Source organism: Malaclemys terrapin, chromosome 2 (genome assembly GCF_027887155.1).
Source record: "Malaclemys terrapin pileata isolate rMalTer1 chromosome 2, rMalTer1.hap1, whole genome shotgun sequence".
NCBI classification, from domain to species: domain Eukaryota; kingdom Metazoa; phylum Chordata; order Testudines; family Emydidae; genus Malaclemys; species Malaclemys terrapin.
The window spans coordinates 228,557,098-228,683,714 of NC_071506.1; the positions used below are offsets into that span (position 1 = coordinate 228,557,098).

The 126,617-nt window shown below is 41.7% G+C and overlaps 3 protein-coding genes across 3 annotated transcripts; all 3 read right to left on the reverse strand.

Moving 5' to 3' along the window:
- Positions 1-1,324: 1,324 nt before the first annotated feature.
- Positions 1,325-59,878, reverse strand: LOC128831324 (dynein axonemal heavy chain 11-like). The gene is made up of 25 exons (XM_054017635.1): positions 59,630-59,878; positions 58,530-58,699; positions 57,801-58,023; positions 51,843-51,959; positions 51,665-51,751; positions 50,791-50,949; positions 49,021-49,104; positions 46,638-46,796; positions 43,335-43,457; positions 42,917-43,039; positions 42,272-42,496; positions 40,731-40,822; positions 38,006-38,132; positions 34,926-35,075; positions 25,804-26,037; positions 20,121-20,252; positions 19,078-19,238; positions 18,418-18,574; positions 18,154-18,299; positions 17,402-17,518; positions 12,428-12,566; positions 6,719-6,811; positions 6,365-6,559; positions 2,370-2,447; positions 1,325-1,462 (listed from the first exon to the last, which is right to left on the reverse strand). The coding sequence occupies exons 1-25, from the start codon at positions 59,876-59,878 to the stop codon at positions 1,325-1,327; spliced, it is 3,678 nt and encodes a 1,225-aa protein (XP_053873610.1).
- Positions 59,879-60,534: 656 nt separating this feature from the next.
- On the reverse strand, positions 60,535-102,120 carry LOC128831325 (dynein axonemal heavy chain 11-like). The gene is made up of 11 exons (XM_054017636.1): positions 101,974-102,120; positions 89,134-89,345; positions 83,950-84,183; positions 81,824-81,991; positions 73,601-73,717; positions 67,058-67,195; positions 66,818-66,942; positions 64,332-64,527; positions 63,664-63,768; positions 62,314-62,709; positions 60,535-60,915 (listed from the first exon to the last, which is right to left on the reverse strand). Exons 1-11 carry the CDS (start codon positions 102,047-102,049, stop codon positions 60,535-60,537), a joined length of 2,148 nt encoding a protein of 715 aa, XP_053873611.1. The 5' UTR covers positions 102,050-102,120.
- Positions 102,121-111,883: 9,763 nt separating this feature from the next.
- Positions 111,884-115,220, reverse strand: LOC128831326 (dynein axonemal heavy chain 11-like). Its single transcript, XM_054017637.1, has 2 exons — positions 114,993-115,220; positions 111,884-112,048 (listed from the first exon to the last, which is right to left on the reverse strand). Exons 1-2 carry the CDS (start codon positions 115,218-115,220, stop codon positions 111,884-111,886), a joined length of 393 nt encoding a protein of 130 aa, XP_053873612.1.
- Between the last annotated feature and the right edge of the window lie 11,397 nt (positions 115,221-126,617).

Here is a 126,617-nt window from a genome sequence, read left to right on the forward strand (position 1 = left end):
TTGAGAGTCAGAGGTTCTAGCCTTTCCTGTCTCTCTTACTAAGTTGATTAGGCAAGTCACTTACAATTTCTGTGCATCAGGTGTAATAATACTTACCAACCTCATAGTAGTGTTGTTGGGCTTAATTCATGAATGCATGTAAAATTGCTTTAGATTTTTGAAGGAAAAGCACTCTGCAAATGCCAATAATTAACCTTAATAATAATTACTATATTTTGGCTGATGCTTTGAGTCATATCTCAAAGTACATTTGTAACCCCCATTACAGATACATATTCACTGAGAGGTGCATATACCTTTACAGTGTAGACAGAATGACTTTAAACATCTCCATTGTGTAGGATCAGGTATGAAAGAGATAAGGTTGTTACCAACTGGCATTGCACTAATTAGCAATAGTGAAGATAAAAAAGGAAGGGTTAAAATTAGGGCTGTCAAGTGATTTAAGAAAATGAATCGTGATGATTCGTGTGATTAAAAAAATTAATCGTGATTAATCGCACTGTTATACAATAACAGAATACCATTTATTTAAATATTTTTGGATGTTTTTCCTGTTACTCACCTTGTTATCATCCATGACAGTATTCAGTGACTCAATCCACATAGGATCTATATCTCCATCTAGGACGATCCATTTTGGCCCATCCTGGGTAATATTAGCCTGCTCTCTTAGAAGAGATGAGAAGAGACCTGCAAATTATGTTTAAATAAAATCCAATCAATATGGTGCTTCAATACAACCTCTTGGAACAAATATTCCTGAAATATTACTGCATCATTAAAAACACAGGAGATTCTGTAACAATGTAAGAACGGATTTCCTTCTGGTTGCTTATTAAACAGCCATTCAAATTAAAGAAGAAATATGCTCAGTGAGCAGGTGATACAGCAAATTAACTGGATATAAAAATGGCTGATTTCTGGTTTGACTGCATGATAGTACTGTTTGAGAGGGAGACCCTTTCCACTGCATCAGTCCTAAATACATGGGCTAGCTATAGGAGGTTCCATGGGAGCTAGGGAGAAAACTGCTGAGACACTGCAGCAGCCTGCAGGATCACTCTCTCTCTCTCCCCTCTACTTCGGCACCCCTGTTCTGCAGCTGGGAACTGGCTAGAGGATCCACATAGCAAAGGATCAATTACTCTCCTCTCTTTCCAAGGCCACCCTTGCCATGACCCCAAATCTCATTGCATGGAAATATATAGTAAACCCTCATTGCTTTGGACTCCTTGGCCGGTAGACATGCTCCTTATTTGTTTTGTTTTTTCCAGGTGGAGGACTGTATAGACATTAGCGATGAAAGTAATGTTAACTGCTACTAGCCATCTTTCCATTCCCGGGTTGCATGATGTATAAAACCAAACAGTTCATCAGTGGTCACAGCTTTTGGGTTTAGGTCATTCCACACAGGCTTTTGTTTCATGTTCACATATGTTCGATTCAGAGTTCTCAGAACCTGAAGGGCAGGAGGGAAAAAGATCAACGGATGTGACTTAGTAACTGAACCTCAAACCACAAGTTTCTAGCGTCTTTCTTTGTTTGTTAATAATGACAGATCTGTCAACTTCCATCCACAGATGTCTTGGTTTCCCCTGTGTTCACTCCTCTCTGCCCTACTTTACTATCAGCCTCCCACAGAACAGATAAAAGTGACCAATGGGAATCCTGATCTGACAACCCAGCTAAGGCTTCACTCTGGTAAACCACAGGAAGCTGGTCCAATGGAGAAGCTTGGATGAGGATGGACTTGTCAAACCACTGAACTAGGACTCAAGAAATCTAAGTTTAGCTCCCAGCTCCACCAGAGACTCCCTGTGTGACCTTAGGCAAATCATTTAATCTCTCTGGGCCTCAGATTCCCTTGGATAAAATGGGATAATATACAGTAATGACCAGGGCATCTAGTTTTGCTTACTATCTGAAGCGCCATAATATTGAAAAAACGTGGCATTATATAATGACTGTCAAAATGTAGTAGCTGAGGTGTAAGAGTATCAACTTTCAAAACTATTCAGCTACTACACTGGGAATAAAGAAACGTTGACTTCACTCTTCCTGGCTAGTAATCTAACTACACCCTCCAGCTTGACATCCCAAAACAAATATTCAAACCTATTTGCCAAATATAGTTTCCATTATGCATTGCCATGACTATTCTCATTTTGAGTCATGCAAGTAATACATAGGAGACAAACCTATACTTTAACATTGAGATTTGTGATTGCACTTCATACCCCTGCTGCTGGGAATGCCTGAGCAATATGGTATCATATTGCAGCCTGAAGGGAAGAGAATATTTTTCTCTGTGAACTAATGAAATACTCTTTATAAAAGACAGACAGAAAATGTGCCGTCTACTGTACCTTGCTCTTTCCCGTGCCTGCATTTCCCACCACAAAGACAGAGTGACGCACTGCCAGAAGCTCCTCCAGCTGAACAACCTGCCGAACAGAATTAGTACATAGCTAATGGTTTTGTTTTCCTGTACCCCCATTATCACAAAGACACTAATAATAATTATTTCCCACATATTATCTCCCTCCCACCTTTTCCCTTAGTCAGGAAAATGAACTGTTGCCTTTGTAGCTAACTTAAAAATGTGTATACCCAAGGAAATCGAGTTTGTCTTCTAAGGCTGTGGGCAAAGCCCAGTCTTGTTTGGATGAATGAATATACCTCAACAAATGAAAACAAATCTCATTTTTCTACTAATTGATTTACACAATCATGGAGACCAGTAAAAGAAAATGAGAACCATCACCATACCAGAGGCTACAGAATGAGCATCAAACATTTTGTTGTATGGTGTGAAGGACAGTAACCACATATCACAGGTTAAGTGGTGCTAGGAGTTAGAACAACATAGCAGCAATAATTTGCCAGATAGGTATAAATACAAAAAATTCCACTGAACAGATACAATCCTTTGAACATATACATGCTGCCCATCAAAAAGCCTTTTAGTGTTCCACTCTCCTAAATTCCTAACACACAAAAACCTCTTCCCTTCCTGTAATGAGGTGTCAGTACTCTTTTTGGGACCTGCCCTGTTAGCACAAATCAAAACCCTGCACACAACTACTGAGTAAGTTCTGCTGAGTTATTATGGTAAGGCACAGAAAAAGGTAAAAACAAAGTCTAGTGAGTGTAACTGTAAAACCACCTGCACCCAGGGCCGGCTCTGGGGCTTGGCGGGAGCCAGGGTGCAGGGGGACTCCCTGCGCTGCAGACGTGCCCCAGCTAGTGGGGGATGGGGAAGGAAGCGGGAGCAGGGGGAGAGAGAGAACGGGGGCAGCCAGGGCTTCAGCGGGGCACTCGCCACGCGGCCCCGACCGCTGCGCCGCTCCGGTCGGCGGGGAGGGAAGGACGCGGGCTGCCCTGCCAGGCTTGCTACAGATCTGGCACCGGCTGGGGCAGATGGAGCATGCAGCCCGCTCCCAGCAGGGCACTCCCCTCCTCCGCGCCGCCGCTCCCTACAGGGCTGCCGGATCAGCGAACATAAAAAAAAAGCGGCTGTGCCGCCCTAGGATTGGGCAGAATGCCGCCCCGTAGAATCTGCCACCCCAAGCATGAGTTTGCTCGGCTGGTGCCTGGAGCCAGCTCTGCCTACACCCCAGTCACAAATTAGGAGCAGAGTTTTAACCCCAAACGTTAAGCATTGCAGCAAATATTAGAGCCTATAGGACTAACATCAGCTAGTAGAGCTAGCAGACTTTTTTTGCCAGATGCATAGACAGATTACCAGGTCCAGGTAGTGGTTGGGGAAGGAAGTCCCAACCCAGCCTTGCTTTCTGTCTCTTGCCCCCAGCCCCTAGAGTTTGGGGAGCTCCTGACTCATGTGTTCCCCTCAGAGTGGGAGATATGGCTGCTGGCACTACGTGCTGGGTCCAGAAGGTGGTTAGGTGAAGCCCTGTCCATCTATCTTTACCGCCCCCACCCCTCCCAGGATGAGCCCCAACCGCAGACAGTGCCACTAGTGGGAGGATCTCTAGGGCCCTGTGCTTGGTCCAGGAGTTTATAGAGTTAGGAAGTCTGGCCCAGCTCCATTCCTCTCCTCTTTCTGCTGCTACAGATGCTCCTTGTATTCCCAGTACAACATAGGCCGGTGCTGCTATGAACCTGGCCTTAGAATGTTCAGTGATTTTGGCAAGCTGCCAACATTTCCCTGAGGAACACGACTGAGAGAAGGGGGATTGTGATTAACAACATTTTATCTTAGACAAGTCTGAATGCAATTTCATGAGATAGAGAAAAGGCACTTCTGTAGGCTGCTGAACACCAAAATCCTCTTGCAAATAACGGAAGGCTTTATATATGGACCTTCCCTCATGCCCATATCAGAGCTTGATGTGCAGGTTCCATAACCAGAGGATGGGCTCTGTATGAAGGGAGGCCAGGAGTTGTAAACCACCCTCCAGATGTCAGGTTGGGCACTCTTCCACCATGAGTTATTGTCTGTGATGCTGCTTCCCAGACATAGCGTGAGGATGAAACCAGGCCAAGCCAGTGAACGTTTGTGGCCACACTGGATAAGCCAGAGTAGCTTGCTGAGCCTGGTTTAGGATCTACATTCAAGTGGAAAAGCAGGCAGGTGCAGCGATGAATTCCTGAATTTACTTCATGGGTTAGTGTCTTTCCCATCGATGCCTGGTACATATCAATTTCTTTGTTAAATTGACAAACTCATATAAATTTGCAGCATCAGCAGGCATAACTGGACACTGCCAGATGGAGGTTCCTAGGGTCGTGTCTGGGACTGGAGATATTGGCTAGTGTCATTTGGCTGCACAATCCAGGCAGCGGCTGGCCAAAAGTGCTCACTCACGTAACTGGGAGCAGCTTACATGCTAGAGTCTGTGCAGGAACAACCCAGGAGTGGCAGTTCTCACTGCAGAGGAGGGTAAGGCTGGCTCCTAGAGTTGAGGATTGGAGTGACCGAGCAGATCACCAGTCCAGATAACACCAGGGGAATGTCACAATTCCCCCATCCTTTTTCTGCACCAAAAAGTACCTGGAATATAACTCAACTCCAAGTATTCAGGTAGTTCCTCAACAGCTGCTATCAAAGGTAATTTTTTTTACCTCTGAAAGTAGAATATCCTCACAGGAAGATACCCTGAAAAGGGAAAGGTACGTGGAAGTGGAGAGGTGTAGTCTTTCAAACTGTATGGAAGAGACATCTTCTATATAAACTTCTTAAACTCATTTGTCTGATGTAATAAGCCTCCATGCACTGATAAAATGGGCTCGCCTGTCTCCAAACAGATACGACACCCAGATGGAGAGTGACTCTCTCTGAAACTCTTGAGGCACCTGACATGTGACACTGAGAAGACAGCAGGGCACGAAGCATGCCTCTTGAATCCCAGCTTCTTCTTCCTCTTCAGTTCCACCATCACCCAGAACCAAAACACTAATATTTATCTACCTACCAACTAACAACAATAAAACACTAATGAACACTAAAGGAGAAAGAACTCTGTATCTGAGCAGATTGGAGTGGTTCACGTCTATCCAAGCATGTGGCTGGAAGGAGCTGAGGTAGTACAGGATGCAGTGCCCTCGGATACAGCCTCATTCTGAGAATGTTTGGAGACAGTGAGGGGACGGGGGGGGGCGAGTGAGAGCGCCTCAAGGGACACTGCTAGGAGAAGGTTCTACCATTAGGCACCACTAGGCAGCGCAATACTCATGAGTGGGAATATGGAGAGAACTCAAAGAACTACATGATCTTACTTCTTCAACCCTTATTCTCCCTTCCCATTATTGCCACTGCACTGTGTATTGCCATCACTCATTGGTCTTCTCTAAAATAAACACACTATATGCTATAAATAATAATACTTATTTGCTGGTGTTGAAGTGCTGGTACTGTAAACCTACTGTACTGTTAAGAGAAATCTTCAACAACAAAGGGGTATTTGAACAAGAAATATTCCCTGTCTCCATATGGGCAGTATATACTACATACACCTCTACCCCGATATAATGCTGTCCTCGGGAGCCAAAAAATCTTACCGCGTTATAGGTGAGACCACGTTATATCGAACTTGCTTTGATCCGTTGAAGTGCTCTGACCCCCCCCCCCCCGGAGCACCGCTTTACTGCGTTATATCCGAATTCGTGTTATATCAGGTCACGTTATATTGGGGTAGAGGTGTATTTACTAACATGAATCTACTTGTATTAAATTGCAATATATTGTCATGACACAGTGCCTTTGAAACACCTAGACTTTCAGGACAGATTAGGAACACTGCAATGTACTGCAAGTTAACCTTCATGTCTAATACAACTTGACTGCAATTATTGACTGAAACTCTTAAGGGGCGTAATTAAAAGCAATGAATTATTTTACTTTGAGAATAAAGCTCTCCTCAGGCTGCAAGTGAAGCTCCAGGGTAGATTGTTTAACCATCTGTTCAAATTGCAGGTCCCTCCTCCTTGGAACATCCAGAGCAGGAAACAGGTCACTGATCAGGCCCATGAAAATTGGGATATCATCTGTCACTATTTTAGGCAAGTTGAAGTCTCTTAAGGTTCGCATAAGTACCTGGAAAAGGATGGTAAATCACATATTATCAGACAGGGCTTTAAATCCACCTCCCTCTCTTCAGGATTCTGTCTTTATTCCCAGTGATTCAGAGATAAAACACAGTATCAGAAGTTCTTATGATTGTAAAAATTAAATTTGTATATAAAGGTACCTAACCTGATCCTCAGGTCTGTTCTTGTCTCCTCGCTTCAATGAGCCAGCAACCACCAAGACTGACTTAACAGCACGAAGTCCCCAATCATAATGATCCTATGAAAAAACAAACAAACGTTGACTATTCATGAAACCTTATGAAATTATCTTTCTTAGAAGTATACACAATTTGATATATAGCTACATGGAGAGACAAACTAGAATTTACAGCATATTAGACTATTTTAGACTAATGTAAATATGGCGTAAAATCATTGATTTTAGAAGATTTACAATGAGATGATTTATACTGGTGTTATCTGACAGCAGAATCTGGCCTGTTGACTGGAAGTGGTTTTATGAAATGACGGAACACAAACAGGTGTTTATCTGTGAGTACTCAATGCTGCACAATTCAAAAAAAGATCTGATAACATACTAAAAGAATGAGCTAAGCATCCAAAATAAATTATAGGGGAAAAACAAAAATAAAAACAATGCTAATCATCCCTTTAAAACCTTTTTACCTTTTCAAAACACTTAATAACCAAATCTCACAAGCTCTCTTTGAGGTACCATAGATGTTAAGTACTAGTAGTGAGCATTGTCATCCATATTTTACAGATGACAAGATTAAGGCAAACTAGTTAAGTGGTTTGCCCAAGCCCAAAAAGGGATTCCATCTCAAAGTAGCATTGGATCTCAGGAGTCCCTGGCTCACATTCTTGTAATCCCATAATAATATCTCCCTTTTACTACATGCCAAAAACATATAAAAGATTTCAAATCAGAATGGTCTCTAGCCACGTTTTAAAGAATGTGAGAGGGGAACTTTAGTATAAGAGGCAAGAATTACAAAAGTTATGCATGTAGAAAGGTAAACTGTTTTCTTTCACAATGGTTTTATTTGTCAAGATTTATGGGCAAAAGCTGAAGAGGAGGTTACTCACCCTGTGCAGTAACTGACGTTCTTCGAGATGAGTGTCCCTGTGGGTGCTCCACTACAGGTGTTGGTGCGTCCCTGCGCCTTCGCCCGGAGATTTTTGCAGCAGTACTCATAGCGGCCACGCATGCTCAGAATCTGCCCCCCCGCTGTGACTCTAGGGTAATAGAACGCATGCGTGACCGGTCTCCTCAGTTCCTTCTCTACCACGGAGGCCCCCCAACTCCGAAGTAGAGGGGAGGAGGGTGGGTAGTGGAGCACCCACAGGGACACTCATCTCGAAGAACGTCAGTTACTGCACAGGGTGAGTAACCTCCTCTTCTTCTTCGAGAGATGTCCCTGTGGGTGCTCCACTACAGGTGACTTAAAAGCAGTGTATCTTAAGGAGGTAGGGACTTCGGATCTGGTAGGAACGCCGTCGAGAGTACCGCCCTGCCCAAGCGTATGTCAGATAAAGGGCCTTGAATAAGGGCATAGTGTTTAACAAAAGTATGGTCAGATGACCAGGTGGCTGCTTTACAAATGTCAGCCAAGGGGACTTTGCGTAAGAACGCGATGGAGGCAGCCAGAGATCTAGTGGAGTGTGTTCTAATGCCATCTGGAGGTGCAACCCCTTTCATCTGATAGCACAGTCGGATACACTGGGAGATCCAGTTCGAGAGTCTCTGGGTAGAAATAGGCATGCCCTTGGAGCGCTCTGCAACAGAGACAAAAAGTCTAGAGGAGGTTCTAAAGGGTTTGGTTCTATCCAAATAGAATGACAAGGCTCTGCGAACATCTAGTGTATGCATTGAGGCTTCAAAGGAGTTTGCATGTGGTTTCGGGAAAAAAGTCGGGAGGTGTATGGGTTCATTAATATGGAATGATGAGTGAACCTTTGGAAGAAATTTGGGATGCAATCTGAGGGTAACCTTGTCTTTAAAAAATATCGTATATGGTGGATGAGCCATGAGAGCTGCTATTTCTCCTGCCCGTCTGGCAGAAGTAATTGCCACTAGAAACGCTGTTTTCATGGAGAGGTGTAAAAGGGAGCACGTGGCTAGGGGTTCGAAGGGTTGCTGAGTTAGGGCAGACAGTACCAGATGAAGGTCCCAGGGGATGGTCAGTTGTTTAATGTCTGGATATAAGGTTTGTAGGCCCTTGAGGAAACGCTTCGTAGTAGCGTGAGCAAAGACAGACGTATCATCAATTTTGTCGTGGAAAGTCGTAATAGCAGCTAAATGGACCCTGATGGAGCTGAAAGAAAGGCCGGATCGCTTAAGGCCCAAGAGATAGTCCAATATAAACAGAAGAGGTACCGAGGTAGGAGAAAGATGTTTGGCAGAACACCAATGTGTGAATCGTTTCCACTTTTGAAGATAGGTCTTGCGAGTAGCTTGCGTTCTGCTATGTAGGAGCACCTCCTGAACTTGTTCGGAGCAATCTAATTCGCGTTGGGAGAACCACGTAGGAACCAGGCATGGACAGGTTGGGGTGGAGAAAACGACCGTGCTGCTGAGATAGAAGGTTCGGAATAAGCGGCAGGGAGATTGGTGGTTGGATTGACATTCTGGTGAGGAAGGGAAACCATGGTTGTCTGGGCCACGATGGGGCAATGAGGATCACCTTGGTTCGATCCGTTCGTATTTTTATCAGAACCCTGTTGAGAACTGGTATCGGGGGAAACGCATAGAATAGGTTTCGGTGCCATGAGATCATGAATGCGTCCCCCAGGGAATGTTTGTCCAGTCCTGCTCTGGAGCAGAAATTGAGACATTTCTTGTTCTTTGGAGTTGCAAAGAGGTCTATTGTTGGGTAACCCCAGATGCTGAATACGTTGTGAATGGTTTTCTCGTCTATCTCCCACTCGTGGTCCCATGGGAAGCGTCTGCTCAGTTCGTCCGCTGTGGTGTTCATGATTCCGGGAAGATAAGCAGCTGATACCCGGATGTTGTTCACAATGCACCAATTCCAGAGCTTCATAGCCTCTGTGCACAGCGAATGGGAACAAGCTCCGCCCTGCCTGTTTACGTAAAACATGCAAGCAATGTTGTCCGTCATTATGCGTACGTGATGATGTTTGATTAGTGGCAGGAAGTGACGGCACGCGTTGCGAATGGCTCGAAGTTCTAGTACATTTATGTGCAGGGAGGTCTCGGTTGGTGACCATAGTCCCTGTACTGTGTGATGAGACATATGTGCACCCCACCCTGTCATAGATGCATCGGTGGTCAGAATGCGTGATGGAGCCTGTTGAAGAAACGGGACTCCAGAACAAAGGTTGGAGTGGACGGTCCACCAACGTAGCGAGTCTTTGACTGGAGTAGGCAGGGAGAGAGTCTTGTTTAAAGAATGCATATTCGGTTTGTAAACCGTTGCCAGCCACGCTTGGAAGCACCTCATGTGTAGGCGTGCATTCTGGACGACAAAAGTGCACGAGGCCATGTGACTTAGCAGTTGCAGGCAGTCTCGGGCAGTTACCTGAGGGCTGTTGCGAATAGTTGTGGTCAGTTGTTTTATGGAATTGTAGCGATCGGGTGGGAGCGATGCTAGCCCGGTCCGAGAGTTGAGGTCTGCGCCTATGAACTGAAGGTGCTGGGTGGGGTGTAATGTGGATTTGTCTCTGTTTATTTGTAGGCCGAGAGAAAGAAAGCACTCGACTGTGAGTCGTGTGAACCGGAGCGCCTCGTCGAATGTTGAAGCTTTGAGGAGGCAATCGTCGAGGTACAGAAATATTATTACCCCTTGTCTCCTGAGGTGAGCAGTGACTACGGCTAGAAGTTTGGAAAAAGCACGGGGGGCTGTAGATAGTCCGAAGGGGAGTACCCTGTATTGGAAATGTGTAGAACCAAGGGTAAATCGGAGGAAACGTCTGTGGGCCGGATGTATAGTGACGTGGAAATAGGCATCTTGTAGGTCGAGGGCAGAAAACCAGTCGCCCTGCTCCAGCGCTGGGATTATGGTATTGAGGGTCACCATCTTGAACTTTTGCTTTTTGATGAATCTGTTGAGCCGCCTGAGATCGAGGATTGGTCGCCATCCCCCATTTTTCTTCTCCGTTAAGAAATAATGGGAGTAAAAACCCTTCCCTCTGTGTCGCTCTGGCACGATTTCTACTGCTCCCAGATGAAGGAGATGTTGCACCTCTTGGAGGAGTAGCTGCTCGTGAGAAGGGTCCCTGAAGAGGGACGGGGAGGGTGGGTGGGTGGGAGGTAAGGAGAGGAAGGGGATGACGTATCCAATTGTAACTACCTCTAAGACCCACTTGTCGGAGGTAATCTTCCTCCATTGTTGGAAAAAAGGTCGTAGGCGGTGTCCAAAGATTGGTGTGCCGGCTGAAGTGAGGGCATTGCTTTCTAAACCCTCGACCAAGTTTTCAAATCTGCCTATTAGCTGGTGGGGGTTGAGGCGCCCCTGTAGAGTTTGGGCGACGTCGCTGGAATCTTGGTCGTGGACGTTGCGGCTGTTGCTGTTCCTGCGGTCTATGGGAAGGTTGTGTAAATGCGGGATAACGTGGCCGGTGGTATGGTTGGTATCGATATTTTCGTCTTCTTGCCGTAGGTGTCTGGAGACCTAAAGACCGGAGGGTTGTTCTGGAGTCTTTCATTGAATGAAGCACTTCATTCGTGTTAGCAGCAAAGAGTTTGTCATCGTCGAAGGGAAGATCTTCAATTGTGTTCTGAACTTCGCGAGGAAAAAAGGAAGAGGAGAGCCATGAGCCCCGTCGCATGACTATCGCTGTAGCGGTAGATCTTGCCGCTGTGTTGGCTACATCGAGGGCTGCTTGGAGAGCGGTGCGTGAAATGGCTTGGCCCTCAGAAACTATAGCTCTGAACTGTTGTTTTCTTTGTTCTGGAATAATTAAGGCAATAGTGAAGGATTCTCTAATGAGTCTGCTGAGCTCCGTCTCAGGCCGGGGACGGTTGAGAAGGAACTGAGGAGACCGGCCACGCATGCGTTCTATTACCCTAGAGTCACAGCGGGGGGGCAGATTCTGAGCATGCGTGGCCGCTATGAGTACTGCTGCAAAAATCTCCGGGCGAAGGCGCAGGGACGCACCAACACCTGTAGTGGAGCACCCACAGGGACATCTCTCGAAGAAGAAGGGTTGTTCAGACAGCGCTCATTTGACTAATAAAACTGAATATAAAGAATACCTTTACTTGTAACAAACTATACTTTTGGAAATTAATAAATAGCATAAGTTGAAGGGGGGAAATAATAAATCTGACTTTTATAACTTTGGGGTGTTTTTAGGTAAGTATTGTGAATAAGACTTCTTCCTAGTGCAATTACTATATAATTTAGCAATGATACTATACTTCCTGCATTTGACGTTCTCTTTACTGTATTTGTGTGGCAAATTTTAAAACTCTCATCTAAATATAGCCAGTCATAAATCACCTATCGTAATTCTTACATTGCCTAGTAGTTTTTTCTTTTTTCAATAGATCTTAGTATAAATACATTTCAACAGCATGATTTAATTTCACCACGTGGAACTGTTCCACTACGTATTGAACAGTTAATAGTCAATTATTTATTCCAAAATTAATGCATTACAAAAACACTAAGTACTGGGGAAAAAAGTCACTTCTGAATGCATGGAGCCACTATTTTAAATGACAACAACCGTTTTACTGGGCATCACCTTAGCTGATATAATAAAGATCTACATGCAATTTAAAAAATATGTATAAAATTATAAATTATGCAAATTTCACTCTGCCCAACATCACTATTTCAAAATCGAGGTGGGTGGGGGGTAATTAGCATATATCTAGTCCAGAAGTCCAAAAATAGACCCTTACCTGTTTAGAAAGCAGCTCCCTGCAGAGAGTATACAGGGTAATAAACTTCCTGGCTAACAAGCGTGCATCAATAAATCCCTCAGCAACCAACATAATTTCACAGATCAGTTCAATGTCAGGGACAACCATGGCACAGGGTCTTAAAAAAAAGTCAAAATACACAGATTAGTATTTAAGCATGGTAAGAACAAGTCACCTCAATCGAGTGACTGATGTGTATAAACATTCTTAAACAGAGCTCAAGAGAGTCACAATTATGTGCGTCAGTCAGAGCTAACAAGGACTCTGCTTCAGATTAAAAAATAATGGTTAATTAGGCACTGTTGATTATTAGCAGTCAGTAACATTGCTACATACAAAGGACATGGTTGAAAAGTGCAGAGCTTTCAAGTCAGATATTGCAGCTTCCTCAGCGCTAGTGCCTCAGAACAATATATGAGTCTGTCACTTAGTGTGATGGACTGGCAGATACTTGCAAGGCACAGTGAATACTGGAACATACAAAGTCCTGCCACTCAAGTATTGGTCATCATTTTGGATTTGCTCTTTCAAGATTGAATCCTCCTGGAGGACTGTTTAAGATGGAATAAAACTTTGTTTACTTTTTTTTGAAAAACAAAAAAAACCTTTATATTTTATTCCTGATTTTTAAAACAGAATACACATTGGCAAGCCATCCAGCCATCAAAACATCTCAGTCAACACAAAACCAAAAACAGACACAAAAAGAGAGATAAGGTCAAAGAGGCCCCTCATTAAATCACTATTTGAAACATGTAGAAGTTCTTAATTTTTTCCATAGGGTGGATTACATTTTAACAGAGATTGTGTCTTATGGAACACCTTTCCTTCCTTCTGTGATCAAATGAACTTCTCCGATTCACAATCATGAAGGAACACAGAAACTAACAAAAAGGTTCAGAACAAGTGCTTCATGTAGTCCAAGGAATTTTTCTCATTTAGATGAAGGTGCAAAAAAACCCTGTCCTGGACAATTCTGGAATAAAAGTTCCATATGGAAAATTCTTCGTAATCCTTATTAGTAGTTGCCTTGTATCCTAAAGTATGAAGGTTTATACTCCATCTATATCCTACCTAACAGAACATAACTCAGGTGACAAACACAGCATCAGCTTGCATGGAATATTAGTTTACTATTTGATATGTTTTTAGCTATCTCTTCTGAGATTTTAGTAAATGGTGACGAGGAGTTAGTAGAGCCCTGTGCAGATATAAAATTTGTATCCGCATCCAGTCGGCGGATATTCATGGATTTGCAGGGCTCTAGTATTGTGTTAATAGCCAGTTCTCCATTGACCTCAAACTGCACTTGCTGATGAACTTCTGTTATAAGAGGATAAAATTTACATTATCTTTCTATACTCCACTATCTTTGGGTGGGTCAGACTAGTGGAGATGACAATCCTAGAAAGAAAATAATCACAGAAAATATTTTCCATTGTGCTTCATATTAGCTCCACTAGTCCACAGTAATGTACCAAGTAGAAATAGAGTCAGAAATATGAAAAGGAATAAAGAAATCCCATCCTGTATGCAAAATAGGACACCAGACCTATCTGAAAAGGTATGACATATCCATCATGTTGTCAGATGGCATCACAATGTGGAATGCAGGACAGCATTTTGGAAATTGAACAAGAACTAGTTTGATGGCTCTAAATTCCAAGTTTAGATTTTTTTTTCTTCACTACTGCAGCCACTTGCCCATAGCTATCAAGTTTTTAAAGTTGTCACTCCACCCTCTTTGGGTTAAATATAATGGAGTCTATCAATACTTGGTTGTTTTCGCTCTAGCACTATAGTGACTGCTTCACTTCATGGAGGCTTTGCTTCAGTTTGTCATCATGACTAAAAAACGATTCCCTGTTCTCAGAAGGAACCTCTGGAACAGCTTCCATCCTTTGGGAGGAGCAACTAGAGAAGGTGGGACAACAGTGTTTTCTAGTTTTGTTCTTATGATTTGGGGGGTTTAGACTTTTTTTAAAAAATATATATATATATTTTTGCATGCAACCACCACTTTAGTTGAGGATGAGGTCTTGTGCTTTTGGGAAGTGCTTCCCCCAGCAGTCTTCAGACAAGCACTCACTTGCTATTCATCCTCATCGCTTAATAGTTGTAGAAGAAAGTAATATGAGTGAACAAACATGCACTGCTAAAAAAACCCAAAACAACAACAACAACAAACCACAGGGCTCATTTCTGCCCTAAGGTTCTACATTGTAAAAATCAGCCACAGAGATGCATGACTCTGAGAAACAAATCCCAGTTGGTGAGTGAGAGCTTGGAGCGCCAATTCAGCCCTAAAAAAATCTTACAGCTTACTCCACTAGACCTCAGTACTTTACATGATTGAACTTCAAAATCTCTCATTTTCTTTTGAGGCTGGATGAAATCATGAAAAGCACTAAGGCAAAAGTAATGATTTTGGGTCAAAAGTCAACATTTATGTAAGCAGGTGTCACTCCACTGAAGTCAAAATATATTTCCAGTCAGATCCCAGTAGAATCTCAAATCTAACCATCAGATTAAAATCACCATTGGCATAGGTGGTTACCATTCTGTTGATTAAATGGAGGCACACCTGCTTACACAGAGGTGGATTTTGACACAATTTAAGAACCACCACAGGTTAGAATTATATATGTAACATGTAAAGGAAATTAAAGATAATATAAAAGGTTAAAGCTTATACTTCTTACATTTTAATTACATTCTTTGGCAATATGGTGTATTATGCAACACATATTTTAAGTAAGGCTCCTAAAATGACCAAAAATATATTAAACAGTTTTGCAGTGCTTATGCTTCATGTCCGTCCAATAATCACCAACCCAAAAATTTATTAACTAAAACAAGGGCCACATTTTCAATAAGTGCATATGAAACATATATGTACGTGGGCATACTTACATCTGTTCAAGCATATAAAAAGTAGCGCTGTCAAGCAATTAAACAAATTAATCATGCAATTACAAAAATTAATTGTGATTAATCGCATTGTTAAACAATAATGGAATACCATTTATTTAAATATTTTTGGATGGTTTCTACATTTTCAAATATGTTGATTTCAATTACAACACAGAATACAAAGTGTACAGTGCTCACTTTATATTTATTTTTTATTACAAATATTTGTCCTGTAAAAAACAAAAGAAATAGTATTTTTAATTCACATCATATAAGTACTGTAGTGCAATCTCTTTATCATGAAAGTTGAACTCACAAATGTAGAATTATGTACAAAAAATAACTGCATTAAAAAATAAAACAATGTAAAACTTTAGGGCCTACAAGTCCACTCAGTCCTACTTCTCATTCAGCCAGTTGCTCAAACAAACTTGGTTACAATTTGCAGGAGATAATGTTGCCCGCTTCTTGTTTACAATGTCACCTGAAAGTGAGAACAGGCGTTTGCACGGCACTCTTGTAGCCGGCATCACAAGATATTTACGTGCCAGATGCGCTATAGATTCATATGTCCCTTCACCTTCAACCCCCATTCCATAGGACATGAATACATTCTGTTGATGGGTTCTACTCAATAACAATTCAAAGGAGAGCGGACCGGCGCATGTTCATTTTCATCATCTGAGTCAGGTGCCACCAGCAGAAAGTTTATTTTCTTTTTTGGTGGTTCGGGTTCTGTAGTTTCCGCATCAGAGTGTTGCTCTTTTAAGACTTCTGAAAGCATGCGCCACACATCGTCCCTCTCAGATTTTGGACGGCACTTCAGATTCTTAAACCTTGGGTTGAGTGCTGTAACTATTTTTAGAAATCTCACATTGGTATCTTTGCATTTTGTCAAATATGCTGTGAAAGTGTTCTTAAAACAAACATGTGCTGGGTCATCATCTGAGACTGCTATAACATGAAATATATGGTAGAATATGGGTAAAACAGCAGGGGACATACAGTTCTCCCCCAAGGAGTTCAGTCAGAAATTTAATTAACACATTATTTTTTAAGGAGCATCATCAGCATGGAAGCATATCTCTGGAATGGTGGCCGAAGCATGAAGGGGCACACGAATGTTTAGCATATCTGGCACATAAATACCTTGCAACGCCGGCTACAAAAGTGCTATGCAAATGCCTGTTCTCACTTTAAGGTGACTTTGTAAATAAAGAGCAAACAGCAGCATCTCCTGTAAATGTAAACAAACTTGTTTGTCTTAGCGACTGGCTGAACAAGAAGTAGGACTGAGTGGACTTGTAGGCCCTAAAGTTTTACATTGTTTTGTTTTTGAGAGCAGTCGTAACAAAAAAAAATCTACATCTGTAAGTTGCACTTTCATGATAAAGAGATTGCACTACAGTACTTGTATGAGGTGAATTGAAAAATACTATTTCTTTTGTTTGTCATTTTTACAGTGCAAATATTTGTTATAAAAATATAAAGTGAGCACTGTACACTTAGTATTCTGTGTTGTAATAGAAATCAATATATTTGAAAATGTAGAAAAACATCCAAAAGTATTTAATAAATTTCAATTGGTAATTGCGATTAATCACAATTAATTTTTTAAATCACGATTAATTTTTTTGAGTTAATCACATGAGTTAATGGCGATTAATTGAGAGCCCTAATATACAGGTAAATTTGGTGCCTTTCAACCTATCTGCATAGATTTCCATATACAATTGCTGCAATTATTCACAAAATAGTGGATATCCTTGTGCACATGTATGTTTTATGTGTAGATCTCCTATATTATTAAGTATTCAAAAGTTTTACACTTTATATATGTAAAAATAAGAAAAAATATGAAAAAAAAAGTTCCATTATTAAGTGCATCCACCCCTATCAACTTGTATGGGCAGAAACAATAACCGTGTTGAACATTTTCACAGAAACTCTGAAATAAGCACAAACTGTCTTACATTGCAAATCAGGCCAGTGACATTAGGTGGCATGAGTACTCTAAATGATAATCTACAGTATACTTGCCTGAATAGAGCTTTGAGATTTTCAGGTAGTTCTGTTCGACCAGCATATCCTGGGTTCATGGTAATAAATATCCCAACTGATGGTTTCAGTGTAATGTTTTCTCCAAGGAATAAAAATCTGCAATAACCATGACATGATGTAAGTAAATTACTTGCTATAATACTGCAGTTCGATTAGAGGCCAACAATTATTTCCATCTTAAAAAAAAATCCATTTGAAATGGAGGACAGATTGTCTGATTTAGGAAAAAATCTGTGCAGGTAATTGTGACCAAGAAGAGGTATGTGTAGGTTGTTATGGTGCTTGCCAATCCAAGAGAAAAAATAAAACAAAGATACAGAAAAAAATGGGGCAGATCCTCAGCTGATATAAACTGTCATAGCTCCATTGACTTCAATGGAATTAGGACAAATTTACCACAGCCAAGGACCTGCTCCATAGTATGTAATAACTCTACATAGGGTGAAATCCTAGAATTAAAGTGAATGGCAAAACTCCCATTAACTTCAATGGGAACAGTATTTCACCCATATTCTAGGTGTTTTCTTCTTATAATTTGGGGGACAGAGCTAATATTACATATTAAATTAGCTTCTAGATATACATATATTACAGACATACACACACCCATACCCACACACCATATACACACTAGGAAATGTCCATAGCAGGATTTTTAGAAATATACTTTTAAATTTTTGTACTTATGCCTTTGCAAAGGCCTATAAAGGAAATAACATTGAAGTACTTACTTCTTCCTCTTATTTCTAATGGCATCGTGTATAGTCTTTACTTGCACTGCCACCACTGATAGGACTTCTACTGAAATTCGATTAAACTCATCAAAGCATCCCCAAGCACCTGTCTGGACCAAACCTTTGTAGATGTTTCCTATGGACTAAAAGATAGGATCAACCATTTAGTATTTATTTTCAGAAAGATTGAAGTTTTTTTAATGCATTGTATGTTAAAAAAATAAAATTGTACTGAAACCACTGTTTGATAAAATACCATACCTTATAGTCCATCTGTTCAGAACAGTTGAAGACATAGACCATCATACCAAGGGCATGGCCCAGGTCTTTGGTGGTCTCTGTTTTGCCTGTGCCAGCTGGCCCTGCAGGAGCCCCGCTCATTGTCAGGTGTAGAGACTGTGTTAGAGTAATGTAACACCTTTAAGCAATGAGACACAATTATTATTGCATGCAAAGAATGTTACTAACATGGTGGAGATTTTAAAACCACAAAAGCTGGGAAATTTAGGATATCACCAAAACCTTAATTGTATATCTTGTGCATATATGTTAAAATAGGATCTTGCATGAGATGGACCGTGTAAAAAGTGAAGTGCAACATTTTAATTTGAAATATTTATTTTACATATATAAGCCAATTGTGTAGAATGGTACATAAACTAATTTCAATACTTGTCAGATTACACTGAGAACCTATAGCACATCAACTAGGGAATATATTTAATTTTATCTATTTTACAAACACGAAGATCATACCATTTGTTTTATTTATACACACGCACATAAAGGTATTGCATTTGTCATATTAAGAAGGACCTTAAACATATTTATGAAAGAACACAGAGGTTTGCTATGGAAAGTTTAACTTTGTATTCTATTAAATAGATCAAGTAGAGATAGTTCATTATTAACAGTCAGTACCTGTCAGTCAGAGGTGTAATAACTAGCCGAGAGGTATTTCCCAAATACTCATAAAAGTACTGGAACTGAGCATCGCAAATGTTGGCTAGGCAGTGGTTCTGGGCCTCATCCCATCTATGGCGTAGTTGTGACAGCCAAGCAAAAGCTTGGGAACTAGTGACCTAAAACCATTGCACAAACATTATGTCATGTGGAAGCTGTGGAGATGAAAGAAACCAGACACTCCCAAAAGCTTTAACTGTCATCAGTAGGCTTCACACCTAGTCTTTTACAAGTAATAACTACTACAAGCAATTATAAGGGATTATACTTACTTCCAGGCATGCTGAGAGCCATTGAACCAAATTGTAAACCCTGTATATAATGGAAACCACTTCAAGCCAGGAGGTGCAGCAGCACCCCCAGCATCCCTGGTTCCAGCACCTATGATTACCTCCCAAGCCCTCTTCACTCTCCGTCCAATATAAGGTAATATGCATTCAGACCACTGACACGTACCTGTAACTTCAGTTTCACCAGAACAAGGTTTTGTATGTATGAATATATTTATCCTGCAACCACCATGTGAGACAGACAGGCCTCCAGTTCTGGAGGGCTAAACAGAGATCAGAACAAAACAACTAATGGCTAAATATTCGAAGATGGAGAAGCTACAAAGAAAAACAGACTAGTTCCAGACATGCCTTCATGGAACCCATCATCTGAAGAACAGACTTGGCTTACCCAAGGATAACTTTTGTTCATAGTTTTATGATCTAAGGTTCTGAAAGGAACCCTTTGCTGATCAAAGTTTGAACCTGGTTCTGGGTCTGATTCATCACCCACGTACGAGACTACAGAAGGCAATGTACCACAGAGAGAGGTATGGCCAGTGGTTCGGTACATGGCTGGGAAGCAGGTAGTCCTTGTGCCCACAACCATATCATCTGCCCCTTCCTTATGCACTCATGCAAGCCTGGACACATGCTTGGCTTAAAGTCCTTTTCTTTTTTCCTTTTAAACCCTAAAACATCGTATGAAAAAAGTTACACCCTACAATTTACCTTTTGAGCAACAAGTTTTGCCACCACGTCTCGAGCATGAACATCTATAGTGCAAATGGTCATGATCTTCTGTCTGTCACCTGAGGCAAGTTCTCCCAGCAACAAAGCAATGAGAGCGTTTAGCTGAGTGATCTAAAAAGATGACAATAATTTTGTTGCAACATTTCATTCCACTGCCCCAGTCACCACCACCATGGGAGATAAATTCTGCCTATATAATGAATTCAATTACCACATAAGCTATCTTGCACGTGCATGGTTATAAGTTACCAAGTATGTTTGGAACACTAGATCAGTTCTGGGCATATCAGTTCTAGACACTGGGATAAAGTTAAACAGGAACTTTTATAGTCAATATCAGGAAAACCTTCTGAATGGTGAGATCTATTCCCCTTTCAAGAAAAGGGGGAAATGGTTCTTTGGTTCAGATGTTTTTACTGGACAAAGAACTTGAAAATACACTGTACGAAGTACAAAGACTTGAGGTTTAAAGAAGTACAACACAATGAATGGAGGAATTAATAAATGTGATATTAATGAAGTTACTTATAGCTGCACTGTGAAAATATCCTTAATGAATGTGTTTTCTTCACAACACTTCACATTAACAGTAAAGAAGATGATGGTTCACCAAGGGAAGGAGACCAAAGCCCTGAGGTAAGTGGGGAAATGGGATCCTGGGAGGAAGCACAAGCAGGAGAGCGCAACAGGGGAGAACTCCTGGCTCATGCTGAGAAAGAGGGACGATCGATGAGTTATCTTAAGTGCCTATACACAAATGCAAGAAGCCTGGGAAACAAGCAGGGAGAACTGGAAGTCCTGGCACAGTCAGGGAACTATGATGTGATTGGAATAACAGAGACTTGGTGGGATAACTCACATGACTGGAGTACTGTCATGGATGGATATAAACTGTTCAGGAAGGACAGGCAGGGCAGAAAAGGTGGGGGAGTTGCGTTGTATGTAAGAGAGGAGTATGACTGCTCAGAGCTCCGGTATGAAACTGCAGAAAAACCTGAGAGTCTCTGGATAAAGTTGAGAAGTGTGAGCAACAAGGGTGATGTCATGGTTGGAGTCTGCTATAGACCACCAGACCAGGGGGATGAGGTGGACGAGGCTTTCTTCTGGCAACTAGCAGAAGTTGCTAGATCACAGGCCCTGGTTCTCATGGGAGACTTTAATCACCCTGATATCTGCTGGGAGAGCAATACAGCGGTGCACAGACAATCCAGGAAGTTTTTGGATAGTGTAGGGGACAATTTCCTGGTGCAAGTGCTGGAGGAACCAACTAGGGGCAGAGCTTTTCTTGACCACCTGCTCACAAACAGGGAAGAATTAGTAGGGGAAGCAAAAGTGGATGGGAACCTGGAAGGCAGTGACCATGAGATGGTCGAGTTCAGGATCCTTACACAAGGAAGAAAGGAGAGCAGCAGAATACGGAGCCTGGACTTCAGAAAAGCAGACTTTGACTCCCTCAGGGAACAGATGGGCAGGATCCCCTGGGAGAATAACATGAAGGGCAAAAGGGTCCAGGAGAGCTGGCTGTATTTTAAAGAATCCTTATTGCGGTTGCAGGAACAAACCATCCCAATGTGTAGAAAGAATAGTAAATATGGCAGGCGACCAGCGTGGCTAAACAGTGAAATCCTTGCTGATCTTAAACGCAAAAAAGAAGCTTACAAGAAGTGGAAGATTGGACAATTGACCAGGGAGGAGTATAAAAATATTGCTCAGGCATGCAGGAGTGAAATCAGGAAGGCCAAATCACACTTGGAGTTGCAGTTAGCAAGAGATGTTAAGAGTAACAAGAAGGGTTTCTTCAGGTATGTTAGCAACAAGAAGAAAATCAAGGAAAGCGTGGGCCCCTTACTGAATGAGAGAGGCAACCTAGTGACCGAGGATGTGGAAAAAGCTCATGTACTCAATGATTTTTTTGCCTCTGTCTTCACGAACAAGGTCAGCTCCCAGATTGCTGCACTGGGCAGTACAGTATGGGGAGAAGGCGACCAGCCCTCTGTGGAGAAAGAAGTGGTTCGGGGCTATTTAGAAAAACTGGATGTGCACAAGTCCATGGGGACGGATGCGCTGCATCCGAGGGTGCTAAAGGAGTTGGCGAGTGAGATTGCAGAGCCATTAGCCATTATTTTTGAAAACTCATGGCGATCGGGGGAGGTCCCAGATGACTGGAAAAAGGCTAATGTAGTGCCCATCTTTAAAAAAGGGAAGAAGGAGGATCCGGGGAACTACAGGCCAGTCAGCCTCACCTCAGTCCCAGGAAAAATCATGGAGCAGGTCCTCAAGGAATCAATTATGAAACATTTAGAGGAGAGGAAAGTGATCAGGAACAGTCAGCATGGATTCACGAAGGGGAAGTCGTGCCTGACTAACCTAATTGCCTTCTATGATGAGATAACTGGCTCTGTGGATGAGGGGAAAGCAGTGGATGTGTTATTCCTTGACTTTAGCAAAGCTTTTGATACGGTCTCCCACAGTATTCTTGCCGCCAAGTTAAAGAAGTATGGGCTGGTTGAATGGACTGTAAGGTGGATAGAAAGCTGGCTAGATCGTCGGGCTCAACCGGTACTGATCAATGGCTCCATGTCTAGTTGGCAGCCAGTTTCAAGCGGAGTGCCACAAGGATCAGTCCTGGGGCCGGTTTTGTTTAATATCTTTATTAATGATCTGGAGGATGGTGTGGACTGCACTCTCAGCAAGTTTGCAAATGACACTAAACTAGGAGGTGTGGTAGATACACTAGAGGGTAGGGATCGGATACAGAGGGACCTAGACAAATTAGAGGATTGGGCCAAAAAAAACCTGATGAGGTTCAACAAGGACAAGTGCAGAGTCCTGCACTTAGGATGGAAGAATCCCATGCACTGCTACAGACTAGGGACCGAATGGCTAGGTAGCAGTTCTGCAGAAAAGGACCTAGGGGTCACAGTGGACGAGAAGCTGGATATGAGTCAATAGTGTGCTCTTGTTGCCAAGAAGGCTAACGGCATTTTGGGCTGTATAAGTAGGGGCATTGCCAGCAGATCGAGGAACGTGATCGTTCCCCTTTATTCGACATTGGTGAGGCCTCATCTGGAATACTGTGTCCAGTTTTGGGCCCTACACTACAAGAAGGATGTGGAAAAATTGGAAAGAGTCCAACGGAGGGCAACAAAAATGATTAGGGGTCTGGAGCACATGACTTATGAGGAGAGCCTGAGGGAACTGGGATTGTTTAGTCTCCAGAAGAGAAGAATGAGGGGGGATTTGATAGCAGCCTTCAACTACCTGAAGGGGGGTTCCAAAGAGGTTGGAGCTCGGCTGTTCTCAATGGTGGCAGATGACAGAACAAGGAGCAATGGTCTCAAGTTGCAGTGGGGGAGGTCCAGGTTGGATATTAGGAAAAACTATTTCACTAGGAGGGTGGTGAAACACTGGAATGCGTTACCTAGGGAGGTGGTGGAGTCTCCTTCCTTGGAGGTTTTTAAGGCCTGGCTTGACAAAGCCCTGGCTGGGATGATTTAGTTGGGAATTGGTCCTGCTTTGAGCAGGGGGTTGGACTAGATGACCTCTTGAGGTCCCTTCCAACCCTGATAGTCTATGGTTCTATGGTTCTATGATAGCCTGTGGCTGTGCACATGTTTAATTAGGCAAACATAACATTAATAAAGTGCATACAATGTATTGTTTAAGTGATGTACTATACAGCCGTGCTTGTCCGTGTTCAGACCCTGCTACAAAAAAGGATTCAAGAATGAATGAGACCTCAAAAGCTATGCTTTTTCATTATTGGCATAATGCAATTTAGACGTCAGCTTTCTTGTAGTCCCCAGATTTAAGGGTCTGGTAGTTATCTACGTGTCAATGACTTCTTTCAGAATTACAACTGTAATTCCTAATTTCCTTACTTTATAGCAAGTTTTTTTTTTTTTTAAAATGGGTCATTTATCTTGGGTTTAGGCTACCACACCATAACTTTATGGGAAACACTAATCTGATTACAAAGGACATTTGAATGGTAAAATTTCAAGTTGAATTACTCTGCACCCTGATAAATCTCAGACACTTCTCCCCACAAAAAACGTTATTGATTTATAGAAACTTAGAAAATTGCCCAATATATATAAGGTTCTCGGGTCCACTCCATACTCTTAGGAGTGCAAAGAGAGCAAAATCCTCCCACAAGGTAGGGTGCCCCAGAGGGGGAATAGCTGGAACACAAAAAGTGGTGGTGTATGGTGCCTCAGGAGGAATCCCTGCTAGCTGGCACAGTTTAGAGCAGCCTGCTTCAGGGCCGAGAACCAGGGAATGGGCTCCTTGACAGCACCACGGCCATGTTCCACCCAGCAAAAGGACAAGAGGCACAGTATGTATCTGTTAGATGAAGAAATACCACAAAACCATAGCAAGTCAACAATTTTTAAGTAGACCTCTCTACCTCTTTCAATGGGAGATGGGGGGATTCTACTTAAAAATTGATGGCACAATATCAGGCATTGGTAAGACTTACGTAATTTGATGCGTTAATTTTTTTTCATTCTCAGCTTGCAGATATGAGGGAAAAATTACTTAGTTCTGGCAGATCATCCATTATAATCAAATCAGATCCAGTTTTTAAAAATTAAGCTATTTAATTTGAAAGTTTGAAAGAAAAAAAGAATGCTAACATTAGAACACTATTTTTAAATGAGAATTATGGGTAACAGTGTAGCCGCTATTAAAACAGCAGGAAATACCCATTTGGGGACTGGAACTAAAACTAACCAAAGTTTCAAACTGAACTCTGATGGTTTTATTGTCAAATCAAACAATCCTAACAGACCCACAAGTTTTGGCTTCCTTACATATGCATTATTACCTAGCCACTCTTCAGTCATGTGTATGGGTGTGTGCACCCTAAAATTTCTATAATAGCATGGTGGTCCAATCAAGTTTTTGTTGTCTACCAGTATTCAGTACACCCTACATTTTCAAAATTACTAGTGATCTTTGGGTGTCCCAATTTTTGGGTGCTCAATTTGAGATGCCTTACAATAGGAATAGCAGCAATTCTGGAATGCTGAATGATCATAGATCCTTCCTGTACTCCCACAACAAATGTATTCCTAGTTTTCAGAGATGGTTGGTCAGCACTTTCTAAAAACCAAGCCCCTGAAAGAGGACTCAAGGTGCAGATCATAAAACTGAGGCTCCCAAAATCACCAATAGCTTTTGAAAATAAAGGCCCATATCACATTTTCTGAATAAATGCCCCCCATCTCTCTTTAACGATCAAAAATACCTACCTCAAAGAGCTGGATTTGGTATTATCTACATTTCCAGATTTGGACAGTTTTAGGTCACAAACATCCCTGTTTGAGAAATGCTAATAATTATGGAAAAAATCCTTTATTTTATAGCACCTTGGCTTTTACCCTTCCTCTTCTTGCTCCAAAATGAACCCACAGAAAGCTATAAGGGCAATTTTCATTGTTGGAGAGAGAAACAGAAATGGGATCATCTATAGAAGGAGAGAGAATCAGAAGGAAGAGGCATATTTCCTTTTCTTCAGAGGATGGCAATAGCAAATAGCCAATAAATACAGTCTGACTAAAAAAACATTTAACATGCCAACCAAGCATTTCTGGGTGATCGGTACAGTATGAAAATGGAACCTTGTTTTCATCCAATATAAGCAAGACATCAATACCTGTTTTTTATTGTAATCCTTCAGGGCCATTTCAAATCCCTCCTCCAGCCTGTTGAATGCTATTCCTACATCTGTCGTCCACCAGATTTGTGAGCTGGTAAGTGCAACTTGAGCCGGGTAGTCAAAAATCCATTGCTCTCTGGGCTTTTCTTCATAGGCAGCTATAGCCTCCATGATATAACGATGCACTGTTTTACACATGGTTTCTTCGAGTTGTTGTAACCAGGTCTCCACCTTTTGAAAAAGATACATGCCACATCAGTGTTCAGAATATTTTAATGAGGGAGTAGCTTCCTACTTTATTGGTATCATGAATAGTAAACAGATATTTGTCAAGGTATTTCTTTGTACTCATTAATAAAATAAAATTTCACACACACAAACCCTTTTCTCAACTTCCAGCTAGAACCCGTTTTCTTTCCATGTTTCGCCCTGTTCATGGTTGTTTGGTACTGCAAGGCAATTTATGAGTGTTGAGATACTAGCATCGTTTTATTTTATTCACTTAGTTGTGTGTGTGTGTGTGTGTGTGTGTGTGTTTGCCTTTAAAGCTCATCAAATGTGTTGGCCTAACAACCCTGGACAGAAAAGTTCTTTATAATCTAAAGAACTGGTACAGAGTGGGCAACACAGTCTTCCTGATGTCATTCTTTCAACATGCAAAAACCTCGTTTTGGAGGAACCACCTTTAAGAGGCAAGTGGAGTCACCTTGCACATTCAGTCTCTGGCTTCCCTACTCAGACAATCAACAAAGTTGCCAATTAGTGCCCATTGTGAGAGCAATTTTCTAATGTGAACTCTTGTCTAACATGGGGAGTGGATCAAGCCCAACAAATTCTTGTCATTCAACAGTCACGAGATGGTAACTACTTTCAGATGCTACCCAACTAGGCTCTGTATGTATCCCATCACTAATCCTGTCCCCCCCCTTTTTTTTAAATAAAGAGTATGGAAACAATTATTGTGCAATGAAGAACAAAGAATTACATGGGCTTAGAAAACCAATCAAAATATTAGGCCCAAAAATTGGTGCTACGGATCTTGGCAGTCTAGAAAATGAACATAACCATAAGAACACCAGATATAGGTGAAACATTCTAGTCACATACATTTCCCCCTAAAATTAAACACATTAACAAGAATTATGGTGCATATTTAACAAGAACTATGTATTTTTTCTTCATTTGGAAAACATAACTTTCTTTAAATTAGTGCTTGTAGTTTTAGCTAGTAGTGATTTTTCTCCTTGGTTTTCATTTCTCAGTTTCAGGAGCATTAAGGAATTTAACCTGATAGTCTGAAATTTAACTGTATTGAAAGATGATGATTTTGGCTGCGATAAATGGCTTAAAATTAAGTTTGATCTCAGACTAATATCTGCTTACATGTTCTGTTTGTATTTACAGATTATGGAGTGTCAAGTCTCATTTCAACTTTCCTTGCTGAGTACATATGACCACTAGCTGAAGACATAAAATATTGTTTAAAGGTTTCAGGGTGTGCAACAGTATTTTCCACTCAACCAAAACAAAAAGAGAACAGAGACAGAAAAGGATAAGAAGTGAGAAAATGGAGAGATGATGGAAACTGAGCCAGGACATGAACAAGGATCCCTGGTTAGGGCAACACCATCTGCCAATCCAGACCACAAAAGGCAGAGGAGCGCCTCTAACAATAAACGAAAAAGAAAACGACTAACATACAGATTGAGATAGAATCAACTAACTACTTCTCTCTTCTTCCAGGCAGCACACTGATGAGAAAAGAGATAACAAGGTATTTTGATCAATAAGTAAGTGGCTTATACGGTGACATTTCTCCAATTTTTGCAAAAATTAAAAGATCAAGACAGATATTTTGATTAAAGTGTGCTTGTTTCCCTGTCAGCAGATTAGGGTTACACACACACAAATCTCACAAGGGACAATGAGAGAGAAAAGGATCTGTCCTAAATAAATAAGGAACAAGGGTATTTGAAATCCAAAATAAAAACAAAGTAGAAAGCCTTGAGATATGTGGATTTCCAAGTTGAAACTGTCCCAAACAGTTACATGGCTGGAAATGCAGACAGATACTGACCTCGATAGCATTGCAGAATTACATGAAGATTAAAATTTCTCTAAAGTAGTTGACATAAGCAGGCTTTCCACGTTTTTGTAACTCTTTCCTTTTCATACTAACCACATAACCAAAAGTAGTTTTTGTACACAATCAACACAAGTAGCTTCTACTTTGCATTTGTCCCTTTTGTTTTTGGGCTCTCTTGCCTTGCCTCATTTTTTCTTTGTTGCCCATACTTGCCTTACTCAGAGCCACTGGGCGCAAAATTTATGGTGCATGTTTTTTTGACAGCTGGGTGTTATGTGGTGTTATTAGGTTTGACAGCTGGGTGTCATGTGGTGTTATTAGGTTTCCCAGACATCTAATGTAACATAACCTGTCTTTTCCATAGCCCCGAGTGTCTAAACACAGCATGTCTTCCTACTTTCTACTATTAAATATATGTTGGAACATAAATGTCAATAAGTATGCACAAGAAGAGGAGATTACTTACTGTACCTGAAGATTCTTCAAGATGTGTGGTCCCTATTTGGATTCCAGATGTGGGTGTGCATGCTACCATGTGCCGGAGCTAGAACTGTTTGTAGAAATGCCCGTTGACCCATATGTGCGTTGTGCATTGGCCACACGGCACATCCAAGGTTTTAAGAGGCTGTACGGGTCGATGCTGCTCCAGGTCCCTCTCACTCGCAAGCAATGGAATCAGCAGCAGAGGGGATGGAGGACAGGTATTGGAGTTCAAATAGGGACCACACATCTTGAAGAACGTCCAGTTACAGTAAGTAACCTCCTCTTCTTCTTCGTGTGATGGTCTTTATATGGATTCCAAATGTGGGAGAGTAGCAAGCAGTGTTTAGCCTGGAGGCGGGTGCACAGACTTGCAAGCAGTCACAGTCTATAGGATGGCACGGCCAACTGCTGTATCCGCCATAGGGGTGTCCTGCCACGGGACGCTCATGAGAAAGGCCAACATGGCCACAAGCACCCACGTGGAGTGGGCTATGACACCAGGGGCGGGGGAGGGGAATGCGAGAGAAAGCGTAGCATTCCTTAGTACAATGGGAGAGCCATTTAGAGAGGTGTTGTGAGGAGAGGGCATGGCACCGGCAGTGCTCTATGACGGTGAGGAAGAGTCAGGGCGAGGCATGGAAGGTGTGGGTGTGTTGGAGATAAAAGGCCAGTGCCCGGCAGACATCGAGAGAATGCAATGTTTGTGCCCTGGGGAAGATGTGCAGATTAGGGTAGAAGATTGGGATGTGTATGCACTGGTTTAGGTGGAACAGGGAGGCCACCTTGGTGAGACATTTAGGGTGCAGGTGTAAGGAAACTGTCTTTGTGGAAGAGAGTAAAGGGCAGGTTCACCATCATGGCTGCCAGCTCGCTAACCCATCATGCTGAGGTGATGGACACCAAAAAGATCACTTTCATGGCGAGATGGGTGAGAGAGCAGATTGCGAGGGGTGAGAAGGATGCCTTAGTGAAGGCAGTGAGGTCCCAAGAGGAAGCAGGCTTCCACATGGATGGGAAGGCATTTAGAAGGCTGTGAAAGAAGTGGGCAGTACTTGGGTGAGTGAAGATGGAAAACCCATCCACAGCGGGGAGAAAGGCACTGCATGCCGCCAGGTGGACGTGGACGGAGGAATGTGTGAGGCCCATCTGTCAAAGGTACAGAAGATAGTCCAGGAGGATGGGAATGGAGATGGAGTCCAGAGGATAGCGGTGGTGGTGTACCCAGTTGGTGAAGTGTCACCATTTAGCTTGGTAGCGGGATCTAATAGACGGCCGTCTGCAGTGAGTGAAGATGTTGTGCACCGGGGCAGAGCATTCCCTGTCTAACACGTGAGCCCCATCCAAATACCAGGCCGAGAGCTGGAGAGGGCCCGGGTTGGGGTGCCTTAGGAGGCTGTATGCCTGTGAGAGGAGATTCAGGAGGGTGTGAAGGCAGAATCGGGGAGCAAGTTGAGAGGTGGAGGAGATTGTGAACCAATACCAGCAAGGCCAGGAGGAGGCTATGAGAATGACGGTAGCATGATCCCGCCGCACCTTGTGCGGGACTTGCAGGAGCAAGGAAATGGACAGGAAGGCATAGCAGAGTTCGGTGGTCCAGGGAAGGAGAAGGCATCACCCTGTGATCCCAGTCCAAGGGCTCCTCTGGAGCAGAAGAGGGGATATTTGTGGTTTGTGATTGTTGCCTGGTATGTCCCACTGGCAAAAGACGGAGAGAAGCATGGGTTCATGGAGCTTCCACTCATGATTTGCATAGAAGGACCCGCTGAGCATGTCTACCAGAGAGTTGCTGGTGCCTGGGAGGTGCATGGCATGGAGGGTGACCCTGTGCCTGAGGCACCAGTTCAAGAGGAGGATGGTTTCCATGCAGAAGGAGTGGGAGTGGGCATTGCCCTGCTTGTTGATATATACAATCACCATTTTGTTGGACAGCAGTTGAATGTGGCAGGATTTGATAAGGGGCAGGAACACCTGACAGGCCAGGTGGGCAGCCCGCAATTCCAATATATTGATGTGCATCCATGCCTCTTGCAGTGTCCAGATGCCTTGGACCATACAGCCCTCCAGATGAGCACTCCACCCAACAAGGGAGGTGTCCGTGGTGAGAGGAGAGTGAACAGGATGCCGTCTAGGACGTTGGATGGGTTGGTCCACCATGTGAGGGAAGCTAGAACAGAAGGGGAAAAGCAGAATCTGCCTCCATCTGAGGCTTGTAAATCAACTGGAGACACAGTTTGAGGCAGCGCATATACAGGCAGGCATGAGGAGTAATGAAGGTGCAGGCTGCCATGCGGCCAAGGAGGGAAAGGCACTGGCGGAGTCGCGTATGAGAGTAGCGGCAGAGCTGTGCAATGAGTGAAGTGATGGCAGCAAAAGGTCCATTGGGAGAAAGGCACAGCCTGCGAGAAAGTCCAGATGCACCCTGATGTACCTGAGCATACAGGTAGGGAGGACAATGGACCAGTCCCCATTGATGCAGATACCCAAGCCAGCGTGGAGGGTGCAAAGAGTCTAGACAGCGGAAAGGACACAGGTACACGACCATGCAATGAGGAGCCAGTTGTCCAGGTAAGGAAACACGGAGTAACCAAGATGACGCAGCGGGGTAGCCGTGTTAGTCTGACGAAGTGGGTATTCACCCACGAACGCTTATGCTCCAATACTTCTGTTAGTCTATAAGGTACCCCAGGACTCTTTGTCGCTTTTTACAGAATGGGACAGCGGCCACCCCCCTTTTGCGGCACAAAGTAATAAGGAGAATAGAATCCACGGCCATGGTAACGGTGGCGGACGCATTTGATGGAGCCCTTCTGGAGGAGAGTCTGCGCCTCTTCTCAGAAGAGATCGTGATGAGAAGGATCCCCACAACGAGTGGGTAAAAAGGGGGGAGAACGAGTGGATCTCTACCTAGTACCTGACAGATGAGGTCCAGTACCCATCCATCAGTGGTGATCTTGACCCAATTGTGGGTGAACAGGACAAGACAGCCCCCGAAGATGATCTAGGATGCTGCAGGAAGGGCGGGAGGTGGTTCGTGGGTCTTGAGGGGGGAATCAAAAGGGCTGCTTGGATGACAGTGAAGGGGGGGGCCAAGGTGATGAAGGTGGAAGTGGCAGAATAATGGGGTCATTGGGTGCGTTGGCAACTGCGAGAGGGCTTCGTGGGTATTGGAAGTAGGGCTGGTAGATGGATCAGAGATGGGGGTGGAAAGATGGTCTCTGCTGTCAGTGGGTCGGAGCTGGGGTGTAAATGCTGAGTGAACGCAGAGTGGCATGGGAATTCTTTAAGAGAGCAGAAGGATTCGTCCATCTTGTGGCTGAAAAGTTTGTGGTTGTCAAAGGAGAGGTCCTCAAGGGTGGTCTTGACCTCCTTAGGGAAGCTGGAGGACTGGAATCCTGGCAGAGCAAGACACCAGTTGCCAGAGCATGGGATGCAGTGTCGGCAGCATTGACCGCAGCCTGAAGGGCCACCTTGGCGATGAGCTTACCCTCATTGAGTAATGCCTGGAAGTCCTGCTGTTTGTCCACCAGAAGGAAGGGCTGGAACTCCGCTAGCTTAGAAAGAATAGGATAGGAAATCATATTTTGCCAAGATGGCTGGTAATTGGCGATATGAAACTGGAGGCCCTCGGGGAAGTAAATCTTGCACCCCAAAAGGTCCAACTTCTTTGCCACCCAGTCTGGAAGAGAGGCCTTGAGGTGTTGCTGTCGGGCGTGCTCAGTCAACACGTGGACCACAAGCAAATTGGGATGGGGATGAGTGAACAGGAAATCCATACCCTAAGATAAGAGGAAGGAGTGACATTCAGTGTGCTTCAGGTTGGGGGCACAGGAATCCGGGGTGTGCCATACCCCTTGGGCTGGGTAGAGGATGGCCCCATGCATCAGGAGAGCAGTCCGGGAGGGCCCTGATGATGGGCGGCACGTGATTCCTCCATTAGGGGAGGCTGGGTGTGCCCGGACCATGGCCCCAGACCATGGCCCCTGCACCGAGGCCCACCCCTGCTTGGCCCCCTCCGTCTGAAGCCACATCCACGTTCCACCACCAGCCCTACTTGGCCCCTTTCCCCAAGGTCCCCCCGCCAACCTCTCACACCTCTCCCTCCCACCCCGATCTCCCCACCTGCCCAGCCAGCTGGCCTCTTCACCCCTCCCCCAAAGCTCCCAGGAGGGCAGAGAGGGGATGGGAAGATGCGGAATAAGGGTGGGGCCTCGGGGAAAGAGGACAAGTGGAAGTGGGTCCTCAGGGTGGAGCACAGGCAGGGCCACGGCCCTTATGCCCATGGCTATGCTTCTTATGTGCATGGTGTTTCTGCGGTTGCAGCGGTACCATGGGCAGCGGCGCATGGTGCTCACTAGTGGTGACGGGCACCGCTCCAGCGGAGCTACTGGTCCCAGTTCCAATTGTGCACGTGGGCACATAGCTTCTTCCATCAGATACTTGTGGAGGCGGAGTTCTCTGGCTTCCTGAGTGCAAGGCAGGAATGAGCAGCAGATAGAGCAGTGGGCGATGCTGTGGAAATTGCCAAAGCAATAGAGGCAATGGTGATGCTTGTCACAGAGAAGGCATGCAGGCATGAAGCACATTCTTGAAGCCAGCCTGCCAGGACATAGTCCCCAGAAGGGCAGATGGTGTGTGCAGGGACACCTGATGAGGGTGAGAAATCCAACAGCAGAACAAAACCTAACTAACGACTATATATCACTAGGAAAAAATACTACAAAACTATGCACAGAAGGCAAGAATGGACAAAGAGTTCTACTAGCAAGCTAAGAGCACTGAGGAACAGGGGTTCTGGTAAGAGGTAACTGGAGTGGCGTCAACCCACACAGACTCCTAAAGCCTCGGACACACCACGTAGCCAATGCATAACGTATGTGCGGGTCAACGGACACTACTATGAACAAGTTCTGGTTCTGGACCATGGTCCGCATCTGGAATCCATATAGGGACCATCACCCGAAGAAGAACAAAGAGTTACAGAATATGCAGTGCTGTAGCTGTGTTGGTTGCAGTATATTTGCAAGATACGGTAAGAGAGGTAATATCTTTTATCAGACCAACTTCTGTTGGTAAGAGAGAAGCTTTCAAGCAACACAGAGCTCTTCTTCAGGTTACAGTATATGAAGAAGATATAAAGGATGTAAGAGACAGAGCTTTAAATGACACATTTCTTGCACAAATGATCTCATGGTTGGTTGGCCCTTAGGTTCCAGGGACGGTACCATTTTTCAGAAGAGATAAAACCATCCAAACACAATCTGTCTGAGTACCAACCCTCAGAAACTGTCCATAAATATCAAATGTGTTTGTGGAGGCCCATGTCTCCAGCAGGAAAATCTGTACAGCACCCATCCTAAGCTTATGTTGGTGAAGAGGCTGTGCCATCAATAATTAAAGTTCTGTACTGGTGTAATTTTAAAAAATAATGCTAGAGGAGTTATATTGTTGTCCCTGCAAAACAGGTTTTATAGATACTCGAGGGTAAAGGTGAAAAGATGCACTATCCAATCTAATTTTGAACAACTCAGATACATGGCTTTCAGAACCTTCCATGGGAAACTTATACATACAATCTTTTTGTGATTTGGTTCATTCCTTTCCATAATCCTTTCCCCCATCAATCCTATGATCTTAGTTGTATATTAAAAAGGAATGGAACACAGAAACTAAACTAAAAAAACACAACCATCAATGTTTGGAAGGCTCTTCACAGCAGAAAGTGAATCCACAGAACATTTTGTGGTTGCCACTCTCTTGCTTTACAGCTCATTAATTAAAGGCGTTTTCCATGCCATCAGGATTGGGTTTAGTACTGTTTTGTGAATCGGTGCAGTCAGTATTCAAGGGAGCAACTGAATCCTCTGCCTAGAGAAGTATTATAGACACCATCATTAGAAGTGTTCAAGAAGAAATTAGGAAAAAAACCCTGAAAACCATGTAGGGGAAAATCTTGCTCCATGCTATCAGTTGGAGTACAAAACCCAGGACATCTTTTCAGCCATCATCATTTATGAGTCCATGATCATCGCTGATGAGAGAGCTCAAAATGCTTCTACTGCTTCCTCTCCATTGAATACATCTTTTAATCTTCAGGAAAAAAGTGTGACAGGTTAATCTGTGTGAGACTGATCAAGTGATTGTCACTTCTGGATAGAATTTGAACACCTGTGAGGTGTGTTTTAATGCTAAGAAAACACCATAAGAACTCGTCCACCTAAATACAGTCTCAAACAAATGATATAGAAGCGGATTTCTCCTCTGACCTCCTCCCATTGGCAGCCTCTCCCTGGATCTCTTTTTGCCTCTTGTAAATTGGGAGAAGTAATTAATTGCACACAGATGGACCGTCCCTGCTACTCTGCAGGCAGGGAGCTGTGTTCCTTTTTCTACCTGGGGTTTACTATGTTTTTATATGATGTCCATCATCACCCAGTGTATTTTCCCCTAAATATCCAGTAAGTTTAGCAGAAGAGGATATTCACTTAGCCTCTCCTCCAACTCCAAAGAGAAAAAAAAAGCCCTCCAAGGAAGTTTAAATAACACGATGTACCTGACCAATGCATTCACATTCTGCATGGAATGGAACATATTCCTTTTCTTTGCTGTACATCCCCAGTGCAATATTTGTAGCTTTCTCTTTATTATCTTGAAACTGAAGATCAGCAATGTTGTCAAAAAGTTTGGTAAGATGATGGGTCACCTGTTCCCAGACAATACAACAGGTTTAAGAAAATCAACCACCATACATTTGCTCAGATTTTCTATTTTTAACCCACATTTATCTTTATGTGGATTAAGATAATTAGGTAAATAAGCATTCTCTCACTCTGTTTTTTTTTTTTTCCCAATTGCATACAAGCCTTATTCTACAGGCCTTCAACACACAGAACTTGCATTGATCTTAGCAGGAGTTAGACACTGACAGCAGCACTGGACCAGCATTTTGGTCTTAGGTCTTAAAGAGAATCAAGAAATAAAGGCCAAATTCTCCATAACATTGTGGAAGCCCTGAGGTTACACTGGGAGCTAACTTCGGTAGGACGCCACACAGGTGCAGAGCTCTGCCCACAAAGACCTGAATGCAAGATCAGGATCCTAGGGTATACGGCCTATATTTGAATGCTTTGCTTAAGAGACATCCCATGCTCATGGGAAAAATGCCAGCCTGACAGCCAGGGAGACTGAAGTTCACTGTCCACAGAATAAATGTGGTGTGAGAAGTAGTAGAGCAAAAACTTCCTCATTGCCCTACCCGTATGCCACAAACCTGACAAGAAGGGCCCACCTCTAGCATGAGTGGGCAAATCAGTGGCCTTGGTCTCTCTACTGGATTGTGCAGTTTTAAGGATGAAACAGGTCCCTATGATTTAGGGTATGTCTATACTACCCGCCGGATCGGCAGGCAGCAATTGATCCAGCGGGGGTTGATTTATCGCGTCTAGACTAGACGCGATAAATCGATCCCCGAGCGCTCTCCCGTCGACTCCTGTACTCCACTGCTGCGAGAGGCACAGGAGGAGTTGACAGGGGAGCGGCAGCAGTCGACTCACCGCGGTGAAGACACCACGGTAAGTCAATCCAAGTACGTCGACTTCAGCTACGTTATTCACGTAGCTGAAGTTATTCACATAGCTGAAGTTGCGTAACTTAGATGGATCCCCCGCCCCAGTGTAGACCAGGCCTTAGTTATGCAAGGAAGCTATGAGAATTTAAAAAGATCATTATTTGAGCCTCATGAGTCCTTTATTCTTTGGTAAAGTATTATTCCTTGCTTTAGGCATCACATCCCTTCTAAATACACTCCACCTAAGGCACAGAAATAATTCTGATACCCTGAGAATTAATGGCTGCAGCAGGAGTAGTCACTACTGGGATGTCATCTGGCTTGAAGATAAGGTGATGTAAAGCTTCTGAATAATATTCAAATGCAGATGCTTAATATAAATGAGCCTTTAGCTGTCACACAACCTGGCAGATTATTGTTTGAGGGGAGCAAACAGAGTCATGGTTACAAAAACATTCCAAGTACAATAGTCAGAAGCTCAATCAGTGACAATATAACAAACACCATAGACCTTTCAGCACTACTTGTCATTGTTACAAGTAGCATGCCTGAGATTTGATCTCTAACAAATGCTGGGCCACAGGCAGGATGGACTTGATGATCTCATAGGTCTTTTCCATCTTTGACTTTCTACGAGATATTACAGATGGCACGTGCACAATATTTCCTGTAAGAGAAGGCACAGCACTTGCAACACTTCCTCCCTTAAAGATTGTTTCATTTCTCCCTAGGTGATGCTGTCTAGCAGATTGCCAGCTCAGGCTAGAGCAATAGGGTGTATGTAAATATCAAAGAAATGCTAAAAGGTCATTGTGTGTTCAAGCCAATTCATTTGCTAGAATAGATCAAAAGGAGATGTTGATTGTATTGTTTTTGCCTATCTTATTCTGTTGTCTGCTATCACATTACATGTAGTTACATTAAAGTATACCCCGTAATTAGGTAATCCTAGATCAAAGGTGCATTAGTATTAGGATGAGAATTTACTTAATGTGTAAAACTTCATGAAAACTAATGAAAGATTGTTTGGACTGCTGTAAATAAACACATTATGTATGTATCTGTAATTGGATTGCACATCAAACAGAATTGGTGCCTTGGAACAGTAAATGAAGAGGCATGCTAATTTCAAAGCATGGGCCAATGTGTTCGACAATGGGAAATCCACAGACCCATTCTGGGTTTAGTCAACAAAGGAAAAACCCATGTTGTGATGGAGACACTAGCCAGGTTGCTTTCTGGGGAAGGCACCTATATGAGTGATCCTGTATCTCTGAACTGATGGATTCTGACAGGGTGGAATACTGAGTGATTGGACAGAGATCCCTAGAGCTATTCTATAGGTAACCCTGAGAGACTTATGAAAAACTAGCAGATTCCAATATAATAGCAGAGATTTAGAACTTACAAACTTTGACTCACTTGTTAATGTATTTTACCTGCTTTAACCTCTCAATAACTCATTTCTTTTTCCTAGCTAATAAAACTAAAGTTCATTTACTAGAGAAATTGGCTGTCCCCATTATCTTAGGTGTGAGATCGAGAGTATCCATTGACCTGGGGTAAGTGACCAACCCTTTGGGGTTGGGAATAACTTAATATAAGGTGATTTTTGGTTTTAATAACCCTTCGTCACAAAGTCCAGTTTGTCTGGGTAGTAAAGAGAGGCTGGAGAGCCTAAGGGGACTGTCTGTGGCTCCACAGTGAGACTAATACAGTAATCCAGAGCACACATTTGTTACTGGCTTAGTGAAATCTAATGATAGAATATTCCACCAGTTTGGGGTGTCTTCCCTCTTTTCTGACAGTCTGACCTAAGATTGGCACTTTCAGTTGTAAGCCAGCCCAGAAAATGTGACACCCTGTTTAAGCACTTACAATTTTTCCCCACAAAAAACAAACAAAGAAACAAGCAGGGACTGTATTATTTACAAATATTTATGTTTTGTTTACAGTGAAATCATACTTTAAAGGAACATGGAGCCATATATTATCACTTCACAATTAATATGAGAATGTTTTTCTTTGGACATAATGAAATTGCAAAAATGTGCAGGCAATATTACCTGTCTTGGCTGTGTTCCTTTTGAGAGAATGTCAAGTAAATCAGCTGCAGAAACAAAATAGAACCGAGGAAAAGCTAAGCGCTTGGTTTCTAAATACGCTGCAAGAGCTTTTTCACAAAGAGAAAGCCTGAAAATAAAAAGAAAATGTTACTTACATTTACATTTCAGAATTATATGACAAAGGAAAATCTCCTTTTAAGAAGTTGCAAAATAAGAATTAAGTTGTGGGTATTTAAAAGTGGATAGCTTAGGTGGTATAAGCCAACAATGAGCTTTAAGAAGCCATTGTAGAAGCACTCCAAAGACTTCTTAGTGGGGAATGGGGTGGGAGAGAGGTCATTTGCAGAAAAGAAACTAGATAATACGTTTTCTATATTGATTCAGGAGCAATTAGTAGAGAAACAGAGATAAGCTGGGAATAATAGGATTTCCTCTTATTTTTTTAGGTTAAGTATGGCGAAACGGTTCAGGGAACACCTTCCTAATGAAGGATACTTCGACCAAGGAATGAAAGCCAAATCTGAAGTGCTTTATAAAAATGACAATTGATGATCAGGTGGCAGCTTTACAGATTTCCCTCCATGGAAATTCTCAGACATTATGTTGCCTGACTGAATCAGGACATGCTCCTTTTTCAGGTGATCCTGGAAGTCCAGAAGAGTCAAGCTGCATGGAGGCAGGACCAGCAAAGACCACGAGGGCACACGGTTTTGGGTAAGTGGATGTCTCTTTCCAGCTTACTCCCCTAAAGGGTCCAGCTTGAAGGAGTACAGGGTGGGGACAGACACCCTACTGTTGACCAGGGAGGTGGAAATTTTGTGTGGAGGTGGTCTGTTAACCTCAACCAGCAGCTAAATCCAGGGAAAAGGAAGTGGCTGCTACTCTGAAGATGTACTACAATGTTCTCTTTTCTTATAATGTGAGGAGTGGCATATGTTGCCACTCACAGGGGCAGCGAGGCTCTGGACAGCTGTTCAAGTCTCAGGCTGCTTTGAAAAACAAACAAACAAACAAACAAACAAAAACAACCTTGCTTAGGCCAGTGGTTCTCAAATCTGGAGTCTGTGGCCTATTAGGGGGCCATGAGCAGGTTTCAGGGGGGCTGCCAAGCATGGCAGGCATTAAATTCTCTAGGGCCCAGGGCAGAAAGTCAAAGCCCCACCACAAGGGACTGCAGCCCAGGACCCTGAGCTCCACCACCCAAGGTGGAAGCTGAAGCCTGAGCAACTTAGCTTTGCGGTATCCCCTGTGATGTGGGGCCCGAGCAACTGCCCTACTTCCTACCCCTTAATGTCGGCCCTGGCTTTTATATGCAGAAAAACAGTTGTGACTGACGTGGAGTTTTTATTGCATGTTGGGGGTAGGGGGGGCTCAGAAAGAAAAAGGTTGAGAACCCCTGGTTTAGGCTATGCAGAAAAAGCAACCCACCTCGCCCACTGGCTTGTTATCAGTGCTAGCTGCAACAGTACCACCAGACCAGCAGCTAATCATTTTAGCTTTCCAAAATGCATCCCTATAATCAAAGCAAGCTTTCACTGCTCCCCCCAGACATACCTAGTGCCATGCTCCAGGAGGCTCTATGGTGGATACTGTCCACTATCTCTGACCCTAAGCATTATCTCACACACACACACACACACACACACACACACACAGAGAGAGAGAGAGAGAGAGAGCGAGAGCTGGAATTGATATGCAAACTAGACACAATAAACTCAGGATTGAATAAGGGCTGGGAATGGCTGAGCCATTACAAACATTGAATCTATCTCCCCTTGTAAGTATTCTCACACTTCTTATCAAACTGTCTGTACTGGATTATCTTGATTATCACTTCAAAAGTTTTTTTTCCTCTTACTTAATTGGCCTCTCAGAGTTGGTAAGACAACTCCCACCTGTTCATGCTCTCTGTACGTGTGTATATATATTTCCTCAATATTTATTCCACTCTATATGCATCCGAAGAAGTGGGCTGTAGTCCACGAAAGCTTATGCTCTAATAAATTTGTTAGTCTCTAAGGTGCCACAAGTACTCCTGTTCTTTTAGCGAGAAAAAAAAATCTCCCAGCCCCTCAGATCCAACCAGAAAGAGATGGGTGGGGAGAAATTTGATCTAAAATTAAACTATTTAAAAATCAAATTGACAAAAAAATTGGTAAATTTATATTATCTAAACCATCAATATTTTAAAAGTGCCTCGAATGGTAAACTCTCTTTTTAAAGTGTTAGTGTCACCTGATGATGGGAAGAAACTATATATAAAGTATCAGCTACATAGCATAAGGAAGTGATTGGGATCTAAAGTAAGGGCTAGTCTACACTAAAAGTGCTACATCAGCACAGCTGCAACGATACAGCTGCTTCACTGTTGCATTTCTGGTGAAGATGCTCTAAGCCAACAGGAGAGTGCTCTCCCATCAGCATAATTAATCCACCTCCATGAAAGGTGGAAACTCTGTCAGCAGGAGAGCGTCTCCTACAGGCAAAGCACTAGTTTGGACAGCGCTTAGGTCCCTGTAACTTGCATCGCTCATGGGGGGGTGGCTTTTTCACATCCCATAGCAAGGTAAGTTATATCGACTTAAGCCCTAAATCTTCAAAAACAGTATGTTGTTGTCAACCTGCACAAAAGAGCAAACACACAGGCCAGCCTCCCAGCACTCCTTTACTGATTGTTCCTGACCTACACGTTTGAACATATTCAAAATTATAGCTTTAATTTTACCTGTGTTGCAGACTTTCAAGTTTTTCATATAGATTTGGTTTGGTTGTTGCTTCTAGCACATTTTTTGTATTTGTTGTCTCAATCATTAATTCCTGTGCAAAAGTGAAGAGGTGAGAATTATAACATCTAAAATTCAAACCAAGATATTCCTTTTCGTACCATTTGCTAAAATGAGTCAATAAAGGTGTGCAAGAGTTGGAGTGAATGGTACTAATTAGTTTATTTCTGGTTCCATTTTGTAATGGAAAAATAATAAGGAAAAGCCCACTATTTATTTCATTTTATAGCCTTTTAAATTGAAGGTAAAAGCATTAAATAAATGTAGAAATACACTACAAGTCAATTGTGCCCATGGAAAGAAACTTCTGCTGCACTTTCATGATCACTTTCATGTGATCCCTTCTAACAAAAAGAGTGACAAACAGTAGCAGAAAAGTATTAACTCCCATTATATTTCTTTGCTTGGACTGAAATATAAACGACCTGATTCTCCACTGCCTTGGATCTTACGTGGTCATTCACACCTATGCAAAAAGGCTGAGAAGTGAGCATAAAATTCTACAAAATCAGAATGGCAGTGTTTTACAACTCCTTTGCAATGTCCTAAATGACTACACGAGATCTAGGGCTACAGAGATTCAAGCCCAAAAGATTCAGATTTCAGTTAAATCAAGATGCCTCCATTAAATGAAAAAACAAATTCTAAAGGTCTTTTCCCACTACAACCAGGACTGAACTACGGAAATATTTAAGATCATCCCATACTATGGACTGGATTGTGTCCCTGCCTACATAACCATAAGGTGGAGAAAACTCGTCACACCTTAGGTCTGGGTTTATAGGGACAAACAGGTGCTGTATATCTGCTCTATTCCCTCACCCAAACCAGTGGATGGGATCAGGCAGAGAGGGTCAGAGGTTGGGTGGAGCATTAATTTCTTCCTCCATGCTTAAACATGTGGGTATTAATCTGATAAGGACCAGAAGCAGATCACTTCCCCCTAAAGCAGGGTGGAAGTCTATCTGAGACCTGGCCTGCATTCAAAATGTATACCAGCATAGCTATGTTGGTCAGAGGTGTGAAAAAGATTACCCCCCGCATCATCAACAGAGCTTATGCTGACAAAACCCCAAGTGTGGCTCCAGCTATCCTGACTGAAGAAGGCTCCTGTCAGCCTAGCTACTGTTGTTCAGGGAAGTAGCGTTCTTAGGCGGGACAGAACTCCTCCTTCTGTATGCTTCATCTACACAAAGGGGCTATTTTGGCATAGAAGTTGTAGTGTAGCCATAGCCTGAATCATGATTCTTCTCCCCTGTGCTGACCCTGGTGTGCTGCTCCTTACAACAGTGCAAAAAGCCTTTATGCTGTTTGGTTTTCTTCTTATTCATTATTAATGAAGTCTAATTATCCACACTGTATAATTAAAATACCAATAATATTTTAAGACGTGTATTTAAGATAATGGACAATCTACTTTTCCTAAAATAAGAAGAAAAGAGGAACCATTTCACTACATTACGATAAATTATGTCTTACTAACTTTGAAGTCTGCATCAACTCCATCAAATCTTTTAGCGTCTTCAGGCAACTGGGTTCTGATATCATCAGAGCCAATGAAGATGCTTTCTAGATGAGACCATGTGCGTTGAACTTCCATCCAAATGAAAATAACTGAGTCTGCCACATTCAATGTCCTTTGCCAACTTGTGACTTGTTCAATGAAATATGCTACATACTTACTTTGCAGAATTGTTTGCAACTGAACCTAGAAAAAACAAAAGGAGAGCAGCAAAAAAGTGGTAATCAAAATAACTCATCAAGCACAGGACCTATAGCTAAGAAAACTTTTACAAACTGTCTTACAACTTATTATTATTGTATATCAGAGCAAAAGACATTATCTAGCCTTGCAAATGGACAACATATTATTAAATGATTTCAAAGAAACTAGGAAAATATAAGACCAAGGAGCTGTAATTTTGCTAACTCCTACACAGAGACAGGAATTTTCCTTAAGATATATATAGTTAAACAGCATACATATAATTTTATAGACTAACATCTGGGGAAAATAGGATTCACTGTAAATAAAAATATAGAAAAAGTTGTGAGTTTAAACTATTAAAAATGCATCAGGAATAATGAGTATACATGTACTGGTAATATTAATATACCAAAGTCTTACCTGATTGTTCTCTAAAGTTTCAAAAAGCTGTTCATCAGATTTTAATAATGGAGTTCTGGTTCTGTAATGCTTTTCATAGCAGAACTCCATGGTAGCCCATGTTTGGCTGATCTCTGTAAGAATCTAGTTAAAAACAGTAACAGTAAAACTTTTATATATTTAAGTTTGATGCCTCAGGTTGCAAAATAAAATGGTTATATTTCAAAAAGCAATATTTGTGAACACCCCACATGCAAAGCAATTAAACACTTTCATCTACTGCCATTGAACACATATCACATTCCAACTAGGTAACATGAAACTATTTGTGTCAGCCATAAATTTCTTTATGGCTAAGTTTTGTCCAGGTTCACGAGTAAATTAATATGAAGGATTGTCATGCCGAAGTATAACAGAAAGAGAAATGGGATTGACCCACCTTCTCAGTGCCCAGCTCTTTCACTGCTTTGTCAACAATGCTTCGGACTTCATCTTCCACCTTATGCAGCTGTAGTCCCAGCAAGTCTGCTAAGGTTGTGCCTTCAGTTATTGACAATCTGACCTGTAAAATAAACAAAATATTTGTACAAAATATGCCTTGTAATGTATCATTTGAAAACTAATACCTTGCTGGTCAATATCATGATGAAATGTGTGTAGCAACATTATATGTAAAATTATGAACATAAGCTGAAATCATGACTGAAGTGTGTTTACCAGACAAGTCTGGGAAGTGGATAAACATGTTTCTCAAAGACAAAGGACAAGCTGATGCATCCAGCCAGGTGCCAAAGCTGTTGGGCCATCACCTTCAAGTGGCCATTCTTTGGCAAGGAAGGGAGGTCAGAGCAAAGAAATCTGCATCTTAGCAAACAACAGCATGGGATCTTTTTCACCACCAGACCCTTTGTCTCCATCCTTACAGTGGGAATTAACTTTATCTAGGGGTAACCTTCTGGAAAATGTATCGTCAAAAGGAGACAGAACTATAACAGTGAGGGGCAAAACACCCCAAGTTCTCTCTCCCTATCCATCTCTCACTCTTGTACTTAAGACAATAAAAGAAACAAGCCTGTGGGAGCAGATCATGGCCTGAGAATTTGGTCAGCAATGTTACCGGAAACGTGGTAAGAGATTTAACAAACTAGACTTGGCTCAAGTTGAAGTTTACTAGGAAGCATTTTATCTTCCCCTCTCTTGTAACCATTTCTGATTTTAATGCCTTATTCTTGTATTCACTTAAAATCTATCTCCTTGTAGCTAAATGAACTTGTTTTATTCTTTAACCAAAACTAATCTAGTGTTGTGAACTGTGTGAGTAACTCCATTTCGGGTAGCAAACGGTTGTATATTGATTCCCTTAGAGGAGCAACAAATTTAATATACTGGACTGCCCAGGAGAGGGCTGGACAGTGCAGAACACATGTTTTGGGGGGAAATCATGGGATTGTATTGAGGTCACTCTGCAAGTGGTAATCAAGACTAGTGGAATCCAGTGCGTGACTGACATGTGGCTGCCAGGCTGCAGCTATGCACAGACACTCAGGTGTTACCTGCATGCTGGAAGGCTGTCTGTGAGCAGCCCAGGTGGGAGCTACAGCAGCAAAGCCTTGTGAGGCACCAAGTTCACAGGGTAGGGGTGACACAGCCACTCACGAGTCTGGATTGAACCCTGGAATGTCATAGATACCCACTGTGCTTTTGTATTGCTCCATCAACTGTACTGGAAATAAGATTATCCCATCTGGAGATACCTGTCCAACATGGACACACATTCCCTAGTGGAGTATGGCTGAAGCAATCCATAGGCTTTTAATGTAAGGAACAGTTTGCTGCCCATAATCTCAAAAACGTCTCCTAATATAGATGTTAGGAAAAATTAGAGTTCTGTAAAGTCTAAGATTTAAGCCAGGCTTTTATGGTTTGTAAATGTGGTGCAATTCTCAATGTAGTACTATTTCAAGAAGTATAAAGAAACAGCACCTATGTTGAGGTTTCAGAGAATCTGATTTAAGTGTCCTCAGGAACCAATATCCTCACCCAAGCCACAGCTATAATTCTCTCGTGGCTATTTTTACCATTGAACTCAGTGCATAGATACTGTTTGAGTGAACTGGCAGGAAACTGAGCAATCCTCAAGTCAATGGTAGTACTTATAGTGCATAGATGCCAGCACATGAGTAAATCTTTTCAGGATTGGAGACAAAAGCTACGTCTACACCGCCCCACAGTTCAGAAGTGTGAATAGCAGTGAGTACCAATGTGCTGCGTTGGAACTCCGCTGTGTGGATGCTGCAGGCATGAACTAAAAGCTTCCCTCGTTTGTACTAGTGTAGACAAGACCTAAGAGGCAAAGTCAGATGTGTTTGTGCAGCTTCCACTAAAACCAATGGAAGTTGCCTGCTTGCATTAAATACTCTGTAAATTATATTTTCCCTTCCCCATATTGTCACCTCTCCTCCTCTTTTGGTAAGTCCATTTTTTTCATGGACTCTAAACGCTCTTTATTAAATATTCCAGTTGTCTTGATTTAGCCAAATCTGTCACCTCAGCCAAATCATACTTTGCCCTCATCATCTATGTTTCTAATTCAGAAGTCTTGTCATGCATACTCAGAATTAGAGCTAATTGAAAAATTACTCCATTTAAAAATTTTCCTCCAAAAATGGCCTCCTATTGAAGTTAAAAAAATTGTGAAACAAATATTTAAATTTTTCAATTATTTTTGTTTTTCAGTGAAGTTAGACATAAAAAAAAGTTAGCATCTTTTTTCAGTTTTCTATTTTTTCCTTTTCAAAAAATTGCTGAAAATTCTATAAAAATTTGGAAAAAAAGTCATGACAAATTACAATCCCCAACCCAAAAAGTTGGTCCATTTGAATCCTATGAAATAAAAACAATTTTGATTTTTTGTGTGTGAAATTCCTTTTTCAACCAGCTCTATTCCCAAACATTTATGTAAAATGAACAACCCTTTTCCTACACCAGCTTCCCTCTTTTTTGTCTTATCCAGCATCAGCTCCACAATCCACCCTCCTGTTCTTTCAGCCTTTGCTATGAAAAGTTGTGTGTGTCTTCAAAAAAATAAAATAAATAAATTTCACTTGCATCCCTCCCTCTCTCTAGCATTTTTCATTTAATCTGTGGCTTTATCACAACCTTGAAACATTTTATCCACATTACTATTATTTTGTTTTTAACAATAATTATTAGCGGTATTTTAATCCTGCCAGAATGCTCCAGGACACTGTTCCCATACTTATTCTGAGAGTTGGAAAGGCATCTTACAGCACCTCCCATCTTTGTTTTCTGGAGCTTCTCGAATGCAGCACTCAGCTGCCTCTTATTTGTAAATATTTATAACAGCCTCAATCAGGATTGGACTCCACTGTACTGGACACGGTACACACAGAAAAGAGATCATCCCTTCCCGTAATCAAACCCTCCCTTCAAATCTAGTTGACAAACCTTCTACTTAGACAGCCAGGTTTAACCTCAGAAGATTGTGCTAGAACAAAAGGAAAAATCCAAACTGTGAAGTCACTTCTCAAAACAGAAGGAATTGAGGAATCCAAAACCCTCCTTTCTGCGCCAGCAGGATATGCTTTGACTGATCCCGGAGACCAAGCATCTCCTTTCATTCCTTCATTCTTGGCACCACTAGCTTAATTATACACTGGATGCCACCAAGTACCACTATACTGATGGCTTGAGAAAACATTGTTTGTTGTTGGATACTTACACCTGTTGCATTCATGAGTTGGTGCCAGTGTCTTTCTCTTATTGCAGGATTCTGCAATTCTGTTACTGCCCTCAGTGAGGTCATTAGGTTCTTCACTGTTAACTCCAGACCTATGTATACATCCCAGGAGCGAATTTCCTTGTCCAATGACCACACTTCCTAGGAAACAGGATAAAAATAATGGTCATGGTTACATGCTACTATCATAGTCACCATTCATCTTCTTGATAGTGTAAAAAAAAATGCATTTCCAAAACTTCTCTTCCTACTCTAGGGGGGGTGAGGGGGGGTTGGAATTCTGTGCCAAAAAAATTAAAAATTCTGCAACAAAAAGTTTAAATTCTGTGCACATTTTCAAATTCTGCATATTTTATTTGTCAAAATAACACAATATAATCACATCAGTTTCAATTATTTTTGGTCATTTATTTCAAAATACTTGTCAGCAAGTATGTCTATAACAATACAGACAACAAAAAAAGATTCAGGAAATGTTTTTAAAATAGATTCCTTACTAGGCATATTAATGCAGAACTCTGAGTAATAATTCATTTAAACTACAATGCAGAACCGTATTTCCTGCACTCCTCAGAAGCAGTGCAAAGGCTTGGGGGAGTCAGGGGTAATGGAGGAGCTGAGGGAAAGGGAAGTAATTGCTCGGAAGGAATCTGGGTGTGAACTTGGAGGGTTGTTGGGTATAAGTGGGAAAAGTATGGAACAGGGTTTTTTGGGGGGCGGGGAGGGATTGTTAGGGAGCTTCTCCCATGCAGCCCCTGGCTGACCCCTAGCCTCTCCCCAGGTGTCCCTGCACTCCTATGTGTCCTTGCACCCCCTGTCCACATGTCCCTCCAACCCCACTCAGACACCCACTCCTTCCATCCCTATGTGGTCCTTCACCCCCACCCCGCTTATGGCCCTGCACCTCCACTCCTATTCATCCCCAGTCTGCCCTCCCCCACTAGCCCTTATGAGCCCTTGTGTGTGACCCTCACCCCCAGCAGCCCCACGCTGTCTGTCTCCTCATAGCCCCTGTCTCATGACCTGGCCCGACAGGCGCTGTGAAGAAGGTAGGCTCTTTCTTTTCCCTAGCTGCCCGGGAGCTGCTGCTCTGGTCTATCACCACAGCGCCCTCTGGTGGGAAAAAGGTGGAACTGTAGCAAACTTTCCAGCAAAAGCTTTTTTCTGAGCACAAAAAAAGTTTAAAATATGTGCAGCTCATTAATTATGTGCACACGCAGTGGTGCAGAATTCCCCCGGGAGTATCTTCTGTACATAAGTATGGGGGTCTTAATTATGACAAGATTATGGATGGTTTTAGTTGGGTTATTGGTCCATGTTGTTACTTTTATTGTTTTATTGAAAAGGTTTGTAGATTAACCTAGAGCTCTGGATAAACCAGTTTTAAATAAACTGAAATTAAATAAATGAATATATTTACACAGTGAATATAAAAAGATTCTGATTAAATCAGAACTCTCTCCTTTATTATGGCTCTTATGATCTTGGTCTAATATTTTTATAAGTTAGTTCATTGCATGTAAGAAACTACTTCCAACAGACTGGAAATCTTTGGTACATGCAGAGATGTGATGAATGTGACATACATGTAGTGTGTAGCAGTTGTCCGGATTAGAGGGACATTATTTATTTAAAACCATGGTTTAAAATTAAGAGAAATTCACAATGGGCCTGATTCTTCTGTTACTTACACCAATATAAGTCAGGAGTACCTCCACTGAAGTCCAATTAATTCGGTGTAAAACCAGTCTGGGGGGAGATCCATGCCCACAGAGACCTCTCTTTCACTTTTCCCCATGAACCACTGATGTACGAGATGGTCCTGCCAATTCTCCTGGTATCTCAGTTCCTGTTTCTGATCCAATCTCCCCATGTTCTATACAACTATTGCCTTCTCCTTTGTACAACTCCCATCAGGAAACCATTATTAATATTTTAAGGGAAGAAGTTCCATGTTTTCAAAAGATATCCTTCCCCCTACAAGTGAAAGTCTCCAACAGACTTCTCAGTGATCCTGGACTAGCAAAATCTGTCCAAATACAGAACAAACACCTGGAAATTCCACTGATCTCTGGACTAATGGCTTTCATCTGCAGAAGCCCCCACATAGAGCCCCATCTTCTTTATATTTTCTGACTGCCTCAATTCAGAAAAGTGACAGTGAGATTTTACCATATACATGCACAGCGTGAGGAACCTAAGCCAGAAGGATAAAAAGGTTTAAAGAAAAAAAAAAGAGTTCCAGAATGTTCAGTTTGGACAAAAGCAACAAATAATCTGAAACATCAGATAGTGGGTGGGGAAAGTGAAAAAGGGGTGGCAGGAAGACAGATAAATTGCAGCAATAGACAGCAATGGAACTTGCCTTGGCAAACCTTCTGAGCTCTGCATCCATCTGTTCCACATTAATCTGTCTCCACTGGGTTTTAGTCCAATCATCAATGTTGCTCTGAAACAGTAAGTACAGATAAAAGTGTCAACAACAGTCGGTGAAAACAAGCTTCTGCTATATAATAGATAAATGGATATGATGGGTGGTTCTATCATCCAGTGGTAGCCCAAGTTCTTGAAACAGTATCTCTACTTTTCAAGCCTGCACCACCACTGCCATCCCAAACTGCACCAAATAACCCATTGTCTTCAAGGCTAAAACATAAAACAGGAATTAAAGCCATTTTAAGTTTCAGTCTCTGATAACGCCAGTAGAGCCATGTATGTATATACATTTATTATATACACATAGCACTGTATCTACATTTCTAGATATGATAGGATATACAAACAGAGAGCCCTGAAATTGCCATGAACACTTACCACACCTTCCAAAAACAAACAAAAAAACCCACACCTATTCACCTATCCTTTACCATGTTAATGGGGAAAGAAAAACAACAGAACACTGACCGTTTGGTTTTAGGAAAAAAATATCCACTTTCTTGGAGTGAGTAGAATTTTACAAGGCTGACGTAACATGAAAGTATCTACTGAATGTAAGTGCTTCACATTTTCCCTCACTGGTTTTCTCTTTAACTTTACAACATAACCTGTCAGATTTAATGCTGCTTTAATATACAGTATGGATACCACACAAAATACAATATGCAATGTGTTTAGTACAACATAACTCTGCCTTCTCCCTATTTTACTATCCATTGAGATGGCAAATGAAACGTATACCTTTGTGGTTAGGCTACATATCTTTTACTGCATAACTCATTCTGGACATGGTTTAAAATTTCTGCAACCACAGGTGAAATACCAAAAGGAAACAGGGTTGTAGATGAACCCAGCTTCCAGGGTCCCCTGCTAGGGTGACCAGACAGCAAATGTGAAAAATCGGGACAGGGGGTGGGGGGTAATAGAAGCCTATATAAGAAAAAGACCCAAAAATCGGGACTGTCCCAATAAAATCAGGACATCTGGTCACCCTATCCCCTGCTAGACTATCAAAGTGTTTTAGTATGTGAACTACAGTAACTGTGCTACCGCCACTTTTGTCATTAACACATAGGGTGAAATCCCAGTGCCAATGAAATCCATGGAAATTTTGTTATTGAGTTCAATGGTGCCAGAATTTCACTGCTCGTGTGAAGGGTGCAGAGATCTGAAGGCAGAGCTAAGGTTGTTTTGGTATTTTAAACTCTTTCTTTCCATACTTTGCAATGCATATTTGTTTTAACCCTGCATTTCCTTTACCCTAACACTGAATTTTCTTGCTTTCTGGATTTTTGGTCTGTCTTTTTAAAAAAAGACCCGAAATCAAAACAAAAACAAAAACTTCTGTAACAATGTTTCTTTTTATTCCTTAGGCAACTGATATGTATTTACAATCTTCCCTTCAGTTTAAAGTTTTGGATTTGGGTTTTTTGTTTTTGTTTTGTTTTTTAATGCGAGCATTTTGGAAGTAGTTAAAATTGAGAATAGCAATATTTTGATCTTCATACTCTAGTTATAAAAAGATGGTATATATATTTTTAAAAATTGAAAACAACAAAAAGTTCCCACATTTACAACTTAGCTTTTAAACTTCCTTTAGAATAAAACTATGAATGCTTCAAGGAACCCTTCAGATAGTGCATTTAGAATAGTTTCCAGAGCTATAATGTGCCTTTAAAAAACAAATAAAACCTCTTACTGTAACATAAATATTAATATCCCACACTTCCTTGAGCAACCGTATTTCTTTGCGACATTGTTTCATTTGTTTGTAATCTGGAACAACCACTTCAAAAAGATTTGCAGATTTCTGCATTTGTAACATTTCTTCTTCCAATGCCTCAAGCTCTCGATTTTCCTTGAAGAGGAAAAGAACACTCATGAATAGAATTATAAAATTGGTACCACTAAGTTCAGAATGACAGTGAGATCAGTATATCAAACCAAAAGCCTGCAGCAAATATTGTAGAGATGTTACATGTTTCACTTTCAGTCTTTGATATTTCAAAGGACTACAAGGTAGTATGCACATTTATATTTCATACGTATATACACAAAAATATAGGGATGTAGAATTTCACTTAATGTATCATTGTTTTTTTTATTTCTTGTAATAAATACACAATTTTGCCGCTCTGAACAAGTCACTTTTCTCATTATCAGTATAAAGTTGTTCTGCGAACTGAGTAAAAATTAAAAAAAAAAACCTGAAATGGTACTATATATAAAAGTATCAGTGTGATGCACCTTTGTATGCATTTTGTATTATATGGTACAGTATGCTTGCATGTTCCTTCAAAAAGAATACATAGTACAAATTGCATTCAAAAGTGCATCACACTAATACTTTTTAATAGAACATGCAAGTACACAGTAAAAATAAAAAACAAATGCAATATGTTTTTGGTAGTGGTTTTAAGAGCTACAGATAGAAATACAGCAGTTAAATCTCAAGCTCTATTGGTTCCATGTCAAATACAAAATGTGCAATTATTTTAATGCATAAACTGAAACTTTAATTTTATACTAAAAGATTTCTAGGAAAATGTGCATTTCTGTGATTTTCCCATTACCTTATCTAGAAGTACATACGGATTTTTTGCATCAAAGCAAAAGGGAGCTTCCACTCTAAATCTTTCTCTGAATTCTATCTGCTTCCCCTGATGAAAAGAAATACAGGCAATAAATTATGTCAATGATCTTATTCTCATCGGAAACATGTTAGAAAACTGAATTCAGAGTTTGGCTTACATCAAATGAAGCACATTTTTTCCTGATCAGCGTGACCTCAGAAGTCTGAAGAGGAGCCACTTCATGCTTTATAGACGCAGCAATTTTTTTGGTGGTATTCCATTTTTCAGGCAATTCCTGTTGAACAATGTAAAATTATCTCATATGAGACCTTTAACATTTCACACAGCAGAATAGATCACTTAGAAACCATCTATACAAACTGTTGATATGACCCCCAAATCTATCTAATATTCAGGGAACAATTAACTTTCATTATTATTTCACAACTCAGCTCTTTTGGACAAAGAAATTGCGTAGGACATTATAATAGTAAGTTAGATGTGGCAGGGTTTTTTCCTTGCAGTGGCTTGGTAGGATTGATTTTAATAGCTGCAGCACAATAAATCACAAACTTTTCTGAAAATACAGAATAACTAGAATGTACTTCACTAGGCTATTCCATGTAGATTTAAGTATAATCACATAAAACCTAATCTATTAGGTACTGGGCACCTCTTGCACAGTGACTGGAGCAGTGAACTCTCATTGTCTCGACATATCAGAGATTCAGAGGCCATTCAGGGGCTATACTATAGTAATAGTGCAGTCAGAGTCATAGAATCATAGAATATCAGCGTTGGAAGGGACCTCAGGAGGTCATCTAGTCCAACCCCCTGCTCAAAGCAGGGCCAATTCCCAACTAAATCATCCCAGCCAGGGCTTTGTCAAGCCTGACCTTAAAAACCTTTAAGGAAGGAGATTCCACCACCTCCCTAGGTAACCCATTCCAGTGCTTCACCACCCTCCTAGTGAAAAAGTTTTTTTCTAATATCCAACCTAAACCTCCCCCACTGTAACTTGAGACCATTACTCCTTGTTCTGTCATCAGGTATCACTGAGAACAGTCTAGATCCAGTCTAGTCAGGATTAAGGCCCATTATGCTATACATACACAATCACACACGTGAAATCCCTGCCCTGAAAAATTAATCTAATTTGAAATATGGTGCAACAAATAGATAACAAGAAGCAGTATATGTGGTATATCTTGACTTTAGTAAGGTTTTTGATGCTGTCTCACATGATGTTCTCATAAACAAACTAGGGAAATACAACCTTGATGGAGCTACTATAAGGTGGGTGCACAACTGGTTGGAAAAAACATTCCCAGAGAGTAATTATCACTGGCTCACAGTCAAGTTGGAAGGGCAGATCAAGTGGGGTCCAACAGGGATCAGTTCCAGGTCCAGTTCTGTTCAATATCTTCATAAATGATTTAGATAATGGCCACTTACAAAGTTTGCGGATGATACCAAACTGGGAGGGATTGCCAGTGCTTTGGATTATAGGATTAAAATTCAAAATGATCTGGACAAACTAGACAAATGGTCTGAAGTAAGTAGGATGAAGTTCAATAAGGACAAATGCAAAAGTACTCCACTTCAAAAGGAACAATCAGTTGCACACATACAAAATGGAAAATAACTGCCTAGGAAGGAGTATTGTGGAATGGGATCTGGGGGTTGTAGTGGATCATAAGCTAAATACGAGTCAACAGTGTAATGCTATTGCAAAAAAAAAGCAAACATTCTGGGATGTATTAGCAGGAGTGTTGTAAGCAAGACATGAGAAGTAATTATTCTGCTCTACTCTACACTGATTAGGCCTCAACTGGAGTATTGTGTCCAGTTCTGGGCACCACATTTCAGGAAATATGTGGACAAATTGGAAAATATCCAAAGAAGATCAATAAAAATGATTAAAGGTCTAGAAAACACAATCTATGAGGGAAGATTGAAAAAAAAATTGTGTTTGTTTAGTCTGGAGAAGAGAAAACTGAAGGGGGACATGATAACAGTTTCCAAGTACATAAAAAGGTTGTTACAAGGAGGAGGGAGAAAAATGGTTCTCTTTAACCTCTGAGGATAGGACAAGAAGCAACGAGCTTAAATTGCAGCAAGGGCAGTTTAGGTTGGACATTAGGAAAAACTTCCTAACTGTCAGGATGGTTAAGCACTAGAATAAATTGCCTAGGAAGGTTGTGGAATCTCAGTCATTGGAGATTTTAAAGAGCAGGTTAGACAAACACCTGTCAGGAATGATCTAGATAATCCTTAATCCTGCCTGGAGTGCAGGAGACTGGACTACAAGACCTCTCAAGGTCCCTTCCAGTCCTATGATTAAGTAAGAATAAGAAAGTATTGGAGAGGAAGAGGATGAAGTTAACGAGAATAAGATCATATGGTTACATATTTTTGCTGTGTACACAACTTTGATGGTTCTTAGTCATTTGAAAGTTTTTTCCAGAAGTTATATCCATAAAAATCAGCAACCAAGTAAACAGTAGTTGGTTGATGACTTCTAGTTATCACAACAAAAGATCTTGAGAAGTTTGATATGGAGGGGTGAGGGGCAGAGGGGGAGGGGAAGAGTATAACGAACAGTAATTTCCAGAAATGAGTCAATAAGATAATGCAATGATTTGGTAGTCTGTAATGAAAACATTGTAACTGTGATGCTGGAATCACTGGGTCAAGTGATTAAGTGTAGCTAAAACTCGTGCATTCAGCTGAAGCAAATAGGGCAATGAACAATTAACTTCTGTAAATGCAATTAAGACAAGATGAAGTTCTTTTAAAATTAATAAGTTAATTTTCAGTTTTTCATGGAAGATCTACCCTTGAGGAAAATATGAGTTCCAGATTGCTAATTTTTCATGTTAGTTCCTTCTAGGCAAGAGCTTCTTAGCAGAACAATGACACATTACCCTTTATAAGAAACACAGGCTATCTGTCGTTTGGCAGCCAGATCGAAGTGGAAAACATTAATTTGCTACATTTCTGGGGAGGTGGGAAACCCCACTCCAAAAAACAAGGACAGTGCTATGAAAGCTGGTCCTGGCCCTCTCATTGGTGGGAGGGAAATGAGCAAACAGGAGGTAGGCAGAGAAATGGCAGGCTCAACTTCCTGTGGCAAGCTCTCCTGGGAAGAAGATACAGCACACAGTGACATGAGCACCAATTGGCTATGGTAATAGCAGCAGGGACACAGCCAGCAGTGAATCAGCTCTGGGCTCAGGGACAAACCCAAGGCAGCCTAAGCATGTGGTTCTTCAAGCCTGCATTGCACTGCATGTAGGAATCAAACAGAGCTCAAAGGGAATGAGATGCTTCACTCCGTGACTGAGAGGCTGAAGCTGGCACAAAAGCTGGATAAGATATGGCAGCAGCTGGCCGCAGTTTTGTTTGTGCTGGGAGAGAGAGGGACAGATGAAAGCTGCTATAAAAAAAGCACACACAGAAAGCTGCCTAGCCTCAGCAAGGAAGTGAAGGTAACCTTTGTCTGGGACGGACACATCTACTCCTGGGGGAATTCTGCACCAAAAAATTAAAAATTCTGCACACAATATAAAATTCTGCAAAATTCTGCATATTTTATTTGTCAAAATAATACAGTATAATCACTCTGGTTTCAATTATTTCGGTAATTTATTTAAACTACAATACAATGGATGGAGAATGAGAGTGGGGAACATTGGAGGAAATCCCCAAACCTGCTTGCCTAACAGTAATGTAACTAGGTTTGACCCTTTATTTCTAGTTATTAGTCAACAAATATATGCAGCCATGTGCTCAGTGTTACATCACAGGCAACTGAAGAGCAAGTGAGGGCTGGGGAATCAAACTAGGGTGACCAGAGACAGCAAGTGTGAAAAATCAGGACAGGGGTGAGGGGTAATAGGAGCCTATATAAGAAAAAGACCCCAAAATCAGGACTGTCCCTATAAAATCAGGACATCTGGTCACCCTAAAACAAACTCACAATTTATATTGGCTACTGACTATCTCCAGAAAGGTCAGTAGCAAACAGTTCATGGAGCATATTCTGATAGGAAATTTTTTCAGTCCAAAAATGTAGATCAGTTCTAATCATGAAAGCAACATAAGAATTTATAAGGCTGGACTGTCCTTTACATCACTCTGTCAATGTAAAGGAGCCTTAAAACTTTTACACCTGTTTTATACTGCTCAGGGAATTCACAAAGAGAATGGGAACAATTCACTAAGCAGGCAGGCTGCTAGATTCTGCTCTGCCTGAGGGGATAGTGCATGTCCCACTCCTATCTCCCCAGTAACACCCCGAAGCCCTGCCTCTCCATGCCAAGCCTGCTGCAATAGCAAGTGACAGGGACAGAGCGAGTCTCTCTCTCTCTCTCTCTCTCACACGCACACACGCACACACACACACACACACCTAACTGCACAGCCCCCCAATCTCGGGCAGTGATTTACATCTCTATTGGCTGCTCCAGGTGCCCAAACTAACCTGCCTGTGTTGCCAGGGAGGGGCATGTGACGGTTCTGATGGGGAAGCAAAGGGAAGCTGCAAGAAGTAATTTTTCTGCGGGGAAGCAAAGAAATCTACAGGGGACATGAATTCGGTGCACATGCTGTGATGCAGAATTCCCCCAGGAATAGACACAGAGACATTGCTGATAAAGTTGACTGTTATTGATAAGTATTTGAAATGCTTTCTAGATGAATTTCTGACTCCCCAATAGGCAGACAGAGGGGGTACGCACCCTAAGATGAGTCATGGGTGCTAAGAACTCACTAGTAACAAAGAGGTCCCCCTACTGCATTTCATAAATGCAAGTAAAAATAAATGTGACAAGCCAAATGGAGTTTTGGAAAACAGGATGTGTATTGCCTATATATTAGCTGCTGATCTCACTATAAACCTCTACAAAAGTAACTTCTCTTTCCAAAAGCAGTTCACATGCTGTTCCAGACCATTTTAGAACTCAGAATTTTGTGCATGAAATGCTGTTTAAAATATTTTATGCAAATTCCTTTTTGTCTCAACCCCCCCCCCCCCACTCCCAAGAGAAATTTCAAATTTAAATTTCAAAGTTTTCTAGACAAGACTGAGATGTTGGTAGGAAGAGGGAAGCTCTTTGGAAAACTTGCCCTCAATAATAGGAATATTATAGCGAAGGCATCTGCCCTAGTTTGCAGTCTTGGAGTCTTTTCATACTCAATGCTATTGGATGCCCAAATTAACATGGTAGCAAAAAGCACCAATTTCCATCAGCAATTGACCAGAAGATTGCACCTCATTCTATCAGCCTCAGACCTTGCTACAGTGACCCCTGCATATATAACCCTTTTTTTATTATATGGAGATATCCCTATCTCATAGAACTGGAAGAGACCTTGAAAGGTCATTGAGTCCAGTCCCCTGCCTTCACAGCAGGACCAAGTACTATCCCTAACAGATTTTTGCCTCAGATCCCTAAATGGCCCCCTCAAGGATTGAACTCATAACCATGGGTTTAGCAGGCCAATGCTCAAACCACTGAGCTATCCCTTCCCCACTTGAATCGTGATTGTCTTTGAAGCCACACAACCTGAAAAAGTTCCAAATGGTACAAAATGCAATAGCCTATTTATCAACACAGACCATTATGAGCTCATCACTCCACTGACTCCTCATAGAATCCACAGTTCAGTGCAAGGTTTCTGTCCTGATATTCCAAGTCTTTCATGGGATTGGCCCTAGCTGCCTGAGAAGCTCCTTCTCCAGCCGTGATCATAATAGCCATATTTCACTGGAACCATGAAAAGCCAGTTACTGGGGGTGGCTTCCAAGTGCAGGAGACAGAACTTTCACAGGAGCTGGACCTAGTCTATGGAACTCTCAGTCTGAGGTGGCAAAAATGGACTATGGTCCTCACTCTGTTCAGAACTAATTGCAAAAAGTTCTCTGACTTGGTTTTCCCCTCAATAAGTTCTTCACACACAAAGAAAACAAATAATTTAAAATTTTAATAAGAGCTACTTTTCCTATGGCTGGGAAGAAAGTGACTGCAATTATAAATTATACATGATTGTGAAATGCTCAGATAGAATGGTTGGGGGGCATATACATACGTAAGTACAGAGTATTCTTTTTTTATTTTTAATCCTACAATACCTGTAACTGGACATAAACTTGGTCTGACAACTTCTGTCCATAGCTTTCCAACAGTGTAATAGTCTCTTTTAGAGGTTCAAAGAGCTCATCAGTAGATGCCTGTCTGTCTCTCACAGCCAGGAGATGCCCCATGATTTCTATTAGTCGATTATCATCTCCTTCATTCACTTCTTTTTTGAGTCCAGTATCTGTCACTTTTATGAACTCTTCTAGGTCAGTCAGACTATCAAAGAGAAGAAAATAAGATTTCAACCCTGAAAACCTTTTTTTAAATGAATGTGATCCAATGTACAACAAGCTTTAAAATTAATTTCTATTACGATTACTTACCTTTTGCATTCAGAGTATCTTAAAACAGTTTTGGCCTGACTTTAAAAGGTGCTGAGCACCTGCAGCTTAGATTGACAGCAATGAGATTTGCCAGTGCTCAGCAGTTTTGAAAGTCAGGTCATTTACACCTAATTAAAAAAACACTGTTACAAGTCTATCCCATTAGACACAAATATTTTAACACACCCAGCTTTAAAATTGCACATTAGCTGCACTAGCACAAATTCTGCCTGGATATTCAGCCTGTCAAACAAGTTTAAGGTAATAGGGTTGCACAGAGTGTAAATCGGAGCAAAATTCAGCTCACTGAAGCATTACATTATTTAATAGATATTAATGATTTAAGAAGAAAATAGCAAGTTAGAATTATTCTGAAAAAAAAATAGGATGCATTTTTACCTGCCAATGACAAATCTCAAAAGATGTTCTTTGAACATCCAGCTCCATTTCTTAATAATGTTTAACAAACTAATTTTGAAAGGTTTCATATCCACCTTAAACCAGCTTTCAAATGTTCTGAAGTCTTCAAACTTGCTCATCTGAATGTAAAGATTCTCATAGATGTCAATCTACAGCAGATAAAAGATTATATTACATACACAAACATATCATCAAATAATTATAACCCATACTTGATGGGGACCACATCCTGAAAAAAAACTTTTCAGAACTCCCTCTTTTGGCCTTCAAACAACCCCCCAACCTCACCAAACTCATCATCAGGAGCAAGCTCCCCACAGACCAGGACACACCAACTTAGAGCAGCACTAGGGGCTTCCTGCCAGAACAACCGATGCAAAACTTGCAGACATATCTCCACTGCTACAATGATCGACACCCCCTCCAAACACATCTTTCAAGAGCCATGTGTCCTACATGTGCCTACAACATATAGTATACCTCATCCTGTGCATCAAATGCTCCAATAACTCCTATGTGGGTGAAGCCAGACAATCACTACACTCTCGAATGAACTCACACAGAAAAATGATATAGCCAAAACACCATATCAATTGTAGGTGAACACTTTTCACAAAACAATCACTCCACATCTGATCTTTCAATACTCATCCTCAAAGGAAACCTGCACAATAAAAGGTGAGCCTGGGAACTTAAATTGATAATGCTGCCAGACACTAAAAATTATGGACTCAGAGATACTGGTTTTAAACTCACTACAACAATTTGCAACACACAACTGCCTGCTAACCCTTAGCAGCCCACTTCACAACTCTTTTGCATAGCAATCTAACCCTTCCTGCCCACGCCATTTCAAGTGGCCTCTTACAACATGCCTTACCCCTTATGCTTCATCTGTCCCAACTTGTATTTAGCTCAGACATGGATATCCTTCCCCAAACCTGAAAAACGCCGTGTAGCTCAGAAGCCTGTCCCTTCCACCAACAGACATTGGTCCAATAAAAGATATGACCTCACCTACCTGGTCTCACTCCAATATGAAGTAAGTGAAAGCTGCAAATGAATATCTGCTTGCTTGCCTGTTCTTTAAACTGCTCGGTAGTAGGCGGCTGTTCAGGCACTCCCTCATCGGCATGAGCTTCTACCTCTTCGGAAGTTAGAACATGACCATACAGCAGAAACTGCTTCATAAACTCAGCCCTGTCATCTACCCAGAGATAAGCGTAGGTGTCCAGAGAATTTCTGTAGTCCAGGGCTTTCCCGATTACATCTGCCACTCTGTCCATAATCTCTTGCCTGCTCTCAGATAGATCTAACATGTTGTCCATATCGCTCTAGGCACGAGAAGAGAAGTAGTTATTTTACAGCTGTAAACCAACTATATTAAGTGTTGTGTTAATATTAATACATAAATCATTAGCTAGTTTACACTTGCTATATGACTGCAAAACTCAGGAATCCCCATCACCACTGCCACCAAAAACTGCAAAGCTACATCTGTCAGGGATCGTGTAAGTATACTTGGTCCAGCCTTAGTGCAAGGGGCTGGATTAGATAACCGTTTGAGGCACCTTCCAGCCCTACATTTCAATGATTCCATAAACAAACAATCTGGGCAGCTCTCTATATTTCTGGATACTATGCCATATACAGAACTGAAAAAAACAGTTATTTCAAAAGAGGAATGGAGATTTTCAGCAAGTTAGTTGAGGCTGAACGTCTCAGGGAATTAATAGAATTCAAGTCTCCAGGTAGAGGATGTTGCTGTCCTCATCTCCACAATTGATTAAGCTTTGGTGAAAGAAAAGGTCACTTTGTGGACCTTCCCTGGACCTTTACATAGTTACTCGGGTACTGAGCTGCTGGGTAGCAGTCGTGACCTGAGCACTGCCTTTGGGCCCAGCTTTGAGGCTTGTGGTCCCTCCCTCACAATGATGCATTAATTGTGGAGCTCAAATATTTTGCAATCCACATTTATTTTAAATTAAATTAGATCCATTACTCCCATGTATATGAAGAAAGTACAAAATACCTGGTAATTTTCTACTTCCAAGTGTGCTGCTACTCTTTTCACCTGGGCAGACATTTTGAAAACATTGCTCAAAAGTTCTTCTACTAGGTCATAAAAGCCATCGCCAGCCTCTTTATCAAGTGAAGGTTTAAATTCGATCTCCGGGGCACTAAGGATCATTTGTGCCTGAAAAAATGGAGCAGGCTTCAAACCCTTCTCTGTGTTCTCCAAGAAGAAGTCTAAATTGTGCATTATTGTGTTAAAGAACCCATCAACTATAAAGTCATCAATGTACTCTATATAAATCTTCCAAGAGTCTGAGGAGGAATCTGCTTTGAAGAGCTTTAAGTTTTCCTGGGAAAGAAAAAACAAGTTACAAAATGTTTTAATCGTATAATTACCTAGTGCAAATGATTTGTCATTCAAAATATTTAACTGCTTCAATGCCATTTCATGTGGTAAGTACTAGGACAAAATAAGATTCCAGTGATACCCATTGTAACAAGTATGGCCCTGATCCTAAAATCTGATCTGCCGGGGTGGACCTTGCACCTGTCTGCAGCCCCCTTGATGTCAGTGGAACTCTGTGCAGGGACAGGATTTCTGTATGTATCAGATTGTAGTTCACGGCCTGAATTACAATGGAGCATCACCATGTTGAAAGAATATAACTGCACACTACTACAGCATATCACTGCTTGTTCTGCACTCCAGTATAAGCCCTTATTAGGTTTATCTACATATAATATTTTCAAAAAGATAAAAATCCTCATCTGGTCTAGTTCTTAAATAAAAACAACTCTTTACTTGACACTATCAATAAACAGATTAGAATATGGACCAGAAGATAGTTTCAAGATAATGGCATAAAAAAGAGTTATTGGATAAAGAAAAAGTCTATTTTTCTCTTTCATCTGACATACAATTTGTGTCAGAAACAAACAAGCAAAGAACTTTCAAGGAAGTCAGCAAAAAAGGGGACGAGGCATGCAAGTAATTGGGGTGGGAAATCTTTTTTCATGTCAGGACTTTGATACAGAAAGAATTACTTTCTTGCAGATTACCGGTAGTTGTGTGGCACAGCAGCTGATGTTTGAGGAATTTTTGTGTGTGGGGGGGGGTTGTTACATTTTATTTAGCATTCATAAATAACAGGGAAATAAAACACTATGTATTTTTAAATAAGTACATAACTCATGTAATCTTCAAATTTAGAAAGAAATTATTTTATAAATATACCCTCTGAAACAGACTATAATATGAGCTCCAGTTGCAAAGGTGATTTTACCTATAGAAGTCAAAGGAAAAATTTAGCACAGGGCACCAGGGTAACAAAACTGAGACAATGGCTGTGCGTAATTCAATCTAGACAATAATTCCTCATCTAATGAAATAAAAAGCAATGGTAATTTCAATCAGTGTCAAGATTATTTTTCCATCTTGTCCCTATTTGTCTTTAAATGTGTTAATTTTAAAGGGACTGTTATGTAATTTGTATAACTATTTCAATAATTGAACAGTCAAGTATACATCAGCGAATTTAACTGAATGCTAACAATTTGCAGATTATAGAACTCCAAATATTTAACCTCTTCTGGCTACTATAGATATACCCTCACTTATCCTTTAAATTAGCACATTCTTTGCAGGATACTATTAATACAAGTGTGGTTATGAATAATAATAATTAAAATAGTTTTTTTTTTAGAAAGATTAGATCTAAAAACTATGTATGATTATTGCAGAAATTACCTCAGCAAGCTGATGAATCTTGTAGCCATCCTCTTTTAGAAACTTGTATTTCTTAGCAAGTCTATCTTCTTTATCCTCCAGACTTAACAAAGCATCTTTCCTATTATCTTTCCTGGAAAAGAGTGTGTGTTCTGCCCATGCATTCATAATCTGCTGAATTGTTTTAATATTCTCCTTTGACTGTTGAACTCTCTGCTCCAAGTCATACACTGTAGCTTTCACATGTTCAATATATTTCCAGCAATTCTCTTTCTGCCATGTGAACACTTCTTCTGCTTCTCTTAACTGACCATCAATGGCTCTCAGCTCAGTTTCAATCAGAGGATATTCAACCTCCAGAACAGTCTGTTTAAGTTTATTGTACCACTGAACAATGAGTTCAAGATTTCCAATATACTGTTGGTGTAAAAAGACATTCATAGGGTAAAATTCCTCTAAAGTAGGGCCCCCAGTGCCATTTGAATGCCTACATGGCTCTTATGTTGGCAAAGCAGCTATTCAGTAGGGCCACCGTACCCCTGTTCACTGGAAAGGAGAACCATTCTGGCCCCAAATGGTACAGCATGAAATGGGTTGTGGGGGACCATGGAGCTGGACGAGTCAAGGAGCTATTGGATCCACACTTTAATTATGCAGTTAAAGTGGATCTGCCAGCCTGAACTGGATCTGCCTGTGTGGATAACCCAGGGGTGGCCAACCTGAGCCTGAGAAGGAGCCAGAATTTACCAATGTACATTGCCAAAGAGCTACAGTAATACGTCAGCGGCCCCCCATCTGCTCCCCAGAGCCTCCCGCCTGCCGGCAGCCCACACCATCAACACCTACTCCCCCCTCCGACCGCAATCAGCTGTTTCACGTGTGCAGGAGGCTATGGGGTGGGAGGAGCGAGGTCATGGTAGGCTCAAGGGAAGGGGCAGGGGCCTTAGGGGAAGAGGTGGAGTGAGGGCAGGGCTTGGGGCAGAGCAGGAGGTTGAGCAGTGAGCACCGCCCAGCACATTGGAAGTTAGCATCTATAGCTCCAGCCCTGGAATCAGTGCCTATGCAAGGAGCTGCATATTAACCTCTGAAGAGCCACATGCGGCTCCGGAGTCACAGGTTGGCCTGCTCTAGCCACTATTCCAAGCAACGCTACAACCCCATTACCTTCCTGCCAGTTGCAGGATCTATTTTGTCTCCTGCAGAGTTTTTCACACAAAACCTGGTTACCCCAGATTATGCAAAGAAAGTCACATTTCAACCATATTGAACAGAAGAACAAGTAAAGCGAGCATACACACACACACACACACACACACACAGCAAAACTTTGCAATAAAAAGGATATATTTCATACTTCCTGAAAGCACAAACCTTAGTAAAAATGTTCCTTTTCTCATATATTGCTAATGCAGAATCTGGAATATCAGATCGATTCAACATCAGGAGATACGTCACCTCTCTCAACAAAGCCACTAGCTATAAGAAACAAAGCAGTATTATCTTTTTTTTAAATCTCCTTTCAGAAGATACGTGGTTTTTGTTTAATTCTGTGTGTAACCTCAGATAGTAAGGTGCTCAGATACTATGGTGGTGACCATGTTATAAGAACCTCTGTAGAATAGAACCTCTTTCAATTAGATCCAGGAGCATGAGGATGAGATCGGGCAGGGTTTAGCAATCTAAAGTGCTATCTATACTGTAAGGTAACTACCAACTATTATTATTATCCTCCAGCTGTCTCTAGAGAAAGCATTCAATACTACAACTGCCTTCTTTATTTCTGAAGTTGAAAATTCTCTCCAATGCTGGCACAGGGCAACCATATTTTCCAACTGAAAAACTAAGACAATAATATAAACAATCATAGGAACTGTAGCATAAAACAAAGGCATTTTCCCCAAGCGTTGTGATTTAATCATATACTGAAATATTAATTTCACTTTAGGAATATTCCCAATTTATAATTCTGTTAACGTTTCTAATTCATGGGGGAAAAACACTGGACAACACACATTTAATTGTAATACTTTATATTGTACCTTAGAGTCAAAATTCACACTTAGGAGACCATTTTCAGGATTGCGTTTAATCAGTGGTTGATCTAAATTAAATTGACAAACTTCATCCACCTGAGATTTCCATTCACAATAGATCTGCTCTTCAAATTGGTCAATTAAAGTCAACATCTCTATGTATTTCTGATAAACTAAAGCAGTTTCAGGACCTTCCAGGATTCTGGGAGAGAAACAAATCACTCAATCCATTTTATTCATTAATAATTAACAATAACATTGCCAAATAAATTTAGATGCGAAAGTCTCACTTCTGACATTCTCTAAATTTTAACAATGTCCTCTGTTTCTAAATATTGTCTTAGTTAATTCTGGTCTCATCAGCCAAACCACATAAAAAGTTGAATGGAGACCAAGAGTGAGAATGCATTAGACCTAACAGCCTCACTGAGGACAATAAAAAAAAAGCTGTGTGGAAGGGAGAAGGCACGCTCCCTCGCCTTCCTCAGTGGTTGTACCTATTGCCCAATATTCCAAAAGGCTGTCCCACACTGATCTCAGAATAGTGCTGGTTTCTGTTTCACTATTGAAGTACATATATTTTTCTCTTAGTGGAACACTCCATCCATGATGTTGCCTCATATTAAAAAGTATATATTGGAACTGAAGAGATAGGTTGTTTTAAATTTTTGTATCCTAAGTGACTTAAGCCCTGTCACAGGGGCTGGGCTTACCAGTGGTGCTGCCTAGCATTTAGGTCAATGGGTGCCAGCTCTCTCCCACCTATATGAAGTCCAACATCCCCACAAAAGAAAGGGTCTTCAGCCCACTGGATTGGCATGTTCTTGACTCAGGGCTCATTGTGTCTCTGTCCTCAACTCCTCTCCAAGTGCGAGAGGAGAGGAATTTATGCCGCTACCTCAAAAAGGAACTTCAGAAGTTACGGGACTCCAGGTTCTCCCTCCCCACCAGGCTCCAACCCCAGGGCCCTATGCAAGGCAGAGGCAGCAAACACCTCAGACTGCTTCAGGACTGCCTCCCTGGCCCTGGCCCTGGGCCAACTCCTACCACTTGCTTCCCACAAGGCTTCAACATTCTTTACTTAATCAGAAAATAGAAAAACAACAGACTTCAGCTCAGCTTCACACTGGGCCAAGGTCACAGATTGTGCCCTCTCCCGCCTCTCACCTGGGGCTATCACACTCTGCCTTTATCCAGGGCTTCAGGCAGGCTGCAGTCCCTGATTAACCTCTGACTCAGTCAGGCTCCCAGTTCAGGACTCCATCTCCCAAGCTTCTTTCTATCCTCAGCCCAAGAGAGAAAGCTCCCAGCTACCTCTCTCCTGGGTCTCCTCCCTGGACCCTCTTCTAGGGCCTGGGATAACTGCTCCTTGCAGGCTCCTCTTTGCAGTAAGGGCTTCTGCTGTGCCCTTGCTCTGGAGCTCTCAAGATAGGTCTGTCCTTCTTATCTGGTCTGCCTCCCTTCTGAGCTGTCTGGCTCTCTTTGAAGCTCCTGCTGCAGCAGGCTCTGCAGGTGCAGTGGGGCAGAGTCTGCTCCTTAGCTCCAGTGTGGGTTTTGAACACCCCAAAGTCCCATTTAGGCACTTTTGAAAGTTTTACTCATGTAGAATAATTTTTTGCTTAAACAGAGTACAAGTCAATGTTGTCTCGAAAGCTAAGATGTTCTCAGCTTTGCTTTGTTTGTGATTCACTCAGACAACACTTTTTACAAATATTAAAAAGCAATTCTGAGGTTGTACAGGATACCCATACTCTGTGTGTATCAGCACTTACTACTGAGTGCCCCAAACCTGCAAAGAGAGCTGCATTGGCTCAAGGTTCTATATGCGTGGATCATTTTGCAGATTCAGGCCCTAAAACTGTTCCTCAACTTGTATTGACATCAACAATTCCAATGCACAAACAAGGAGGTAAATAAAAAAGTGCCACAGTTGCAAAGGGGCCACAATACAGCCTCTAAAACTGTGCCCAACATTTCATATACATGCTATTTTTGTTTTAACATCAAAGGTTATGCACATAGAAAAACATTTACAGTAAAATGGCATGCAAGATTATTGTGTAATTTTAGAGGCCTCTTTTAAAAGTGGATCCTGGTCCATGATAATAAAAATAAATAATAAAATTGTATGGAAGCCACAAAAATTTCATCTACAAATACAGACTCTTTTTTTTTTTTTAAAACAATAGTTATGTTTGGAGTTCTTGTCAATTCCAGTCTGATAACAAAATGTCTCCATCTCTCAAATCTTGATATTACAGTGAAAAAAAAATGAAGTAAATTGCTAAAGCCATGGAGGTCCCTTTACCTTAAGACAATATTTACAAATCTGAAAAATCATATCATGTAAGCAATGCATATTTGGTAGATTCCTGGGAGAGAGACAGACAACCCTTACATAAACAAATTACTCTTTTTCACCAATAATTGGCAATGCCATGTTCAAGGGGTGTTAATGCTACAGTCATAAATAACTGAGTGTGAACACTCACCGGTGAGACAGATACAAGAAGTTTGACCAGAATGTCTGTATTCGTTCTTGAAGTGCTTTGGACCATTTAAGGTTTCCTGAAGTAAATGGCATATTTTTGTTTATTATTTCATTCCCCTCTTCCATCTGCAAGCGTTAATATAACAAAATGAGTATACAAGCAATTATGAATTAAGAGTTCATTGGCTACACCTAACAAAAACCAGGAAAATATTGCTTTTATTTTTGCTTTGCTACATACCTGCCTAATGTGCTCATCATACAAGTGTTTGCAATTATCCAGCTCTTCATCAAACATTTGCAGTAAGATGTTGTAATTTGGGCTAAAAATCTCCATGATAACAGGTTTCTCTAGAAAATAGCCAAAGATGGCTAAAAGCTATAAAAATTAAAGAGTGTCAGATTCCATCATTTATAATACTTCAAATTTGTATTAAAAGTACCTTTTTAGTCTTATTTCACACTGAAAATCTCACACCAAAAATAGCATTCCTGAAGCATGTGGGCCAAATCTTTATGGAGCTACACCCCCAGTTTGCACCAGTTGAGAATCTGGCCCTACATATTTGCTAATATGCTATTAAATTGTACTAAACGAGTGCACTGCAAAAGGCTTCCGGTGTGAATGTTTAATATGTGTCACTTAAAACCATGGGACTGGGATTTTCAAATTCAAATGAAGATGGGCAAGTAACTTCCTTAGACTCCTTTCAAAATCCCAGCCTGCAGACTGCTCTGATCTTTCTGAGATCTTCTCTCTTCCATTTTCTCACTGTCCAGAGATCTTCCTCCTTTCCTGATCTAATGTGATCCCACTAGTTCATCTAAACATTTAGTTTTAGGTTCCCTGCAAGCTGCATGGAAGCTTTTGAAAGACACCATAATAGAGGCTCAACTTAAATGTATACCCCAAATTAAAAAACATAGTAAGAGAACCAACAAAGTGCCACTGTGGCTAAACAACAAAGTAAAAGAAGCAGTGAGAGGCAAAAAGCATCCTTTAAAAAGTCGAAGTTAAATCCTATTGACAAAAATAGAAAGGAACATAAACTCTGGCAACTGACGTGTAAAAATATAATTTGGAAGGCCAGAAAAGGAATTGAAGAATAGCTAGCCAAACACTCAAAAGTAATAGCAAAAAAAAATTTAAGTACATCAGAAGCAAGAAGCCTGTTAAACAACCAGTGGGGCCACTGGACAATCGAGGTGTTAAAGGAGCATTTAAGGACAATAAGGCCATTGCGGAGAAACTAAATTAATTGTTTGCATCAGTCTTCACGGCTGAGGATGTGAGGGAGATTCCCAAATTTGTCATTTTAGGTGAAAAATTTGAGGAACAGTCCCAGATTGAGGTGTCATTAAAGGAGGTTTTGGAACAAATTGATAAACTAAACCAGGGGTAAGCAAACTTTTTGGCCCAAGGGCGGGACATCTGGGAATAGAAATTGTATGGTGGGACATGAATGCTCAAAAAATTGGGGTTGGGGGTGCAGGCTCTGGTTGGGGGTGGGATCTGGGGTGGGGCCAGAAATGAGGAAGTAAAGGTGTGGGAGTGGGCTCCAGGCTGGGGTGAGGGTGTGTGTGAGAGCTCTGGCTGGGGGTGTGGGCTCTGGGGTGGGGCTGAGGAGTTTGGAGTGTAGGAGGTTGCTCTGGGCTGGGACAGAGTGGTTCAGAGGGCGGGAGGGGGACCAGGGCTGGGGGTTGGGGTGTGGGAAGGGTTCAGGCTCTAGTTGGGAGTGCGGGCTCTGGGTTGGGGATGAGGGGTTTGGGGTGCAGGAGGGTGCTCTGGGCTGGGATCAAAGGGTTCAGAGGGTGGGAGGGCGATCAGGGCTGGGACAGGGGATTGGGGCGCAGGGGATGCTCAGAGGTGCAGGCTCTGGCCGGCGCTTACCTCAAGCAGTTCCCAGAAGCAGTGGCATGTCCCTTCTCTGGCTCCTATGCAGAGGCACGGCCAGGCGGCTCTGCACGCTGCCCCGTCTGCAGGCACCGCCCCTGCAGCTCCCATTGGCCGCGGTTCCAGACCAATGGGAGCTGTGGGGACAGTGCTCTGGACAGGGGAACCATGCAGATTGGAGCCCCCTGCCTGCCCCTACATGTAGGAGTCAGAGGGGGGCCATGCCGCTGCTTCCGGGAGCCGCGTGGAGTGGACGGCAATCCTGCTCCCTGGCTGGAGCGCTGGAGTGGGGCAAGCCCCCAACCCCGCTCCCCAGCGGGAGCTCAAGGGCCAGATTAAAATTGCAGGTGGACCAGATCCAGCCCGCGGGCCGTAGTTTGCCCACCCCTGAACTAAACAGTAATAAATTACCAGGGCCAGATGGTATTCATCCAAGAGTTCTGCAATTTCACATTTGAGTTCCTTCAGAACTACTAACCATGGTATAAAGCAACAGAGGGTCCTGTGGCACCTTTGAGACTAACAGAAGTATAGAGAGCATAAGCTTTCGTGGGTAAGAACTTCACTTCTTCAGATGCAAGAAGTGAGGTTCTTACCCATGAAAGCTTATGCTCTCTATACTTCTGTTAGTCTCAAAGGTGCCACAGGACCCTCTGTTGCTTTTTACAGATTCAGACTAACACGGCTCCCCTCTGATACCTAACTACGGTATGTAACCTATCATTTAAATCAGCTTCTGTACCAGATGACTGGAGGATGTGACACCAATTTTTAAAGAAGGCTTCAGAGATGATCCTGGCAATTACAGCTGGGTAAGCCTAACTTCAGTATTGGGCAAACTGGTTGAAACTATAGTAAAGAAGAGAATTATCAGACACATAGATGCACATGATTTGTTGGGGAACAATAAATATGTTTTTTGTAAAGGGAAATCATGCCTCACCAATCTACTAGAATTCTTTGAGGGGGTCAACAATCATGTCGACAAGGTGATCCAGTGGATATAGTGTACTTAGATTTTCAGAAAGCCTTTGACAAGGTCCCTCGTCAAAGTCTCTTAAGCAAAGTAAGCTATCATGACATAAGAGTAAAGGGTCCTCTCATGGATCGGTAACTGGTTAAAAGATAGGAAACAAAGGGTAGGAATAAATGGCTAGTTTTCAGAATGGAGAGAAGTAAATAGTGGAGTCCCCCAAGGGTCTGTATACTGGGACCAGTACTATTCAACATATTCATAAATTATCGGGAAAAAGGGGTAAAAACAGTGAGGTGGAAAAATTTGCAGACGAAAATTTGCAGATACAAAACTACTCAATTTAGTTAAGTCCAAAGCAGATTGCGAAGAGTTAAAAAGGGATCTCTCAAAACTGGGTGACTGGGCAACAAAATGGCAGATGAAATTCAATGTTGATAAAGGCAAAGTAGTGCACATCGAAAAACATAATCCCAACTATACTTACAAAATGATTGGGTCTAAATTAACTGTTACCACTCAAGAAAGCGATGTTGGAGTAATTGTGGATAGTTCTCTGAAAACATCCACTCACTGTGCAGCAGCAGTCAAAAAATGCTAACAGAATGTTGGGAATCATCAAGAAAGGGATAGATAATAAGTCAGAGAATATCATATTGCCTCTATATAAATCCAGGTTACACCCACATCTTTAATACTGCATGTAGATATGGTCACCCCATCTCAAAAAAAGATCTATTGATTTGCAAAAGATACAGAAAAGAGCAACAAAAATGATTAGGGGGATGGAACAGCTTTTGTATGAGGAAAGATTAAAAAGACTGGGACTTTTCAGCCTGAAAAAGAGATGACTAAGGGGGGGAATATGGTAGAGGTCTATAAATTCATGACCGGTGTGGAGAAAGTAAATAAGGAGGTGTTATTTACTCCTCATAACACAAGAACTAGGGGTCACCAAATGAAATTAATAGGCAGCAGGTTTAAAACAAATGAAAGGAAGTATTTCTTCACACCAGGCATACTCAACCTGGGGAACTCCTTGCCAGAGGATGTTGTGAAGGCCAAAACTATAACAGTTCAAAAAAGAACTAGATAAGTTCATGGAGGATAGGTCCATCAATGGCTGTTAGCCAGGATAGGCAGAGATGGTGTCTCTAGCCTCAGTTTTGCCAGAAGCTGGGAATGGGTGACAGGGGATGGATCACTTGATGATTACCTGTTCCGTTCACGCCCTCTCAAGTACTGGCATTGGCCACTGTCAGAAGACAGGATACTGGGCAAGATCTGGGCTACTTGGTCTAACCCAGTATGGCCGTTCTTATGTAGGTTAATGCCTTTCTAAAACAAAGTCTACTATTTGACAATCCAGAAGCAGGATATACAGCTACATTCTGTGAAGATATTAGATTCAGTTTCCATGGCATATGCTATGCCTGGAGTATTTAAAGGTTAAGAGATCTGAAGTCCATAAATTACTCATTAACTGGATTTTTAAAACTACCCTGCTTCCTAACACTGCTCAGAGCATCCAAATTCATTGGAAGAAATAGCATAACTTTAAAAAGGAGAGAAGGAATTACAACAAAGCATACATTCAACTGCATCCAAGGTGGCAACCTTAGAAAAATGCACTTCAAATTATTTAGTTGAATATTAACTACAATTGTCCTAGATACACTGTGCATTATTAAACAGTTTATAAGACCTACCTTGACACAATTTGAGTGTAATCTGCATGGTGTGTTGCTACTACCTGACTAACAAATCACAGTATTGACTTTGTCCTGACAGTTATTGTTTTCTGTACCTTATGTTTAACATTACAAAATCCAAACCCAAACAAATAGTTCTTCAAAGGCTGGATAAAGCAGCAGGTTTTAGTGACAAAGTGAAAAAATCATAGAACTATTTTTCCATTTGAGATTATTTAGCTTTCACCCTCTGCACTCAATGCACAGAACACACAAAACATTAGTTGGGGGCTCCAAGGCAAATTTCCACCTATAGTACTAAACATGCCACTCAGAAAATCCACTGCCACAAAAAACAGATAAATAAGCTAAGCATAGTGCATATGTTTTAAAAAGTACTCATATATACAAATACCAGAAAAAGATTACTTTACAAAAGCTTATAAACAATGAGAAAAGTACAAAGATGCTGTAATTTTCTATGGGCCCACTCCCACAAGGGGCTGAGGGCTTCTGGGAAGTGCTAGATGAGCTAAACTGCAACTCAGGCAAAGACGACAGGTAATTGTTGATAGAGAGGGGGGCACAATTTAAAGGTTCTGGGGGGCTCCTCACCACTCCACACATCGCCTCTGCTGCCCACCATTCGCCCTTTGCATGCTCTCCTTCTCACTGCCTCCCCCCTCACTGTCCCATCCCTGCTTTGGCCCTTCAGCCCTCCACCCCTGCTGCTGCTCCATAAACCCCTGGTGGAGCACCTCCTGCTCCCGGCACTGTGCAGAGAACCAACTCCTGGCAGGAGCGCTCAGCACACCTGCAGCCTGCCCAGCAGGCTCCTTCCTCCCTCACTGCCTCTGGCTGCACCCGGGCCCCAGGAAAGTCCAAGACCCTCCTACACAGGGCACTGCCCAGGAGGAGCCGAGCCCTGCATGTGCCAAAGCTGCCCGGAGCCCTGTGCAGCGCTGGCATGGGGAGCCTCTTTGCTCTTCAGTTAAGTACTGGAATGAAGCAGGGAGAAGTGATTTCCAGCCCATTCCTGCCCCAAACTTGCAGGCTCTGCAGCAGCCCCCCAGGCAATGGCTTCAAGCCCTCTTCACCCCTCTGCTGCCCTGCAGGGCCTGTGCCCTGACCCCAGGGTGTGCAGGGCCTCTCCACCCCCTCAGCTTTGTGCCTGAAGCAACAGCCATGCACAGCACCGCTCCTCGTGCTGGGGTGCCCTCCACTGCTGAGCCACCTCTGGCTGGGCTCCATGGCCACTAAAACCCCTGCGGAGCCCAGCACCCATGGCTAGTTCAGGGAAGGTAGGGATGGGATCTGCTGGTTTCCCACCAACCCAGGTCCCCACTTCTGGGTGCCAGCAACATCCCTGCCCCGCCTGCTGACACCACCTGCTCCAATGGCCTGGCATGGACAGTCCCTCCATAGAGATTCCCAGGATTCAGCTGTTCCTGCTGAGCCCCCAGCACTGTAATGGCTCTGCCCTGCAAGCCCCCCGTGCTGGAAATGGAAGGCAGAAATCTGGGGAGACATGTGATCCTGCATGCCCCCTTCCCAACACGTCGCCTCTGCCTCAGGCCAGGAGACTCTCATCACCTTGCAGGATTGAGCCCAATGGAACTACTTATGTACTTAAAAATAAAACACTTACTTACGTGCTTTTGGGGATAGGGGGACAAGAGCCTGATCCAGAGGCCATTGACATGGGGACCTTTCCATTGATTTCAATGGACTTTGGAGCAGGCCTTAACTGTGGATCCATGTCTGGAAGGGACTTGCATTCATAACTTTATTAAAAATGTCTGTAGTATTAAAAATATTAGGGCTGATCCTGCTCACACTGAAGTCACTCACAAACTCCCACTGACTAACGACCATCAGCTCCTGTTGAAAGAAGAACAGGAGTACTTGTGGCACCTTAGAGACTAACAAATTTATTAGAGCATAAGCTTTCGTGGACTACAGCCCACTTCTAGCTCCTGTTGAAGTCTCCAACTTTCAACTTGAATAGAGATGTCCTAGAATAACCTCCTAAAGATGAATTGCACTCGAGAACCTATTATTATCATACTTTATATCTAGTATTTGAGAATATTAATGAGCCACTTTGTATGACTCAGTAATATTTCATCTGGATTAAAAAATTAAAAATATTCAACTCCATTATCTAGCACCATGGTGACTTTTAAACAAAGAACTGACTTATAGTTATGTTAGTTCAGAACTGACCTTGAATGCTGATTCTAAACCAGAACAGTCAAGAAATCCTACACAAAGGATTGACCCAAGACGTCTGTCAAAATCCAGGATTTTGGCTTTAAACTCAACATAGTCATCTTCAAATTCCTGTAAAATATATTTTTAAAAAATTCTAATTTTAATTTGTATTACAAGAAATTTTTAAGCTACTAAAAGGAATACAACTATCATAACTCTTTCCAGAAAAACACCAATAAAGATTCCAAAACAGACTTAAACTATCTGTGATTTGGTTTATTGAGATCCTTGGACCAAACCATGTCGTCTTAATGTTTGCTCGCTCCTTAATAGAGCTCGAAAAAGGAATTTAAAAATAAAATCTGTGTGTTTGTTTATACTGGGGTGGGCAAACTTTTTGGCTTGAGGGCAACATCTGGGTATGGAAATTGTATGGCAGGCCATGAATGCTCACGAAATTGGGGTTGGGGTGCGGGAGGAGGTGAGGGCTCTGATTCGGGCTCCGGCGTGGGGTCAGAAATTAGGAGTTCAGCGTGCAGGAGGGCGAGAGGGGGAGGGCTCCGGCTGAGGGTGCAGGCTCTGGGGTGGGGCTGGGGATGAGGGGTTTGGGGTGCAGGAAGGTGCTCCAGGCTGGGATCGAGGGTTTCAGAGGTGGGAGGGGGATCGGGGTGGGGCAGTGGGTTGGGACATGGGGAGAGGCTCAGGGGTGCAGGCTCCGGGCAACGCTTACCTCAAGCAGCTCTTGGAGCACCGTGGGGGGAGGGCATTGGAGCATGTAGGAGCCAGAGGGGGGCCATGCCACTGTTTCCAGGAGCCGCATGGAGCGGCCCCTGACCCTGCTATCTAGCTGGAACAGGGCAAGCCTCAGACCTTGCTCCACAGCAGGAGCTCGAGGGCCAGCTTAAAACAGCTGGCAGGCCGGATCCGGCTCACAGGCTGTAGTTTGCCCACCCCTGGTTTATATCCATCTGGAATAGGTTCACAGAAGACCAGACTCACAGAACAGTGTTGCAGAAGAATGGGATGGAAATATCAATAAATAACACTAAAGCATGTAAAAAACTTGATGACAAAAATTATGGCAATTAGAACCTGGGAAGAGGGAGGAAAGGATAAAGAGAGGCCAAATAAATTACAGTCTATATTTTTGACACTGAGGGATGTACGCTGGGAGATATTAAGTGTAGTGAAGGCAGCATGCTTAACTCATATGGGAATGAGCATCTGAAAATGCTTCCAAACAAGGCATCTAACATAGAGATAAATCACTGGGGCCCAGATCCATTGATTTCAGTGGACGTTAGGAGCCTAAGTACCTTTGATGATTGGGCCCTGGATAAATTCTGATTGACATTGAAGTCTCTAGTGGGGGCAGCATCCACCCTTCTTTAACTTCAAGGACTGCTGCAATGTGGGGTCTTTTGATCACATGTGTGATAGGCTTAAGGGGTATCACCCAGGATCTCTTCTCTTTTAGGAAAAAATTGGAAATTTCAGGTTTTACATATGTTATTGTGAATGTGTTCAGTAAGCATAATTCCTGTTCTCCAGATAAACCAGATACAGTGCTGTCCACTGAAAACAGTGGCAAATGCACAAATTACAGAAATGTACACTACAGCATCTGGTATATGTAGCTCCATATAAACCCAGCAAAATCCTCAAAGAATCCTAAACTTGAATCTGGAGATTTGCACCATCAACCAAACAATTCCCAAGACTTTTCATTTTAGTCACACTCTTGACAAATGGGAGATAACCACGTTGATTACATATTTGTAAAAAGCTTTCAGAAAAGCTTTTCTAGCCTCTATTTTACAATGGTGTATTCTTTGCTCCAAACAAAAAAGGTCACAAAAAGGCCACAGTTAAATGAATATTCTCTCTTTCCACCAGAGGGTGGGCTCTAATGTAAACGTGAAGAAAATTTTCACAAGTAACAGTAGTGCATCTGACAAAGTCTATTCAATGGACTGGGACCTGCTTACTTGAAAGACTCCATGGTGTACTTCTACACTTGTGACCAGTAGAGGTATTCAAGCTAGAGCCATCTGTTGAGAAGGAGCTACTGGCAGGACATTTTTCTTGAGTTGCTCTCAAATTTTGAATTAACCCCCTTACTGCACCACCAGCCTCAGTTTGAAGTAACCTTAATTTGTTAATGTCAGAGCATTGTGTAAAATCCATCCCTTTTCCAGGTCATTTAGTGGGTGAGAGGGAATGGGAGATTTGTTTGATTATTTTGGTGCTCTGACTATATGCAGCTAGATTGATTGGACTGGCTTTCTCTATTATAAATTTTGTAAGTAATATTTAAACTGATGTGCAGGCACAAGGGACTATTGGATAGGCACTTTTTAAAGGCATAGAAATAAACAGTAAAATTTTCTCTCTCTGACATTTTGACAGCATCCTTTTAAATTCTTATGAAGAAATCCCAGTATAATCGAATTGGATTAAAAGTTAATAATTGCATTTGTACTGACTTGTGATATTATTCTAAGCCAAATACATGGATGTATGGCACAAAAATTAGAAAAGAAAAATGAGTTGTTCTATATTTTGTTGGGTAGGTGTGGTAAGGAGAGAAATGTCTACGTTTTTCTTGAATGTGTGCCAACTAACATTACTCCTTACTTTCATTCCTATGCCATTAGCCCTTCAGTCAAACAGAGGTTCCCAACAAGTTTTAACAAGCCTAGCTTATCTTTTTACTTGTTATCAGAAAGTGGGATATAAGGGCATAAAACTTCTGCTCAAATACATTAACTTTCAAATCAACTAAGTAAGCAATGAGTTAGAGTCAAAGATACTATATGCTTATTTAAGATAACCAGAGAATCAGCAGCTACTGTATATTAGGCAACAGAATAACCGTTGTTTTCTACAGGAGAGCTTTCTATATCACAGTACTCCGTTAATATCTAAAAGATAACAGTTAACTAATTATTGCTCAAGTTTAGGTTAATATCTTGGGGCTCTTTCTACACAGAGCACTGTTTATAGGTTTGGACTTCCCATTTGGCAAGTAATTCAGCTGAAAACACAGCTGGCTAAAGAACAAGTGTGAGTGCCTCCCATGGAGAAGAGTTCATGGACAGGATTCTCTTTCCATTATGTACCTCACCCTCTGGGAAATACGCTGGGTACAGGGAAGCCCAATGGCCATGTGCTGTGCTCACATGGCTATCTCTGCTCTACTTCTGCAACACTCCCAGCTGCAAGGGGCGTTCTGGGGAGGAGCCAAAGTGGGCCAATGAAGGCAGAAGGTGCGAGACATATGCCTGGGGTGTTCTCACAACTTGGCAGTTCTGAACCCCAGTAGGCTCCACAAGGGTCAGTGAAGCAGGGACTCAACTTAGGGAAGCTCTGAGGACTGCCCTAGCTGCTCCAAAGGCCGCACCATCTGTGCAGTCCCTGAACAGGGGAGGCCCAAGATACCTCTGCTGTGTCCTATGCTGGCCCCAGTGTAGGCATGACCCTGATGCAGAGTGATTAGGATCCTTTCACTGCAGAGGAAGAAAAACCTCCTCCAGAGCAAATGCTCAATCATTGGACCAGTCCTGAACCGGGGTATCCTACATAATTATGCAATTCTCTGTTACCAGAAGGGCCGGATATTTTCCCTGGAGTACAGATGGGGAGGGGCGACAGGAAAGAACGAGAGGAAAAACAACAACAAAATAAGTCACTATGGATGTGCTCCCACTGAAGTCAATGGCAAAGTTCCCATCAACTTCAGTGATGCAGGATCAGGCCCTATGTGACTGTGATACCAGTTTTGAGAAGCCAGTCTGTCAGACCTTTGGTGTAACTTAGCCTTGAGCAAAGCAGAACTTGGCATCTTCTAAAAACAAGCAACTGGGGGCAAACATTCCAAATTCCAGTAGTAGGCTCTAGCTTAGAGCACCGCAGGCAGCCCCATTGCTTGCCCTCATCTATGGCTGGCCAGTTATGCAGACTGACCTCACAATCATAAATAAAAAAAACTAGGCAAAGTCACTGTCACTAGCACCATTTAAAAAAAATAAAAGTTATTATGGTTCTTGTCAGACTCAAAAGACTAATTTGCACAATCATGGTGCCTAAGCATGTTCTGAGTTGGGCACCTTCTGTAAAGTACCATTGGACAGGAAAAAGAACCTTAATGTCTGCTCATGCTATAACTTAATGGAAACCCAGAGACAGGAGTTCCAATATCTCAGTGTTTCTCAAACTGGGGTCGCCGCTTGTGTAGGGAAAGCCCCTGGCAGGCCGGGCCGGTTTCTTTACCTGCCGCATCCGCAGGTCCGGCCGATCGCGGCTCCCACTGGCTGTGGTTCGCTGTTGCAGGCCAATGGGGGCTGCTGGAAGTAGCGGCCAGTAAGTCCCTTGGCCCGCGCCACTTCCAGCAGCTCCCATTGGCCTGGAGCAGCGAACCATGGCCAGTGGGAGCCGCGATCGGCCGTACCTGCAGATGGGGCAGGTAAACAAACCGGCCCAGACCGCCAGGGGCTTTCCCTACACAAGCGGCGACCCCAGTTTGAGAGAAACTGCAATATCTTTTTAGCAAGATTTTCTCTAAGTCACATGCAGCTGCAAGTATGGTCATAGTCACAATAAAAATTACATTTGTTGAATATTTTTTACACATTTAAAAAATTTGATTTACACAAATGTTAATTAGATTAATTAAGTCTCACAAATGTTGGCTATCTGGGGTCGCTGACAGTATAAGCAAGTCCAGCAATGCATCTTTAATAGATGCTGGAAGTAAAGCAAAAAGAATAAGAAAAGGTAACGGACTGTGCACAAGATAGGAAGCTAAATTAAATCAGACATCTTCAGAAAAAAAGTTTTAAATCATTTCTTGTCTTTTTAGTTCTTTCTTTATAATCTCCAAAAATAGCACCTTAACATACAACAATCAAATGAGATGAAAACAAATGGGGGAGGGGAACTATATGTATTATCCCACATCTAGACAATTAGAGAAACTCAAATATGTTTCTATCAATGAGATGTGGCATATTCCTATATCAGATTACGGTAAGTAGCCTAGATTTGTGCTCCAAGAACGAAAAACATTTTCTTTGGTCTCGATTGAGAACAGAATCATGAGTCATGTCAACAAAACTGATCATTTGAAGAAGTTCTTGAATTTCCAATAATTTATATATTAACTAGCCATGTGCAATATGCTGTGTATTGAGATGCCTGTAGAACATTTGTGAGGAAATAGCTTGACATAGCTTATATATTGTGCAATGAATAGTATGAACTTTGAAGCTTCTGCACACACATTAGCTTTACCCGGACAGCTATTGTTTATTAAAGCTTCTTGTTAGCATTACAAAACCCAAAGGCAAACATGTCCTGAAAACCTGAATAAAAGTAATGTTTTAGTGATGACAAGAAAAACATTACAGCTAACTGCAGCTTGGTCTTACTTTTTTGTCTCTTCAGTCAACGCTAAGGCTGCCTACAAAAGTAAGAATGCTCACCATAAAAAAAGAAAGTTAATACTTTTTGACTATGCTTGAGTTAGCACTAAGCTGAAAAGTCAATAGGCTTTAAATATAGAATGAGTGTTCTGAGATACACTGCGAATGCTGCCTTTGCATAGTCACTAAATAAGGAATCAATGCCTTAACAACTGATTAACTTATAACAACTTGCAATCTCCATTTTGTGAGACGTGACAATAGCTGCATTTTAATTAAGGTTTAGAACCTTTATTAAAGAAACTTTAATGTTTAATCACATTTTTATACCTGTTAATACAGGGAGCATTCAATAAATATTTTAAAAGGGGCAGGGGAATACAAGTTGAAGGTTAGATAGTGCAAACTGCACACAGCCCGGAGTCTGGGGCAACGTGGTTCTGTACCATGCTGGGGATACAAAAGATTGTCAGAACACAGCAGTGCTCCAGCCATGCTCAGGGGCGGCTCCAGGCACCAGCGCAGCAAGCGCGTGCCTGGGGCGGTAAGCCGCAGGGGGCGGCCTGCCAGTCGCTGTGAGGGCGGCAGTCAGGCGGCCTTCGGCAGCGTTTCTGCGGGAGGTCTGCCAGTCCCGTGGTTTCGGCAGCAATTCGATGGTGGGTACACCGAAGCCGCAGGACCGGCAGATCACCCGCAGAACCGCTGCCGAATCTGCGTGACCGCGGACCACCCGCAGGCATGCTGCCGAACTGACTGCCGTGCTTGGGGCGGCAAAAACATAGAGCCGCCCCTGGCCATGCTCATGCTCTCTCAAATCACCATCACTTAGGGCTAGGAGAGAGGTATCATAAGAGTCATAACAACCAGCTCTTTTTTCCAAAATGGCTTTAAGGCTTTCATGGAGTGCAAAATAGCCTTAATGGGACTAGAATCTGGTCCTAATATTTTGCCAGAATTTTAGCCTTATCTTAGTAAGAATGGTTTCATTATTCTAATCAAACAGTATATTTTGCAATATGCATATTGTAGATGAAATCCTGATCCTGCTGAAGTCAATGGCAAAACTTCCATTGATTTCAGTAGGCACAGGCTTTTGCCTTATGAATGTTAATATAGTAAAAAAGTTAGAAAAAAAAACCTAATACATTTCAAATTATACTTGCATGATTTTTGCATTTTTTTACAATTTAAAAAAAAAATCTAAAATATTTCAGACACTTGCAAAAATCACCAGGATTCATAGTACCTCATTTTCTTCCATCCCCTATTAATATATATGAAATCATTTGCATAATCTTAATATTTTGTTCTGTACTAAACAGAGTCTGTAAAAAGGGAATCGCCTTACCCAAAAGATGTGCTCCCTGTGTGCATTCAGAGTTCTAGCTGCTTACTTTAGTGACAAAAATAATTAACAAGTGAGCTCTACTGCTGAAAGCCCTGCAGCACCCACAAGGAGGATAAAGGAAACCTAAATTCCAATCATTTGCACCTGTACAAACACAATGACGGCAGTGGGTTGCAACAGATGTCATGATGGCCATAATCTGAAAACAGAGGAGTTACACAAATGTAGCTAGGTTATAATTTGGGTATGCAGAATTTTTATTACTGGTGAGGACAGAAGAGAAAGAAAAAAAGCTTATTTTCACTTTCAGAATGCAAGTAGAGTTTGCAGGGGTGGTGTTAGAAAACCTCTTAACTTGTAAACTAATAACACTTGTGGTGAAATCCTGGCCCTATTGAAGTCATTGGTAAAACTTCCATTGACTTCAATAGGGCCAGGATTTCCCACTTGTTTTGGCTTCATGGAGAGAGAAACATGGAAACTCAAAATGCCATTTGGTCAGAGTAGAACCATGCAATCAGAATCTATCAAACTGACAAAGGCTCTAATCCACTAAGGTACTTAGAGACTACTGAGATCCACAAAGTCCCCATTCGGCTGCCCCTTAACCCCCTAGGTGCCTAAGCTCACTCAGTGAGTAAGTTTTCAGGGTAAAAGTTCCCTGGGCACCTAAGTTTCTACCTTTGGGCCCGTACACTGCTACCTCACTCTAGCCGTCTTGATGCCTATCTCCCATTAAGCCCCAGTGTAATCCAGGAACCAGGGGAAGACAGGCAGAGGAGTGCCTCTCTCACCAATAGGGCCTGATTTAGTAAGTGTGTTCAGAGGCCACCTACTGGATCGAGTCCCATTAAAAATCTTGTAGTGGCAGGAAGCAGTGGTGATACCACTTCCCCCCCTTATCACTTTTAGCCCAGTGGTTAGAGCTCTCAGCTGGAATGTGGGAGACCAGGTTCAATTCCCCTCTCTATCTGAGCGGGGGGAAAAGATTTGAACAGGGCTCTCCCACATGACTCAGAAGAGTGCTCTAACAATTTAGCCATGGAAGATACTGATGGGGAGGCTGCCGCAGTCTCTCTTTATCCTTTGTTCAACAAGAGTCATTGGAGAAGGGGAACTGGACCCAGGGTGTCCCATCTCCACAGGTAGTGGGTGGAGCCCCCCTGAAGACCAATGTTCAAATCCTCAAAAGATCCCGATAGATGCTTTTTCGACACTTGTGCACCTCATAAAGCCTCCAAAGAATACAGCTAGGAGAAAACACAAGGAAAACTGCTCTTGAGAAGACAAGTATAGAATAGCAAGAAGTGATGGAGGTCAGGTCCTGGGTGCATTAGCAAAGTTGCTTGGGAAATCTGTATAATACCTGGCTCTAATAAATTTTTCACTTTCACAACCATTAAATCTTTTCATAACTATTAAGAAAAAAATTAAGAAACACCAATATGAAAAGTGCAACATTACCACATTATTGTAATCTGAAGGATCGTATGTTTTCTCCTTAAAAACTTTACAGCTTTCTATAAATTCTTCATTCATCCTGTAGATTTGTTCACTCAAAGTTTTCCCCTTGACTCCACCGAACTCCAGCTTTTCCAGCTTTTGAAATTCCAACATGATAACAAAGATATCCTAAATCATTGAAAAACATAATTAACTATGTGCCTTAACACAAAACAATGGAAACCATCATATTTGAGACATTGTTGCCTGGTTTGACTCATTTTGGCCAAACCAACAAACAAAAACAAAAATGGAGTTAAAATCTGCACAGCTTTGAGTAACCAGGATGTAAAAAAGAAAGGTCCAGATTCTCCAACTGACTGCATGTAGACACAGGGTTCATCTACGCAGAGGGTCACTCACAGGATTACAACCCAAGTGGAAACAAAATTAAAATTATCCAATCCAAATACATAACTGTAAAATTTGTTTTAATTTCATCAGCATCCAGGTAGAAAGAATTAGTGGAATATAAACAAACACTTTCATGTATAATGTGTTGATTTCTTGTCATTATGCGCAACAAAATGTTAACATGAAAGTTAAACATAAATTTTATTCAGAGAAGTAAGGCTGAACCTAGTGTCATCTTCTTTGTAGTCTGTGCCAAATTAAATTTAATTTCTATGTTCTCCAATTTCACATGAAGGAAATAAGTGTCTTGTATCCCAGAGAGATTATGGGAACCGTTTGATAATGTATTTAGAAATGCATACTGTGATGGGTTCTGTCACAGAGACCCCCTTGGGACTGTCACTGATGTGCTGAAACTACCTCTGAGCCCGTTTTCTCTGATGGCTTGGGACTCCAGACATAGAAATAGTGCATGCAAACAAATAGGATGAACACACTCGGTAGATCATATGCTTTGTAATGCTACCTTACAAGAGACCTTTTGCATGAAGCATATTCCAGTTACAGCATATCCACACTTATATTTCCATAAAACATATGGAGTGCAACGTCACACTCTCCTCCTGAACTTACTGCCAGAGTCTTGGACACTGTCCATGGCAGAGGCAGTACATGTAAAATCCCTGTTTGTCTCTGGTTACACACCTTCCCAGTACCCTTACTTTTCTGTCCCTATTCCCTTCCGGGCTCAGAGGTAGTTTCAGCACATCAGGTGACAGTCCCAAGGGGGTCTCTGTGACCGAACCCGTCACACAAACTTCCAACTCTTTTCAGGAAGAAAAGAAAACAAGTTTGTCCGGCTATCTGAAAGGAGGACAGGAGACACTTGATATGGATTTAATCAGGCCACAACTTTATTATTAGAGGTGTCTGGGACTATCTGGCAGATAAAAGTGTACAGTGCAGCAGGCAACTCCATGTTCATTCAAACAACTACCCAGGACTTCCACCAGCCCCCTTCATTTTCCATCCAGGTCCCCCAGACAACCCATGGCTTGGACTTTACCATTAATACCCCCCCCCCTCGTAGGGGGGTTAAGGTGGGCTATAAGATAGAGGGCTTGGCTCCCTGCCATACCAATCACAGGAGCCCCGAACCTCACCTCCACCCAGGTTCCATTCCTTTAATCAGCACCTCCTTTTTAAGTCCTTTACCAGGCCATTTATCTGGTCACTGGATGCCTTCCCAATGGAGTACCTCCACTGGACATCCGCCCACACTTCCCACTGTGGGGAAGGCAGAAAAAATCCACTCCACCTAAGCCAATCTGGTGGTGAGAAAAATTCCTTCCGAGGCACTCTAAAAGAAGTGACTAGCGCAATGCCAACTGCAGGTCCTGACCAAACCTGATATTCGTCACCTCAAGGGGAGGGAGGAAGGGTGGGTGCTGCCTTGCCTGCTGCCTGGAGAAAGGGCTTCTAATGCCTGGGCTTTCCCTTTTAAACTTTTTGCTCTACGTTCCCAGGGGATGAGTCAGTGTGGCCAAGCTGACCCCACCCACCTTTTTGCTGCAATTTCTGAATTCCCCACCACCACCACCACTCAAAGCATTGCTACCTTCCTCCAGCAAGCCTGGACAATGTCCCCCAACTTCAGATGTGGTGCAGGCATTCTCAGATAATCTACACTGCTTGAAAAATGGATAAATATAATTGCAAATTGTAAATAATACCTCAATTTTCACTAAGCGGTTGAGAAATAGGTCAAATCTGGCAAACACCATATTAGATTGGAAATCCCACGGTTTAAATTCCTTGCCATTGGTGAAATAACTTGCCAACTTTTCTCTGTGGCTAAAGAAGAAATTCTTAAAGCTCCTTAAGGTATTTACAGCTATTTGCACATGTTCCAATGTTTCTTCAATTTCTCCTTTCAAAAGATCTTCTGGTGAGAGGTATGATCTAGCCTAGAATTTAAAAAAAAAAAAAAAAAAAAAGATGATAGGGGAAGACCAAAAAAGTCACTGCTTATCATAGCTAGCCATGACTTCAGTCAAAAAGACACTTCTTACTCTCTATGCAAGTTCTAATAATATTTAAATTAATTTTAATATTTATATATTAATATATTAATAATTTAAAATTGTTAGGCCTAAAAATTCTAGCTTGTCAATTTTCCCAAGTTACATTTCAGATGATTTAAACAAAAACGTGTTTAAAAAAAATCAATATTTGCTGCAGCATATCATGTCCTCAAAATGTCAAATTTGTCACATAACCCATGGAATCAAGCCAGCCCTGGCGTGCTATCTTTGTACACAGTGACAGTGCAGTGGTTTGTTCAGAGTGGGCAAAAAAACACAAACAAAAACAGATCAGCAACACTTGGAAAAATATTACTTAATATTAGAGACAGATTTCTCTGTTTATTGATAAATTCCTATCTTAGCTCTCTAATCTTTATTACACACACAGTTAGAACTGCCAGCCTCAGACTGGTATGACTTATTTTATACATTACTGGAGCTTTTTTTTTATTTTAATTTTTAAAGAGGGCTCATTCATGGACTCTTTAGCTATTCAAAATGAAAACCAGAAATAGCTATGTCACAGTAATTGTTTTATTATAGGCAGAGCTGGCAGCCTATAAGGTGCCACAGGACTCTTTGTCGCTTTTTACAGATCCAGACTAACATGGCTACCCCTATGATACTTGACACCTATAATAATGTTGCCCAACACTTCCCATTATTAGACTCTGCTACTTATAACTTTACAAAACTTTAATTGTTCAAGATGAAGCTTTCCATATAGGCTAAGACTGAATGTTTATTCATTTATTCAAGTTCTGCAAAAAATGGTTCTGTCATTTCTAAATGTGAAATAAAGACATTGTTTTGTTCAAGTTAAAAAATTCTTACAAGTGTTTCATTGAGATGCTCTAGCACTTCTGTTCTTTATAGCAGGGACCAAAAATTTGGCAACGGATGTCACCAAATTGTCTTTTGTTTTCTCACTGAAAATGCAGCCAAATCTGACCAAATTATAAACCTTGGGAAATTGCCATTTGCACATGCTCAATAGAGCCTTGTTAGAGGGTAGAAGCAAAATTCTCTCAACCTTTCACCTTTGGAGAAGGAGGAAGTATCCTGACTCAAATGCAGACGGGTTAGAAGCAGAGCAGCAGGAGCAGGAAAAGGGATAAGAGAAGGGAGAACAGGAATAGGCTGGGGGGACAGGAGCAGAGAGAGAAAGGGACAGGCTGGGCGTGGCGGGAGCAAAAGGGTCTAACCACTAGAGAACACTCCCTCAAGTCTAAATTGAACCCAGAACTCCTCCATCCCAAAGTTCTAACTGTGCACTAAATAGTTAATAATCATGTAATTAAAGGGTGTATCATAACACAAACACACAAAGGTTGCACAAGCAATCTTAATTCTGATATTTCCTAACTTTTGAATACTTGACTTTGCAATCTTCACATTCTAACATTGTTTTTGGAATAATTTTGCATATAGACTCTGGATAGAATTACCGAGGTTTCAAGATATTAGTTTTCTAGCTATAGATATTTTTAAATAAGTAGTAAAGTAAATCATGTAATTAACTATAGTTGAATTTTTCTTTAACAGGAAAAACTGCAAAGCAAAAAACTTTCTTTGTGAAGTAGAAAGCAATTTCCAACGAATCTAAGAAATAATTTAACAAAATTGTAGCCTAACGCAAAGGTTGCTTATCTATTTTGCTCATTACAACAGTGACCTGGACTAAGCCTTTACCAGTGGGATCTCGATTACATTTAAAGTTATTCTCAAAATTCTCCAATGAAATGAATCAGAGTTTTGTCTGAGTATTAAATATGAGATTAGGCTCTTTTTTTACAAATTTACTATTTTTTTTTCAACAAAGCAAAGCTAAGTTTAACTCTTATTGACAGCATTCCTGTATATAACTATTTATCCTCATTGTCTATTTTCATATTAAGTACTTTGCTCTAGTGAACCATTCAGTACAACCAATTTAATCAAGGCTTCACTAGACAGATAACCTCAAGAGAATAAATATATTTGCTATTACATGACTGTGTATGGTTACATTCAAAGCCCCTGAAAAAGTATTTAATTATTAGCATTACTCTACTAAAACTGGTATCATACAAATAATTAATAACACAGTAAATATATTATTACTGACTCCTTTAATGACTAAAGTAGTGCATGAAATAACTAGATAAAAACATTTTAAATACAGAGATAGAAGCCCATTTTGACTTTCAGTTGACTTGAGTAATATAAAATCAGTGCATGGTAAAAATATCTACTTTTGGTGTAAGCAAATATACTGTTAAAATAAATAAACAACAATAATAAATAATAATTTGTACTTCAATAGCTCCTTCCATCAGATTATGTCAAAGTGCTTCACAAGCATTAATGAATTAAGTCTCAACATACCTGTGAGATATGAAAGTATTAGTATCTCTGTTTTACAGATAATAAAACTGAAGCAGAGAGTGGTCAATGAAGCAGCGCAACATCACAAATTGAGTCTGTGACAGAGTTTGGAAATAATCCTGATATCTGGACACCCAGGCCTGTATTATAAAAAACTAGATGGGACTGCTATAGAACAGTACCAGGAGACAGAGTGGTCTCACAGTTAGACAACAGACTGGGTTCTACTGTCAAAAAGCAATTCGATACCTACACAGATCCACAGACCTACCACTGAACCATAAGTTTCAGTACCACTTTGGGCACTCAGTTTCCACAACAGTAAAATGGGGATCACAACAATAACTGGGGTGTTGTGAAAATGAACCAACACCCTTGGATGAAAATTCTCTGTCTATATACAAGAGTAAAGCATTATTGTTTTTGCCTGGTCAGGCTTATTCAAATTTGATGCAAACTTGTAATTAATGGTTGTTACATCAGATCTAAGAACTGAATTTATTAAATTAGTATACTTCAAATGAGAAATTACTTACACAACAGACTGGGAAAATCCCAGCTCTGCTGCCATCTCGCTTTTATTTTTCCTCACTCCCTCACCACTCCTCTCTCACAAATAGATAAAGCATTATACTCCCACCCCCAGTTATTTTTCATCTTTAACTCCAACACTCTCCATGCCTTACTTTGCAGCCAACATAGAAGTGGCCATATATTCTTTGAGGTTTCCTTTCAAGTCAGTCAGCATCACTTCTAACTGGTTCTAAGTGTTGCTGCACATTCTGTCAGAGATCAGAATTAAGAAGTGAAACAGAATCGTACCTACATCATTAACACTAGGCTACTAACAGTTTCCCTTTTTAAATAGAATCTGTCTTCTGTGTTTGGAGCATTCATAGATACTGTGGTTTCTGTGGCCTCTGCTTTTAGCATATGTTTTTTTATTTTAAAAACCATGTTGGTAGCAATAGTAAGACTATATTAATTACTCTGTAAATACAAAATAAAAAAGGCAGAATGTAGTAATAGACACTACAGGAAATCTAGAGCACTCAGGAAAGCTTCAATGGAAACATGAACATTCAAACTTTGTAACTCAACCTTCCAGAATCCAGCATAAACATAGTAGCAGGGAAGGAGATGGCATGGAAAAATGAAGGCATGACAAAATGGGAACAGGCCACTGAAAATCTATTCTATAAATAAAAATAGACAGGGAAGGCTCAGTTGCATAGTGTTGTTTAATGTGGGAGACAAAGTAGATTTCTGGAACCCAATTCTCCTCCCAAGGCTTGGCTACATGAGTGCATACTGGCACAGCAGCCACTGTTGTTACCCTCTGTCACGCTGGTACCACATCTTGCATTCACAAAAATAACTATATATTTTCTTCTGGGGCACAGGTGCTCACACCAGTTTTTTTCTGAGAAAAGCTAAGCACCACTGCAATTCTACTGTAAACATGAAATGCAAATATTACACCAGCAACAGTACATTTGGTCCTCCCAGACTGTCTCCTAGTGGTCCTGCTCCCTGTTCTGACAAGTCTCTGTCTTTGTGGCATAAATCAGGAGTAATGTCTAGTGTGAAAGGAGAATCAGTTTCTTCATCTCTCATTCCCTGGCCAGCAGGAGATTAGAATGCTGTGGCAGCTGTGCACTCATGCTCGGAAGTAGTCTAGGGAGTGTCAGTTTCTCTTATGCTCCTCAAAAGGTGACTTTTTTTGGCCAATTAACAAATGCAATTGACTGTTTTTGAAAGAAGTCCTGTATTTGCTTGGCCAGAAGAACAGTGTCCACAACACTGGACCTCAAGAAATGGCTATATTTAAAAGATACCACTATGAACACATGTCTTAGCGCCACTCAGATATGTTGGGCTAGGAAAGATGTTTGGATGGAAAAAGTGGGAAAGGATCAGGATGTGTTACATTAGTGGGACTTTCCCTGCTAAATAGGGAGGGTTTATTGATTGTGGGAGTATAGAAAATGCAGCATTTCAAAGTCACTCACTGACAATTTGCTTACCAATGCCATATTTTCTTGATTTGAATAGCTCTTATCACAAGTTTGCAATTTGATAAAGCAAATAGTTTTCATTATACCTGCTAAGAAAAGAGACATTAGACCTGCCTCGCAACAGAAGAAACAACTTACCGAGCGCTGCATGATTTTTGAAGAATACATTTTCTTCTTTATGCAAAGAGATTATTGCATTTTTTAACAAAGAACTTGTGAAATGGCAGCACTGATAGTTCTAATCATTTGGCTGTGCTGCAGGTTTAGTAGTAAAATGGTAATTTGAGATTTCTGCAGAAACATGATTAATGTTCTAATTATGCTATTTATTAGAAAAACTAACTAACACAGGCTAAATTCATATTCTTTTGTTATTAGCATACCATTTATTGACTGGCCCTTATTTACTAGGTACATATAGTTTATGATTTATATTTTCAGCTACCTGGTCAATGAACAGATTGCAGAACTCTTGCAGTAGAACTATTATTCGTGCCGGCACACTGTAAAACTGGGAGTGACTCCAGATCAGGCAGATGGTGTGAAACAAAGGGGGAATTAAAGCATGGATCTTGGGGAATTCTGTCTCCTGAAGAAACTGAATGGGTCTTCTCAGTGGTCTCAGGTACAGTTCAATATCTTGGGCTTCCATAAGTGCTGTAAAAAGAAAAAAAGAAAATGATAAAACCTCAGATATGATTGTTTCTAAATCAGCTTGTTTACATTGAGGAATGAAAAATTATTCTAGTCTAAAAGGAATATATTTTCAATGCAATAACTGTAAAAATTAGAAGGCTTATCAGTGTCAATGGCGGAGAGTGTAACTTTGTAAATTTAATCAATTTTATTTTTTCCCCACAGATATAAAGTGACAACAGTCTTTATCCAGGGAGAAATATATGTAGGTTTCTGGGGCATGAGACAGTATTGTGGTGAAGGCACAGAAGCTCAACCACACAGCACAAGACTCAGACAACTCCCCATTCACCAGTTCTACTTCTGGGAGTTAGGGATCTGTGCATCACAACTCTTTCTTTTCTGTCTGTTTGTTCCCCCGCCTCAGCCAACCAGCTTGGAGTGATGCAGAAGTTACTGCAGACCTACATTTTAAGTAATAGGCATGTGCAATTCCAACAAGAGGGACAAGTCAGAGGCCTGTAGTCTTTTTTAAAAACTGTGTTTGTTGGAGAAGTGGCATATTTCCAAACCATGCTCACTGGCAAAGAGCAGTGTGTTTGTGTGTTCCTGTCTCTATCAGCAAAGTCAGACAGTCAAGAAAGAAGTCTCCCTTCCTATCCCCTTTGCATTAGGATATCAAGGGACACAACATGCCATGCCAACATCATTCCCATGAGCCCAACTGGCAGGATCTGTGACTATCTTTGAAAAGGGAGCAAGCTTTGGCAGTCCCATAAGCAGTCCTTTAACATAGGGAAAGGCCTCTGTGACCTTGTACTCCAGAGGTTTGTAAATCCTCAATGGGATAACAACTACTGAGGATATTTTCACCAGAGGAGAGCCCATTGTGTGACACATTATGTGATGGAGTAGGAACTGCTCTGTAATAATGTATGAATACTGAATGTTGACCTAGTTATTGGAATGGTGTATGAATATATTGGGTTAATATAACAAGGAGCTGTGAGGTAACTTAAGCCACTTCATCTCAAATGTCTGAAGGATGTTTTGAGACAATGCCATGATAGGAAAAGGCCTGCACACACCAAAGACCAAAAGGACTACAGCAGTTTACAAAAGGGACTCTTAAAAGATGGGAGAAGTGTTCGGGGGAGCCAGCCTAAGGATGCCATGTTGACACTTCACGCTCGAAGTGTAAATTCCAGCATGAGGAGACGTACCCACACTAGCTCTGATAGAGCCAGTCCACAAAGGAGTGTAGCCGCCCCAAATACATACCCACCCAAGATACTATAATGTACTCAGGGCAGCTAGAGTACATCCCATCACTCATGCTGACACAGCTACACTCTATTTTCACTGTGCTAGATCAACAAAGCTAGTGGGGATACATCTCCTCAAGCTGGAATTTACACCTTCAACTGGAAGAGTAGATATACCCTGCATTCTGCTCAGGATTCTGAAGAGGTTAGGCCTGCCTAAGTGACCACCAGGGGCTCGAAAGACTTCATGTAAGATAGACGTGCATGTGGACTGTTGGTGGTTTTAAAATAGTTTCTCTGACACTTTGTTCCAACTGTTAAAATAAATACTGTAGGAGGGCTGTCACACTACATTCACCACTGGTCACAGATGCCCGAAGGGAAGAACCACATGTGCCAGAACTCAGTTCTGGGTAAGTGCCACAGGCGCCGACTTTCCAATGTGCCAGGTGGTGCTCGACCCCTGGCTCTGCCCCAGGTCCTGCCCCCACTCTACCCCCACCCCGCCTCTTCCTGCCCCACCGCCTCTTCCCACCCCATTCAAGCACTATGTCCTTGCTCCTCCCCATTTCCCCCAGAGCCTCCTGCACAGGAGGCACTAGGGAAGGAAGGCGAGGCTGATAGAGAGCTGCCAGTGGGTGCTTAGCACCCACCATTTTTTCCTCATGAGTGCTCCAGCCCTGGAACACCCATGGAATTGGTGCCTATGGTAAGTGCTATTGTTACAGAGTCATAAAAAGTAAAGAGGAACAAACCTAGCACTGTCACACAACATCTCCATGTTAGTAGCGAAAAGGGAAGCTAAAGTAGATAAAAATGCAAAATTGGAGCTCAAGTTCTTCTTGTAACAAAGTGAAAGACAAAGACAAATACAGCCCAAAGGAGTGGTCCTCCAATGGGGTCCTCTTCCAGGCCAGAGGTCACAAACGTTAGCTCAGGATGCTGCACCTCAATACTGAGGGAATCTCAGCAGCCAAGAAGGACATCTTCCTTCAGTCAGCCCTGGAACATGAAGCACGTTACCTTGCTTCAGGGAACACACTACCATTGACACTCAACTATCAATTCCTAGCTTTGCAGTTGTGTCTCAGCTTCATCATAGGCAATACAGGATGGCATCCTACATCAGAGAAGGTATTCCAGCAACTCCTGTCTCATCAGGTACAAATGATGTCATAGGAAGTCAGGCTATAAAAATGAAGGACCTACTCTTCTTATTTTTCTTTGATTTGCATCTGTCAGCTCAACAGCAATGATGGGGCCAACTGAAGTCTATCAACCACTTTCTATCTGGTACAAGCTACACAGCTTTGTTCTTCTTTAAACTTTTTTGTTTTGTCATTCTCAACTGTGTCGTCTATCCAACACATCCTTGATCTTCCTCGATTTCTAGTTCCTTGCACTCTGGTATGTATCGCCATGTATGATATCCTTTCCAGGTGCTCTCTTTATATATGTCCAAACCGTCACAGCAGTCTTTCTTGAATCTTCTGTAACAGCGTTATTTCTTGCCCCGGCTATTTTCTTATCTCTTCATTTTTTATCTTCTGTGGTCTTGAAACTCTCAGTATTCCCCTCAGCCAATTCATGTCTGCAGTCAAAACTTTTCATTCTTAGGCCTTCCTAATGCTCCAGCATGCCTCTCTGTACAGCAGTATAAGCATGACAGTTATCTCATATACGCTGATTTTTGTTTTTATAAGAATGTCTTTAGCCTTCCAGATCTTGCAGTCTTCTGAATGCAGTAGCATCTGGTCCAATTCTTTTTATGTCATCTTCACAATTCCCATTCTTCTATACTCCAAGGTACACAAGTTTTTCCATTTTGTTCTAGTTCATTGTCTCCGAGTTTGATCTTTACCTCTTCTCATGTGTTCCATTTGCCATAATTTTTGTCTTCTTCATGCTGACCTTCAATCCAAATTTTCTGCTTTCCCAGTTGACAGTTATATGTCTGTAAACACTCCTTGGCCAACGTGGTCAGGTCAATATTGTCTGCAAATCTAAGGTTTTGCGGGGTCCTAACACATAACATGATTCCTCCCATTTCATCTCTCAGTGCTACAGGCGTTATTGCTTCTAGTACCAAGTTGAACAAATTTGGCAACAGGGTCCACCTTTGTCCACTCCTACAGTCATCCTGAACCATTCCGTCAGCTTCTTGTCTATTCTTACCACACTCATTGACTTGCTGTATATGTTTTCTATCCACTTGATTAATTTGTTAGGCATGCCATACATTCTCATAACTTGCCACATCCCTTTCTATGAAATGCCATCAAAAGCCTGATTGAAGTCTATAAAATTGTTGTAACCCTTTTGATAATGTTCTATAAACTTCTCTGATATCTGCCTGATCACAAATAACTGATCTATTGTACTTTGTCCTAGTCTAAATCTGGCCTGTTCCTGGGCAAGTGCTGCTTCCACAGACCTCTTCATTCGCCTCTGCAAAGTGTTGCTGAATGCTTTTACCAACACACATAATAAGCTGATTCATCTGAGTTCTTGCACTCACTCTTCTCTCCTTTTTCATAGATCGGTATGATCACTTTCTTGCCTTCAGTAAGATTTACAAATGAGCAAGCACTGAGTGAATAACTTCTTCATCACCTTTATATGTTTTCCTCGCCTGCTTACCTCAGCTCTGTGAATTTGTCGTCACCTCCTGACACGTATTTCTTTTTCAAACTTTCTATCAAGATATTGACTTCTTCTAAGAATTATGGCATTTACTCTCCCTCATTTGTGCTAAGAAGCTTCTCCAGGACCATTTCATCTACGGTGTTTGGTACACTGGATAGCTCTTCAAAATACTATTTCCAGCGCTTACTGTTTGCTTGTTCTTCTATTATTTGTCCACACTTGTCTTTCACCAACATCATTTTGTCAACATCTACAGACCCCCATTTGCCAATAGGCCAACTTCTGTCTTGCGCTTCTTCTCAAGACCTTCAGTCTAATGTGGTGATTTTAACTCACATCATTCCCTCTTGGGATACTTTGATGATGTGGACAGAGTAAGGCTAGAGGAGTGGGCATCAATAGTTGACCGGCATCTTCTATACAATCCTAAACAGCCACCCACTTTCCAAAGCTAGAGATGGACCTCAGATTCTTCTCCTGACCTCACCTTTTCTACAACTGAACACAGAGCATGAAGTGCTTGATATGTTTTCCTGATCCCAGCACTAGCCATGCTTGATTGCAATGGGCATGCAAATTCCAACTACAAGCAACCTCCAAAAATCTTGGTGGAATTTCTGAAAAGCAAGGTGGGATCTGTTCCAATCTGAGTTTGAATCTTATGTGGGTAAAGACTCAGAATCAGATATGCCAGACAACATCAGTGCCATCTATCAAGCTTTCTGTGATAAAATTCTGGATGATACAAACAAATCTATACCTCTGGGATTTCATCAACAATTCATTCCTGGCTGGTCATCTCATGCAACCAGACTCCTATCAGGAATTTAAATCCGCCAAGAATGAACAGGAGGTATTTGATAAAAATAGAGACTTTTTCACCTTCAAGATCAAACCAGGCAAGAATGACAGAAAGAAATTATTTATAAATTGAATTTCTTACATTTCTAGTCACAAAGTCTGGCAAACTGTTAAGAGGCTGAGCTGAGATTCTAGTCTGGGCAAGAGGAAATACCAAATCACAGCAAACCCGTCGCATCCCAGCTGGTGGCCAATGGCTGTGCTCCTAATTGAGACGAAGCTTTCAGCCATACAGTTAACATGGTGGTTGGTGAGAGATAGAGACTCAGGATGTAGACATGAGTCTGATGATTCCTTTCACTGATCAAGAGCTTGACCAAGTAATACATCAACTGCAGCCTAACAAGGCTCCTGGTCTATATAATATCCATAGCAAATTTGTTGCTCATTTTGGACCAATCACTAAAAGGAGAGGTTACTTACATTTGTAGCAGGGCTTCTTCTCCACCTTGGTGGGTCCTGTGCTTCCCTATTAGTGGTGGGTCAGGATAGCGTCTTGTCTCTCAGAATTTCCACCCTCTGTTTATAGTGGGCGGAGAAATTCTGTCTCCAAGTGGCCTTCCCATTTCTGGGCCTGCTAGACCCTCACTGCTTCACTAGGGCTTCTGGCCTCCTTGGTGGACATCCAGTGAGTGGAAAAAGGGCGGGGGGCAGTCCTGCCCTCTACTCCAGGCCCCAACTCAGGGACCCTACAAGTAGCAGCCTCACACTGCCAGTTCCCAGGAAAGCTGCTAGCTTCCCTGGGTTACTTCCCCGCACCCCTTGGCTTATTGTCCCCACTTTGCTTGGGTGGGGTTCCTCCTGACCCTCCTGCCGGTGGAGGGAGAGCCCCTAGTCTTTGGTGAAGCCCTTCCAGGTGTGGCAGCACCACACCAAACACACGGCTCAGGCTCTCCCCTTCTGGCAGGGTCCTTTTCTTCACATCTTTGGACCTGGAAGGGTCCTTAGCTCCTGTTTTGGGTAGGATTTCTCCTGAATCTCTACAACTGTAGGGTTCTCCCCTGATCCTTGTCAGCTTCCACACTGCTCAGCTCTCCAACAGTTTGCCTCCACTCTCACAACACCTATCACCCACACTGACTGGGGGAGGGGGGAGAGGAGGAAAGGCTTTTAACTCATTCCAGCAGGTTCTTAATTGGCTGCAGGTGTCCTAATTAACCTGGAGTAACCCCTGCTCAGTTACCAGGGGAAGAGGGACCTGCTTATCCTGAGGCTAATGTACCTTCCTTCCTGCACTCTTCTGTAGCCATCTGGCCTGACCCTGTCATACATTGTTGAGTAATTGGAGTTCTTCAGGATGTTTTATCACTATAGGTGCTCCACATGAGGACATGCACACTCCTGTGCACACACAACCTGAGATTTTTTCTGCTAATCATGCCCATGGGTCCAAGCCTGCTCCATATGCCTGCTTGTGCTCCAATACAAGGGCATCTAGTGAGGAGCAGACCCGCACCACTCCTGTTCCTTCTCAGACTCAGAACATGGTAAAACTTCAAAATAAAGGGGAAAGGAAAGCAAATAGTGGAGCACCCGTAGGGACAAAACATCTTGAGGAACTTCAGTTACAGTGCAAGTTAAGTAACCAGTCCTTTGAGTTATTGCTCCAATGGGCACTCCACATGAGGAGATTCCTAAGCAGTTCCTTAAAGTGGAGGAGGGTGCTGAGGAAGTGGATCCAGTACAGAGTTTAGAACAGTTTCAAAGACTGCCAAGTATCAGGCGGGTAGCCATGTTAGTCTGTATCCACAAAAACAACTAGGAGTCCGGTGGCACCTTAAAGACTAACAGATTTATTTGGCATAAGCTTTTGTGGTAAAAAAAACCCACTTCTTCTGATGCATGGAGTGAAAATTATAGATGCAGGCATAAATATACTGACACATGAAGAGAAAGGAGTTACCTTACAAGTGGAGAACCAATGTTGAAGGCCAATTCAGTCAAGGTAGATGTGGTCCACTCCCAATAATTGATGAGGAGGTGCCAATACCAAGAGAGAGAAAACTCCTTTTGTAGTGAGCCAGCCACTCCCAGTCCCTATTCAAGCCCAAATTAATGGTCTTAAATTTGCAAATCAATTGTAGCTCTGCAGTTTCTCTTTGAAGACTTTTTTGAAGCTTTTTTGTTGAAGTGTTCTCCTACTGGCTTTTGTATGTTACCATTCCTGATGTCTGATTTGTGTCCATTTATTCTTTTACGTAGAGACTGTCCAGTCTGGCCAATGTACACAGCAGAGGGGCATTGTTGGCACATGATGGCATATACCACATTAGTAGATGTGCAGGTGAATGAGTCGCTGATGGTGTGGCTCATGTGGTTGGGTCCTCTGATGGTGTCACTAGAGTAGATATGGGACAGAGTAGGCAACAGGGTTTGTTACAGGGATTGGTTCCTGGGTTAGTGTTTCTGTGGTGTAGTTGCTGATGAGTATTTGCTTCAGATTGGGGGGCTGTCAGTAAGCGAGGACTGACCTGCCTCCCAAGGTCTGTGAGAGTGAGGGATCGTTTTCCAGGATAGATTGTAGATCATTGAAGATGTGCTGGAGAGGTTTTAGCTGGGGGCTGTACGTGATGGCCAGCGGTGTTCTGTTATTTTCCTTGTTGGGCCTGTCCTGTAATAGGTAACTTCTGGGTACCCGTCTTGCTCTGTCAATCTGTTTCCTCACTTCCCCAGGTAGGTATTGTAATTTTAAGAATGCTTGATAAAGATCTTGTGGGTGTTTGTCTCTGTCTGAGGGATTGGAGGAAATTCGGTTGCATCTTAGGGCTTGGCTGTAGACCAGGGGTAGGCAACCTAAGGCACGTGTGCCAAAGGCGGCACGCGAGCTGATTTTCAGTGGCACTCACACTGCCCGGGTCCTGGCCACCAGTCCGGGGGGCTCTGCATTTTAATTTAATTTTAAATGAAGCTTCTTAAACGTTTTAAAAACCTTATTTACTTTACATACAACAATAGTTTAGTTATATATTACAGACTTATAGAAAAAGCCCTTCTAAAAACGTTAAAATGTATGACTGGCACGCAAAACCTTAAATCAGAGTGAATAAATGAAGACTCGGCACACCACTTCTGAAAGGTTGCCAACCCCTGCTGTAGAGAATGGATCGTGTGATGTGTCCTGGATGGAAGCTGGAGGCATGTAGGTACGTATAGCGGTCAGTAGGTTTCCGGTATAGGGTGGTGTTTATGTGGCCATCGCTTATTTGCACTGTAGTGTCCAGGAAGTGGATCTCTTGTGTGGATTGGTCCAGGCTGAGGTTGATGGTGGGGTGGAAATTGTTGAAATCCAGGTGGAATTCTTCAAGGGCCTCCTTACCATGGGTCCATATGATGAAGATGTCATCAATGTAGCACAATTAGGAGGTGGGGTACTAGGGGACGAGAGACTGCATCCACCCTGGAGGCGTGGAGTAAGGCATAATGCTGTAAAAATGTATGAATGGAGGACCAGGTGGCTGTCTTGAAAAGGTCATTCGTAGGTACCTTCCTAAGGAGGGCAACATATTTAGAATGAGCCTTTGTGGAATGAGTAGTGACTCTAGGAGGGGGGGTGCATTCCAGAGGACCCGTGGCATGCCAAAATACACCCCAATATGCACTTAGATAGTCTCTGACAGGAGACAGAGTGACCCCTCATCCTCTAAACAAAGGAAACAAAGAACATAGGAGAAACCCTGAAGGGCTGAGTATGGTGAAGGTAGAAAGCCACGGCTTGTCTTACATCCTGTGTACAGACTGGTCTCTTCTCTGCACAAGTAGGGCTTGGGATAAAATATCGGTAGTTGAATGTCCTGATTGATGTGGAACTCTGATGAGACTTTAGAGAGGAAGTGAGGGTGGGGATACAATGCAACTTTGTCCAGATACAACACCATATATGGTGGGTCAGCCCTGAGGACTCTCAGTTCCCCTACCCTTTTGGCCAATGTGATTGCCACAAGGAACAATGTCTTGAAGGACAGATAGAGAAGTGATCAGGCTTGAAGGGAGGTTCTCTTAACATGTTAAGCACTAAATTGAGGTCCTAGGATAGGATAGTATCCCACACTGAAGAGAACAGGTTAAGGAGGCCCTTAAGGAATCTTGCTGTCATAGGATGTGTGAAGACCGACAAACCTTCAACTGGTGAATGGAATGCCATGATGGCATCTAAATAAACTTTGATAGAGCTCAGGGACCATCCCATAGATTTCAGGTTTAGTAGGTAGTCGAGGATGGATGTCAGGGGAAAAATTAGTAGGAGATATAGTGTGTTTGAAGTGCTTCCACTTCTGCAGGCAAGTCCTATATGTGGTAGGTTTCCTGCTATTTAAAAGAACCAGCTGGAGAACACTCCTGGGAGAACACTCCTGCTCTAGGCCCAAGAACCATCGAGGAGCCAGACCTTTAGGTGCAAGGATGATATATTGGTGAGCATTATGGAGTCTGACTCCTAGGTCAGTCATTAGAGGACATGCAGAGGCAGACATGTCACCAGATGGATCAGGGTCGGGAACAGCACCTGTCCCAGCCATGCCGATGCTATGAAAATTATCACTGCTTTCTCTTGTTTCAGTTTGAGCAGGGCTTTGTGGATCAGAACTCCATTTCAAGCCACCAGTGGTTGAGAAGGTACTGGAGTGGTGTGAGTCTGTTTCTGCCTATATGCCCTCATACCGGAGCTCAAAGAGGCATATGGCACAGGTGTGTACCTGCAGACACTACTAGCAGAAAAAAAAAATCTCTTATTGAGAGTTCGTGTCAGGATATGTGTGCACCTGTGGAGAACCCATAGGGACAATAACTCAAAGAAGTAGCTGGCTGCTTTGATTTCTGATTTGTGCCCAGAACTGCAGCATCCCAAAAGCTTGGCACAAAGCAAAGGTCATAGCTGTTCCTAAGCAAGGGAAACCATTGACAGACCCAAAGAATTACTGATCAGTTTTTCTGCTGTGCGTTACCTATTAATTGATTAAAAGACTAATCCTGATGTGGATTAATGAGCTAGCTGAACCTCAGCAGCCTCATGTTCAGGCTGGATTTAGGAGGGGACAATGCACCCAAGATCAGCTACTTCTTCTAACTAAAGATACAGAAAATGCATTTGAGCCTGGAAAGAAAGTTGGTCAGTGGCATGCTGTCTAATTATGCAAACACATGCATTAGATGCCCCAGAAGAATATGAAAGCCCTGAATATGATTTCCCGACCTGCTATGCCCATGGAACGATTCCATCTGCTCCTCGAAAGCACATGGAGGATGTCATTTTGTAGAACAAAATGGCATCCTCTGCACAATGTGACTCGAACATGTGAGGTCACACCTTGCATGAAAGTGTAGAATTGCATGCCTTACTAAGAATTTCACAGCATGCCACTGACATCGGTGCAGTCCTTATCAATCTGATGGAACAAAACTCTGCCCACGAAACTGTGTGGCATATTGGGCTGACTGCCAAGCTACAATAGAACCTCAGAGTTATGAACACCAGAGTTATGAACTAACCAGTCAACTACACACCATATTTGGACCCAGAAGTATGCAATCAGGCAGCAGCAGAGACCAAAAAAAAAAAGGCAAATACAGTACTTTGTTAAATATAAATTACTAAAGAGGGAAAGTTTAAAAAAAAAAGATTTGAGTAGATAAGGAATCTGTTTCTGTACTTGTTTCATTAAATTAAGATGGTTAAAAGCAGCATTTTTCTTCTGCATAGTAAAGTTTCAAAGCTGATTAAGCCAATATTCAGTTGTAAACTTTTGAAAGAACAACTATAATGTTTTGTTCAGCATTACGAACATTTCAGAATTATGAACAACCTCCATTCCTGAGGTGTACGTAACTCTGAGGTTCTGCTGTAGTCCTTGTAGGCTGATGATGTGGTTCATCCAAGGTATGATTAGCAACCGAAGCTTCATCCTGCAAGTTGGGGAGAAAGTCAGTCACTTTAAATGTCTCCAAAATAGCCTTCCATGAGGGTCAGTTTGGGCTCCCCTTTTGTTCAATATATACACATATGACTTTCTTGAAATGCAGGCCAAGAAGTAGGTATATGCTGATGACATCTATATTGCAAACACTGGAACTTGACCACTTGCTTCCAGCAATGAAGACTAATTCTCAATGAAACCAAGAAATTGGGAACTACCTTCCATCTAAACAATCTTCTTGCCAATCAACCCATTTAGATTCATATCCAAGAACAGCCACTGCCATTCCATTCAGTTTTCACATACCTGGGAGTAAAACTCCAGCATAGCCTGACACCTGAAAATGAAGTTCTCTTGTACTGCCTGGATATGAAAACTGTGAGGAGCCTCCTGTGGCACAGATCCTTTGGTCCTTCATAAATCCGTACTGGCCTTGGTGTTTGATCCAGCAGAATACTGCTCTGCCATCTGGGTGTGCAGCCACCACACCCAGCTTGTCAACATGGAGTTGAATTCAACCACTTGTATTATTAGTGGCTGTTTGAACTATACACAAACCTTCAATTTGCATGTACTAGTACACACAGCTCTGCCAGACCTTTAACAAGATGCCATTACTGTTAAGTCTGCCTGGAGAGCTGTGACAGATGAACCAACCTATTATGTCTCTGAGAACGAGGCATCAGTGAACCAGAAAGAGAACAACTCTCTGAGCCAACTCAAAGGTCTCCTTGTTTTCAGGAGAGGAATCCCATTTTTGTGGTGTGACACCATGGCTGTTCTCTCGACATCCCTTTGCTACGACAGTTCACACACTCCAGGACAATAGTGCTACTGGCCCTTTAGCGTGCATGGACAATCAGCACCACTAGGGAGCTGAAAACTACATCCTTACAGAGTGGAAGCATCAATGAGAAAACTAACACACTAAGTAAATTCAGGAGTTCATCACTGCACCTGTCTCCTTGATCAAAGATCCTAGACCAGGCTTACTAGGCTACTCTAGCTCAAACAGAATTGCTGCAACCGTACATTGGCTCGTCCTGCTTTCCTCCCCACACTGTGACTGTGGTGCAGCATAGCAGATAAGTAGTCATGAGGCAGAAGAGTGGCATCTAAAGGGCAGTTTACAACACCTAGCCTCCCTTGATATAGAAGGTATCATCTGGTTATGGAACCTGAACATCAAGCGCTGATATCTGCATACAAGAGAGAAAAAGACCCATCCATAAAATGGGCATAATTTACCTGCTTAACAGGGATATGAGGCTGAACTGGGACAGTACAACCTAGTGGAGAACACACTGGACTGGGTCTCACGAGACCTGGATTCTAATCCTGGCTCAGCCACTTGACCTTGAGCAAGTCACTTCACCTCCTTGAGTCTCATTTTCTTGTCTGTAAAATGAGGCTAACAATACTTACCTCCATTGTAAAGCACTTTGAGAATTACTAATGAGAAGTATTATGTGAGAGCTAAATATTATTGCTTACTAAGCTAACAACTCATAAGATAAATGGCACTATAAGAGTACAAGGCATTTTTATTATATTTCATTGAAACTTCATTTGCTATATATAAAATACAAACTAATAATAAAGGAATATTTAGCTAATATACTAAGTGCACAGTTATTCATGTTAGCAATGAGATCTGCATAACAGATATAGTACATGTGAAGACTCAAAATAATGTTTAGAAACACACACGCTAATTTATTTAATTAGTGCTATATCTCTCCCTGACTTTTATGGAAGGAAAAGTATCCACATAAACTTTACAAAAGTAAATAATGAGCAAAGTCTAAATACAAAGTGGTTTGATTTAATGTGTACATGCTCCTCCAGCACAGATACAGCTTAGCAGTGGCATAATTATAGTGTTATTGCAAACAGTATTATAGATTATTCTATAACACAAACATATAAAGGTAGACAAAATATAAATTTCATTCAAGCTACCCTTACCATCTTCTACGTCCTTCAAAATGTTCTGAGAAGTAGGATAATAGCTGCTCTCTTTGGCTTTTAAAATCTTAACCATTTTTTGAACAACAGGAGACTGAAGCTAGAATCATAACAAACAAACAAAAATTTTCAGTAAAGACCAAATTAAATTTAAGAACATTTCTGTCACAAAGTGGAGTATGTTGTCTACTTGGAGATAGAGAGTGAAATCAAAAGTTTTACTACCAACTTCAATGGAGTCAGGATTTCACGCAAAGTATTTAAAAAAAAAAATCTCAAGTACTGTATATGCACATTGATTTCCATGGACATTGGATCAGGCCCAATGGAAAAACTCCCATTGACTTCAGTAGGTAATGGGTCAGGCTCTCTATGCTTATGTTTATCCAATTTATACTGGAGCACTGCCAATAACCAGGGTAGTGGAAATACAGAATTAAAAAGAGGATGGTAACATCTGTTTTCCACCTCCAAACAATATTTCATATTTAAAATGTAAATAATCTTAATAGCTGCACAAAGTTTTAACAAAACACGGCTGGAGGACTTGTAATATCCATTTTAACAAGTCAGTATTTTGAAGCAGCAGCCTCCATTCCATAGCTAAGGTTGAAGCAACTTTCCCATTATAAGCCTGATTTTCAAGCCCAATTTCTTCAGAAAGAAATCTTTCCCTCTATGTAGCATTTTCTGGGGGGGGGGGGGGGGGCGGGGGAAGGGGAGGGGAAGAGACATAGGAAAAGTTTTCTAAAGCTCCGGATTGAGATTTTCAAATCAGCACAGGGAAGTTAGTCATACGCATCTTAAAATTAATGGAACACGTGTAGTTAAATCCCCTGTACAGGTTCAACCATGATGTTTCAATTTTTTTCTTTGTCATTCAAGTTTGTCATTCATAAAGTTTTCCTTATTATTTTCTGGCTCTTCATATGTCTCTAAAATGGCTTGGCCTAGGAACTCCAATTTTATTTTACTGGACCTGTGAGGGAAAATGCCTATTCGTATATTTATTTCGGTGGTATTGTTTCGGGTGGAGAGAGTGCAAAGATATAGACTGAAAGAGGCATAGTAAGAGTTACTGTACCTCAGAAAGATACAGAGTAGAGGAAAGGCTAAACACAAATTGGAGGGATGGGGAAAAAATGAAAAGGAGATAAAGCACATTTATTAAAGTTTTTTCCTAGTAGGAAGGGTTGATGCAAAATGATAAATAACTAAGTTTTTTTTGTTTGTTTGTTTTAAAGGATTGGCTAAAACAAGCTGTGGGTTCAGAAAGTTGCGTGTGGCCCCCCACCTATGCCACCTCCTCCCAATTTTTTATTATTATTTTCAAAGAGCATGGAGGAAGTTGATCTGCGGGGAGGCAGGACATAAAGGGAACAGGGGAAGACAGAGAGGGATGCAGGGGACTCAGGGGCATGAAAATGCTGGAATACAGTTCCCCTCCTCCAGATCTTACACAACCACCTCTTCTAAACTTCTGTTGATCATTTTAAAAAAAACCCCAACCAAATAAACACGGTGATTCCTAAACAAAAAGCTAATTTAATGAATTTAGTTTGAAGGTGTATTTCAGTGGAGTCTGGCTAACCACCACAAAAAATTATGCTTTCTTGACAACACACACACACGTTAGATAATTTAGAAATGAACAATTAAGGGATCCAGACAGTTCCCCGCTGCCATGTAGTCCTTCATCACTAACTATCAGTTCCTGTTATTTACACCATCACCCATCCTTAACTCCATTTTGTTTGGGCATATCTATGGACCCAGATTAATCAGAAATCCAGATCTTCAGCTGTGCCCATTTTCTATGTAGGTTATTTGAAACACTGAAAACAGTGGCTCAATTTGCATGCATGAAAATACGTACTTGATCATATATGCACAACAAATTATCTTTTCTTGTCTTCCAGAAGTTGAGCTCAGTTTGGGGATCTGAATGGAGGCCTTGCAGAAGAGGTTGAACAGAATCCCTTCTTAGTATGTCACGTATCTGATGCGACCATTTAATAACCATAGATTCAATTGCATGCAGCACTGTCCTAGCATATGGATATTGTCTGAAAAATAGAAAAAATGATCAGTGTTTTTGCTGAATTACAGCTGGTGTTCCGGGGCAGTGGTGTGGCAATAGGTGTCCTTGTCCTTCTCTTTACACTTTATCATGAACGCTTTAGTGTGAACACCTAGAATACTGAGTCCAGTGCTGGCCAACACATTACCAGAAAGATAAATTCAAACCACTACAACTAAATGATCAGCGAGCCAAAAGGATTGATTTATGAGGAAAGAATAAAAGAGTTTATTGACTGTCAGTAAACAGACTACAATTTTCCTCAGATCTATACACTGTTCAAAGATATTGGCCAAATACACCTCTACCCCAATATAGCACGACCCGATATAACACGAATTCGGATATAATGCAGTAAAGCACTGCTCGGGGGGGGGGGGGGGGGGGCTGCTCACTCCGGCGGATCAGAGCAAGTTCGATATAACACGGTTTCACCTATAACGCGGTAAGATTTTTTGGCTCCTGAGGACAGCGTTATATCGGGGTAGAGTGTACTCCCCATGAATAATTCTTGGTTTGTGAGTGTTCAGTATTCAAAATCAAAGTTTTGTTGTTTAGTTTACTGGTTCCAAGTCACATGATACTGTTCCCATTTCTTGACTGGATGATTATAAGTTACACTCAGGTTTCCAGTCCAAATATTCAACATTTATGAGTTCAAAATTCACTTCCTATGACTATTCCTTTAATATTTCCTAACATGCACTCTTTCTAGTAACATTCCAGCCTGTTTGTTTGCTATAATATACAGTTCAGGGCCCACAAAGACAAGGAAGGGTGAAGGCAAAGCTGAAGTAAATTATATTTACAGACTATTAAGGTGTGTATCTCTGACTATGAGATATCATCAGGTCTATACACGATCTTGTACAGAAATAACTAAATTAGTTTAAAAATTCACAATGTTTGTTGTTTCAGTGCAAGTCGGTGTGCAGATATTCTTCATTAAAAAATTAAAGTTTTTACTTCAATGTCATTTAAGGGATTAAAAAGCCATTATTTACAAGAGTTGTGAATTTAAACATATTTAGTTATTTCAATGCAGGTTTGTGTGTAGGTAAGCCCTAACTTTCTCCTTTCTGTCTGGGACCCCTAGCTTTCACCTCTCCTGTCCTCTTCTGTGTCTAAAATGCCTGCATGAAATCATCCTCTTGTCCCACTGCTCTTCTCACACCACACTACTCCTGTTGTCTTGCTATCGCTTAATACATTAAATTCAAGAAGATGGTCCTCACCTGCAAGGCTCTACATAATCTTGCCCTGCAACCCCAAATTTAATCTAATTTCTCTCCATTCTCCTTCCCAGTCCTTTCACCTTACTCCACTCTGCAGCTCATTTTCCCATTTTTGGCTTCATGCTCACATCACGCTGCTGGAACACTCCCTCAGTTCCTCACTCACCAAGCCCTTTCTCTTCTCTTTCCACCTAGCAAAGCGGGGCTTTGCTCCTGATTGAGGCCCCACACATTACAACAATAAGAATAAATCCTACCCTTCTGAGCAATCCCTCATCAATAATCTGTGCAGACAACCTGTCCTGAACTCTTGTCATGTGTTTGTCTTATTTAAAATGTAAGCTCTTTGGGGCTGGAATGTGTCATTGCCATGTAAATTTATGGTGCTTTAATACTGTTTATTGAAACCGCAATGACCACTACCTGCTCAAAGGATGATATCAAAAAGGACGGACTTTCCTGGACGTCTAAATATACATCTTCCAGAATTTAAAACAACCATCATGTCTAAATATAATAGAAGATCAGGGCAGACCCTCAGCTGGTGTAAACTGTCATAGCTTCATTGACTGCAGTGGAGCTCTACTATTTTAAACCAGCTGAGAATCTGGTCCCATATTTCAGTCCCTCCAATTAACATCAGAAAGATTCAGGTAAATGATGACAAAAGGCACTATTGTATCATATTTTTCTATTTTCTTAACTCTGGTTGAAACAGCAGCAGGTGGTCTAAAATAATTTAGCATTATGGCTACTAAATACTAGAGAATAAATTAGTGCACATATTGTGATACATTGACTTTCTTAGAAATAAAACAAAAGAAATACCCTGAGCAATGTAGCACACACATCCCTTTAAAACAACACATGTACTTTTATGTAATAACAATTGAGCGTAATAAAACAAATAGCATCTAGTATTTCAAACAGTAGCATTGTAAAATATTGCCCAAGGGATACAAAAATTACATTTGTTGTGCAATAATTCTTCTCAGGGATTATATCACTATTTAAATATTTTTCCTTCCCTCAAGTAGTATTTTACTGTTACTGTCCTTAAATCCAGGCACTATATATATACATAATTCCATGAAAAGCAGTCTTAAAATTAAACCCCTCTTAATCCGTGTGCGTGACACCAGCCATGCAAATTAGAACATTCAACCAATCACTGCTGCTCCCATTGAAACAGCCACTGAAGTCATGTTGAATGAAGAGCACTAAGACTGAAAGGGAAATACATAGTAAGTGGAAAAGAGATCGGGGAACATGGAAGGGGAGCGAGAGAACAGGCTGCAATCCAGCAGAGCACTTAAGCACCTGCTTAACTTTTAAAGCACTTGAATAGTTCCATTGAAGGCAATAAGATTACTCATGTGATTGCAGTTAAACTTGTATGCAAGCACTCTGCTGGATCTGAGCCACAGAGAGGAAGTAGTAGCTATTGGCAGTAGATTCAAAAATTTAATCCAAAAAATAAACTATCCATATTTCATACTATGAGTCTATAATTTCATGTAGAGATTCTGGTGAATACACAAACAACTTTTGCCTTGCTCTTGCAGTTAACTAGCCACCACTAGAAGCCCTTGAGGATACATTCTATGTAGCCTCTCATATGCCAGAGAGCAATTTCAGTGTTTAATTTAGTTATTTTATAAAAATCTCTGTTGGCATTTTGAGGCAACATAATTTGGGACACTCTTTAAAATGTCACCAAAACTTTAAAGTTACAAAAAACCCAGGAATAATCCTCCCTCTTAGCATAGGGAAAATTCACAAGAATAAAACAAAAGAATCTAATGCATTTCCTTGTTATTACTTACTATTTCTGTAATATTAGATGTATCATTTCAGTAGGAGCTGGATTACTTGCTTGGTCTCTCTCTTTGTCTCAGAGAGAACACCACACAGAGCACAAAGCAAAAACCTTCCCCCACAGATTTGAAAGTATCTTCTCCCCTTATTGGTCCTTTTGGTCAGGTGCCAACCAGGTTATTTGAGCTTCTTAACCATTTACAGGTAAAAGAGGGATTTTAGGCTACCCTTAGCTGTATGTTCATGACACCACCTTATAGTCCATTCATCCAATCCATACTTTAACTTGTTGGCAAGAATACTGTGGGAGACTGTATCAAAAGCTTTGCTAAAGTCAAGGTATATCACATCCACTGCTTTCCCCATATCCAGTTATCTCCTCATAGAAGGCAATCAGGTTGGTCAGGCATGACTTGCCCTTGGTGAATCCATGTTGACTGTTCCTGATCACCTTCCTCTCCTCCAAGTGCTTCAAAATGGATTCCTTGAGGACCTGCTCCATGATTTTTCCAGCGACTGAGGTGAGGCTGACCAGTCTGTAGTTCCCTGGCTTCTCCTTCTTCCTTTTTTTAAAGATGGGCACTATATTTGCCTTTTTCCCCAATCATCCGGGACCACACCCGATCACCACGAGTTTTCAAAGATAATGGCCAATGGCTCTGCAATCACGTCAGCCAACTCCCTCAGTACTCTTGGATTCATTAGATCCAGCCCCATGGTCTTATGCATGTCCAGCTTTTCTAAATAGTCCTTAACCTGTTCTTTCACCATCAAGGGCTGCTTATCTCCTCCCCATACTGTGCTGCCCAGTGCAGCAGTCTGGGAGCTGACCTTGTCTGTGAAGACCAAGGCAAAATAAGCATTGAGTACTTCAGCTTTTTCCCACATCATCTGTCACTAGGTGCCTCCCCCATTCAGTAAGGGTCCCACACTTCCCCTGACTTTTTTCTTGTTGCTAACATACCTGTAGAAACCCTTCTTATTACCCTTCATATCCCTTGCTAGCTGTAACTCCAATTGTGCTTTGGCCTTCCTGATTACACCCCTGCATGCTCGAGCAACATTTTTGTACTCCTCCCTAGTCATTATCAAGTTTCCACTTCTTGTAAGCTTCCTTTTTGTGTTTAAGCTCACTGAAAATTTCTCTGTTAAGCCAAGCTGGTCGCCTGCGATATTTGTTATTCTTTCTACACATCAGGATGGTTTGTTCCTGTGCCCTCAGTAAGCCTTCTTTAAAATACAGCCAGCTCTCCTGGACTCCTTTCCCCCCCTCATATTAGCCTCCCAGGGGATCCTGCCCATCAGTTCCCTGAGGGAGTCAAAGTCTGCTTTTCTGAAGCCTAGGGTCCATATCCCACTCCCTGAGTTCAAAGCTCCCTCTTCCTTCAGGAGCAGGTCTCCCCAGTCCTCCTTCCTGGCTGGCCCTGGTGACCAATCAGCACAGTTCTCTCACAGAAGAGCCTCCCTGCAGCTCTCTCCTGACCCTAATCTCCCTTGGGAATTCCTTTTTAAGCCTCAGCAGATGGTTACAGGACTCTGGCACCCATTCCCAGCATGGTTGGTGAGCCGTCTTAGAATTTGCGCATATTTTTCTTCAAAGGGCTGTGCCTTGGAACAGATTAGTGTTAAACTGGATATGAAGGATGAGTCAGAGTTAGACTTTATTAAGAAGGCTACTCTTTAACCTTTCCAGATCTATGGAAACTGCTACGGCTTGATTTTGTTTTGAAGGGAAAGTGAAAAGGAGCAAGTTGTTTGATTTTTCATTTTCTTATTTTTGTTGAATACTCCCTTGTGGTATGAAATTTTATTGCATATTGTGAACAACTTTTTAAATGAGAACATAAGAAACTCAATGAAATTTCTTGTTTATATACTAAACAGACATAATGAAGCTGCTTTTAAAATGACTGACCTTCCAGTTTCTCATCCATCCATACTTTTACTACTTTTAAAAAGTAGTAACTGCAGTTTTGTTTTCATTTGCTGAAGTCTTTGACATGCCCTCTAATATAGATAATCAGCAACACATGAGTCGTCTCAGGTTATGCAAGATCTTTAAATCAAATATTTGAACAGGTACTACTGTTGTGAAATTCTCAGTTGATTTCTGCAGAATGTGTCAGGTAAACAGCTAGAGTAGCACTATCAGTATGATTTGTCACAACTAAATTCCAAATGCTTGTTTGTTGCTGTACATCCTCTATAGCAACAAACCAGGAAAAAATAATTTTTAATACTAAATACATCTGAACAAATTGAATGTATAGACAAACCAAATACATCAGCTTTCACAAAGGACAATAGGCTCCCAAGTAAATGTGGAATTTGTGGCCTCACTCCCTCTCCATGAATTTAAAAAACAAACAAAAAAACACACCACTTGACTTTGCCAGCCTCTATAAAAAAAAAGGGATTTCCAACGAAATGTGAGAAACCCTGCCTCATTGAAGTCAATGGGAGTTCTACTGACTTCAGTGGGGCCAGAATTTCATCTTTTATCTTTCCAGTGTAAGTTTGCTAAAGTTCTATTGCCTCTTTTGCTCTTAACCAGCTTGTTTCCATTGGCCAAGACAATAACTTCCTCCTGAATGACATTGCCACCCCAAAATAATGACCAATTCAGGATCAACAAAGTCACTGGCCAACATAGTGAGAATCTACTGTGCCCATCTAGTCTTAGCGTCTATCACTAAGAATTTTTAAAAATAATTTTTGGATTACTACATCTTAATTGCACATATTTTTCACCTTACTGAAACACAATTGATTATATTCCTAATTAATCAAAGAATTTGAAAATTAAATTACATTTATAACATTGAAAAAGAATCATGCAAAGGGAACATTTTTGGAGATGTATTAATATACTCTCATTTCTACTGTGTTCATTTTCATATTTAAATTCCTAAAGTCCTGTTTTTCTAATGCTTACCAGGAATTTTAAGTTTTTGTATTCTGACTGAGCTATTTTCTTACTAAGGACTAAATTCTGCCTTGAGTAACAGTGGTGTAAATCCAGAGTAACTTGATTTACTTCAGTGGATTTACAGCACTGTAACTCAGACCAGAATTTGACCACATGTGAGTGTCTTAACTGACTGCCAGGAGGAGCAGTGACTAACATATGAAATATTTTTAAGTACAATTTTAAAAGGAGACAGTGGTCTTGCTATAGACCCAAACACAAAGAAGTGATACCTGGAGATCTGGGGAATCAAGCATTTACATTTGTAATTAAAAAAATGCTTTTCTTCCAACCATAAGATTCCAAATGCAACTTTAAAACTCAGAGCCAAATTCAATCCTGATGCAAGCACTGATGTCAAACATGTTGCACTACTTTTTCAGCATTGAATTTGATCCTGAGAGCCTACCAACACAGACTGTAAAAACTAAAGTAAAGTGTTTTGGATAATATGACTATGTATCTATGTAACAGGAAATTACATGTATACCAAATGAATTATTTCTGATGTCTGTCTGATGCTATGCAACTTATCTCATCCAGTTACTTGTTTTCATATTCCTCCTTTTAAGAAATAGAATATAACCAAAAAGTGACAAGATTTTAAAACTTTGCATATATATATTTATTTATCTTTTGATTTACATTTCAGAAGAAGGTTCAGCAAAAGTGGAGTAAAATTTTGGCTGAGATCTACTGGAACTGAACTCCTATTAGTGGGAAAAACTTTTTATATATCCCTCTCACCGATCCTATACTCCCTTCCTCATAGTTACTGGAACTAAGGGGGGGGGGGGGGAGGAGCAGGGAGGGCTGCCGCACCTCCTGCCCCGGACTTGAAGTGGTTTCCATCATATACAGGGTTTAGAGTTTGGTTCAATGGCTGTCAGCAACCCCACCATACAAATTGTTTCAGTGCCCCTGCCCTTCCTATGAAATAGTTATAGATTCATCAGATGCAAAAAAATTTTTGCTCATGTGACTGTGAAAGCTATTTTTAATTATTAAAATTAACATAGTTCTGACCTGGAGTAATGACTGCATATACTCTTAACTTTTGGCATGCAACTGCCATCTGCTATTTCGATATTCCTGAATGAGGCTACATCTACAGTACAGGGGGGAGTCGATTTAAGATACGCAAATTCAGCTACGTGAATAGCGTAGCTGAATTCGACGTATCGCAGCCGACTTACCCCGCTGTGAGGACGGCGGCAAAATCGACCTCCACGGCTTCCCGTCGATGGTGCTTACTCCCACCTCCGCTGGTGGAGTAAGAGCGTCGATTCAGGGATCGATTGTCGCGTCCCGATGGGACGCGATAAATCGATCCCCAAGAGGTCGATTTCTACCCGCCGATTCAGGCGGTAGTGTAGACCCAGCCTGAGAGATAATAATCAGCCATAGGAGAACTGACTCCTAACCCATCTTTCATGCTGACATCCTTTGGACAAGCGGAGTACTGTACAATGTCCCTCACAAAATCTGGCCTACTGAAAACGGGTTCTAGATGCTTGAACAGAATGAAGCAAGCACGTAACCTATTACAAGCAGGTTATACAAAATGTTCAGTGTGTGCTTCAAGCTTCACAACAATTCAGATGATGAAATCACTTCAATTACAATAAATAAATAATTAATAATACAACATATATTACACTACCCATCCTTTTGTGACATGTCTAAGCAACAGAATAGCTGCAGTTTTATTGTAATTTTTTTTTATTTGACCAGTGTAAGCATTATTTTTCTGCTGTCCACTATCTGGTGGAAATTATAATAAATGCAAGACTCAAATTTTAAGTTTTATCACAGATGTTTAGTTATAAATACCTCTTCTATGAAATCAACTGTATGCTCAAGTGGTGTTGCAGACAACTCTTCAAATACCAGCTCTTTTTTGTAATTGTCTGTTCCAATGCGTTCCGTGGTCTTCATAATGCAAACTAATTTATGTGTTACATCACTGGGTATCTAAAACAAGAGAATCATAGGTTATCGGTTCTACAAGAATATGATCTTTACAGTACAAAGTAGTCAGAGAATAAACACCAATAGCTGCCTTTTAGGTGACATACAATATGGAATATTGGCTACCACTCTGATACAATATTGAGGTCCTGGTCAGGCCTGAGTGGAGGGAACAGGGCACAGAGGTACAAAAATAGCTGGCAGCAGAGCAGCCTGGGACTCTGAAGCACCTTTTCAGAATCCCTGTGCTGTGCGAGTGTCCAAAAATCTGTACCCAGACCTTGGACTTGCTTTAACGTCTGATTTTTCACCTGCCTGTGGTTGATCTTTTGCAAATAGGCACCAGTTAAAAAAAAAAGAACCCTCAAAAACAAGAACCAAAAATGCTATTTTATATCATATTGATAGAGAACTATGGCCACATTTTCAGACAACGATGTGCTTGCATCTCGGGGATGGGTGAAATGAACCCCATACGTGATGTCTGTAAAGTACTTTCAGATGATATATAGGGCCAAATTCTATCCCCTGATATATGCCCATAACTTCCACTCAATACAAGCTAAATGAATGTTTCTGACAGCAGTTTAGCATAATTATTAATTCACATCCAACAATAAATTAACTCTTTCCAAAACCATATCCCTCTTCATGAAAGTGTTAGATGGACAACAATCTGGCCCTAAATTTTCAATTTTACGTTTCTTTGAGATGGATGTATTTCATCATTTGAGAGTTATGGAATTTGCCATTGATTCCACCCTTGTTCAGAACGTGCTCCACAATCTAACCTTTCATAAAAAAAAAAAAAAAAAAACACACACAACACACACACACACAAGACTTCCTGGTTGCAAAAGAAACTGTACAAACAAACTGAATGCAACAACTGATACATTGTCATCTTCCAGGGTCTGCAGACAGCTGAAATCAAAGCTTCAAGACATTCCTAACCAACTGCCAAAACTTTCACAGCTTTACCCCGGACAATTTCAACAATGCTACAAACCTATGTGTTGCCAGTACAAAATCTGAACAATAACTGAAAATGTGGGGATAGTGTAAAATAAATTGAATTTAAATACAGAGAAAGACAGAGCTAGTGTACTGACTGTTATTTATATTCATATTTAATTAATTAAAAACCCTCAGTTTAAGCGACCATATATTTTTCAGTCTGCCACAGAAAGTAGCTGTGCTTGCAGCAGAACTTAGATCCGGTTTGCCACAAGAGGCTTTGACCAGAGCCAGGCTTTATAAAATTGTCCTATAAACTGTTTTTAAAATACAAAGCCACAAAGGTGCTCCTTTTCTGGATTAAGTCACACATTCAAGGCAGTATTGTGAAGATATTTTAAGACAAACTAATGATATTTACTATAATTAAGTGGCACAGGGTGGCCATGGAATGGCCCGCATCAGGCAGTGGCTTGGAGCACCCATTATTGTTGTGCGTACTCTTGTCCCATTGGTTTGATATAGATTTTCTGTTTGGATTCTTTGGCAAGGGACATAAGCGATAGCAAAATAGTACTCCAAGGGTCAAGAAATATGTGGGAAGAGGGCTACAGGTGAGATTTTTTTTTTTATTAATTTAGGGAAACTGGATAGTATACTGAACAAAGTAACTCCTTTTATTCCCCTAGAGACCCAATTCTGGTGGTAGAAACTGTCTTGGAGGACAGTTATTGCATTACAGTGTTAATGATAAGCTGATAGCCAATGATCAAGATAATTCAAGGACAAATTATTATATTTTTAATCTCCAGTGATGTAGATGTACAGAGGGTATTTTAACTAAGTGCACGGATATCTTTAGGAATTGAGGTATTAACTAAGGAACACACATATACAATATTAAGTACTCTCAGTTACTTGCGTTCCTAGCTAAAACCAGTAGTTTGTTAGCTATTACATTCCGTGGGTGATGTCTTGGTCTCACTGAAGTCAATGGCAAAACTGCCATTGAGTTCAGTGGAGCCAGGATTTAACCCATGTATTTTAAACAGGATAGGTTAATAGTCTAGAGGGTTGAGTCCTCTCCATCACTCTGGACCAGACTGGGCCCCCATACTCACACTGGTGAGCAGTTACTCCCATGAGTAATCCAATTGATTTAAATGGATCTATTTGTGTACTCACAAGTGTAAGGGCCTGTCTGTCCCAATATGATCCTACCTTAACCAAATCACATTTTAAATCCAGTGATACTCAGATCTGAGTGATTCAGGAGCCAAATTAGCAATCAACATTACCCAACAGAGCCATAGTACTGTGAATTCATTGTTTCCATTTACTACAATACTATATATAACCATTCTCACAGCAAAGAAGTTAATAGTACAAGCTGATAACTTAATAACACAGTAAAATATCCTGATTGGTTAGTAATTAAATCACTGTTTTAATCATGTGATGCAAATTACCACAGGAGACACTTTAAAAAAGCCACTTGCTCCTCCAAAATCTGAGTCTGAATATCACTATTTAAGGGAAGACCCCGGCCTTAAGAAAAGGGATAAGAGCACCAGAGGGGTGGAAAGGAATGGCTGACACTGAAGTGGTTTCTACAGAGTGCATTAATGCTAGAACATCTATACTAAAGATTAAAGTGAAATTAACTTCAATAAAATGTGTTCATATATTTCCACTTATTTCCCCCTTAGAATCATTGCAGCGGGGACAAAACCAGAAGGGTCTAAACATTGTTGGTGATGGTGGTTCAGATAAAATTTAACTCTGCTCCCAATTTATCCCATCTCTACTAATATTAAGAGGCTTGACTCCATTCATCGGGAAGTCCTAACCCTGAAAGAGCCAAGCCGTGGGATCGTGCTTTTCATGGCATGTCTTAAGGTCTCTGTGCTATAAAACACTAGCAAATATATTTGCAGCATCCCGAAGCCCAAAGGGTACCGAATTTGTAATTCAAACTTCAGCACCTTACCTTCTGCATAGCAGTTAACGTTCCTGCCAGAGGAGAGCAAAACAGCAAGAAAGCTGGTTCGGTTTTATCCAAAAACTCCGCCAGGATTTTCTGGTTCTCCTCATTTTCAAGATATTTGCTCCATTTCTCTGCTTGAAAGTTCAGCAAAAGTGCCAAACGGCGCCCCACAAACTGGACCCTTTCCTCCTCAGAGAAACTTTCTTCCTGCGCAGCCTCTTCCTCCTCCATCTCCAGCCCAAGAATTGGAGGGGCTGGTGGGAGCCGCTGACGCGCAAGTTGCTGCTCAGGGAATAACTTGTCCCTCTCCTTCAAACTCCCGCCTGCACAGCAGATACCACTGTGTGTCCCCTGGCAAATGCACCAGCCCTGGTTGGCCCGGGTGGTTTGCAGTTCAGTTCCCTCTACAGCCCCAGCTCGTCCCGCATTACAAATCCCCTCAGCTACAGTTGCTTCTCTAAAGTTTCTGTCCTCCTCTGCCCTGTATTTGCAGTTCGCCTGCGGCTACCTCACTGCCCTGTCTGTGGTCCCTGACAAGCAGCCAGGGCACTAGTTACATTGTTGCCTGCTGCAGCCTTTGCTGCCACAAATTGCAGGGCAGCGGCGTCCGGTTTCCCTGGGGATGACGGAGCCCCTGGGACAGCCGGCCCCGCCTCTCCAGGGAGTAAATCACACCTCTTCCCAATCAGGGCACCGCCTCCTGGGAAACCCCCCACCGTCACCCACCGGACTGGGGGAGGGGGCGGCAGAGAATTTTCAGCTTCTCTGTGGAGCCAGCGGGGTTTGGGGGGGCTCAGATTAAGGTCGGAGGGGTTCACCTTCTCTGATACAGTTCCAAGTTCAGCCTCCCTCCTCCCCCACCCCCCCTATGGCCGCTCCCCCGACCCGGCCAGGCACCCGCGCAATGGTGCAGGCTCCATGCGGTGAGGCTCTGGCTGGCCGCTCAGAGTCCGGAGGACGCTGGTCCCCTCCCGGGTGAGCCGAGAGCCCAGTTGAATAGGATCTTGGCCGTGCTGGATGCGAGGGGCCTGTCTGTCTGTGCCTGGCGGGAGGAGGGATACCACGCCCTTGGAGCACAGGAAGGGCAGAATGAGGAGATTTAGGCGTGAAATGCGCGCTCCTCCTTGTGAATCCCAACACCCAGGGTTGTGGGACAGCGCTTCTAGACCGTTTTGTTTTTTAAATGGGGGGCGGGGGGAAATGGCAACTTTGCAATTAATAACTCAGCTGCTTGGTGTTGCAACAACAAAATGTAACTAAGACTAAGTGACAAAGACTACAAAACGTGTATAAAATGTCAGTGTGGAAAAATAATGCTCCACCTTTGCACTTTTTAAAACAGTACAGTAGTTAGTCAGCATGTTTCAGACCCAATACTCAAACCTGAACATGGATGTAAGATTGTAACAAGATTCCAAGAAAGCACATTATTCTAAGTACAGTGCAATGGTTAGTTTAAAGATATATATGCATGCAATATTTGTATATATCTAAATGCCACCGTTTGGTGGATTATTAGTGCCCTACAAAATTCACAGTCCATTTTGGTCAATTTCACAGTCATAGGATTTTAAAAATTATAACGTTAATGATTTCAGCTATTTAAATCTGAAATTTCACGGTGTAATTGTAGGGGTCCTGACCCAAAAAGGAGCTGTGGGCAGGTCACAAGGTTATTGTAGGGGGATTGCGGTACTGCTACCCTTATTTCTGCGCTGCCGTTGGTGGCAGCTCTGCCTTCAGAGCTGGGCAGCGGTGGCTGCTGGCCAAGAGCCCAGCTCTGAAGGCAGAGCCACTGCCAGTGCAGAAGTAAGGGTGGCAAAACCATACTACACCTTTCTTCTGCTCTGCTGCCTGCAGAGCTGAGCCCTCAGTCAGCAGCCACCACTCTGGCCGCCCAGCTCTGAAGGCAGTGCAGAAGTAAGGGTGGCAATACTGTAACCGCCCCACCCCAAAATAACCTGGCAACCCCCCTGCAACTCCCTTTTGGGTCAAGACTCCCAATTTGAGAAAGGCTGTTCTCCCCCTGTGAAATCTGTATAGTATAGGGTAAAAGCACACACACACACAAAATAAAATAAAAAAATAAAAACCAACTAGATTTCACAAGGGGAGACCAGATTTCACGGTCCATGACACGTTTTTCATGGCCATGAATTTGGTAGGCCTCTAGTAATAATTTACAGAACCCTTTTCTTATAGGTCAGCAGTTCAAATATAGCCAAGATGACTGAGAATTGATACCGTGAGTGGCCTATCAGAAATGGGTGGGTAGTCTCAGTCCAGTCCCAAGTGGACAGCTGTATACAAGATTACCAAAAAAGGAAAATCCCTCCCCCAATCAATAGATACATAAATAAACCCACAGAAAAATATTTGGGGAGATGGCAAAGGTGTTTTTCAAACACACTTTGAAAATGCTAACAGGAAGCTATTCATCAAAAATAAAACGACTTTAAATAAAAATAAGATTAGAAAATGTTTAGCTTTATCATTTAAATTACACATTATCTTCTCCTCTCTTCTTTCCCTCCACCCCATCTCTGTTCAGTGCCAGTGGTACCAGCTCCTAATCCACCCCTTTGATTTCAGTACATGCCCCACACACTCTCTTCACCTCAGAGCAAGTGAAGGTTACACTCCACTATTCTTCCACAGATTTAGACACAACTGGACCTACTTATAACCACATTGGGGCCAAATAGCTAGGAGAAAAGTGCAGAAAAGTAACAGCACAGAAAGGTCACTGAACTTGCTTGTGGTATGGAGGGCAGTAGAGAAGAGGGAAGCATAGGGCAGCTGGTGGAAATAGAACATACCGACCCACTTGAAACTGCTCTGTGTTGAGTCAATAAGTAAATGGGTGGTATATTGAGGCTTAGATAGAAACAGAACATGTTTATTCAAGCAGAACACACAGGGGGAGACTCCTTGCCTGACAGAGTTTTACTACAACTGTGCACGTGGCACATCATTTCCAGGCAGCAATGGAGCAGCAGCTCCACCTGTCAGAGTAGTCAGCTGCTGCTGCTGCTATGGTAGGAGATCTATTCCAGAAGGCTGCACTATCCCTAGATCCAGGGCAGCAGCACCAGGAGAAGAGTGAACATCAGAGCAGAGCGATCATGCCCTCCCTTTGCAAGGTAGGCAACCATTCACTGCTCAGAAGGGCTTGTTTCTTTGTTTCCAACATACATAGGCTTTTCACCTTTTAAAAAATAAAATACAAGGTTTATGTGTTTATGGATGGGTGGTAACCCTGATTGTAGACATCACAAAAATCATCATCATAATTTGCCCTAACTGGCACCTTTGATGGCGATCTTGACAAAGAACCCATGGACTAAATCAGGTCAAGGCATGTTGGTAGGCATTGTAGAGAAGCCCTCACTACCACTCCGTTCTGTGGATAAATAAATATGACAGCTAAAATAGAAGACTATTAAAGAAAAACATGTCACCTTCATAATTGCTCTCTCAGAATGTTGTACTCAAACCAGGTCAGGTGGAAAGTGAACCTCCTGTCACTCCAAGGACTTCTGAGTTGCTAAGCTAAAGATACTGTATAATAAATCAATACTTCCCACTCTTCTGCAATTTAAGTTACAATTTTTTTTGTGTACTAATTTCTTCAGAAATCAGGTAACAGGACCATTTACACTGTTCTTCACACCAGGGTTCGCCTTTAGAAGTCAAGTTTCCAGCAAGAAGGAACTGAGGGTGGGCGGGGGAGCCGGCAGTGCCCCTTATACCACGTATGTGTGTGCCACTCCAGAGAGCGCCAGAGCCAGTCCCCTATGGATACCACTGAGGGGAAAAGTTCCAGCACCGGTGCATGTGGCGGGCACACACACCTACAATGGAATGGACATGAGCAAGCACTCTAAGAAAAGGGTAGACTTATGAACACTAATGCAGAAAAGGAAGAAGTGTTCAATAAATATTTCTGTTCTATTTTTTGGGGGGAGATCAGATGATTCAGTTTCATCATATGGTGATAATACTCTTTCCATTGCACTAGAATATCTGGTGGATGTTAAACAGAAGCTACTAATGTCAGACATTTTTAAATCAGCAGGTCCAGATCACTTGCATCCAAGAGTTTTAAAAGAGCTGGCCAAGGAGCTCACTGGACTGTTAATGTTGCTTTTCATTAAGTCTCAGAGCACTGAAGACTTCAGCAGACTGGAAGAAAGCTAATGTTGTGCCAAGTTTTAAAAAGGGTAAATGGGATGACCTGGGCAATTATAAGCCTGTCAGCCTGACACTGACCCCAGGCAAGATAATGAAGCAGCTGATACATGACTTGATTAATAAAGAACTAAAGGATGGCAATGTGATTCATGCAAATCAACATGGGTTTATGGAAAATATATCCTGTCAAACTATCTTAATATTTTTTTCTGATGAGATTACAAGTTTGGTTGATAAAGATAATAGTGCTGATGTAAAAAGCAACAGAGGGTCCTGTGGCACCTTTAAGACTAACAGAAGTATTGGGAGCATAAGCTTTCATGGGTAAGAACCTCACTTCTTCAGATGCAAGTAATGGAAATTTCCAGAGGCAGGTATAAATCAATATGGAGATAACGAGGTTAGTTCAATCAGGGAGGATGAGGTGCTCTGCTAGCAGTTGAGGTGTGAACAGCAAGGGAGGAGAAACTGCTTCTGTAGTTGGATAGCTATTCACAGTCTTTGTTTAATCCTGATCTGATGGTGTCAAATTTGCAAATGAACTGGAGCTCAGCAGTTTCTCTTTGGAGTCTGGTCCTGACGATTTTTTGCTGTAAGATGGCTACCTTTACATCTGCTATTGTGTGGCCAGGGAGGTTGAAGTGTTCTCCTACAGGTTTTTGTATATTGCCATTCCTGATATCTGACTTGTGTCCATTTATCCTCTTGCGTAGTGACTGTCCAGTTTGGCCAAAGTACATAACAGAGGGGCATTGCTGGCACATGATGGCATATATAACGTTGGTGGACGTGCAGGTGGATGAGCCGGTGATGTTGTAGCTGATCTGGTTAGCCGGCCCTGGTTGGAGCAGATGCAGTTGTACCTCAGCGCTTGGCTGTAGACGATGGATCATGTGGTGTGTCCGGGGTGGAAGCTGGAGGCATGAAGGTAGGTGTAGCGGTCGGTGGGTTTTTGATATAGGGTGGTGTTAACGTGGCCATGGCTTATTTGTACTGTGGTGTCTAGGAAGTGGACCTCCCGTGTAGATTAGTCCAGGCTGAGGTTGATGGTGGGGTGGAAGCTGTTGAAATCATAGTGGAATTCTTCCCAGGTCTCCTTCCCATGGGTCCAGATGATGAAGATGTCATCAATGTAGCGTAGATAGAGAAGGGGCATGAGTGGACGAGAGCTGAGGAAGCGTTGTTCCAGGTCAGCCATAAAAATGTTGGCATATTGTGGGGCCATGCGGGTGCCCATAGTGGTGCCACTGGTCTGGAAGTATATATTGTCACCAAATTTGAAATAATTGTGCGTGATGATAAAGTCACAGAGCTCAGCAGCAAGCTGTGCTGTGTCATCATCGGGGATACTGTTCCTGACAGCTTGTATTCCATCTGTGTGTGGGATGTTTGTGTAGAGAGCCTCTACATCCATGGTGGCTAGGATGGTGTTTTCTGGGAGGTCACCAATGCATTGTAGTTTTCTCAAGAAATCAGTGGTGTCACGGAGATAGCTGGGAGTGCTGGTGGCGAGGGTCTGAGTAGGGAGTCCACATATCCAGACAGTCCTGTAAGGCATTTGACATGGTTTTATAAAAGGTAGATCATGCCAGACCAATCTGATCTCTTTCTTTGAGAAGATTGATTTTTTAGACAAAGGAAAGGCAGTAAATCTAATCTACCCAGATTTCAGTAAGGCATTTGATAAGTTCCCATGTGGAACTTATGAGTTAAATTGGAGTAGATGGGGATTAATATGAGAATTGAAAGATGGATAAGGAACTGTTTAAAGGGGAGACTAAAACAGTTCATACTGTAAGGTGAATTGTCAGGCTGGAAGGAGGTTACTAGTGGAATTCCTCAGGGATAGATCTTGGGAACCTATATTATTCAACATTTTTATTAATGACTTTGGCACAAAGAGTAGAAGTGTGCTAATAAAATTTGTGGATGGCACAAAGCTGGAAGATATTGTCAATATGGAGGACCAGAATATCATACAAGAAGATCTGGATGACCTAGAAAACTAGGGTAATAGAAATGGGATGAAATTTAATAGTGCAAAGTGCAAGGTAATGCACCTAGGGACTAACTAAGAATTTTTGCTATGAACTGGGGACTTGGAAGCAACAGAGGAGAAAGACCTGGATGTATTGGTTTATCACAGGATGACTATGAGCCATCAATGTGATGTGGCTGTGAAAAAGGTTAATGGAATCCTAGGATACATCAGGCGAGGCATTTCCAGTAGAGACAGGGAAGTGTTAGTACCATTATACAAGCCACTGGTGAGACCTCATGTGGAATACTGAGTGCAGTTCTGGTCTCCCATGTTTAAGAAAGATGAATTCAAACTGGAACAAGTGCAGAGAAGGGCTACTAGGATGATCCAAGCAATGGAAAATCTTCCTTATGAAAGAAGACTCAAAGAGATTGACTTTTTAGCCTAACCAAAAGAAGGCTGAGGGAAGATATGATTGCTCTTTATAAATACACCAGAGGGATAAATAACTTAAATAACTCCTTTCCCTTCCAGGTAAGTGCCAATGAATAAATGGTTATAAACTGACCATCAACAAGTTTAGGCCTGGGTCCAATTGAGGTATTATGGCCATCTCCATGAGGTATTTACAGAGGCGAAGTGTCTGTCCTTATGGGGTATGGCTGGGGAAGGATTGACAAATATTGCACTGAGCTGCAATGTGAGCTTCTCCCAAGCAGGAGAGGCGGTGGTGTTGATGGTTGTTGCTGACAGAGAAGGAACTCGGGCAGGAGGCGCAGAGTTTGAAGGTTGGAGTTCTGGACATAGTCCCATACCCAAATGGGGTACAGGAGGGGCGAGGGTACCACATACTCTAATCTAATTCTAAAACTATCAGAACTACTAAATCTATATGTTATTAAAACTACAAACTATTTACAGCTAAATAATGTTTTTCAGAACAATGTCAGAATTGAGGACACTAAAGTTCCTGACCCAGACCATGTGGCGGTGAGAAGGAACTGGACAGGCAGTCGATCCCTCCCACCCTTTATCACCTTGGTTGGAAGCATGAGGCAGGCCAGGGTATGCATGGACCAACTAAGACTACTTTCAAATTCACTGATTCTGGGAGGATGATACTCATGTGCAAACCACAGTGGAATACAATAGGGACCATCACTAGCAGAACTCTAGAAACTTGAACTGCTCAAAAAAATAGAGGGAGGTGAATTTGAGATTTTTTTTTTTTTTTGGCAATACATGTATCCTCCTTTTTAACAAAAATTTCAAAATCAATATGTTTTGACTAGCTTTACTAATAATTTAGGAATGGGACCCAACCGACTAGTCCTTAATATCTTCCTGCCTCATCATCAGGCCAAAGTAACTTTAGAGCCTGAACAAACAGATTGTGTTTCCTTCCTGTGGCGGGGCGACGACTTACCGGTGTGGCGCCTCCTGCTGGTTGTCCAGGAATTAGCACTCTTCCTGCTCCGGAGTGGCCTCTGCAGGCCGGTGTCTCGCCTGCGGCTGGCCCCCGTGTCCCTCCCAGACCCCGGTGCCCCTCTACATCAGGGTTCTGCCGCCAGCAGTAACCCACAGTCTGGGTCTCCTCACCCAGGGGAATCCCCAACCCTCTATCCCCACCTTGCCTCAGTGGCTACTGCCAGTCACCATCAGCCCCTGCTCACTGGGGCAGACTGCAGTCTGTAATGGCCACTCATCATCGGCAAGGGGTTTAGGACCTGCTGCCTTTGCCTGTCTCTGGGCTGCCCCTCTGTAGCCTCAGTACCTTTTTGGCCTTTTTTAGCAAGGCCTGCATCCTGGGGTTTTACCAGGCTGGAGCTCCCCTGCTCCCTCTGCCCATCCCCAGCACTGCTCCACCTCAGGTACCCTTCTCAGCTCCCAGACAGCCAGGTCCTTCTCTCTCAGAGGCTAGAGAGAAACTCTCTTCATCCTTCTGGCCCCCTGCCCTCTAATAAGGGCTAGCTGGGCCCTGATTGCACTGGCTGCAGCTGTGACTGCTTTCCCAATCAGCCCAGCCTTTCCCCTGCCACAGCCCTCTCCCAGGGCTGTTTTAAGCCCTTCAGGGCAGGAGCGGGGTAACCACCCCGCTACACTCCTTTTCCTATAAAGTTGCTCCATATCCTGTCTATCTTGTTTATATTGCAAGTAGTTCAGTATATGGAGGCCTTTTATCAAGTTGACTCAGCCAAACATAGACTGAAAGTCTCAATTTAAGATATGTAAGAAGTTGTAGCATCATTAATTTAGCTAGATACCTGGTGTGTAAGTCTTACTCAATTTTAATTTCTCAGGCACTCAGTCAACAATACTCAATTGTCCTGATGGTCAGCAAAGGACAGTGCCTACCTGTGAGAAGGTCATAGTTACATGAAACATATTATGTTGTAGAGCTCTAAAACACTTTAAGATACTGAATATACGTCATCTGCAAAGAACCATTTTATGTTCTTTATTATTATTTATTATTAAGATGCTCTGAGCCTCTGGAAAATCTTTGATAGCTACTGCAAGTGGTTCAACGGATAGAACAAATATATGAGGTAACAAAGGACACTATCTGAATGGAAATCACAGAGATAAGGAAATGAACATGGACAATTGTAGAACAGATTGGTGTAGGTTATTATGTAATGTCTGAAATTAAATTTCTCCAGCATTACAAAAAGATAGAATTCTTTGGGACTTTCTTTGCTTCTGTGACAGACCTCCAAATCTGTTTTGTTTTTTCCAATTAAATTTCTCTTATACTATTCCTTAACAAATAATTTCCATTCAACAAGTAGAGTAGAATATGGCAAATATTTGCTTCACTCGATCTTTTTCATTGCATTATGTGCTTATGTATTTGCCAGGTGTGTTTCCTGAACTCTTTTTCAAGAATGAAATAACTCTTATATTTCATGGGATGGTTAATTACATGTACAGAATTTGCAAGAATGCAAATGAGATTAATGTCTGTATCCAATAAATTCCCATCTAAATGATTATTTTTAAATGTATATTGCCTCTCAGGGTAACCTCCACAGGTAAATTATTGGGTAATCAGTCAGTTATCACTGACTAATTAAATAAAACTTCTAAATTTAATAACATTCTTAAACTACAGCTATATATAATACCCTGCTGATACAAAGTGAGTAGGGCAGTTATTAAACAGTCACTATTAAGACAGAACAAAGGTCCAGCTGACAATAGTGTCCGACTATGCAATAATAAGACCATAGTGAATCCCAGCTAACTCACAACGATTAAATAATGTACAAAGCTTACACAGTGTCATAACTATAAAGGGAAGGGTAACAGCTCTCCTGTGTACAGAATTCTAAAATCCCTCCTGGCCAGAGACTCCAAAATCCTTTTACCCGTAAAGGGTTAAGAAGCTCAGGTAACCTGGCTGACACCTGACCCAAAGGACCAATAAGGGGACAAGATACTTTCAAATCTTGGCGGGGGGGGGAAGGCTGTTGTTTGTGCTCTTTGTTTGGGAAGTCGTTCGCTCTTGGGACTGAGAGGAACCAGACATCAATCCAGGTTCTCCACATCTTTCTAAACAAGTCTCTCCTATTTCAAACTTGTAAGTAAATAGCCAGGCAAGGCGTGTTAGTTTTCCTTTGTTTTCTCAACTTGTAAATGTACCTTTTACTAGAGTGTTTATCTTTGTTTGCTATACTTTGAACCTGAGGCTAGAGGGAGGTCCTCTGAGCTCTTTAAGTTTGATTACCCTGTAAAGTTATTTTCCATACTGATTTTACAGAGATGATTTTTACCTTTTTCTTTAATGAAAAGCCTTCTTTTTAAGAACCTGATTGATTTTTCCTTGTTTTTAGATCCAAGGGGGTTGGATCTGTATTCACCAGGAGTTGGTGAAAGGAAGGAGGGGGGGTGGTTAATTTCTCCTTGTTTTAAGATCCAAGGGGTTTGGATCTTGATCCACCAGGAGTTGGTGGGAGGAAGGAGGGGAATGGTTAATTTCTCCTTGTTTTAAGATCCAAGGGATTTGGACCTGTATTCAACAGGGAATTGGTGAAGAGTTTCTCAAGGCTTCCCAGGGAAGGGAATCCACTTGGGAATGGTGGCAGCGGACCAGATCTAAGCTGGTAGTTAAGCTTAGAAGTTTCATGCAGGCCCCCACATTTGTACCCTAAAGTTCAGAGTGGGGAAGCAGCCTTGACACACAGTCTTTACTCTTTTTACACCTTTGTAATATTTCTATGAGAGGGAGCTTTTCAAGCACTATGAAATTGCATATTGAGTTTAATATTAAATAAAATTAACCATGGTAAATCTAAATTATGTAATGAGAAGCTTTTAGATTGGTTGTGTTGGGCATTAATAAGGTAAAATACCTCCTTGAGTAAGAGTAGGAGCATGAGTTTACCCTATTTAGCAGCCTTAGGCTCTGATTAACCAGTGTTTTTACGTAGGTGCCTAACTTTAAACCTGAGAGTAGCCTAATGGGCTACCAAGCTATATACTAATTCAAGGCTATATCATCAAGAAGTGTTAAGACATTTTGACTTCAGTTTTTCTGCTCTTAAATCTTTGCAAATTTCAGAGCTTCTTCAGAATTTTTCAACAGAGTATGAAGCAGACAAAGCTTCATCATAACAAAATAGAGGACTATTGAGATAATTCAGGGGGTCTATCTATATGAAAATGATAACAGTGTTATTTTATATAGACTCCTTAATTAGTACATAGTCTGTAAAGTACCAAATGTTAGGTTGTCATAAAATAATTACAGAGACATTCCCTATTAATCAGCATAGTGTTGAATAGAAGTATACATCATAACAATAAGAAATTGATCTATGTTTTGGTTAAATAATATTTCCATTTTAATTACACACAAACATTAATTAAAATGGAAAAAGAAGTCTTAAGACATTTTGACTTCAATTTTTCTGCTCTTAAACCTTTGAACATTTCAGAGCTTCTTCAGAATTTTTAAACAAAGATTTGTGTTCCTTTAAAGATATTCAGGATTGCTGGCTATATTATATCTAATCACAGAACAGTTTCCTTGATAAAGTGAATGTTGCTGTAAAACAGAAAAAAAAAAATCGGGGTGGGGGGGTTAACTCCATAAGTAGGAAAAATCTCTTTTTATGATAATCTGTAAAATGGATTTCCTGTCTTTTAAGTTATGTAAGCAGATAGTTACAGGTTAAGGGGGAAAGACCTGTGTCTGTTGTTTGAGGTTGCTATTATTTGGTCTCCTTCTGTTAGCTGATTCTCAAACCCCCTGTGCCCTTTCAGTAAGATTGTCTATGGAGGACTGGAGAGAGATTTTGATTTTTGAAAACTTACTATCCCTATTACTGTGGTCAAGGTTAAGGTAATTTGTTGTATGATCTTCAGCATTGCAAATCCCAAAGTGTTCAGACCCATAAAGTTTACCGACTGGTTTTTAAAAGGGAGGGAGGTGTGTGTGTGTGTGTGTG

What these genes read in the sequence shown, in the direction of transcription:
- LOC128831324 (XM_054017635.1), bottom strand. Translation starts at nt 59,878, where the DNA reads ATGGACAACATGTTAGATCTATCTGAGAGCAGGCAAGAGATTATGGAC. An exon ending in AATGTGAATGCATTGGTCAG is followed by an intron (nt 26,038 to 34,925) that starts GTACATCGTGTT and finishes CTTTTTCAAAAG; the next exon opens with GTGGAGACCTGGTTACAACA. An exon ending in AGGATTACAATAAAAAACAG is followed by an intron (nt 20,253 to 25,803) that starts GTATTGATGTCT and finishes TCATCTTTTTAG; the next exon opens with ATCACTCAGCTAAACGCTCT.
- LOC128831325 (XM_054017636.1), bottom strand. Translation starts at nt 102,049, where the DNA reads ATGGTTAAGATTTTAAAAGCCAAAGAGAGCAGCTATTATCCTACTTCT. An exon ending in CTTCAGATTACAATAATGTG is followed by an intron (nt 73,718 to 81,823) that starts GTAATGTTGCAC and finishes TATATTTTACAG; the next exon opens with GAATTTGAAGATGACTATGT. An exon ending in ATGATGAGCACATTAGGCAG is followed by an intron (nt 66,943 to 67,057) that starts GTATGTAGCAAA and finishes TAACGCTTGCAG; the next exon opens with ATGGAAGAGGGGAATGAAAT.
- LOC128831326 (XM_054017637.1), bottom strand. Translation starts at nt 115,220, where the DNA reads ATGGAGGAGGAAGAGGCTGCGCAGGAAGAAAGTTTCTCTGAGGAGGAA. An exon ending in CGTTAACTGCTATGCAGAAG is followed by an intron (nt 112,049 to 114,992) that starts GTAAGGTGCTGA and finishes CTCTTGTTTTAG; the next exon opens with ATACCCAGTGATGTAACACA.